The sequence below is a fragment of the Arachis hypogaea genome, chromosome 6 (assembly GCF_003086295.3).
Source record: "Arachis hypogaea cultivar Tifrunner chromosome 6, arahy.Tifrunner.gnm2.J5K5, whole genome shotgun sequence".
Taxonomy (NCBI): domain Eukaryota; kingdom Viridiplantae; phylum Streptophyta; class Magnoliopsida; order Fabales; family Fabaceae; genus Arachis; species Arachis hypogaea.
In genome coordinates, this window is record NC_092041.1 from 86,032,753 (window position 1) to 86,172,407 (window position 139,655).

General features: G+C 36.4%; 3 protein-coding genes and 2 long non-coding RNA genes across 5 annotated transcripts; 1 reads left to right on the forward strand and 4 right to left on the reverse strand.

Annotated features, from left to right (window-relative positions):
- The first annotated feature begins 50,344 nt into the window (after positions 1-50,344).
- LOC112696827 (adenylylsulfatase HINT1) lies at positions 50,345-53,892 on the forward strand. Its single transcript, XM_025749719.3, has 5 exons — positions 50,345-50,495; positions 51,057-51,114; positions 52,165-52,254; positions 53,062-53,179; positions 53,524-53,892. Exons 1-5 carry the CDS (start codon positions 50,440-50,442, stop codon positions 53,589-53,591), a joined length of 390 nt encoding a protein of 129 aa, XP_025605504.1. The 5' UTR covers positions 50,345-50,439; the 3' UTR covers positions 53,592-53,892.
- Positions 53,893-59,788: 5,896 nt separating this feature from the next.
- On the reverse strand, positions 59,789-99,403 carry LOC140173474 (uncharacterized). The gene is made up of 3 exons (XR_011862414.1): positions 97,497-99,403; positions 90,933-91,128; positions 59,789-60,149 (listed from the first exon to the last, which is right to left on the reverse strand). It is a non-coding gene; the product is annotated as an uncharacterized lncRNA (long non-coding RNA).
- A 12,715-nt stretch (positions 99,404-112,118) lies between these two features.
- Positions 112,119-114,361, reverse strand: LOC140173473 (uncharacterized). The gene is made up of 2 exons (XR_011862413.1): positions 113,060-114,361; positions 112,119-112,942 (listed from the first exon to the last, which is right to left on the reverse strand). It is a non-coding gene; the product is annotated as an uncharacterized lncRNA (long non-coding RNA).
- A 1,343-nt stretch (positions 114,362-115,704) lies between these two features.
- LOC112696828 (uncharacterized) lies at positions 115,705-119,321 on the reverse strand. Its single transcript, XM_072197219.1, has one exon. It carries the CDS (start codon positions 119,319-119,321, stop codon positions 118,800-118,802), a length of 522 nt encoding a protein of 173 aa, XP_072053320.1. The 3' UTR covers positions 115,705-118,799.
- Positions 115,950-116,804, reverse strand: LOC140173704 (uncharacterized). The gene has a single exon (XM_072198224.1). The coding sequence runs from the start codon at positions 116,802-116,804 to the stop codon at positions 115,950-115,952; it is 855 nt and encodes a 284-aa protein (XP_072054325.1).
- Positions 119,322-139,655: the final 20,334 nt, after the last annotated feature.

A 139,655-nucleotide genomic window follows, 5' to 3' on the forward strand; every position in this document is an offset into this window, starting at 1 on the left:
TTGTGTCCCTTCGTGACAACGAAAAATATGAACTGATTCATGCTCGGCTCCATCGAGCCCGGAGAAGGGTGGCTGAGTTAGTAATTCTGGGGTTATGGCGGTGGAAGGATTTGGGGATTGAAATTTTGAGTGGTTTTGCTTCCTCCCCTTTCAGCATAAATAATGTTTTTGTAGGGTTAACAAGGCTTCCTGGGGAAGCTTTGAAAGTGATATTTTCGATAACAACACCCAAAAAGCATGAAAACAGCGTCTAGTCTCTTCAATCACGTCACATCAAATTTTTTATTTGAATGATTTGTCTGCCGTTATTCGACAAACTTGCCCTTTCCGGATCATGTAAGATTAGGCAAGTGGATACAGCAGTATCTGTTGACGTGTAATGAATTTCAACTACCACGGCTCCTGCTCCTGTATAGTTTCGGGTTCGTTTAAGGCCTGGGCCACTACATTGGTGAACGCTATGAGAGTTATTTTCCATGAATGGGAGCTAGGGTATGTGAGTACAGACGTAGTTTGCTTGCAAAGCCGTGGTCATTGATGGCCCACGGACTCCTGCTAGGAGGAGGGATTTGGGATCAAATCCCGTTAATGGATTGACGTTAGGAGCCACTTGAGCATTGGAAATATAAGGATGTGACATGAGGAGATTGTTTTCGTGTGTCCACTTGAACACGTATATTGTAAAACCTTTGACCAATGATTTTTCTTTTACATTAACAATACCAACGCGAAAGAATATTGGTGGCAAGCGAAATGTGTTGTAGGAATTGTATGTTATAGAATTTTTCATAGGATTTACTCCGTTAATTATTTTTTGGTGAATGCTATCGTGCCTAAAAGGTGGTGCCTATTTACTAAAAGAAGTTAAAAGTTATTATTTAATTTAAAAGATAAAAGAAGTTAAAAGTTATTATTATTGAAATTGTAAACTAATCTAAGGAACATAGATTTTCTCAAAACTACTTAGTTAAAGGACATAACATTGTATCATGTACAGAAAGACTTAAGTGTAGCTGTTGCAACACATCAGCATTCGCTACACAACACATAAAGTTTTTGACAAATCCGAATAGGCAATCCAAAATAACATAGTCAGCATGTTGTTCAACCCAGTTGGATTCATTCAAAATCAACAAATTGGACCAACAGCTCGACGTCTGGGTGGGTACTGGAGATCTCAAACACGGCCAGCTTGGGCTCAGCTATGTTGCACTTGCGCAAGAAATCCGCCCACCTTTGGCTAATGGTGCCACAATTGCGCCTTCTTTTGCCCCCGTATCTGTCGTAGACGGCCCGGACAGAAATCTCCCCCGATCTCAGAGTGACCATGACATCATCGTTGACGTCGTCTCCAAAGTGCGGGACATTTGGCTGGGAAAACCAATTTGGAGAAGGAGATGTAGTTAAGGGCGTGTGTAACAAGACTGCAATGTCCATGAAGTCAAACAGATTGAAACGACTACTATTGAACATGGCATTGTGAACAATTAGCATGCAATTGGGTGCTTGTTTCTCTAAGCTACGGAATCTAATAATTTAGGAACAACATACATTACCAACATATATCTGTAATGAAATTCAAACCAAAAAGGAGAAGGAGATGTAGTTAAAGGCAGCTGTAACATGAATGCAATGTGCCATAAGTCAAACTGAAACAAACCGCAACTACTGATGATGGCGTAATGAACAACTAGCATGCAATTGGGTGCTTGTTTCCATAGACAATGGAATTTAGGTATTTAACAACAACAGACATTGCCAGCAACTTTCTGTAATGAATTTGAAGTCAACAACTGCTCCACCAGATAGCCAACCATTAACAAGTAAGAAAAAGCAGAAGACACAACATGTGGACCACGTAGAATGGCACATTGGCCAACAAAGTAAGGACCAACAAAAGAACACCACTTAATGTGGACCAGGTAGGCCACCACATTACTTTCAATAGAGGGAACAGCAGGGGAACAAAATAGATAATCTGGTCCCCAAAATTTAACAAAGAAACACGTGTATATATTGTGGAGAGGGAAAGCCATTACCAGGAAGTGGATGCCTAAGAGCCTTTTTGTGATGTGCATGATGAAGAAGGGGTGCTCAGACTGAAATGTCTGCTCCACCTCAGCTGCAGCTGCGCTCCTGGGGACATTGATGCACCCTGTTCGAGTCCAGGGTGCTTCAGTAACGGGTGTACGGTTCTTTGCCACCTTCGAGGGTGTGACGTCGGCGGAGTCATCACCGGACGTATCATACGTCCTTTCCACAGCCGGTGACTGAAAGATGCGAACGCTGAAGTCGTCTCTGCCCTTGTGCTTGAACAGCAGAATGTTAGATGGTTGTAGCTTGTATTCATGATAGAACCTTTGCCATCCCCTGCCGAGAGTGATCTCTTTCCACCCCTTAGGGCTGCATGCAATCTTGTAAGTATGGTTTGACCCATCGGCGACCGTGACGTAGAGATGGTTGCTACCTTCGGGGAGGAGCCCATTCGGTAATGGCAGACGCTGCATATTAGGGCACATGAGGAGTCGGCGTAAGAAAGAGAACAAAAAGCGAAGAGTAGAGTGACAAATAATCGCAAGAAAAAAATGGAATCTTTAACCTACCATGGGGCGCGACGGCTCTCCTACCGCTTTGATAACCCTAAGGGCGTCACCTTTGGCGTTTTCTTCGGCCATTTGTTCGTGAGGGCACCAACACAGACGAAGAAGGGGATATTCTGAGTTAGAAGAACCCGTACGGAGTGGATAGCGTGTGAATCGAGCGGATATGAAGGGTGAATCATATCTAATTCATTAAGTGAAGTAATGTATTCAGAGTTCCAGTACTTAGAAAAATGTGCCACCAGGCTTCGACGATGTCTTCTTGTAGAAGCCAATAGGTTTCGTGCCTGATGGGCCAGCTAGGAATGGTATTTGTTTTTTTTTTGGGTTTTGTTAAGCCCGACTTTGGATTTCAAAACTATTTTGGTCAGTTTTATAGTGCCTTTTACTATGGTGCCTTTTACTATGGTGTGGGTGAAAAAAGGCCAGGCGGTCTGCCAGGGGCCTGCAGTCTGGCCTGTGTTTAGCCTGACCTGGCCTGGCCTGTTATAAAATAGGTACAAGTCCGGACTCTTTTAAAAGCCTTAATACATTAATAGGCCAGGTCCAGTCTCACTAATTAGCATTATATGCCTATCAGGCCTGCCTGGACCTGTTAAAATATAATTAAATATATAATTAATTTTTTATTATTAATAAAATTATGAAATATTTTAAATTTATTATCTTTTATTATAAATATTTGTGTATATTTTAAATATGTTAAAAGTTTAAAATTTTTTATAAATATTAAATATATGACATATTACATATAACTATTTTCAATAAAAAATAATTTTTTTAAAGAAGATATTAATTTTTGAAAAAAAAATGATCAGGCCTTTTAACAAGCTTCAGACCAGGGCAGGCTGAATAATAGGCCAGACCTAATACTTTATAAAGAGCCTATAACAGGCTGCAGGCCAGGCTCAGGCCAATCAACTGTATGTCAGGCCAGGCTTGTTAAGAGCAAAGCTTAGCCTAACCTGGCATGTTTCCACCCCCTTGGTGCCTAAATTCCCTAACTTTCTTTTAAAAGTAAAAAATAAAATGTTTAAAACAAAAAATAAAATATTTAAACTTTATTAATTAAATATTATATATTTACCTTATTTAGTAAGTTTGGCATAATATCAAAGGTACCATAGCATTCACCAACTATTTTTTGCTGGATTCGTCACCATTAAAAGGCACTAACCAATGGGTACGCACATAATAAAGTCATGGAATCATTTACTTATATGTATAAACAAATATTTGAGATCAAATCATACTTTAAATTCATCTTAAAGATACGATATCATTTTCATAGAGAATCAATAAAATTATGTCATTCATATAATTATATAGATAAAATAATTAAAAAATCTAAAATTTTAAATGAACTAAGACTAAATATTGGATGAATAAATGTTCACTTTGAATTTCGAATTATTATTTATAATATATGATCCGACAAATATTTTTGTAGGATACATAATAAAATTGAAACTAAAACTAGCATTAGAGATGCTCTAATATTAAATCAATTATAATTATAATAGGGCACTTTAAATGAAATAATACTTTATTTTAAATAAAAGTTATACTTAACAATTAATTACAATCGAAACACCATTTTTAATCTTAAATTAAACTTCTAATTTTTATTAACACAAAAATATTTTAATCACTAGTAAAATTATAATTGTTAACACTTAGTAAATATATAATTTAATTATAAATATAAATAATTGTCTGACCTTTTACATTTAAATTAACTGTTTAATTTATTAATAGTTTTTAATAATGATTTATTTTATTTATATTTACATATACAAATTATAACTTATTTTTTAGTTTTTTTTGTTATTGAAAGAGATAAAAATTTAATAAATTTATTAGTGAAAATAGTAACCTAAAAAATTTTAGTATTTTCAAATTTGAGTCATATATAGCTTGAACCTATGGTTTAGCCGTTTGATTTAATATGGTTTAGTAAAACCAGACCAAATCAAAAAGTAAATCATAAGGCCACTTGTTTCAATCAGAAAGGTGACTTCAGGAGACCCAATTCTATGGTGCCTGTAACTTTGGTGCCGAAATTATCGAAGTTACCTTTAATGGTAAGTTTTAAATATTAAAAAATTATTTACTTTTATATTTTTTAATTTTAATATTAAACTTTATCTCATTTTAGTAAGTTAGGCAAAGATATATAGGCACCATATAGTCTTTAGACTACATAAACACCAAACACCAAACCGCATGAACCATGAGCCCTCGACCATGTCCTCACCCGCTCGATTCCAATTGGAACTGCATAATGACACCAGTTCCCAAGGGACTTTATTAAATTCCATAAACAATACATTAATGTTGGTTTATCCGTTTTCACAACCTTTCCGCAAACACTTCAATCTCCAAATAACTTTCAACCAGACGTGGAATGACTTTAAATTTAACTTCAATTGCATGCAATGCACTATCAAATAGAACAAATTAATGCCTAGCTTTAAGACTACTTATGCAATGAAAAAACTATATCATATTCGAAGCTACATGTAAAGATAATTTTCATTTTTCCTGTGTGCCAACCCTTGTAAACCATGCATAAAGAAATAGATTGTAACTATTACATAATAACGTAATAAGAAGATAAATGTCACAGTCACGACCAAAAAAGTTGCATAATAAACCCTTCACCACAAACCCAAAAACCGTCAACCATGAACCCTAACCAAGAAACCCCAAACCCGAGAAACAGTAAACCGTCAGCCCAAAACGAAACCAACATTATCCATGCCCGTGCAAGGTGTCCCAAGCATCCAGCCGCTCCCTCAGCCAAGCATTCTCAGCCTCCAGTTCAGTGACACGGAAGTCGACGGACAGACTAGAGATCTGCTCCAACTCCATAAGACGTTCCCTGCAACTCTGAGCCACGTCGTAATTGAAGTCGAGGATCGCCTTCCCAGACTCTCCAACAACCGCGTGCAGAGATGATAAAGCGGCATCTTGCCTAGCCATGCGTTTGTCGGCTGAGAACCTCCCGAAGGCCACAAAGTTTACTCCGTCCGGCGGCCCCTCCACATGCACCAGAAACCCATAGTAGCGCTCGCCCTAGACGTATACGCAATCGCGGGGCTCAAACACTGGAGGCTCTGTCTTAAGGGCGTCACATGCCCTGCGCAGCATCTGCTCAAGGTCCTTCATGATGACAATCTGGTCAGGATTCACCGTGGGGACAATCTCTGAATGTTCAAACCGGGAAAAACAATAACAATAAGTAAACCTCAACGATAACCGGGAAAAAACATAATGTGAAACCGCTTACCGTCATTGCGGAGAGGGCCGCCAGGACCAGTTCCTCCAGAAGAACTACTTCCATCACCAACGGTGGGGGGTCGACATTGTTCCAACCCAATAAACAGCGATTCAATCACAATAGGATGTAACAACCTTCAATCTTATTCACAAATTCCTCACGGAAGTTATCTCAAACATCAAACTTATTGATATTTATATATGACATGCCTCATCACGTTCTCCAATCCAATTATGTATACACAGTTTTCTCATTGGACAGTCACACCGCTTCGCCAAGGCTTTAAATTCAATAATAAATGCATTAACCTCATGTAACCGTTTTTTCCCACCTACCAGCATATGTTCAAGGCTTTTTTATCTCACATTAAACGCGTCACTTTCTCTCTTCTCTATGTGATACACGAAAAAATTTTCAAAAACACAAAAATCACATCCATGATATTAAAAGCCCTAACTATGTAGATAACATACAAAATTAACTATCAACTATTCATATATTAAACGTCAAAATATCTGCCCGAACCTTTAACACTCTTCTGACTGCACGTGGAATAATCTATACTACTACAGGTTTAAAAAAGTTTAGCTAACTAACAACTTCTGTTTAACAACGTCTGAACAATGTAAAATAATAACATTAATAGAGTAAATTTAATTAGGAGAGTGCTAGGGGAACATTGTTCAAAAATCTTCTTGGTAATCTATACTTTTTCAATGATTAATACCATTCCCTATACAGTTTTCAATTTTCACCTAAATATAGTTATGCTTACTCTAACGTTTAATATTACAGATGCATTGCTTAGAACCAATCTGCTACACTCCAGTTCAGGTTTCCAACAGGATCGGTGGACTTATAAATATGGAGACTACAATCCTTTGCCACACTCCAAACCCTAAACTCTAAACACGTATCCCCATCCCCATCGAAATACGAACCAATAGGAACAAAGTGAAAATGACAATCGACCGTTTTTCAAATATCACTTTCCTTCCAAACGACATTTGGGTAGCAATAACCATTAAAGTTGCGTCAAACTCCATTCGCGACTTGTGTAGTCTCAGAATGACCTGTAAGGCTGCACGCGATGCGGGAGACGCCGATATTATTCACCGCAGTATTTCCATCCCACCATCGCATGCGACGCCGTGGTGGTGGTGCCTCAACTCAGAGCCAAGTAGATTCTTTGATCGCTGCATGGCAGCTGGCCATCCAGAGCTTCTGTTTCGGGAGGCACTTCAGAAACTCTTCATCAGACATAACGAAAACGTTGGCCTCCAGATGCTAAATAGTCCAACAAGTACAGGCCATGCAGCAGCCAAATACACGCTGTCCATGATGTTGCTGCTTCGCACTGACGACAACGAGGAAAAACAAAAAGGGCTGGAACTGTATCGCGAGCTTGATGCGGTTGGTTCACTCGCTGATTGTAACGCAATGTGCTTTTCAATTCTGACAATCTCGTGGCCAGGTGAGGTCCAAATGCCCCGTATAGAAGAACAACACACCGTCTATGCCTCACCTAGATGCTCCACCAGGGGCCACATGCCTCTTCTATATGACTATCGTAGACGTGCAGCAGAGCAAAACTCCGTCCATGCTTTCGGAGGGGCCGCTCATATTCCCTGCATCTAGTGTTGCGCGGACTACGACCTGCAAGGCTTTGTCAACCTCCCATGAGTTGCTTCTCTTCGTCAACCTCCCATGACTTCGGTTCCCATCTCTACTTAACGTTCTGGGGTTTACAATTTTCCTGGACAAGTTCCGTACCAAATAATTTGATATTAAGAACAAATTCCGTTAACTAATGAACATGATTTGGTGGATGTTATCATGTTTGGAGTTATAAAATTCGACATAATTTTATCAATAAAAAAAAACCAGGTACCATTTAAAACCCAATTGATTTTGCAACAATTAAACTAAACATTCGATGTCTATTCACAAGATCAATAACAAATATTTTTTTTCACAAACTTCAAACGTATTACTTACAACCTGTAAATTATACGTTGAATAAATGCGTGAATACAACTTAATTACATAGTAACTTTATATTTCATTTATTATAATTAAGTATTGAATTTTATATTTTATTTCATAATATTTAGTTACTATACTATCTTCTTTTTCTCGCTATATTCTTTAGGTAACATTTATTAATGTTTTCAGATATTATGTACTCATATATACACTCTAATATTATTAACATAAAAGATTACGTATATTTATTTCTTTTGTTGAGTTATTTAAAGTCTATATGTAACCGCTTTAGAAAAACAATACCAGAATCGTAACTTTCCCGTTCTTCCCAATATAGCAAGCGCCTAGGGGTGCACAGACCTGGCCCGGTCCGAAGGCCCGACCCGGTCCCGAACACTTTAGAGGCTAATTTGGTGTGATTTCATCGGGTTTAAGGTCGGGTAAGAGTTTCAAAAATGGACCCGGTCATTATTTCGGGTCAGGTACGGGCCAGAGCAGGGGTCACCCAGAGTCGGCCCGGTGGCCCGGTCATCATACACAGTGTTATTAGTCATTATAAGACTGTAACTTAATGTTTTATTTTTGGAATACATAAGACTTTAGACTAATGCATAATATTGTGTTATTTGTATTGATTTAAATATTTGGTATTATTAGACAATATTAGTATTGATTGTGGTTTTGCTTTAGTATTGATTGTGGTTATGCTTTAATTTTAAAGAAGGGTTGGTTTTTGTTATATTTTTCTAAGTTAATTTTACCATGTTAAATAATGGTTGGAGTCTTGGAAATTTGGATATTTTTACATGCTAGCTTACAAGAAGGTATCAACGTAATGTAATGTTAACGACTCGGTTTTCACCCGATTTTCACCCGGTATAATTGTGGCCCGAAAGTATATTGGTTTCATCTGGTCTAGGGTTGGGTTCGGGTCTAATAATTAAGCCCAGTGTACATTTCGGGTAGGGTCCCAACACCTATCAAACCCGGCTTCACCCGCCCCATGTGCACCCCTACCAGCGCCGACTTAATTTATGTATGATAAAAGAGATGTTTCCTTGTTTAGAGTACAAATTTTATTATTATATTTGTATATTCCTAATTTTAATTATACTTTTAAGTACTGTGAATAGATTTATTTTATTATATTATATTTTACATATGAATATATATTCCATATATTATTTTTAATGAAAAAAATTTAATAACCGAACTAACCGTTAATTATGTTGGTAAGGAGTGATTCATGGCAAAAAAAAAAGATTGAGTGAGAGGACAAGAGATAGCAATGAAGTCGGCGCTGGCTATACTGAGAAGAACGGGAAAGTTACAAACCATGGGAATTCAACGACTCGTTAAGGAATGATGCACTGTAGAAAGAGATAGCGTGAGAGATAGTAGATCGCAGTTAAGGGGTAGAATTTTAATATTTTAAGAAATTATACAATTACCCATCTCAAATAATAAATTAAAAAAAACAAAACTATATCTAAGATAATGACCAATTACAGTGTAACACGTCATGAAGAGTAACTTACATCAAGTTATAATCACTTGTTCTTTTACAACCAATCGGTTTTTTTATAATTTAGTTCAACCGGAACACTGTCCTTCATCAAACCAACATTAGGCTAGTTTCTGCTTCTTGCAAAACGACACATGTGAACCCCACATTCCATCACTTTCCAACCGTTGGAAATTTTACAGTTGCACAAATTCAATTTCCTGTTCAAATCACACGAGTCATCCTCGTTGGGTTTAAAAACCACCAAATCCAACCTCCCATCTTAAACAAACTCAACACAACTCTCCCTTGGAATCTCAACATGGTCCGTGCCAAAAAGAAATACTATGTTGTTTTCCATGGGAGGGTCCCTGGTATCTATAGTTCCTGGCCGGCCTGTCATAGCCAAGTTAACGAATTTAGCGACAACCTCCATAAGTCTTAGAAACATTTGACGAAGCTCGTATGGCGCTCGAACAATTCCTATCTGCCAGACGATTACAGAGTCAGCTCACCAACAATGGTCCTCTACTGCATCAAATTCATTCAACATCCATTCGGCAGAACCCATCACCGATTCTTGACCAACTACTCCCTTTCGAAGAAGGCATACAGGAGCAACGTCAAATTGAACAAGGGGACAACCACCCAACTGTGGGTTAAACCAACCGATCCAACCAGAGGCACTGGCAACAAATTCCCTACCCGTGTATCATATTTATCTTCGTTACCATCTTCGTCCTATACTTAGCTCTGGTTAGGAAGTAGGCTCCTCTTAACCTTAGTTAAAACACCACCTACCACCATGTGTTACCTGCATTGTAGCAGGCTTACTTTTCACTGTCTTCCATTGTTTACTTTTGTAACCTATCTTCTATTGTATTAATTAGTCTAATGTTTACTTCACGCATAACATCAGCTTATTATTCCAGCATTACTGTTATTAACTCAGCGAAGTATAATTATTCAAACGTGATTTTAGTACTTTAATCCGTTAATCCATTTACCCTCCTCCTCTGTTTACGACATCTGAACACATATGGTACATGCATTCCACAAGCCACCCCATGACAAATTTTCTTCTGGATACTCTCTCACCGCAGGCACAGCCGTACAGTCCAACGGGGTTCTAGAAAAAAGATAAAACATAAGTAAGTTTATATTCTTCTCATGCAGGGATATCTCTGCCAACATTTAAAACAACCACTGCTCAATAACGACAAAACAAATTTGAGGGTCAAACAAACGGGATTCCACCCGAATCGTACTTTCTTGTATTATAAGGTAACATCGTTAGTCATAACATGATTATCAGTACGTAAGACAGTTTTTCCCACATTATCTACTTAGCCTTCAGATTCAACAACAAACTAAAACACATTACATACTACTTTGCAGTTTAATCACCAAAAATAAATGAAACACAACAATGACTGAACAAATACAACATAACCAAACACCAACGACACATTCAGAACACAGACATCAAACTCTTTCTCCTTCCACATGGCGTCTTACAAGAGAATCGTAACTGGCCTTCAACTTCTCGTAAGATTCTTCCAGTTGACCTACCCTGGCCCGAAGAGCGTTATTTGAGTCGCCAAGAAGCTTCCCCTTTCTGTAGTTATAATCACGAATCTCTTTTCCAGTTACATCGAGCAAGAGGTATAGCATCTCATAAGCAGCATCCTCTCTTGCAGCATTTTCAACCATCGAGAAACGACCAGTGACAAATAGCTCTATCTCAAATGGATGCCCAAGAATAACAACCGTAAAGCCAAAGAACGGGCCTTGCTCTCCGACAAATTGTTCCACCTTGAAGAAACAGGGTCAAGGGATCTCTGCTCCACGCAAACTTTCAGCAACCACTCCTCCATGCTGCTCACAATTGCGAAATCCGCGTTGAGCTCCTCCGCCGGAATTACATGAAGCCCTTTTGCACAGTCATCGAATAACATAAATCGCATAAATTATTAATTTTAATAACGGGACATAAATTGACCAGAAAAATCAGCACTAACAAAATTCCAGCAAGAATAAAATCACATTCCATCACTGCAAATCAGACTTACATAAATACACTAACTTTAAAAAAGCAAATGTCGTTTCACAAGTCTTACATGAAACAATTGGCCGGCAAGGATAGCCTCCGCCAGAGATAGCCAAATTCTTGCCGCCACCTCCATCCGGCGTCACTCGACCAGTTTCACCACTACGACCTTTCTCAGCACTTGCCTTTTGCTCTCCGGAAAAGCTAACGCTTGAACTTGATTGAAGAAGTCATTAACATCTCTAGGGAGTCCAATGCCCAACAGAAACTTTGCTAAACCCAATGTTTTATCCCCTGGAAGCTGCTAAATGCAAAGGTAAAACAAAAAACTAATATTTTCCAAAACTTTCCCCTTTAAAAAAATGGAACACTAATCACATATACTCCACATACATTTATTTCTCTAGAAACTGCAGTAGCAAATGCAGTAACCCCTCGAACAACTGAAGAGGTCGTCGAAAGGAAATCCTGATGCTGATGCCCACCAACAGTATGCCCATCAAAATAGAAGCTTCCATCATCTGTAAATTTATAATACCTTTGTATAACTTCAACATGCAAAATATTAGACATAAACAATGGCAGGACCAATTAAATTATGCATGTGTGTTGAAAAGGCAACCCATTTTTATCAATATGATGCATGCAGCCAGAACTGCTACATCTGCCAGGTATTAAGTTTCAATTGCAAATACTGTTCATGACAAATAATCAACAATCTCAAACAAAATAATTTCAAAATTTCAAACAAATCCAAAAATTCAAAAACAATGAAACGAATAACAATTACCAAGAAATTCAAACAAAAATACACTGAATACGACAACAAAGAAAAGAAATTGTTCAAATTAATACCTGAGTTCGAGTCTCCACATCTGGTGTCGGAGGGGTTGGGTTCGCCGGTTTGCCACTGTTGGGAGGGGATGGTTCGCGCTGCTTCGTGGCTTTCCGGCAGAGCTTCGAGGCGGTCGTTCGACGACATTGGGACGGGGTTATGACGCATTGGTTCCTCGGACTGGGAGTCACTGGGAGGTGCTGCTCCAGCGAATGCGAGGGGCTGGGAGGCCTTGGGAGGGCTGGGTGGGGTTGGGTTTCGCGTTGGGATGGTGGGGTTTCTCCTTTCTTTGACGGTGGCTGCCCTAGGTTAGGAGTTATGATATTTAGGTTATCTAATGGGGGTGGGGAAATGGTTTTTTAAGCTAATCGGATCTAATAAACACAACCTGGCCCATACTACTACTATTTAATATCCTGGCCCATTTACTTTCTAGCTAGCCATTTCACACTTTAGCTGGCTATCTCTTTCTGGCTCAGCACCATATATGGGCATGAATGACCCCTACTCCCCTATAAACCCCCTGACGGCAGACAACTGCAGCATCAGGTCACCTCATACGGTACGCTCAGTATTCCATGAATCACAATACATAAATCTACATCAATCATGACCGTATGTTTATTTAATTCTTAAATCCAACGGCCACTAGAACTGGATCATGAGAGATCCAAAAAAAAATGGTCTAGATCATTTGAAAAGTTTCCATACAAATATATTTCTTTTACATTGTAGAACTCACTTTTATTTAAACTGACGGAATCAAATCGAATTTAAAAAAAATGGTTAACCAATTATTTAGATATTGCCTATCAAAATGTGACATATAAATAACTTAAAAAAAAATTAGACATCTTAACGTGAATTTTTTTTTACTAATGCGTTAAAAAAAAGTGTAGGATGAATATGTATTTTTTAACGATAATGAACCACTTTGTCTTTAAAAAAATATCAAAGATGTATTTATCCTTTGTTAAAAAAAAAACCGAGTAAAACAATATGTCTTTTCACTTGTTATACAATTATCAATCGATGAATCTATTCTATTATATAAAAATCGGATTTCTACACTTAATGATGGAGATGACGTGACATGCTCTGGAGAGTGTTTCCCGATTTAATTATTTTAACTTATTCAATACAATTTATTACTATGACTTAATTATATTAGCTAATTGACCTGATTAGATATTTAAATATCAATATAATTTATTATAATATATATTGCTTAATTAATTTTATTACATTAATTGTAATTTGTTATATTAGTTAATTAATTTATTGATTTATAAAGTCTAAAATAAAATAAATAATTTGTTATTTATTCTAATTGAATTCATTAAATTTAATTATACATTATATACGAATTAATAATAATTTATAAATCACTCTAATTTATAATATTCAATAAAATAATTTCTAAATCACTTTATATTATATATCTATTAACGAAATATTATATATATATATATATATCTTAATGTGTTAATTAAATATTATATACGCACAAAAAATAAATACAAAGATGATTTATATAATATTGATAATATTATATTAGTATGGTGAAATTTTTTTTTGTTTTGATATCATATAATATTGATAATAAAAATATTATTATATAGTATTATATAACTTTCCAATATTAGTATAAAAAATCGGAAAATTATTCTTTATAGCAATCACTCTTTGTGGAATAGTATGTCCCTTATATAGTATTGGTAATTGTTACTTAATTTAAAGTAATTGTATGTTGTATGTCGTATCTTAAATTTATTTTTCAATAATGATCTAAATAGATAAATCTAATTGAATTGAGTGATTATATAAAATATTTTATACTATTGATATACTAAAATTAAATTCATTTTTTGGTACAAAATTTTATAAATAAATTTTATACAAGATTAAGTTATTTTTTATTTTTTTATTTATTTTATCTGTGTTATTTTATTTAATTTTAAGTATCATCATATTTACAATTACCGCCAGCAAGATATTTTATAAAATATGAAAATCAAATTTTTTTCTAATTTAAATATCAATATTTGAGTTAATTTTAATTTAACATTTTTAAATTAACGTTGTCTTTTATTTAGATCTTAATTAATTTAAACTAAAAAATACTAATCTATTCTTTTCTCTTTAAATAATAATAACTTTAATTTATTTACTGTCTTTTTTTCCTTTTATATTTTGTTTAGCAAAGATAATATATGGATTTGGACGGAGTTAAAAAATACTCTATGTAATGCATGTTTGGCATTGATAAATTCATATGAAATAAAAGAGAAAAAATAAAAAGCTAAAGAATATTGAGTTGAATGGTGTAAACAAATTCATTGAAGCCAAGTGTCTGTGTGTTCTCATGTCTAATCTCATTTTTCAAAGTTCAAACACATTCTTTAATTATATTTATTTTTTTTCTCTTCAATAAATACTACCATTTCTTCCTATTTTTGCTATATGCTTGTCTTTTATTTAAAAAACACAAAAAATGTAAAAAGGTGTTGGTGGGTCCCCAACCAAATAGGGCCCATAAGTTTTTTAAAAAAAATAAGAAATAAAGAGAGAAAGTGGTATATAGCCACGGAAAGAGAGAGAAGATCGCTTCATTCATTTTTTTGAATGAAAAGAGAAAAGAAGCAGCGTAGCATTTCGGCGTTGGAGAAGAAGAATTGGGGGAAAAGAGCATGGCTATCTTGATCATATTGATTTGGTAGACTTGCTTCATTTCTTATGAAAATTTAGTATGTTATTCCTGGTGTAGAGATGAACATTAGGATATAACTTATTTGTTGTATTGCCTTCTCTTTTGCCTGATTTGAGATACCCACTTTGTTGAAGATTTACGTTGATTCCACCAGTTTTGGTGATGTATTTTGTTGATTGTTGAGATGCCCTAGTGTCACTAGGAAGACTGTTTGTGTACCCATTATTCTGGTAGTGAAAGATTTTTCTGGACTAGGTCCCGTGGGTTTTTTATCCCTCTTTTGGGGGTTTTCCCACGTTAAAATTCTGGTGTCTGATTATTTAATTTCTGGCATTATATTTGCTGCTTGGAGTATCTTTGGTGTTGCCCATTTAATTGCACAGGTTGTGGAAAAATTATTTTTGGTACTTCTGCTGCTAGACAGGTTTTTGATTTAAACATGTGTTGAGTTTTCCCAACAAAGTGGTATCTAGAGCTTTGGTTGTTTATTTCTATGCTGATTAAATGGAGGAAAATACTCATGGACCAAATATGGTCAAATTGAATTCTCAAAATTACTCGATTTGGAAAATCCTCATGGAAGATATGTTGTATAGTAAGGACTTGTATGATCCTGTGGAGGGAGATAAACCCAAAGGTATTAAATCCGATGCTGAATGGAAGAAGCTGAATCGGAAGGTAGTTACTTTGATTAGGCAATGGCTTGATCTTAGTGTGCATCCACATGTTGACACCGAAACGAATGCTGAGAAGATGTGGAAGAAATTGAAGGAGTTATATGAGAGAAAGAATGTGCAAAACAAAGCATTCTTGATTAGGAAGCTTGTCAATATGAAGTATGTTGAAGGTAAATCAATGCCGGAGCACCTGAGCATTTTTCAGGAGACAGTGAACCAACTGACAAATAATGAAATCACTTTGAATGATGAGTTGCAAGCCTTGTTGTTGTTGAGCTCTTTGCCTGATAGTTGGGAAGTTCTGATTGTGACACTGACTAACTCAGCTCCAAAAGGAATGTTGACGTTAGCAATGGTTAAAGAGAGCATGTTGAATGAAGAAGCCAGAAGAAGAGAGCGAGATTTGACTAATGCCTCCTCCCAGTCAGAAGCACTTGTTTCAGAGTCACGGGGGAGAAGTCAAAGTAGAAAACCTCACAGTTCTGACAGGTTAGAGAGTCGAAGCAAGTCAAGAGGAAAGTACAAGCCAAAAAAGGAGTTTATTTGTCACCATTGTGGCAAGCCGGGGCATATCAAGAGGTATTGTAGGTTCTTGAAAAGAGAACAATCAAGGGGAAGAAATGAAGATAAAGGTAAAGATAGTGATAAAGAAACTGCTGCTATTGTTTATGAAGATGTTCTTATCACATATGATGAAAATTATGTGAATCTTGTCTGTGATGATTCCACTTGGATTATGGACTCTGGTGCCTCATGTCATGTCACTCCGAGGCGTGAATTTTTCACTTCCTATACTACGAAAATTTTGGCAAGATCAAATTGGGAGATAAAGGAGTGTGTGATATCATTGGTATGGGTGATATGTGGCTTGAAACCACCATGGGATGCAAGTTGCAGTTGAAGAATGTTAGGCATGTGCCAGATATGCGGTTCAATCTCATTTCAGTGAAGGCATTGGATCAAGAGGGGTATTGCACTTCCTTTGGTAGTGGAAAATGCAAGGTTACCAAAAGGGGCTCTCATTGTTGCTAAGGAAGACAATAGTCTCACTACTCTCTACCGGTTGCAAGCAAAGTTGTGCAAAGAAGATGTGAATGTAGCTGATGATTCCTCTTCTGATTTGTGACATATACGTCTTGGTCACTTGAGCGAGAAAGGACTAAGCGTCTTGGCCAAAAAGCACTCACTTCCAGTGAAAGGTACAACTTTAAATACTTGCACTCATTGTTTTGTTAGAAAGCATGCTAGAGTATCATTTCATAATTCTGGACCTCATAGGAGATCACATGTTCTAGATTTAGTTCACACTGATGTTTGCACTATGGATGCTAAGACACTAGGTGGTGCATCATATTTTGTTACTTTTATTGATGATTATTCTCGAAAAGTGTGGCCTTTTGTTTTGAAATCTAAAGACCAGGTGCTCGGAATCTTCAAACACTTTCATGCAAGTGTTGAAAGAGAAACAGGAAGGAAATTGAAATGTATTCGAGCAGATAATAGTGGCGAATACAGGGGTCTGTTTGAAGAGTACTGTAAAAGACATAGGATCAAGCTTGAGAAGACAGTTCCTAAGACTCCTCAACATAATGGAGTTGCTGAGAGAATGAATCGCACTATCAATGATAGAGTTAGGTGTATGCTCTCTCATGCAAAGTTGCCCAAATCCTTTTGGGGTGAAGCAATGAGGACTGCAGTAGATTTGATCAACCTTTCTCCTTCTGTTCCACTAAATGATGATGTTCCAGAGAAAGTTTGGAGAGGGAAAGATGTCTCCTATAATCACTTGAGAGTGTTTGGCTGTAGAGCTTTTGTTCACATTCCAAGAGATGAAAGGTCTAACCTTGATGGGAAGCCAAAGCAGTGTATCTTCATGGGTTATGGTCACGAAGACTTTGATTACAGATTATGGGATCCGGTGAGCAAGAAGATAATTAGAAGCCGAGATGTGATTTTTCTTGAAGACCAAACTATTGAAGATCTTGAGAAGACAGATAAGCCAATAGTAACTGTTAGACGTTCTGTTGATGATGAACCTGGTCCTTCCACTAGACCTCCTGTTGATGGGGGAGATGTACAAGTTGATAATGATGGTGATGATTTGCATGATGAACCTACACCTCAACCTGAGGTGCCAGATGTTGAAGTTCCACCTGAACCACCAGTTGAGCCTGAATTGAGAAGATCTACTAGAGAGCGTCATCCTTCTCAGAAATACTCTCCTCATGAGTATGTGATGAACACTGAGACTGGGGAGCCAGGGAGCTACCAGGAAGCTATATCTAATGAGCATAAGGAAGATTGGTTGAAGGCCATGCAAGAAGAAATGAAATCCTTGCATGAGAATCATACTTTTGAATTGGTGAAATTACCACAGGGTAAGAGAGCATTCAAGAATAAATGGGTGTTCAAATTGAAAGCTGATGAAAATATCTCACGGCCAAGGTATAAAGCTCGATTGGTTGTGAAAGGCTTTGAGCAAAAGAAAGGTATTGATTTTGAGGAGATTTTCTCTCCGGTTGTGAAGATGTCCTCTATTCGAGTTGTGCTTGGATTGGCGGCTAGCTTGAATTTAGAGGTTGAGCAGGCTTGATGTGAAAACTGCATTCCTTCACGGTGACATAGATAAAGAAATCTATATGGAGCAACCAAAGGGTTTCGAGGTTAAAGGAAAGGAGCACCTTGTATGCAAGTTGAAGAAGAGCTTATATGGGTTGAAGCAAGCGCCAAGGCAGTGGTACACGAAGTTTGATTCCTTCATGGAAAGTTATGGGTATAGTAAGACTTCTTCTGATCATTGTGTCTATGTTAAGAAATTCTCTGATGGTGATTTTATAATTCCCTTTCTTTATGTTGATGACATGTTGATTGTTGGTCATGATACTAAGAAGATTGAAAGTCTTAAGAAAGACTTGAACAGATCTTTTGCTATGAAGGATTTGGGTCCTGCAAAGAAAATCCTTGGCATGAGTATCACTCGTGACAGGAAGAATGCGAAACTGTGGTTGCCGCAGCAGAAGTACATTGAAAAGGTTTTAGAGAGGTTTAGCATGAGTAATTCCAAACCTATTAGTACTCCACTTGCTAGTCATTTCAAGCTGAGTTCACAGCAATGTCCTACAAGTGAGAAAGAGAAAGCGGAAATGAAGAAGATTCCATATGCATCTGCAGTTGGCAGTTTGATGTATGCTATGGTTTGCACCAGGCCAGATATTGCTCATGCCGTTGGAGTTGTTAGTCGGTTTCTCTCTAATCCTGGCAAGGAACACTGGCAAGCAGTGAAGTGGATTCTCAGATACCTTAATGGTACTTCCAGAGTTTGTTTATGCTTTGGGAGTGGCCAACCTGTGTTAGATGGTTACACATATGCAGATATGGCTGGGGATCTTGATTCAAGGAAGTCTACTTCTGGATATATGATGACTTTTGTAGGGGGAGCTGTGTCGTGACAATCTCGACTTCAGAAATGTGTTGCTTTGTCTACTATAAAGGCAGAATACATTGCTGTTGTTGAAGCTTCTAAGGAACTCTTGTGGATGAAGAAATTCCTACAAGAGTTAGGCATCAATCAAGAGAAGTTTGTGTTATTTTGTGACAGTCAGAGTGCTATCCATCTTAGCAAGAATTCGACATTTCATTCTCGATCGAAGCACATAGAGGTGAGGTATCATTGGATACCTCAAGCGCTTGAGATGAAGTCATATGCACTTGAAAAGATCCATACTGATGATAATGGTTCAGATATGATGACTAAGAGTTTACCTGCAGTGAAGTTTGATTCCTGCAAAGAGAAAGCGGGCTTAGTAGAGCAGCCTATCCCCACTTGAATTGGTGAGGGGGAGATTTGTTGGTAGGTCCCCAACCAAGTGGGACCCACAAGTTTTTAAAACAAAAAAATAAGAAATAAAGAGAGAAAGTGGCATATAGCCACGGGAAGAGAGAGAGAAGATCGCTTCATTCATTTTTTTGAATGAAAAGAAAAAAGAAGTAGCGTAGCATTTCGGCGTTGGAGAAGAAGAATTGGGGGAAAAGAGCATGGCTATCTTGATCACATTGATTTGGTAAACTTGCTCCATTTCTTATGAAAATTTAGTATGTTATTTCTGGTGTAGAGGTGAACATTAGGATATAACTTATTTGTTGTATTGCATTCTCTTTTGCCTGATTTGAGATACCCACTTTGTGGAAGGTTTATGTTGATTCCACCAGTTTTGGTGATGTATTTTGTTGATTGTTGAGATGCCCTAGTGTCATTAGGAAGACTGTTTGTGTACCCATTATTCTGATAGTGGAAGATTTTTCTGGACTAAGTCCCGTGGGTTTTTATCCCTCTTTTGGGGGGTTTTCCCACGTTAAAATTCTGGTGTCTGATTGTTTAATTTCTGCCATTATATTTGCTGCTTGGAGTATCTTTGGTGTTGCCCATTTAATTGCACATGTTGTGGAAAAATTATTTTTAGTACTTCCGCTGCTAGATAGGTTCTTGATTTAAACCTATGTTGAGTTTTCCCAACAAAAGGAAAATCAAAGAAGTTAAAACTATTATTATATGTTAAAAAATTAAATGCTCTTTTAATTAAATATATATATATATATATAATTCCTATCTAGATATAAATTATATTTTAATATATTGAGTGGTAAATATAAAAAAAATATATAATAGATACGTTAAAATAACGAATAATGAGATATCTATCTATTCTATTATATAAAAATTGATTTTTTTGCACTTACTCATAAAGTTGACGTAGTATGCTTCTTAGAATATTTTCTGATTTATTTCTTTTAACTCATTAAATACAATTCATTACGGTAGATTAATTATATCAACTAATTGATTTGTTTAGATATTTAAGTATCACATAATTTAATATTATGTATATCAATTAATTGAATATAATTGTTAGAGTATAATTAGGATCAATTAGATCAATTAGCATTATTTAACATATCTGAATATTTATTATAGGATATTACGTCTTTATTATTTTGATTCTCTCTGCACCTATAAATACCCTTCTATATTGTATCATTCTACACAACTTGAATACACACAAACCTTTTCTCTACTACTCTCTCTTACTCCTTCTAATAATAATAAATACAATTTAATTTAGTTAGAAGTTCATTATTTTATAGTCTTCTATAAATTAATCTTTTTATCACATTGGATATTTTAACTCTTTTTTCTTTTTTTCTCTTTACATGTAATTTTGTTGTGCATTAACTTTGTTTATTTAATGATGAAATATACTCAGGTTAATTCTATCATATAATTGTTTTCTTTTCTCCTATGTATTTTGATTTATATAGTTACTATTGATCTTACTGTTTTCGATCTTGCTGTTTTCGTTTTCTTAAATTGTTCTTTATTCTTTTATAACTTGATAATTTAAAAAAAAGCAAAGAAAAGAAAAAAAAGATGGCCACAGACGAAGGTTAGAAGCCTAAAGTAGCAACATCATTTCTCAGCATTATTATTATTAACATAAACTTTATTATTTCTTTTCTAACATTTTTTAATACAAGCTTCGTTTTTTTTTTCTTAATTATTACTAATACTTTTATTCTTTTCTTCTCTAATTATAAATCTCCTTATAATAATTTATTGATAGGATATTTTTTTGGTCTAATAAATATTTTTTCTCTATTTTTTGTCAAAAATAATTTATATTAAGGAAAAAAGATACAAATTAAATTTTAAAATTCAAATTTAAATAAGATGTGTAAAGGATAACTATTAAATTCATTTGGTCGATTTAAACACTTTGTATTATTGTCATTGAAAATTTTAAATACTATTATAAAATTCTAGATATTTCAATTTTATTGTTCTTAAATTATATATTATATCGTGTATTTGAAGAGTTTCATCTTTTTTAAAATAAGTGCGACATTATATACTTATTTAGATACAATAAATGAATAATAAAGTTAAAGTGAGTAACAAAATTGATTATATAATAAGATACAAATTTTTAGAATTTTTAGCACAATTAACAAATTTTTAGTTTCAAAATAAATGTTTATTCTATTTTTTATCTTTTATTTGATTTTTATAATTTTTTCTTGATTTTTTAATTAATTATGATTGTAATAATTCATCATAAATTTATATTTTGTACAAAAATTTTATCAATCATAAAATATAGAAGACTTAACTAAAAAATTTTAAAAATATTGATTAATTACAAAATAAAAAATTATGACTTGTTCTTTAATTGTGTTGTAAAATACAAATTGGGACTATTTAAAATTAGTTTTTTACCATTAATGTTTACTTCAATCATAATAAGGTAAAAAGTAAAATTTATATATAATAATTTAATTTTATTATTTATACTACCAAAATTATTCTTTAGTGTATTATATCCTATTTATTTTTATCCATTGATGATCTTTAATTATCTATTTTCAATAAAAATTTGAATTGATTAAATTGATTTTTTTATTAGTAATATAATTATTGTGATATTTACTTTGTTCAGTAATATTTTTTAATTTATTTAACCTGATTAATCATCTCTTTCTTATTTTATGCTAATTTAACTAATTAAAGTTAATAAATTTCAATTATTTTAATTCTTGCAACTTTTTATTATAATAATGTATTTCTATTAATGTATTAATATAATTTTAATATTTATATGTCATTAATAATAATAATAATCTCATTTTAAAGTGATATTTTATTCCCAATATATATATATATATATAATATTTTTAATTGTAGAAAATCTACTATTTTTTATACGATTAGATTAGATATATTTATATTTAATTTATTTAATTATTTAATTAAAATTAATTATATTAAAAGATTATATTAATATTATGGTAGACTAATTATATTATTATTAATTAATTATATTAAAAGATTAAAATTATGATAGATTATTATTATTTTATTATTTTTTCTTTTTTATATTAGTTCAGATGTTTAGCTTCTTTTTATTATTATTTTTTATTCTCTTATTCTATGTATTTATTCTCATAAATCTTGCTAAATTAAATAAGGTACTGTATATCTTCATTTTATTCTTCTTTTATATACACATAAAATTTATTAAATTATTTCTCTTCCGTCTAATAATTTTGTTTATCTTCTATTTATATTTCTTTCTTTTAATATTTTATTAGTTCTTATTTTTCTAAATTTTATTTTAATTTATGTATTTGTTCTTACTATACCTAATTTTTTTTATTTATGTGTAATATACATTCTTATATATGTTATAGAAATATAATTTGATTCCATTAACTTGCCAACTTTTTTTTAAAAAATCTAAAGCTAAAGCACAAAAATATATTTATAGATATTTTACTTTAATTTTTTAACTAAAAAATATAATATTTTTTTGTCATATTTGTTAGAATTCTAAGTTAAATATAAATATTAATTTTTGAAATAGAATAAAATATTTTAAATTTTTTGCATCTAAAAATAATATTCTATCAATGTTAGAATTATTTAGATGGATAAGTAATAGTGAATATAGAATTATTTAGGATGGATAGAACTAAGTACATCTCTTTATTAAAAATATAAATTTAAAAATATTATATTCAATTCTCAACAGTCAACCTCTTATTGAACCATTGTATTTTTAAAAGATTTTTGAAAAAATGAAATAGTTTTAGGTGTATAATTTTTGTACAAATTTAATTAATTTAAGATATTTATTATCGTTGATTAAAAAAGTAAATTAAAATAACAATTTAATATTTCTATACTTTTAAAATATTATTTATTTATTTTTCTACCATTTTTATCATCCAATGATCACACTAATATAATTTAATTTAATAAAATTATTTATTATCATTTGATTGGATAAAATTTCTATTTTAGCTGAAAATTTTAGGATTTCTCAACCTCAAGATCATCCATGTTAAATCATTAAAAAATATAACTAAGAGCGCGGAAGTGTCTCTTCATTTGAGAGTATGATTGAGATCAGAAAGTTTGGCTCTTGTGGTTCTTTGATCTTCGTCAACCAAAATCTTCTGTATTTTTGATAGGGCTGAATCACAATTTTACTGTGGGAAAAGAGCTACAAAGGTGAGTTTGATGTGTTGGAGACCAAAATCCTGAAGTCATTATTTATATTTTTGAGTGTGACACTCATTAAACCCTAAAACTCAAATAAAATAGTATCTATGATTTTAATCTCATTTATCCAAATCAAAAGTAATAATGACTTATTTAATTCAACATTTATGACAATAAATGAGATCACCGTTATATAAGTCATTTAATGTGGAATTACTTAATTTGCGATTATAATTAATATATGTATTGTCTATAAATATATTAAGAAATAATAATTTCCTAACAATCTTCTACTTGGGTTATAAATATATATTTTCTTTGAGATAATCACTTCTTATAAATTTTACGCGCAAATTTGAATGTTATTTCTCTTATTACTTTAATAGTCTGGTCTATCTCATATATTAGTTATGAAATTACCGAAAATTTTATCACATTAGTGTCGCAACAAAGTCACGATGATCCCATACAAAAATACTCAGCCACATAGATCAAATTTGGATGAGAAAATTTAGAAATTACATGCAAAAATGATCTCATACATGTCTATTTTTAACTTGAATAAAAGTTCTATTTTATTCGGTGACTGAGTCAGATGAAACTGCAACGGCAATGTCCAGGCTCATAGCGATGGCGACTAAGTGATGAGTCTGTGGAAGAAGAAGAGAAGAACTTAACAGACTCACAATGAGAGAGAGAGAGGGGGGATTTACCGAGAGAAAAGGGACTCGGCAGGAGAAAGGTGAAGATGGGCTCAACAACAACGGTAACAGGATGAGCAACGATGATGACATGAGCTGTGAACAGTGACGAACCCAGAAAAATTTAGTAATGGGGGCAAAAATATAATAAAATTTAGGTATAGATATTTTTTTTGCTTCCACGATACTCAACAAGTTAAGGACTAATCCGTTATGAATTTGAATTCCATTTAAGAATCTACAAGCCGGCAATGAGTTGCTATACATACGAGACAGAATTCGAACCCTCAATACTTATTTAAGCGGATGACTAAGTTGATCACTTAACCAATCCAAATTGATTTAGATATATTCAAAATTTAAAATTAGAACTATCTAATACATATTGATAAGAACTAGAAATATACACACAATCATTATTATATTATTTAAAATAATAAAAATATAATTTCATACACATAGTATAATATTTAAAATAACAAAAAAAATATTTATAAGGATATTTTTTATTTTTAACATGACTAAATATTATTTTTATATATATTTTTAAACAATTATTTTACTTTTTATTATCTCCTATTTAATTGTCAAATTTACTTATTATAATTTTTATAGTATAAATAAATTTTTAACCAAAATAATTACAGTATATTAATATATAGATAATATATTTTTTTATCTTAAACAATTTTTAAAAAATCATTAATAATTTAAGTTGTATTTAATTAAAAAATTAAGTTTTAATTTAATTATTAATTAATTTACTAATATAATAAAATTAATTATTACTATTTTTTGAGTTTATTTATTTATTTTTCATACTAAATCAAATTTAACAATATAATTATTATTATGTGTTAAGTTTAACAAAATATTTTTTAACATAAAATACCAAAGAACTATTTATATTTTATTTTGAGACAAATATAATATAATAAGTGGTATATATGTATATAAGTATTAATTTTTTTAAAAAAATTTATGGAGACAAATGCCCACTCTATATTAAATGTGGGCCCGTCTCTGGCTGTGAAGGAAGATGAGAGTTGTGAAGGGGGTAGACGGCGATGGACTCAGCAACAACGATGACGGGAGCTATGCAGTTTTTTGTGAAGAAGTCGAGAAGAAAAAGATTCTGGGTGAGGATGACTGAGTTTATCTTGCATGGTTATAGAGTATAGATTGAAGTTATGAATCACTGAATTTGTGATGTGAGGCAAATCCTAAATCCTAAAAAGTGTTTATATGTATATATCCGGGGAGGGTACACCCTAAACCTGATCATGCCCTGTGCTGAGCAAAATTTGCCCCGACTCGGGTCAAGTTATTACCCTCTCCATCCGAATATGGACGGGTGTGTATCCACGTATTCGGAAAGTCCTGTCAAATCTAACCACATATTGATACTCTATTTATTAAGGGTTTATCATTAGCTAATGAATTGATATATATACAAGACAAGATTCTAACTCCTAATAATTGTTTAAGCGGACGAGTAAGATCATCATCTAACAAACTCAAATTGATTAAGACAAATACTAATTATTTCTAATATTTTAATATTAAAAATTCTGAGAATTTGATTTTAATTATAATTTTGTAAAATATTTATAATAATAATTACTATATATATTATTTAATTATTTAATAATTTTTTTATATAATTTTATGTATTATCCCGTACAAGGTACGAGAGCATACACTAGTTGCGTCTAAAAAGTAAAAACACGCATAAATTTTCACATCTAGAATATTGGTTTAATAGCAATAAAAATAAATAATAAGTAAATCATTAGAACCACTTCAAGTCAAATGTACGTAGTAACTACAAAAGACTTTTTTTTTTCCATAATTGTATTTCTATAAAACCACATTTAAAATATTTTAAAGACGCCCGTTACGGAATCAAATGAGAAACTTTTTTTTTTTTTTTTTTGTAAAAGTACCCTAAAAAATGTCTAACGCATTACGAATTAAATTCTTTTCTTATATTATTTTAACCATTATGATTGAAAAAATTCATTCTAAATATCAAGCATTCACCTACTACTTAAAAAATAAATAAATGAAGGGAGTAACTCTAACTATTGTGCAAAGACCAAAGGTGACTCTTTAATTGGTGGATAAGTTACTAAATAATTCCTAATAATAAATAATAATAATACTCCAATTTTTTTTTTCTTTACTCTTAGTATCATGTGTTATTGATAAAAACTTTATTTAAAAATTTGTAACAGATCAATAAATAACTGTATATATGAGATAGAATTCAAATTGTTAATACTTAAATAATATTGGAATTAACTACTTGACTAATCCAAACTAATTATCATATTCTAAAAAAGTAAACTATTAGAATAGTATTTTAAAGTTTATATTATTGACAAAAAAATTCAAAAAAATACTAATAATAAATAATTCTTAAAAAATTTAAAAATATGACAAAAAAATTAGATATTAATTATATATTTTTTTAAAAAAAAATTAGAGATTAGATTCTGTATAAATTTTTGCAATCTTTTCATCCTTAAAATTTAATAATTTTATGTCAAGTGAATTTTTTTATTGTGAATTATCATATTTTTTAAAAAATAAAAAATCTAAAAATTATATTTTGTTTTGAATTTTTTTGTACATTTTTTAAATATTCATTCAAATATTGTCATAAAAATTCAGATAAAATAGATAAGTCATTTGCAACAAATTTTTTTATCACTTACAAAATTATAATAATTATTTTTTTAATAATTCACGGGCTTTTTATCGATAATATCTTTTAATTTTTTTCTTATGACTAAATCTTTCGAATATTAAATTAATAGTTAATGCAAATTTTTTTATCACTTACAAAATTATAATAATTATTTTTTTAATAATTCACGGGCTTTTTATCGATAATATCTTTTAATTTTTTTCTTATGACTAAATCTTTCGAATATTAAATTAATAGTTAATTCCAGGTTTAATTACTCTGTTGGTCCTTATAGTTTCGCAAAATTTTTATTAGGTTCCTATACTTTTTTTTCTTTTAATTGGATCCCCGCATTAAATTTTTTTTTCAATTAGGTCCCTCTTGGTAGTAATTGGCTTAATTGTATAGGAACCCAACTAAAAAAAATTAGTGCAGGGACTCAAATAAAAGAAAAAAAAGTGTAGAGACTCAATTGAAAAAAAATTTGGTGTAGGGACCCAATTAAAAGAAAAAAAAGTATAGAGACCTAATTAAAAATTTTACAAAACTATAAGGACCAACAGAGTAATTAGACCTTAATCCTATTCTAAAAATTGAAACATTAGAATTAGGATTTAGACCCAACCAAACCATGAAGGATTAACCAGAGTCCAGAAGCCATGTCACAAAAAAATTAATACTAAATAAAACCAGTTTCTTACCTCATTCTTACTCTCACACTACATTATAAAAGTGAGCACATTGCTTAATGTGAGTTTGAATTAACATTTGTTAAATTGAAATTTAAATGAAAGTAATTTTATATAATTGATTTTGGATAAAAATGAGTTTGTATCAATATGATTTATGTTTAGTAACTCTATATTAAAATTAATTTTGATAAAATAAATATTGTTTGAATAATATTAATTAAATTTACTTTTAGATAGATAATTACTAAAAAAGACGGATTTTTTAAATAAATAAAATAAATATTCTATTTACCAAAATAAACAATTTGTAGCGATTTGACCAAAATGTGTCGGATCACTTATCTCATTTATAGTACAAATGAGATAAGGCACGAAACGACGTGGTCGTATCATGTTTGTATACGTGTTGTGTAAAACCCTTATCTCGTTTATACTGTAAACGAGATAAGAGTGGAGGAGGTCTATATATATGCATTTCGTCTATAGCCACCTTCAAGAGTTTTTTTTACTTCCATTTCTTGGTCTTTTCTCCCACTTTTACCCTTTTCTAATCACATTTTAGAATTACTTAAAGAATATGGTGTTGCAGATATTAATAGACTGAATGCGACTTGGCATATTATTGGGGTAACCGACTTTGAAGTTGGTGTTGTTTTTTATTTTATGTTTATGTTAAAGCATAAATGTGTTGCCATACTTAAAAGTACTTTTATATAAGGAACCCCTTTTTGGTTTTGATCTTGAATCTGATAGGACCTTAAGGCGGCGTTTGCAACAAACTAAAGCTTACAAAGCCGGAGAGAATCTCACAAAAACTTTTAGAAGGAAGCTGACGAAACCACTATGGCAGCTAATCTAAATGCTAAAGAGCAAGCAAGGAAGGTGCTTGACTCATACACTATACCCACCACTGACTTTTATGGGCGCAGTATATCTGTACTTGCCATTGGTGAGAATAATTTCGAGCTTAAGTCTCAACTAGTCACTCTGGTACAACAGAACTGTCAGTTTCATGGACTCTTGCAGGAGGACCCCAACAAATTTCATCTCTGACTTCCTGTAAATCTATGACACGGTCAAGACGAATGGAGTGAACCTAGAGGTTTACAAGCTCATGCTCTTCCCTTTTGCTGTAAGGGATAGAGTAAAGCTGTGGCTTGATTCTCAACCCAAGGAGATCTTGGACACATGGGACAAGGTGATCACTAGATTTCTAACCAAGTTCTTCTAACTCTAGAAGCTGAGCAAGTTTAGAGTGGATGTCCAGACCTTCAAACAGAAAAAGGGAGAGTCCTTCTATGAGGCATAAGAGAGACACAAGCAGATGATCAGGAGATGCCCCTCAGACATGGTTTCAGACTATACCCGACTGCAGATCTTTTATGATGGCCTCTCTGAGATGGATAAGATGTCATTGGATCATTCTGTAGGTGGTTCTTTACATATGAAGAAGATGCCTGAGGAGGTAGATGAGCTTATTGAAATGATTGCCAACAACCAGTACATGTAAACATTGGAGCTACTGATAGGTAAAATTGTGATTTACTCTTTTTCATAACTTGAACAATTCTTAGCAATGCCTCCAAAAACTTGGTGCACACTACTATAGTTCACTCACATTCTTCATAACTTCGCACAACTAACCAACAAGTGCACTGGGTCGTCCAAGTAATAAACCTTACGTGAGTAAGGGTCGATCCCTGGTGCACGAAATTGTGATCAATACTTTTCACAACTCAATTAATCCCCGGTGATGAACCCAAAAACTTGGTGTTCAATACCATGGCATAAACACAACTTCGCACAACTAACCAGCAAGCGTACTGGGTCGTCCAAGTAATAAACCTTACGCGAGTAAGGGTCGATCCCACAGAGATTATTAGTATGAAGCAAGCTATGGTCACCTTGTAAATCTTAGTCAGGCAAACTCAAATGGGTATGGGTGATATATGAATAAAACATAAAGATAAAGATAGAGATACTTATGTAATTCATTGGTGGGAATTTCAGATAAGCGTATGGAGATGCTTGGTCCCTTCTGTCTCTCTGCTTTCCTACTGTCTTCATCCAATCCTTCTTACTCCTTTCCATGGCAAGCTGTATGCAAGGGTTTCACCGTTGTCAGTGGCTACCTCCCATCCTCTCAGTGAAAATGTTCAACGCACCCTATCACGGCACGGCTATTCATCTGTCAGTTCTCAATCAGGTTGGAATAGAATCCAGTGATTCTTTTGTGTCTGTCACTAACGCCCAGCCCTCAGGAGTTTGAAGCTCGTCACAGTCATTCAATCATTGAATCCTACTCAGAATACCACAGACAAGGTTTAGACCTTCCGGATTCTCTTGAATGCCACCATCAATTCTAGCTTATACCACGAAGATTCCGGTTAAAGAATCCAAGAGATATCCACCCAATCTAAGGTAGAACGGAGGTGGTTGTCAGGCACGCGTTCATAGGTGAGAATGATGATGAGTGTCACGGATCATCACATTCATCAAGTTGAAGAACAAGTGATATCTTAGAACAAGAACAAGCGGAATTGAATAGAAGAACAATAGTAATTGCATTAATACTCGAGGTACAGCAGAGCTCCACACCTTAATCTATGGTGTGTAGAAACTCCACCGTTGAAAATACATAAGAACAAGGTCTAGGCATGGCCGTGAGGCCAGCCTCCAAACGTGATCAAAAGATTCAAAGATCTAAAGATGAAAATACAATAGTAAAAGGTCCTATATATATAGAACTAGTAGCCTAGGATTTACAGAGATGAGTAAATGACATAAAAATCCACTTCCGGGCCCACTTGGTGTGTGCTTGGGCTGAGCATTGAAGCATTTTCGTGTAGAGACTCTTCTTGGAGTTAAACGCCAGCTTTTATGCCAGTTTGGGCGTTTAACTCCCATCCTTGTGCCAGTTCCGGCGTTTAACGCTGGGAATTCTGATGGTGACTTTGAACGCCGGTTTGGGCCATCAAATCTTGGGTAAAGTACAGACTATCATATATTGCTGGAAAGCCCAGGATGTCTACTTTCCAACGCCGTTGAGAGCGCGCCAATTGGGCTTCTGTAGCTCCAGAAAATCCACTTCGAGTACAGGGAGGTCAGAATCCAACAGCATCTGCAGTCCTTTTTAGTCTCTGAATCAGATTTTTGCTCAGGTCCCTTAATTTCAGCCAGAAAATACCTGAAATCACAGAAAAACACAAAAACTCATAGTAAAGTCCAGAAAAGTGAATTTTAACTAAAAACTAATAAAAATATACTAAAAACTAACTAAATCATACTAAAAACATACTAAAAATAATGCCAAAAAGCGTACAAATTATCCGCTCATCACAACACCAAACTTAAATTGTTGCTTGTCCTCAAGCAACTGAAAATAAGATAAAAAGAAGAGAATATACAATGAATTCCAAAAACATCTATGAAGATCAGTATTAATTAGATGAGCGGGGCTTTTAGCTTTTTGCCTCTGAATAGTTTTGGCATCTCACTCTATCCTTTGAAATTCAGAATGATTGGCTTCTTTAGGAATTCAGAATCCAGATAGTGTCATTGATTCTCCTAGTTAAGTATGATGATTCTTGAACACAGCTTCTTATTGAGTCTTGGCCGTGGCCCAAAGCACTCTGTCTTCCAGTATTACCACCGGATACATACATGCCACAGACACATAATTGGGTGAACCTTTTCATATTGTGACTCAGCTTTGCTAGAGTCCCCAATTAGAGGTGTCCAGGGTTCTTAAGCACACTCTTTTTGCCTTGGATCACAACTTTATTTCTTTCTTTTCTCTTCCCTTTTTTTTCTTTTTTTTTTTCGTTTTCTTTTCTCCCTCTTTTTTTTTGTTTTTCTCCCCTTTTTTTTGTATTCACTGCTTTTTCTTGCTTCAAGAATCATTTTTATGATTTTTCAGATCCTCAGTAACATGTCTCCTTTTTCATCATTCTTTCAAGAGCCAACATTCATGAACCACAAATTCAAAAGACATATGCACTGTTTAAGCATACATTCAGAAACAAAAGTATTGCCACCACATCAAAATAATTAAACTGTTATAAAATTCAAAATTCATGCAATTCTTCTCTTTTTCAATTAAGAACATTTTTCAATTAAGAGAGGTGAGGGATTCATAGGACATTCATAACTTTAAGGCATAGACACTAAGACACTAATGATCACAAGACACAAACATAGCTAAACATAAGCATAATTTTTGAAAAATAGAAAAATAAAGAACAAGGAGATTAAAGAACGGGTCCACCTTAGTGATGGCGGCTTGTTCTTCCTCTTGAAGATCCTATGGAGTGCTTGAGCTCCTCAATGTCTCTTCCTTGTCTTTGTTGCTCCTCTCTCATGATTCTTTGATCTTCTCTAATTTCATGGAGGAGGATGGAGTGTTCTTGGTGCTCCACCCTTAGTTGTCCCATGTTGGAACTCAATTCTCCTAGGGAGGTGTTTAGTTGCTCCCAATAGTTTTGTGGAGGAAAGTGTATCCCTTGAGGCATCTCAGGGATTTGATGATGAGAGGGGTCTCTTGTTTGCTCCATCCTCTTCTTAGTGATGGGCTTGTCCTCATCAATGGGGATGTCTCCCTCTATGTCAACTCCAACTGAATAACAGAGTTGACAAATGAGATGAGGAAAGGCTAACCTTGCCAAGGTAGAGGACTTGTCCGCCACCTTATAAAGTTCTTGGGATATCACCTCATGAACTTCTATTTCTTCTCCAATCATGATGCTATGAATCATGATAGCCCGGTCTATAGTAACTTCGGACCGGTTGCTAGTGGGAATGATTGAGCGTTGGATAAACTCCAACCATCCCTTAGCCACGGGCTTGAGGTCATGCCTTCTCAATTGAACCGGCTTTCCTCTTGAATCTCTTTTCCATTGGGCGCCCTCTTCACAAATGACTGTGAGGACTTGGTCCAATCTTTGATCAAAGTTGACCCTTCTAGTGTAAGGATGTTCATCTCCTTGCATCATGGGCAAGTTGAATGCCAACCTTACATTTTCCGGACTAAAATCCAAGTATTTCCCCTGAACCATAGTAAGCCAATTCTTTGGGTCCGGGTTCACACTTTGATCATGGTTCTTGGTGATCCATGCATTGGCATAGAACTCTTGAACCATTAAGATTCTGACTTGTTGAATGGGGTTGGTAAGAACTTCCCAACCTCTTCTTCGGATCTCGTGTCGGATCTCCGGATATTCACTCTTTTTGAGTTTGAAAGGGACCTCGGGGATCACCTTCTTCAAGGCCACAACTTCATAGAAGTGGTCTTGATGCACCCTTGAGATGAATCTCTCCATCTCCCATGACTCGGAGGTGGAGGCTTTTGCCTTTCCTTTCCTCTTTCTAGAGGTTTCTCTGGCCTTGGATGCCATCAATGGTTATGGAAAAACAAAAAGCAATGCTTTTACCACACCAAACTTAAAAGGTTTGCTCGTCCTCAAGCAAAAGAAGAAAGAAGAGAGTAGAAGAAGAAGAAATGAAGGAGATGGAGGAGGCTTTGTGGTTCGGCCAAAGGGGGAGAAGTAGTGTTTAGGTTGTGTGAAAATGAAAGAGTGAAGATGGGTTTATATAAGGGTGGGGGGAGGGTTATGGTTCGGATATGGGAGGGTGGGTTTGGGAGGGAAAGTGGTTTAAATTTGAATGGTGGGGTAGGTGGGGTTTTATGAAGGATGGATGTGAGTGGTGAAGAGAAAGATGGGATTTGATAGGTAAAGGGTTTTTGGGGAAGAGGTGTTGAAGTGATTGGTGAATAGGTGAAGAAGAAGAGAGAGAGTGGTGGGGTAGGTAGGGATCCTGTGGGGTCCACAGATCCTGAGGTGTCAAGGAAAAGTCATCTCTGCACCAAGTGGCGAGCAAAATTGCTCCCTGTGCCAATTCTGGCGTTAAACGCCGGGCTGGTGCCCATTTCTGGCGTTTAATGCCAAGTTCTTGCCCTTTACTGGCGTTTAACGCCAGTCTGGTGCCTCTTTCTGGCGTTAAACGCCCAGAATGGTGCCAGACTGGGTGTTAAACGCCCATCTGCTAGCCTTACTGGCGTTTAAACGCCAGCAAGTTCTCCTCCAGGGTGTGCTGTTTTTCTTTCTGTTTTTCTTTCTGTTTTAGCTTTTTCCATTGATTTTGTGACTTCTCATGATCATCAACCTACAAAAAACATAAAATAACAAAGGAAAATAGATAAAATATAAAACATTGGGTTGCCTCCCAACAAGCACTTCTTTAATGTTAGTAGCTTGACAGAGGGCTCTCATGGAGCCTCACAGATGCTCAGAGCAATGTTGGAACCTCCCAACACCAAACTTAGAGTTTGAATGTGGGGGTTCAACACCAAACTTAGAAGTTGGTTGTGGCCTCCCAACACCAAACTTAGAGTTTGACTGTGGGGGCTCTGTTTGACTCTATTTTGAGAGAAGCTCTTCATGCTTCCTCTCCATGGTGACAGAGGGATATCCTTGAGCCTCAAACACAAAGGATTCTCCATTCACTTGAATGATCAATTCTCCTCTATCAACATCAATCACAGCCTTTGCTGTGGTTAGGAAGGGTCTGCCAAGGATGATGGATTCATCCATGCACTTTCCAGTCTCTAGGACTATGAAATCAGCAGGAATGTAATGGTCTTCAACCTTTACCAGAACATCCTCTACAAGTCCATGAGCTTGTTTTCTTGAATTGTCTGCCATCTCTAGTGAGACTTTTGCAGCTTGCACCTCAAAGATCCCTAGCTTCTCCATTACAGAGAGAGGCATGAGGTTTATACTTGACCCTAGGTCACACAAGGCCTTCTTGAAGGTCATGGTGCCTATGGTACAAGGTATTGAAAACTTCCCAGGATCCTATCTCTTTTGAGGTGATTTCTGCCTAGACAAGTCACCCAGTTCTTTGGTGAGCAAAGGGGGTTCATCGTCCCAAGTCTCATTTCCAAATAACTTGTCATTTAGCTTCATGATTGCTCCAAGGTATTTAGCAACTTGCTCTTCAGTGACATACTCATCCTCTTCAGAGGAAGAATACTCATCAGAGCTCATGAATGGCAGAAGTAAGTCCAATGGAATCTCTATAGTCTCATTTTGAGCCTCAGATTCCCATGGTTCTTCATTGGGGAATTCATTAGAGGCCAGTGGACGTCCATTGAGGTCTTCCTCAGTGGCGTTCACTGCCTCTTCCTCCTCTCCAAATTCGGCCATGTTGATGGCTTTGCACTCTCCTTTTGGATTTTCTTCTGTATTGCTTGGAAGAGTACTAGAAGGGAGTTCAGTAATTTTCTTACTCAGCTGACCGACTTGTGCCTCCAAATTTCTAATGGAGGACCTTGTTTCAGTCATGAAACTTTGAGTGATTTTGATTAGATCAGAGACCATGGTTGCTAAGTCAGAGGTGTTCTGCTTAGAATCCTCTGTCTGTTGCTGAGAAGATGATGGAAAAGGCTTGCCATTGCTAAACCTGTTTCTTCCACTATTATTGTTGTTGAAACCTTGTTGAGGTCTCTGTTGATCCTTCCATGAGAGATTTGGATGATTTCTCCATGAAGGATTATAGGTGTTTCCATAGGGTTCTCCCATGTAATTCACCTCTTCCATTGAAGGGTTCTCAGGATCATAAGCCTCTTCTTCAGATGAAGCTTCCTTAGTACTACCTGGTGCATTTTGCATTCCAGACAGACTTTGAGAAATCATATTGACTTGCTGAGTCAATATTTTGTTCTGAGCCAATATGGCATTCAGAGTGTCAATCTCAAGAACTCCTTTCTTCTAATTTGTCCCATTGTTCACAGGATTCCTTTCAGAAGTGTACATGAATTGGTTATTTGCGACCATTTCAATTAGTTCTTGAACTTCTGTAGGCGTCTTCTTCAGATGAAGAGATCCTCCAGCAGAGCTATCCAAAGACATCTTGGACAGTTCAGAGAGACCATCATAGAAAATACCTATGATGCTCCATTCAGAAAGCATGTCAGAGGGACACTTTCTGATTAATTGTTTGTATCTTTCCCAAGCTTCATAGAGGGATTCTGCTTCCTTCTGTCTGAAGGTTTGGACTTCCACTCTAAGCTTACTCAATTTTTGAGGTGGAAAGAACTTTGCCAATAAGGCATTGACTAGCTTTTCCCAAGAGTTCAGGCTCTCTTTAGGTTGTGAGTCCAACCATATCCTAGCTCTGTCTCTTACAGCAAAAGGAAATAGCATAAGTCTGTAGACCTCAGGGTCAACCCCATTAGTCTTGACAGTGTCACAGATTTGCAAGAACTCAGCTAAGAACTGATGAGGATCTTCCAATGGAAGTCCATGAAACTTGCAATTCTGTTGCATTAGAGAAACTAATTGAGGCTTAAGCTCAAAGTTGTTTGCTCCAATGGCAGGGATAGAGATGCTTCTCCCATAGAAGTCGGGAGTAGGTGTAGTAAAGTCACCCAGCACCTTCCTTGCATTGTTGGCATTGTTGTTGTTTTCGGCTGCCATGTGTTCTTCTTCTTTGAAGATTTCTGTTAGGTCCTTTACAGAGAATTGTGCCTTAGCTTCTCTTAGCTTTCGCTTCAAGGTTCTTTCAGGTTCAGGGTCAGCCTCAACAAGAATGATTTTGTCTTTGCTCCTGCTCATATGAAAGAGAAGAGAACAAGAAAATATGGAATCCTCTATGTCACAGTATAGAGATTCCTTGAGGTGTCAGAGGAAAAGAAAAATAGAAGGCAGAAGTAGAAAATTCGAACTTATCAAAGAAGATGGAGTTTGAATTGTGCATTAAGGAATAGTGTTAGTCTATAAATAGAAGGATGTGAGAAGAGGGGAAGAAATTTTCGAAAATATTAAAAAAGATTTTAAAAACATTTTGAAAAACTTTAATTGATTTTCGAAAACCAAGAGTGGAAAAGAAATCAAGTGATTTTTTTGAAAAAGATTTTGAAATTAGCAATAAAAAAGATTTGATTGAAAACTATTTTAAAAGAGATGTGATTAAGAAGATGTGATTGAGAAGATATGATTTGAAAAAGATTTGATTTTGAAAAATTTTGAAAACTTGAAAAAAAATTTGCATTGAAAACAGAATCTTCCCTCTTGTGCCATCCTAGCGTTAAACGCCCAGAATGGTGCACATTCTGGTGTTTAACGCCCAAAACTCTACCCTTTTGGGCGTTAAACGCCCAGCCAGGCACCCTGGCTGGCGTTTAAACGCCAGTCTGTCTTCTTCATTGGGCATTTTGAACGCCCAGCTTTTTCTGTGTAGTTCCTCTGCTGTATGTTCTGAATCTTCAATCCTCTGTATTATTGACTTGAAAAGACACAAATTAAAAATATTTTTGGATTTTTAATAATGAGGAATAATCAAAATGAAACTAAAATCAAATAACAATGCATGCAAGACACCAAACTTAGCAGTTTGTATACTACTGACACTAACAAAATGAGAATGCGTATGAGAAACACAAAACACTCAAGTCAAGAGAATTTAAAGATCAGAGTAATGAAATCATCAAGAACAACTTGAAGATTAGTGAAGACACATGCATGAAGGCAAAAAGAACAAAAACATGCAATTGACACCAAACTTAAAATGAGACTCTAGACTCAACAAGAAACATAAAATATTTTTGTTTTTATGATTTTGTAAAAAAAATTTTTGGATTTTTCGAAAATTAAGTGGAGAAGAAAATAAAGGTATCAAAATTCTTAATGAGAATTCCAGGAATCATTGCAATGCTAGTCTAAGACTCCGGTCCAGGAATTAGACATGGCTTCATAGCCAGCCAAGCTTTCAAAGAAAGCTCCGGTCCAAAACACTAGACATGGCCAATGGCCAGTCAAGCCTTAGCAGATCACTACTCCAACAGCAAGATTGATAGAAATCAATAAACTCTTGTGATGATGAGTTGAAACCTCGGTCCAATACAATTAGACATGGCTTCACAGCCAGCCAGACTTCAACAGATCATCATGAAACTCTAGAATTCATTCTTAAGAATTCTGAAAAAAAATACCAAATCTAAGCAACAAGATGAACCGTCAGTTGTCCAAACTCAACAATTCCCGGCAACGGCACCAAAAACTTGGTGCACGAAATTGTGATCAATACTTTTCACAACTCAATTAATCCCCGGTGATGAACCCAAAAACTTGATGTTCAATACCATGGCATAAACACAACTTCGCACAACTAACCAGCAAGTGTACTGGGTCGTCCAAGTAATAAACCTTACGCGAGTAAGGGTCGATCCCACAGAGATTGTTAGTATGAAGCAAGCTATGGTCACCTTGTAAATCTTAGTCAGGCAAACTCAAATGGGTATGGGTGATATACGAATAAAACATAAAGATAAAGATAGAGATACTTATGTAATTCATTGGTGGGAATTTCAGATAAGCGTATGGAAATGCTTGGTCCCTTCCGTCTCTCTGCTTTCCTACTGTCTTCATCCAATCCTTCTTACTCCTTTCCATGGCAAGTTGTATGCAAGGGTTTCACCGTTGTCAGTGGCTACCTCCCATTCTCTCAGTGAAAATGTTCAACGCACCCTGTCACGGCACGGCTATTCATCTGTCAGTTCTCAATCAGGTTGGAATAGAATCCAGTGATTCTTTTGCGTCTGTCACTAATGCCCAGCCCTCAGGAGTTTGAAGCTCGTCACATTCATTCAATCATTGAATCCTACTCAGAATACCACAGACAAGGTTTAGACCTTCCGGATTCTCTTGAATGCCGCCATCAATTCTAGCTTATACCACGAAGATTCCGGTTAAAGAATCCAAGAGATATCCACCCAATCTAAGGTAGAATGGAGGTGGTTGTCAGGCACGCGTTCATAGGTGAGAATGATGATGAGTGTCATGGATCATCACATTCATCAAGTTGAAGAACAAGTGATATCTTAGAACAAGAACAAGCGGAATTGAATAGAAGAACAATAGTAATTGCATTAATACTCGAGGTACAGCAGAGCTCCACACCTTAATCTATGGTGTGTAGAAACTCCACCGTTGAAAATACATAAGAACAAGGTCTAGGCATGGCCGTGAGGCCAGCCTCCAAACGTGATCAAAAGATTCAAAGATCTAAAGATGAAAATACAATAGTAAAAGGTCCTATATATATAGAACTAGTAGCCTAGGGTTTACAGAGATGAGTAAATGACATAAAAATCCACTTCCGGGCCCACTTGGTGTGTGCTTGGGCTGAGCATTGAAGCATTTTCGTGTAGCGACTCTTCTTGGAGTTAAACGCCAGCTTTTATGCCAGTTTGGGCCTTTAACTCCCATCCTTGTGCCAGTTCCGGCGTTTAACGCTGGAAATTCTGATGGTGACTTTGAACGCCGGTTTGGGCCATCAAATCTTGGGCAAAGTATAAACTATCATATATTGCTGGAAAGCCCAGGATGTCTACTTTCCAACGCCGTTGAGAGCGCGCCAATTGGGCTTCTGTAGCTCCAGAAAATCCACTTCGAGTACAGGGAGGTCAGAATCCAACAGCATCTGCAGTCCTTTTTAGTCTCTGAATCAGATTTTTGCTCAGGTCCCTTAATTTCAGCCAGAAAATACCTGAAATCACAGAAAAACACAAAAACTCATAGTAAAGTCCAGAAAAGTGAATTTTAACTAAAAACTAATAAAAATATACTAAAAACTAACTAAATCATACTAAAAACATACTAAAAACAATGCCAAAAAGCGTACAAATTATCCGCTAATCAATCCCACGAAGATTGTTGGTATGAAGCAAGCTATGGTCATCTTGTAAATCTTAGTCAGGCTGATTCAAATAATTATAATGGTTTTCAAAAATTATGATAAATAAAGCATAAAATAAAGATAGAGATACTTATGTAAATCATTGGTAGGAATTCAGATAAGTGTATGGAGGTGCTATGTTCCTTCTGACTCTCTGCTTTCCTACTGCTTTCATCCAATCCTTCTTACTCCTTTCCATGGCAAGCTGTATGTAGGACATCACCGTTGTCAATGGCTACTTTCCATCCTCTCAGTGAAAATGGTCCAAATGCTGTTGTCACAGCACGGCTAATCATCTGTTGGTTCTCGATCATGTCGGAATAGAATCCATTGATTCTTTTATGTCTGTCACTACGCCCAACAATCGCGAGTTTGAAGCTCGTCACAGTCATTCAATCCCTGAATCCTACTCGGAATACCACATACAAGGTTTAGACTTTCTGGATTCTCAAGAATGGCCGCCAATAATTCTAGCTTATACCACGAAGACTCTGATTATGGAATCCAAGAGAAACACGCTCGTTCTAAGGTAGAACGGAAGTGGTTGTCAGTCACGCGTTCATAGGTGAGAATGATGATGAGTGTCACGGATCATCACATTCATCATGTTGAAGTGCAACGAATATCTTAGAATAAGAATAAGCTGAATTGAATAGAAGAATAATAGTAATTACATTAAAACTCGAGGTACAGAAGAGTTCTACACCCTTAATTTATGGTGTGTAGAAACTCCACCATTGAAAATACATAAGTGATGGTCCAGGCATGGCCGAATGGCTAGCCACCCTTGAAGGTCTAAAATCGCATACACTGACTAAAGATTAATCAAAAGACGTCTAATACAATAGTAAAATGTCCTATTTATACTAGACTAGTTACTAGGGTTTACAGAAATAAGTCTAAATGCAGAAATCCACTTTCGGGGCCCACTTTGGTGTGTGCTTGGGCTGAGCTTGAGCTTTACACGTGCAGAGGCTTCTCTTGGAGTTAAACGCCAAGTTGTAACGTGTTTTTGGCGTTTAACTCTGGTTTGTGACGTGTTTCTCACGTTTTACTCCAAAATGCAGCATGGAACTGGCATTGAACGCCAGTTTACGTCATCTAAACTCGAATAAAGTATGAACTATTATATATTTCTGGAAAGCTCTGGATGTCTACTTTTCAACGCCATTGAGAGCGCACCACTTGGAGTTCTGTAGCTCTAGAAAATCCATTTCGAATGCAGGGAGGTCAGAATCCAACAGCATCAGCAGTCCTTTGTCAGTCTCCTATCAGATTTTTGCTCAGGTCCCTCAATTTCAACCAGAAAATACCTAAAATCACAGAAAAACACACAAACTCATAGTAAAGTCCAAAAATGTGAATTTTTCATAAAAACTAATAAAAACATCGCTAAAAGTAGCTAGATCCTACTAAAAACTACCTAAAAACAATGCCAAAAAGCGTATAAATTATTCGCTCATTACAACACCAAACTTAAATCGTTGCTTGTCCCCAAGCAACTGAAAATCAAATAGGATAAAAAGAAGAAAATATACTATAAATCTCAAAATATCAATGAATATTAGTCTTAATTAGATGAGCAGGACTTGTAGCTTTTTGCTTCTGAACAGGTTTGGCATCTCACTTTATCCTTTGAAGTTTAGAATGATTGGCATCCATGGGAACTCAGAGTTCAGATAGTGTTATTGATTCTCCTAGTTAAGTATGTTGATTCTTGAACACAGCTACTTTTAAGAGTCTTGGTCGTGGCCCTAAGCGCTTTGTTTTCCAATATTACCACCGGATATATAAATGCCACAGACACATGACTGGGTGAACCTTTTCAGATTGTGACTAAGCTTTGCTAAAGTCCCCAGTTAGAGGTGTCCAGAGTTCTTAAGCACACTCTTTTTGCTTTGGATCACGACTTTAACCACTCAGTCTCAAGCTTTTCACTTGGACCTGCATGCCACAAGCACATGATTAGGGATAGCTTGATTTAGCCGCTTAGGCCTGGATTTTATTTCCTTGGGCCCTCCTATCCATTGATGCTCAAAGTCTTGGATCCTTTTTACCCTTGCCTTTTGGTTTTAAGGGCTATTGGCTTTTTCTGCTTGCTTTTTCTTTTTCTTTTATATATATATATATATATATATATATATATATATATATATATATATATATATATATATTCGCAAGCTTTTGATATTCACTGCTTTTTCTTGCTTCAAGAATCAATTTTATGATTTTTCAGATTATCAATAACATTTCTCTTATTCATCATTCTTTCAAGAGCCAACAATTTTAACATTCATAGACAACAAGATGAAAAAATATGCACTGTTCAAGTATTCATTCAGAAAACAAAAAGTATTGTCACCACATCAATATAATTAAACTAATTTCATGGATAAATTTGAAACTCATGTACTTCTTGTTCTTTTGTATTAAAAATATTTTTCATTTAAGAAAGGTGAAGGATTCATGGAATTATTCATAGCCTTAAGACATAGTTACTAAATACTAATGATCATGTAATAAAGACACAAAACATAGACAAACATAAAGCATAAAATCGAAAAACAGAGAGATAAGAACAAGGAAGTTAAGGAATGAGTCCACCTTAGTGATGGTGGCGTCTTCTTCTTGAAGGACCAATGGTGCCCTTGAGCTCCTCTATGTCTCTTCCTTGCCTTTGTTGCTTGATCCCTAGTGATTTTGGTGCTCCTATCCTTAGTTGCTCCCAATAATTGTGTGGAGGAAAATGTATCTCCTGAGGTATCTCAGAGATTTCTTGATGAGGGAATTCCTCATGCTCTTGTTGAGGTCCATGAGTGGGCTCTCTTGATGTGCAGTCAAATGCTCTACTACTGAGCTATGGACCCTTGAGATGAATCTCTCCATCTCCCATGACTCAGAGTTGGAAGCAATTGCCTTCCCTTTCCTCTTTCTTAAGGTTTCTCTAGCCTTAGGTGCCATCAATGGTTATGGAAAAATAAAAAAGCTATGCTTTTACCACACCAAACTTAGAATGTTGGTCGCCCTCGAGCAAAAGAAGAAAGAATAGAAGAAGAAGAAGAAGATATGGAGGAAATGGAGAAAGTTGTAGGTTTTGGCTAAAGGGGAGAAGAGAGGGTAGTGTTGTATGAAAATGAAGAAGGATGGAGGGGTTTATATAGTGAAGGGAGAGGGGTTGGGTTCGGTCATGTAGGGTGGGTTTGGGTGGGAAAGAGATTTTGAATTTGAAGGTATGTGGGGTTTATAGGGGAAGAGTTGATGGATGTGAGTGGTGAAGAGGTGATGGGGAAGAGAGATTGAGGTGATTGGTGAATGGTGTTTGGGGAAGAGTGTCATTGGATTGTGTGAAGAGGAGAGAAGGTGAGTTGAGGTAGGTGGGGATCCTGTGGGATCCACAGATCCTGAGGTGTCAAGGATGAATCATCCCTGCACCAATTAGGCGTGTAAAATGCCATCTGCCTGCAATCCCGGCATTTAACGCCAGACTGAAGCTTGTTTCTGGCGTTAAATGCCCAAATGTAGCATGTTTCTGGCATTTAACGCCAGCCTGATGCTTGTTGCTGGTGTTAAACGCCAGCTTTCCTCAAGGTGCAATCCTGGCATTTAGATGCCAGATTGCTGCTTATTTCTGGCATTCAACGCCAGATTCATGCTCTGTTCTGTCGTTAAATGCCAGCCAGATGCTCCTTACTGGCGTTTAAATGCCAGTAAGCTCTTCCTCTAGGGTGTGCTATTTCTTCTGCTGTTTTTGATTCTATTTTTAATTTTAGCAATTGTTTTGTGACTCCACATGATCATAAACCTAATAAAACATAAAAGAACAATAGAAATATAGATAAATAAAAATTGGGTTGCCTCCGAATAAGCGCTTCTTTAATGTCAATAGCTTGACAGTGAGCTCTCATGGAGCTCACAGATCATCAGAGAATTGTTGGGACCTCCCAACACCAAACTTAGAGTTTGAATGTGAGGGTTCAACACCAAACTTAGAGTTTGGTTGTGGCCTCCCAACATCAAACTTAGAGTTTGAGTGTGGGGGCTTTGTTTGACTCTGTATTGAGAGAAGCTTTTCATGCTTCCTCTCTGACACGACTCCCAAGGTTGTATTGGTAAATAGTCTCTTTAGTAAAACTGCGTTATAAGTATAGCTCTACCAACAACAATCCTCGGGAGGTCAAATTTAGAAGAGGGATTTGGTTGTCACAAGTTCAACCCCAATAGAAATAACCGAAGTATTCAAACCTCGGGTCGTCTCACAAGGAATGGGCAAACATGTGCTTCAACATTGGTTAGAAATCTGGGGTTGTGAGTTATGAGCATGAAAATAAATGGAAATCTTAACAAGAAAATAATCTTAAATTGCGATAAACTAATTCAACTATCTAAGCAAACTTGAGCAACTTCAATGAACAAGCAATATTCTACTAAATTCTACTTTAAACCAAGCAAGTAACTATAACTAAGGCAATTGAATTGGAAAATTGGTTTTCAAATATGAATAATAAAAGCAACTTTTGGCTAGGCATGGGAATTGGGATCACAATCCTTGTCCAACAACTATATCTTGACAATTATGGGGAACCAAGCTCATTAATTCTACCCTCAAAGTCTTAAGTACGTGATATCTACCCCTAGACTTGAAGTACGTCAAATGGCTTTGGTCACATCAACCCATAAGTCCCAACCTACCTACTAATTAGATTAGTAGTGGGTTGGCGTCAATGAGTATCAAATTGACCACCAAGGGCTTCCAAATCATCAAATCCGTGAGACCCAATGACTCAAGTTCACCCAATTCCCTTGACCTAGGCCAAGAGTGGAAAAGACTACTCCATACTCAAAGTAAACAATTCATCGAACACTTGGTAAGCATTAACAAAAGACATGTTCAAATTAGCAATTAAATTGAAATCTACAAGTACCCACTAACAATTATCAACATACAATCAAGCAATTAACAAGGCTAAACATGAAATTCATCAATGTAACATCAACAAGTCAAGATTCACAACATTCATGAAATGGGTATGAAATGACAAGTGACAAGAATCATAAAACTATCATTAGATGCAAGGAAGATTATAACAAGAAATTCAAATTGAACAATAAAACTGGTAATTAACAAAATCCAATTCACAAATCAATAAGGGAAGATCAAATGGAAACTAGATCTAGAGAGGAACAATGGTTTCTCTCCCTAGAATAACCAAAGAACCAAAAACTAGCTAAAATTGTGTCCTGGTGTCAAATGAGTGATCCCTCCTCTTCCCCCTAGCATCCTTGGGTCTTTTCCATGCAGACAACAGCTTGAAATTGGGCCTTCTTGGCCTCAGAAATCGCCAAGCACGATTTCCCTTAATGAGGTCACGTGCAGCTTCCCACGCGTGCGCGCGCGCCGATTGCAATTGTGATCCACGCGTGCGTGCCAGTTGTGCGTGCGCGTCGACAAGAATCTTCTAATCTGCGCGGATGCGTCCATCTTTGTGCGCCGCTTCCAGCCAATCCCATCCATGCGTGCGCGTGGAGTGCGCCGATGCGCCGATGCTGCTGCTCCCAAGACTCCAATTCTTCATGTTCCTCCCCTTTTTTACATGCTTTCTCCCTCTCTTCTAAGTCATTCCTACCCTATAATTCCTGAAATTACTCAACAAATACATCACAGCATCGAATGACAATAGAAGAGGATTAAAATATGGCAATTTTAAGGCAAAATAAGCATGTTTTTCATCATGGAGCAATATTGGAAAGTGAACACAAAACCATGCATTTCTTGCGATTAAGTGTGAGAAATATTGATAAAATCCCCCAAAATAAGCACAAGATAAACCACGAAATCGGAGTTTATCAAATCTCCCCACACTTAAACCAAGCATGTCCTCATGCTTAAAATCAAAAGACCAAAGACTATGATGGGAAAGAGTTTATGAAATGCTGAATACCTAAATGGATGCATGCGATTAATGTAAAATCATCTACCTACTTGGTCAAGAGTAAATCTATCCTCCAAGAATATATGTGAGCACATAGGGTAAAAACATTATGTGATTTATGAATTCTACCAAATCGAACATCCCATGGAATGCATAGAACTTGCTAAACGAACGCTTGTGAAAGCCGGGAACAAGCATTGAGCATCGAACCCTCACCGGAAGTGTATCCACTCTATTCGCTCACGTGTCTAGGGTCCATCACTCAATCTCCTCCTAATCATGCTTTCCAAGATTTGTCTTTCATCTAACAATCAACAAGTACTTAATGCATGCTTACAAGTATTCATGGGTTGTAATGGGGCTAGGGTGAAGGTAAGGATGTATATGGCTAAGTGGGCTTAAAATTTGAGTCCTTGATCAACCTCGGATCCCACTAAACACCTAGAACAAACTATACAACTATAATGCATTACCTAGCTACCCTTGAGTTTCACTTTTTGCATACTCATGCATTCCTTTCAATCCACATCCTATATGCATTGTTTTTATTACTTTATCTTAGGGCATTTTTGTCCCCTTTCCTTGCCTCTTTTTTTTTTAATTATTATCATCCCCTTTTCTTTGGGATTTTTCTTGTGGGCAAAGGTTTCAATGCATATAGTTTCATCTTACAACACATGAGTATGTTCCCAATTCCTAAAATTTTCAATTACAACTACAACATACCTGTTTACATCTACCCTAATTCCTAAGTATACCCGCCCAATTGAATGATATGCATCCTAACTCACCTAAGCTAATCAAGGATCCAAATTCTTAGGACATTCATTGTTTTCCGCTTAGGGTTGTTGATGTGCTCTTTTTAAGAACAAAGGGGGTTTATCATAGGCTCAAAATTGGTTAGCAACGGTAGATGAAAGGGTTAAGGCTATTTGGGAAGAGTGACTATCGAAACGATGGCCTCAATCATGTAAATGCATTCATTCATCAAGCAATGGACATATAGAATCAGACAAAGCAAGGATCACAATCATAGAGCGAGATATGCACACAAGAATGGAGATAATGGTTAAAAGATGTAACCATGCAATTGGCTCAAAACTTTCATGCTTGTGTTCTTAGCTCAATCACTATGTTCCAAAATACATTCTTAAAGCAAGTTTTCTAAAAAAAATTTCAAGATTTTGGTAAGTCACCCAAAACACAGTTTCTTGGAAAGGAAGTTATTGTTTTGACCAAGCAATTCTATAAAAACTAACTATAATGCAAGGGTATTTACAAGAAAAACTAACTACACATGCACTATACTAACATCTATGCGAAAGACAAATCCATGGTTATTGAAGAGAAGAGGGTGTTACCCATGGAGATCGGTCGAATGACCTCCCCACACTTTAGAAATTAGCATGGTCCTCCGTGCTACGAATGATACTCAAGGGACAGCCAGGACTGGAACCTTCACTATCCCCTCCATCGGAACTCCCATTGCTTGGGTTTGAGGTGGATGTGAATATCTCAGGTTCCTCCATGCTCGGGGCAACACGACTTAGAAGCTTCTTTAGGTAGGTGTATCGGCGGTGGTTGCGCCGCTCATACCTATCCAGCTTCCGGTGAAGATCTTCTATCCTTTGATCTGTGGATCGCAGTGGTGGTGATGATGAGCTCGAGGGAAAAAGAAGTGGCCTGGCCATGTCGAGGCTTGGTTTGTTCATGGGAAGGTGTAGATACTTTCCGCTTGGGACCCCATCGCCTTTAGCCGGAACTATGATCTTTTTGTCCTTGTCTTCCCAAGAAACACCCGCAGCAGAGACTAAGTCAGATACCAAAGCTGGAAATGGCAAATTACCCGGTCATGAACTTGACTCATCGCTTGCTTGATAAGGGACGGAATGTTCACCGGCTTCTCCATGAGAACGCACCAAACAAGTAAGGCGAGGTCTGCCATGATGGACGACCGGTGGGTGCTAGGTAGTACATAATGAGATAGGATTTGGGCCCAAGCTCAAGCTTCCAGTGAATGACGTGCATCTTTGAGATTCCCTCTCCAATCTTCTCAATAGCAGCTATTAGCCATTGCAAAAACTGATTACCTGCCACTAGCTGTGTGTGTGCCTCCCGAGCCTTCTTGACAAACAACTGCTGCAACCTCTTGTAGGTGCATCGCACGATGGCTAATATCGGTAGATAGCGTATACCCTTAAGAACGGCATTCATGCACTCAGAGAGATTCGTTGTCATATGTCCAAACCGTTGACTGTTATTGCAGTGTTGTAGCCAGATCTCTTTATTGAACCTACCACCTATTCTGCCATCTCTTCCGACAACAACATCAAAGCATTCATATACCACTCAGATCCAGCCTTGCTTGGACTATAAGCAGCATTTATGAGACACCGCTTTCCCTTAGTAGACTTGAAACGAGACATGAAGTTCGCTGCCATGTGCCGAACACAATAAGCATGAAACGCTCTAAGAGGGTGCCAGCCACTATCCTCAACTCTTAATGCAGCCTTGATCGCTTAAGATTTATCAGAAATAATCAACATGCCTTCCTGTGTGGTGATGTGTACCTCAGATTAGTAAGGAAGAAAGACCATGATTCCATCGTCTCAGATTCAACAATTGCAAAGGCTACAAGAAAGATGTTACTGCTACCATCTTGTGCCACTACAATAATAAAAACACCACCATATTTGCCATACAAATGCGTGCCATCTACGAAGACAAATGGCTTACAATGCTTGAAAGCCTCCACGCAGGCAATGAAGGACACAAGCTGATATCACGCACCATGAGGCGCCCATCATAGTATGCTACAACACTGATTTTACACATCGTTCTGGGACAACCACTCTACAGGGCTTGCAGCAACCTCGACACCTTATTGTATGACTTCTCTCAATCACCGTATATCTGTGCAATCACATTTTGCTTCACCATCTAGACCTTTTTGTATGAGGGTTTGAAGTGATAGTTTTGCCTAATTACACCTTGTAGGACTTTTTGTATGAGGGTTTGAAGTGATAGTTTTGCCTAATTGCACCTTGTAGGACAGAGATGCTGATGGATGGATTGGATTGTATCAACGGAAAGATGACACGGCAGATGAGACTGATGTCCAACTGTCGGCAGTCTTGTGACATGGTGGGTGCTAAACACATGTGCACTCCTCCCACCCTATGCCCTTCCCCAACGAAATGGAACAACCGTGGTTGACAGGTACAACAAGCATAACAATGACAATTAAGAATATAGAACACAATGAAACTTCAACTTACTAATATTCGAGATTCTATCGAAGAGCAACACGGAGACTCCAAGGGCAGTCTGCTTCATGTTGTCGGCAACGCACATGGTACTTTAATCGATCTGACTCCACTACTCGATATTCAGCACTTCTACGAATGCTATAATTCTTTATACCCTATATTAATGCATCTCTGCTTTTGAATATGTGGCAAACCCAAAACTCCACACCATCGTCTAAGTTGTAATCATCTTTACCCATGTTGAAAAATGGATTCTTCTCTTGCATCGCGTCCATATCCAACGTAGCGTAGTGACTAGGTACAGATGACAAGGCTGGAATTGGGTGCAGGGCAGGTAGAAGATACCGACGTAATGCCTCGACGGTCTCTACTACAAACTCCTCCTCCCCATCATCGTCAGAGGAACCACTCTCATTGCTATCCGCAACATACTCCTCGTTGGAGTCCTCACTGTCAACATTCATATATTCCACTAGACTAGCAATGTGTAGCAGTTTGGGTGTGAGAGGTGGGTTATCCTGGATGAAGTCTCACGAGTCAAATCCACCGCCACCGACGTCACCAACCTCAACAGAAAGCTCCATCACTTGTTCTACCATGATTTTCCCATGAATGTCAAACATCAAGCGGACATGCTCGTTGCCATAGAGCCAAAATATACGAAACCAAAAAACTCCTTTTTTCCATCGGTGCTAGCAACCTATACCCCACTCCGATCTCTTTTATCCCGTTACCACCGGCGCTACTTAATATCAGACTCTTCAGCTCGGACAAAGAACTTGCTTACCAGGTACACAACAGAATAGGATTCTCACACTCAAATATCACTATTTGTCATACGGCAATTCGAATACACACATACAACCAAATATCCACTACTACTAGATATTTTAGCTTATTTTCGGAAGAAATAGGTAGAGAAGAAGTAGTGAAATATTTGTGAATATAAAGGGTTATACATCCTTTTATACCTGTTAGAAATTTGTCTTTACGTATCTTGTTCACAGTGTAAACGTCATAATTATTCACGTATCTCATTTACACTATAAACGATATATACACTTCATTTTTATGTGGCTTTATCTCGTTTACAGTTAGAGTGTAAACGAGATACGTGTAATTTTATCTCGTTTATACTATAAACGAGATAAAAGATCTAATGCATTTCAGTCAAAATGCTACAAATTATTTATTTTTAGTAAATAAAATATTTATTTTATTTATTTAAAAAATTCTAAAAAGAACATGATATTAAATTATAATGTTATTTGTTTTATGCATGTTTAATTTTTTTGATAATTTTTTCTAGTATGTTTTTTATTTAGTATTTCTTTTAATATTCTTAATACTCTTTTTAATACGTTATAATTTATTATTATCATTATTATTTATGGTTAATTTTGTGTTTAATTTATTTTACCTAACAGAATTAATAAATTATGTTATAAAAATATACAATATTAAATAAAAAATTAACAAAAAATAAAATAATAAATAATAAAAAAGGAATTTATATAAAAAGAAATAATAAAAATTTTATAAATAAAATATAATATATATAAAAGATAAAATAGATAGAAAAATAAATAAATATTTAATATTAATGACTAAATGGCCGTTAATAAAACAGAGAAGTTAAAAATGCTTGTTTTATGTAAATATAATTTTAAAGGTGTTTTTCTCCTCTCAAAAGCAAAAACAACACTCCCTTGCATTCCATGGCTTCAGAGAAAGAAGCCGCTCTTGCAGCCATTCCCTCTGATGCTCCCACCATGTGATCTCTTCCCCTTCCATCTCATTTGTTTTCTTAACATGCTTCTCAAACTAATCTCTCCACTTTTTTGTTCATTTTTTCCCTGTTTATGTTCATGTTTTCATTTCCTTTGTCAAAGTGTGAAATTCCTATAAAGTTTGCATTTTATGTAGTTTGGATAAATGGGTAATTTTTCATTTTTGGACCCCATGATTTCAATAAGAGTTTAATTATGATGCAGTTACAATCTAACATTTTATATAGTTGTGCAATTATATTGGTTCTTTTAGACAACTAGTCACGGTGTCAATGCGTAAAAAACAATTATTTTTGCTGTAATTTTAAAATATTATATCGTGGTATCCGTTTGCATTTTGAACTTGGCAGGTTTTTTTAAATAATTTTTTTCTTGAGTTTTTGGCATATTATGAGATTATTACCAGTGTATTTTTACATGTATTTATGGAAATTGTGGACCAAAATTCTCTCAATTGTTTGAATACCAGAGGCTCTGCATTTTTGTGCTGGAGGTTCAATTTCTAAGTGTTTATATCCTTTCTTTTTTATTCTGTGATGGAACAGATTTGACAAGATCATCAATAAGGAAATTCCTTCTACTGTGGTTTATGAGGATGATAAGGTACTCTCTGAGCCTTTAATCAACTCCTCAACCTAACTATGTTACAGCTTAAGTGAAGTCTGATAGTGCCGTGAATGAATGCAGATAGAGGTGAAAACAGTGAAACAAAGATTTAAAGATGTATTGGAGTTTTGTCTTTTGATCTCTGTTGTTTTTTCTGTCTGGCTCTTCTATATTGATTTTAAAATCTTATTAACATCTATATAGGCTTTTTAGTTTATACATTTTTGACCAGGTAGACATCTAAATTAGTTCAGTGGGCATTCAATGTTAAAATATATAGGTTGTTGTGATAGGATCTTTGAATTAGTTAAAAGAAACTAGTTTTACTTGCGAGATTGCCTGTTATAAGTATGAGTCAAGTTCAGAAGCGAAAAATCAGGTTATGGATCTATTATAGGAATACTCGATTTTTTGTACTTAATGTACCGATCAGTTCTTGGTGCTTTGGCTACTACTTTACTATGTTTTCATAAATAACACTTAACCTTTGAAATTCTTATATAGCTAAGATATTTGGAGTTAAATATGCTTTACATTACATATACGTTTTGTTGAAAATAACTGGTTTCTGCTTTTATTGTCAGTCACATGTTTATTTTTTCAATATTTTTTATGTCTTCGTCTCTCTAAGATTGATTCTTTCTTGAAGAATTTAATTACATGATCAGATTGCGATAATGTCCTATCCTCTAGGGACTTAACTCTGTGTAGTTCATTGAACATATTATTTCGTAAATCGTTATTTTTATTAACAGTTTGGTTGCTTTCTATACGAAGAATGACTTTTGCACGGGAACCTCTGTGTATCAGATTTATGACATAATCTGAAAAAGTAGAATTGCAGAAATTCTTCTGAATTCCATTTACATCTTGTGTGAAAATTTATTAAACTCCTTTTATTTAGTATTTGTATTTTTGAAGTCAGAAGCAAGCATCGATTGCGTGGTTTCAACATTGATTGTAATTCTGATCAAGCTTTGTTATTTGATTTAATGGAATAGGAAATTAACAATTGACACCTTTTAATTTTTATTTCCTTTTCCGCAGGTCCTTGCCTTTAGGGACATAGCTCCTCAAGCTCCTATTCACATTCTACTTATTCCGAAAGTCAGGGATGGGCTAACTGGTCTATCCAAGGTATTTGTTAATTGTCACATTCTGTCCCTTCAATGATCATCTGGACACAGGCATCCTGCATAGGCACACACTTGCTCTCACACTCATGCACTCATGGGAAGAATTTCTGTTAGTTTGTGCTCAATAACACTGCTATTTTCAATTATAATTGTAGTTATACTCAACATGCTTCATTGTTGTTGTTTACTTCTTGTTAGCGAGATAAATTTTACCATGAAAGCACTATCGGAAACTTTATTGATCAATTGTGCTCCTTTGTCCATGATATGCATTTCATGACAATTTTCATTTATAAGGTTATATAACCTATGACCATATCATAGTTTCTTGTTATTTTCCTATGCAATTTGACCATAACCTAATTAGTCCTGGTAGCAAATTGAGTTCAAAGTTGGACTCCATGCTGAGTTCTGTGTTGAAGTGGAATCTGATTAGCATCACTTGAAAGGAAAAGAACAGAATACAAGGCACTTTTTTATTTTATTGATTTAAGCATCCATCACTCTAATATATGTCGTCAGTTTGTCACATTAAAATATTGGTCTTCTATTTTATGCTGATTGTTATTCCCTTTAAGGTATTTACAGACATATTTTAATTTGTAAATCCACTTCACATTGCAGATGCATCATTCTGGCTGTTTCAATCATTAGCTTGACTTATTTACAAGCAACTTTTAGTATTATTATTATTAATGAATGGAAACCTTTCGATGGCTTGAAGTGTCGCTTACAACTGTTCTAGTGTGCCTAGGTTAGGTCTTGTGTTTATATATTAATCTATCGATTCTCATGGTATTGTTTCCAGGCTGAGGAGAGGCACACTGAGATTCTTGGCCGCCTTCTCTACACCGCAAAACTGGTTGCAAAGCAAGAAGGCCTTGACGATGGCTTCAGAATTGTAATCAACGATGGACCAAAAGGCTGTAAGTGTTCCCATCAATCTCAATATGAGAACTCTTATCAAATCATCTTGTATGAGTTATGGTTATTATTATCAAGTTTGGGAACTTTATGATCGTCTTCTTTGAAGTTTGGTCAAATTCAATGGCCTCCCATTTCTAAAAGCATACATTGACCTCCTTTAATATTTGGGTAACAAAACACTTGTTTCCACTCTTGTATTTTGTAAAATATTATACCAAAGACCTTCGAAAATATAACACTAAGCTGCTTACATTAAACTCTTTGGGTGAAGCACTTCCTGAACCCTGCTTACGCAGGATGCTTGTATGTCGGACTGTCTTTATTGATGGTTTGTTTTTGGCAGGCCAATCAGTGTACCACATTCATGTGCACCTTCTCGGAGGGCGACAAATGAACTGGCCCCCTGGCTAAAACCTCCTGTGATTGAAGGGCTATCTATCAATAACGAATTCAAATTACCAAGAGACTATGGTGATGAGTTGGATTGTCTATTCTAATCTATGTTTAAATTGGTGTGTTTAATATTTGATGAAGTGAAATTCTCTAGTTGTTACTATTATCTATGCCATTATATTGGTCAATCCAACATTAATATCATGATTGTAGGTTGTTTGTGGATTACCAGATTCTGCAAACTTGTCTTGTATTACCCCCTGTTTAGGTAAAATAAGAAAAATGCTAGACGGCAATCAAAATTTATTGTTTTTGGTCATCAATATCTAAAAGTGTGGGATAAAATATCTTGTTGGATTACTAAACTAAAAGAATTGGGTTGATAGCTAAAAGTAATAAATTCTGATAGTCCTCTAGTATTTCTCAATAAAATTTTAGATTGATCTAGTGACTAGGGGTTTTGAAAGTATGCATGAGGCCTTAGATTTACTTCGCTATTCTCATGTTGTTGCACACTTGCAATCAATCAAGATAGATTGAATTAGCTCATCAAGTTAACGGGATGGAATTAAAATGCTTGAATTGTTAATAATAATAAACGATTCATGGAATATTAGAAAAGGAGTTTAACTCATTTCAAAAATTAGTTTAAGAGGTTAGGATTGTCTTTTGGACTTCATATAGAAATTGAAAAACAATGAAATTAAGTAACACATTAGTTTGGATTGATTGCACGGAACATTTAGCCATGAACTAGTATTTTTATCGGTAATAATATTATAGAAACATAAATTTTTTAAAATTTTGTCAGTCCTGACATTATAAATTATGGCACAAAAAATTTATTTATACTATTAAATTATTTTTACAGAAAGGTCATAAAGAATAAAAGTTTTTATCGGTTAAAAAGGCTAAAGTTTTTGTAGATAAAAAATAAATAAATAATAATTTTTTTAGTTATTATTTTCATACGAAAGAGTTTAATTTTTTACGAATAATTAATTTTAACATTCATTTTTTAAAATTAGAAAGAATTTAACGTGTATATTTTTATATTTGATTATGTGTTAAGTCTATTGTACAAATATAAATAATTAATTTTTATGCTTGCTATTTTCACTCGTCTGCTTAAACAAGTGTCGGGGGTTCGAATCCCGCCTTGTGCATGTAGTAACTCATTGGCCAGCGGCAGACCCTTAAATAAAGTTCAGATCCGTGACGGATTAGTCCTTGACCTGTCGGGTTGGGGGATATCGTGGGCAACCAAAAATAAATATTTGAAGAAAAAGAAGTGAAAATATAAATTAGAAAGATAAGCAGTAAAAATTTAAAACTAAATAAGAAATATGCATATAATAATATTTTTTATTTAAATTATATTATGTTGTTAATTTTATTTTCTGTAAAATAGAAAGGTAGAGAAAAATAGAGAATGAGAGAAAAGAGAGAGAAAGACAAAGAAGAGAGAAAAGGACAAATAGGTTATTGGCCTTTTTTTGGACATTTTCGTCCTCAAGGAATGGAAAATACATTCATATCCCTGACCCCTGTAAAACGTGGACAAATTAATCCTTCCGTTGAATTCACTCCGTTGAACCCGACAGAAAACTCTGACATAGCAAACATGGAGCTGACCTGTCCGTGACGACGTAGCTTTGAGCTTTTAGAAACAGGACATATTAGTCTCCAGGCACAAAAACAACGTCGTTTCACTGCCTACTTCTCCATTTTCCAATTCCCAATTTTCACCCCACACACTCAATTTTACAACAAAATCACCTACCCTTCACTCTCTCTGTAACAAAAATCTCATTTTCTCTCTTTTTTTTTCTCTACAATTTTTTTCTTTCTTTATTCTCTCTCCCGTAAATCCACCTTATCCATCTCCAATTTTTGAATCTACCCTTCCCTTTCTCTCTCCATGGACCCATTCTCGATTCCTCCACCAGCAGGTCCGACCAGCAACACCCTCCCCTTGCCAACCATCCCTACCATTGTTCCCTTCCTCCAGGAGCCGAACAACCATGCAGGCTCATCTGCAAGCCCTAGTGCGGCTCACACAGGCTTAGCATTCTGCTGCTGTTGCTGCTGCTGCTAAAGGGCATTAACATCAACATTCCCAGCCAACTATGGCTGAGGCTGTGCCTCAAGTTGGGGGAGCTACGATTGGGGCTGGGGCTGAACCTGGGCCTTACGAGGGTGGCCCCTGGGCTGGAGGACCCAGAAGGAGAGGGGTTAGGGTTGGTAGCTCAGCAGATCTAGGAAGCTTATATGATTTCTTGACATTTGAAGCATGCTGCTGTTCTTGCGTCGGTTGAGGTGGTGAGTGAGTAAAGTCGAGTGAGTTGGTGGTAACTGCTCCTTGTACACTTACTTTACGTACTTCACTATCGCTCTCCTGCTCGAACCCTCTTTCTCCTTCAGCGCTTCGATTGCCGTGTATATCATTTGCAAGAACAACAATAACAATATCACACCCGTTAGAGGATCGGACCCAGGGTTTTGCTTTGAGGAAATAGCGAAATTGAGCTGACCTTGGCGTAGGGAGGGTGGCTGGGAGCAGCGTTCGTTCCGGTCGTAGCCGGTGGCGGAGGAGAGGCCAGGTCATCCGAAAAAGAATGAGGTTGCACAGGGGCTGCGGGGACGCCAAATCTGAGCCTGGATATTGCACAAGGAGATTAAAGTGTGTTTAGAGGTGAGGTAGTGAAACGGCGTCGTTTTTGTGCCTAGGGACTAATATGTCCTGTTTTCAAAAGTTCAAAGTCACGTGTCATCTCGTCACGACCACGTTTGCCACGTCAGAGTTTTTTGTCAGGTCCAACAAAATGAATTTAACGGAAGGATTAATTTGTCCACGTTTTACAGGCATCAGGGATATGAATGTATTTTCCATTCTTCGAGGACGAAAATGTATGCGAAAAAAAAGGTAAGCAACCTATTTGTCATTTTCTCTAAAGAAGAATGAGAGAGAGTTTGTTAATTTTAGAAGCAAAAGAAAACTTTTATTTTAATTATAATAAAAAAATATCTGGTGACATATTTGATTTGTCAAATTATTAATATAAAATATAAATTATAAATTATATATATAGTGTGAAGGATAGAGAGGTAGATAAAAGAATGTAAGAAGGAGGTTTACTAATTTTAGAAAAAGGAGTGCTACACATACAAGTCATTTTTGTTTACAAGTCTTACAAGTTGGGCCTAACACGCGCGTTACAGAAGAAGAAGCAGAAGAAGAAGAAGAAGAAGAAGAAGAAGAAGAAGAAGAAGAAGAAGAAGAAGAAGAAGAAGAAGAAGCAGAAGAAGAAGAAGTTGGGCCTAACACGTGCGTTACAGAAGAAGAAGAAGAAGAATATAAATGACTTGTATGATTTGTATGGAAAAGCGTTCTCTCTTTGCCTTCGATCTCCTTCTGTTTTTTTCGATTTTCATGGTTTCTGAAATCAAGCTTTGAAATTGTTTTGAAGATGATGGAACTTCAGAAATACACCCGAACGATTACAAAAATACACCCAAACGATTATTGAAATACATCCAAAGGATTACAGAAATACACCCAAACAGTTACAGAAATAAACCAAACGATTATAGAAATACACCCAAAGGATTTAAGAAATACACTCAATATAGGGAGAGATAGTATATTTCTTCTTGAAATCAATACACCCAAAGAATTATAGAAATACACCCAAAGGATTACAAAAATACACCCAAAGAATTTAAAAAATACACCCAAAATTCGTTGAAGTACACCTTATGCATAATTCAGAACTTTTTCTCTTTTTCCTCCTCATCTTCTGCTGCTGCTTCTTCTTCTTCAAAAAACAATGGAAACCGAGAATAACGAAGAAAGAAAACAAAGAAAAAAGCACGTAAATGGAGAAGAAGAACAGGAAGAGGAAGAAGAACGTGTAGCAAGAAGAAGAAGAAGGAGAAAGAGAAGGCAAGAAACGTACCTTGAATAATGTTTCTTCGTTTTTTTCTGGTGATTTTGATGGAGAAAGAAAAAACGAAAAGAGGAGAAGAAATTTCAATAAAAAATGAGGGAAGAAGAGAAGAAAAAGAGACACAGAGAAAGAAGAAGAAGAAGAAGAGGAAGAGGAAGAGGAAAAGGAAGCACGGAGAAAGAAGAAGAAGAAAAAGAGGCACAAAAAAAACGTGAAACGGCGTGTTTATAAATGACTTGTATGACTTGTATGGAAAATCACTTGTATGTGGAGAATTACTCAAAATATTTTATCTAAATTTTAATAAAAGAGTGTCATGTGACACATTTTAGTTATTAAATTAGTTAGTAATATATAAATATAATATAGCTATATTTTAATTTAAATATTTTAATTTTAATTTAAATTTAATTTGAATAAAATTAGAGAATGTCATGCTATATATTTTAATTGTCAAATTTGTAATTAGTCATTGATAATGATATATAAAAGAGATAGAACAAGTAAAGGAACGAGAGAGATAAAGAAAGAAAGAGACAAGAGGAAAATTCTTTAATTTTGGAGAAAAAAATTTAATTTCAATTGTAATAAAAAAATGACATAGGACATATTTTGGTTATAAAATTAATAATTTTTAATAGATGACAGTACAAAAAATTTTGTACAGTAATGTTAAAAAATAAATTATAATTTTATATAAATAAAATTTATCGTTATATATTTGTTATATTTAAATTATATAATTATTATAAAAATAATTGATAAATACTAAATAAAATTTTAATTTGTTTAGATTAATTTTTTATTATCTTTTAAATATTATTAATTTTTTATTTCCTGGTGACAGAATAAAATGTTATTAGCTAACGCATAGAATTTTATTCCCTTCTTCGTGATTAACATTAAATGATCATAACTTTATGGATGGCTTCGGCGGAGTAAATATTGGGTAGCAACTCTAAATAAGTGTTTGGTTGTCTATGATATTTTTTAATTCGATACCTTAAGAATTAATTTATTATATTTTTTTATTTTTTACATTATTTTTTAGCTTAATAGGTTAAGGATTAATATTAAAGTTTTATTTAAAAGTTTGTTGTTAGCCAATGAATTGCTGCATACACAGGAATCTCCGACACTTATTTAAATAGATTAATGAACTAACCACGAGCCCATTTGGAAAGTAGCAGAATCTACTTTTTTTAACTTTTAGATTATAAAAAGTCACGATCTATGTGTTTGGCACTATTTTAAAAAAAAATTTAACTTCGCGAAAAGTTAATTTGAAGCTTTTTGAAGAAGTAGAAATATATGACTTCTTGCTTTTCGAGAAGTCATTCTATCACTTACTTAAAAAAAATTAATTTTAAAACAAAAAAATCTACTTTCCTTCTTGACTCTATGAAAAATACTGACCCTTCATCACCATTTTCACACAAGGTCTGCTAGAAGCACTGGCATTCCAACATCATTCTCACGCAATGTTCCAAGTCTCACCATTTTTACGTAATGAAACATTTGATGGAAGTATTGATCCTCCACCACATTTTCAGACAATATTACATCTGAACAACTTACTGCATATATTCCTTCTAAGTATTTTTTTTATCATTTTATCACTATTTTTTATTATTAAATTTGTATTCAAGTGTGGTATGAAATTTCAGTTTTAATTTTATTTTTTTTCTATGTAATTTTATAACTTATTATTATTTTCATAGTTAATTATAACAAGTTCTTGACCTCAATAAAGGAGAAGAGAGTTTTAATAGGAGTAAAAATAAAAAATAAAAAACAGCAATAAAATATACATTGACACACATTTTATATTTATTTTTTATTTTCACCTACCATATCATACACAATATTAGTGATTAGGTTATGTAAAATCAACATTCAATATTGGAAAATATTTGTTATCATGGTTATTTTAATATTCATTCTCTTTTATAGAAAAAATTTATCTTTTGCGTTATTTATCCAAACGCTACAACTTTAAAATAAGTACTTTTATAACTAAAAAATCAAACACAAAATAACTTATTTATAAACTGCTTTTAATAAAAGTTCTTATGTTTTAAACTCCTTTTCCAAAAAAGCTTATTTAAGTTATTTATTCAAACTGGCCTAAATCAACTCAACTTGGTTTAAGCAAGTACTATTTTTTTTGGTAATTAACAAGCACTACTGTACTAGTTATTACGGAACTATATCAACCTCTTAAAAAGCCCATAAAACAGATGTTGACAAAAAAAAAGGGTGGATTTAAGTCAACTACCCAACAACCACAACTAACTTTTGCAAACCCATATCCAAAATAATCCAAATGTATAGTTCTTTAGCAACACTAATAATGGAACATTATTAACTTTCTAAGCCTATCAGCGCCAGCATAATTCTCTGTATTATTTAAGCGAAGCATGCTTTAGTGAATTTGTTATATTAATTGAAGAGCTCGAGTTTTTCATTTTCATTTTATTCTCCATGTCATGGCTTCTCTTGTACTTCTTCTGTCTTCATTTGTAAGTCCAAAGATTAAAATCCATGCCTTAAATGTTGCTAGTGATACCATAGAAGATGATGCTTCAAGCTTGAATGGATGGGCAAAGCAAATACAGAGAGATGGCTGTCACAATGAGTTGGAGGAAGAGTTAATGGCGGAGAAGATTCTACAAGAGCCTAGAGTTTGTATAGATTGGATTTAGCCATAATACCCTCTCTTCCTTTTTTAAATAATTGTCTACTTGGATGAAGTAATATATTAAATAAAGATGAAAACTTACATACAGTAATCTTTATGTGAAGTTAATAGTTGAGAGTCATTAGATAATAATTTAATCAAACATATTAAATCATCTCATGATTCTTAACTAACAATTTTACCTGAAAAAAAACTACACGTGAGTTTTCATTTTAAATAAATCGATGCATCACCACTTGTTCAAATTGACAGTAATACGGGAGTGTATACAAAGGTTAAATGATCCTTCTTTACTTTGTAGAATCTGTCATTTTAAAATATTAAGTTTGTAAACAATTTCACTGTTCAGTTCATGTAATTTTTCTTTAATTACGTATGGATGTTGTTTGTCTTGAATGTGAGTCTTAATGGTACTTTATGAGCCATATGAACATATCCTAACCTCTATTTTGATCCAAATTAAGCCTGAAAATTGTGGCCATAGTTAAAACTTAAAACCGATAATGATGTGACACGGGTTGTGATAGTTATTAGTCGCTTCATACAAGTTCATTAGCTAAAAATTATGGTGGCTCAGAGAATTTTTCATAATGTGGTGATAATTCAGAATTTCAGACCACCTGTAATTTATCTTTGTGCTTTGTGGCAGTTTTACCGTCATAACATGATTCTTATGGTAGCCAAGAAAATGCCATATTTGTGACGAAATTGTGGTGGTTTGCACTGCCATTTTCATCAAGACCATAACTTGAAAGTTGTGATGTTTAAAACTGTCGTGCTCTTAAGCAAAATGTGGTGTTTAGAAACAATGAAAATGCTAGGGATCAATACTTTGGGAAAAAGAAAAATAAAGAGTTGGTAGTGTTGACTCAACTAAAGTAAACTACAAAAAGTCCATAAATTATCAATTGCTGACAAAAATACCTACCAATTTTGAGAACGATCAAAATACCTTCAAATTTTTTAGAGAAAATGATAAATAGGTCCCTGACCTTTTTTCTCGCAAACATTTTCGTCCCAACGATTGAAAAATACATTCATGTCCTTGACCCTTTAAAAATGTGGACAAATCTACCCTTCCGTTAAACTCAGTCCGTTAGCCCCGTCGGAAAATGTTGACGTGGCTCTCGTGGCACTAACCTGGCCGTTACAGGATGACACGTAGGCTAGACCTTCTGAAAATAGGACGTATTAGTCCCCAGGCTCCAAAACGACACCATTTATCCCCCACCCCCAATCTTTCAAATTCTTGATCCCTAATCCCTCGATTGCACAGAAAGGGTGAAACTGGTGAACGAAGAAAAGGAGCATGGCATCCGATGGGGTATCATCTAGCTAGAGAAGAAGTGGAGGTGTAGGAAGAGAGGAGCAATTCGCTGAAGGCTCGGGTCCTAAGGGGAAGGATGGCAAAGATGGCGTCTCACCTAAGTGCTTCTATGGAGAACATGCCATCCTCTTCATGTCGAAGACGAGCAACAACCTTAATAGATTATTCTTCGGATGTCTGTTTTATAAGGTATTTATAACTGTGTGGAACTCCGTTAGTGTTAGGGTCTCTAAACCAGTTTTTTATGGTGAGTTCTGGGGATTGATTTTGTGCAGGTGAGACAACCCCATTGCAAGTTCTTTTTGTGGTTAGATGAGCACATTGCAAAGTTTGGGTTGAGTGATTCAAGGGACCGGGGAGAGAAGGAATTTGGTGACGGTGAAGAGCATCAATGGAAGCAAGACATGGAAAACACGATCAATTTTTTAGAGAAGAGGATAGTAGCTTTAGAGTTGAAAAAAACCCAACAGGGTGGTGTATATGTGTGATTTTAATTGTTCTGATTGCTGCTCTTTTAAATTGTAAGAACTGATTGATGGTTGAAAATGATAAATATGGTTACTTGTAGCCAGAAAAAATTTGAACATGTCTTTTCTAGAAATGTATCAGTTTTTAGCCTGTATATTACAATGTATGATTGAAATGAAAGCTGGCAAAATAACAGATAATCAAACATTGAAGAACTGACATTAAAGCTATGAACGTAAACATTGATCATTATAACTGACAACCCAAAAAAAAAAGGATGACTAGTTGGCTAGTAATGTGTGCACATGTATGGCATGCTAGCATTAAGAAGTTTTTACTTAACCACCAATAGCTAACCAAAAAACTAGCTAATACAAAAAAAAGGGTAGTTGTATCTGGAATTCACAATAAAGATTTATAACAGCACACATTTGTCACAAAATAACATAATGGCATGACACTTCATTCCTTGGAGTCCTTAGATGCTGACACACTTGGTCTAGTTGGTAGTGGAGCCTTCTGATCCTGTACAGCAGGTTGTGTGCTAGATGGAGTTGGTGCTTGGGAGGCTTCGTGAATTGGTGCTTGCTGCTGTGTGCTAGATGGTGTTGGCCCTTGACTAAGTGGAGCAGGTGGCCTGAAAATCTTCTACTTTTGTCCGAACTTTGATGGTTTAGGGCGAGCTGTGCCGGTGACCATGGATGGAGCATTTCCAGGGGGCTTAAAGGGACGGCTTGAAGTTGGGGCGGGTGGCGTGCTATGAGTGACCGTTGGCCCTGGCAGTGCTATTACAAGTGTTGATCTTGTAACTCTTGTTGGAACTGGTGCAACATTCGGAGCACTTGTGCCAGCTCTGCTCAGAGCCTGTAGGAAGGAGGGTAATAAAACATGACAAAATAATCAGGCCATAATTACTCAATACATATACTAAACAACTTATAATGACAAACAATTGAATCGTTATAGTAGGGTGTTGTTGTTGGGGTGTTGAGCTGCCTGGTTGGCTATTTTAAGCATCCTGGACATAGTGGTCAAATTAGTAGACAATTTAGTAGGAAGACATATTAGGCCCTCATGAATTATATACTAAGACAGATCAGTCCTTGAAGATTGTGGTACTAAGACAAAAATCCATGAGGTTTCTAGTACTAAGACATTTTAAAACCTGAACTACTTACTAATAGGACAATTGTGGCTGGATCATATAAGCAAAGACACTATTTTGGCGAAAGTAATCTTACATCTGGTGGTGGAGCAGACTGTGACAAAGAAAACACAACAGATGCTTGTGATGTGCTATCTCCCTTCTTCTTAGGCCGCGTTGTCTTCGGCTTCCAATTGGGGTTCGAAGGAGCTCCCTTGCAAGTTTTGTAATTGTGGCCCTTTTCACCACACTTACTGCAAGACACAGAGAATGACTTCTTCAATTTATCCCCTTGCATAAGTGGCTCATCAGGGTCTTTCTGCCGATTATGAACCTTTGGCCGGCCAATCCCTCTTTTGATGATGGGTGGGTTTGGCTGTGTGAATTCAGTTCTGGCCCAGAATTCTAAACTTGGCACTGGTTGAATGCAGTGTGCATATATCCTCCGGATTGACTCCATACACAGCCAGGGTGCACATAGTCTTGTGGCATGTTGCGTCTCTTCCTAATGACAGCAAGTGCATGTATGCAAGGCATGCCTGAGGTAATGGGAGAAATAGTTTTAAAATTGGCAAACAACTAGTGCTAATAACAACATAACACCGCAATGAATGAATCATAGTGACTACAGAGGTTACCAGTAAGTTTCCATTTGTTGCACAAGCAAGTGTACTTAATTAGGTCCATATCCACCTTGCTTGCTTTGCGGTTCACCTCAAACATTTTCCTTTCGTTGTCACCAACCCATTCAGCCATCCACTTAGTGCTAAGATTGACTAACCCCTCCATCCTCTTTTACTGGACTGGTGCTAGCTTTCCAATGTGGTTGTCCAAGACTCGTTTGTGATTCACCATCCTCCTCATCAGGTAACAACTGATTTCTTTACAGATGGTGAGGATGGGCTTGGTACGGTAATTAACTATCTTGGCATTAAAAATTTCACACATGTTATTTGTGAGGTTATCAACCTTTGGCCCATGGGAGAAATATGCCTTAACCCAAGTTTTTGGCTGAAACTTGCTGAGGTATTCCCAAGCCCCTTGGTTCACTGCCTTCAGCTTTTCCATACATTCCTTGAATTCCAAAACAGTAGTGCATCTAGCACACTCCCACACAACTTGTCTAATGTACAAGTCCTTGAGGCGATTTATGAATTTCTTTCACATGTGCATCACGCAATTGTGGAGCTTTGCATGTGACATGACCTCCTTTAGCGCAGGGAGTAAACCCTGCATTGAACGACGGCATAAAGGAACGATATATCAAGTTAAAGTGGTAATATGTGAATCAAACACATTGATTAACCAAAATTACATCTTACCTTCTATTGGTCCAATATGAAGGTTCAGCAATGGCTGGCATCGTCTCCTATATCTTCCTGAAGATTTGTCAGGAACCACTTTCAAGCATCCTTGGTCTCAACCCTGACAACCCCATATGCAACAACTTAGAACTTATTGTTTGAATTTTGCGCTACTACTGCTAGAAGCCAACCCATGTACTAGGCTTTCAGAAAACAACCATCTAGATGCAACAAAGGCCTGCACCCATCTTTGAACCATTTCTTACAAGCATCCACGTATATGTATAATTTATCGAATATAGGAGGTGATTATGGAATTGGCATGAGCTCCAACCTAGCCGTTGAACCTGGATTGCTTATCAGAATTTGCTCACAGTAGTCTCTACTCCTTTTGGATTGGTCCCTCTCGTTGCCCATGATCTTCTTCCTAGCCTCCACTACTGCTCTGTACACCATCTTAAGGTGGGGACATAATGAAAATTCCTCCCTTAGGAATTCAGTTGCCTCCCTGGTGTTCATGTGGGGTTGGGTTGCCATCCTCTTTTCAATTTTCTTGCTAAGCCAATGCTAATCAGCTGCATTACTCCCTAAATCCCTTAATAACACTCCAAGGTTTTGTTGTAGGACAAATGAACCAAGAATAGACACTCTTCATCCTTGTTGTTCTTTATCCACTTCAGCTCCCTCCTCTCAGCAATGAAGGAATCCTTTACCACCTCTTTAAATCTTTCAACAGTAGCAAATCTCATTCCTAACTCAAAACTCCCCTCATCATGAGCATATTCATCATCAAACTCAGGAAATCTTCTGCTGTTACCTTCATCATCGGATGAAATAGGTGTATACAACTCCTCGGACTCATACTCAAATACGATTTCCTTCATTTCTGTTGGTACTTCACTTACATAGAATCCCCTACCCTGCATTATCCAGCTGTACACCAGGATTATCACCACCACCTCCTTGATCATTTGGCCCATCAGCCCCCTAACCACCAGCATTAGCACCTGCACTATTTTCTCCTCTTACATTCACCATTGTCCAATATTAAACCCTCTTCTTTCCAACCTTAGACTTTTCCTTTGACCCTTGCCTCCTTGCAACTGGCTTCTTCGGGGTCACTACATTTTTTTCACCCTTGGGACTTCTTTTTCTCTTGCAACCAGCAACCCCGCCATTACTGTCACGTTCAGTACTATCGGTCTCCACTCCAGCTGGTGGAGGTTTGTACAGCACATCTTTCGTGCTTTCGTACTCATCATCAAATGAAGAGGACATCTTCAGTTCCTCTAAAATCTCATCCTCATCCACATCCACTACCCCATTGATGAGCAGATAATTTATACGCTTTTTGGCATTGTTTTTAGTATGTTTTTAGTATGTTTTAGTTAGTTTTTATTATATTTTTATTAGCTTTTAGTTAAAATTCACTTTTCTGGACTTTACTATGAGTTTGTGTGTTTTTCTGTGATTTCAGGTATTTTCTTGCTGAAAGTGAGGGACCTGAGCAAAAATCTGATTCAGAGGCTGAAAAGGACTGCAGATGCTGTTGGATTCTGACCTCCCTGCACTCAAAGTAGATTTTCTGAAGCTACAGAAGCCCAATTGGCGCGCTTTCAACTGCGTTGGAAAGTAGACATCCTGGGCTTTCCAGCAATGTATAATAGTTCATACTTTTCCCGAGATTTGATGGCCCAAAAAGGCGTTCCAAGTCAGCTCAAGAATTCTGGCGTAAAACGCCGGAACTGGCACAAGAATGGGAGTTAAACGCCCAAACTGGCACAAAAGCTGGCGTTTAACTCCAAGAAGAGTCTCTACACGAAAATGCTTCAATGCTCAGCCCAAGCACACACCAAGTGGGTCCGAAAGTGGATTTTTATGTCATTTACTCATCTTTGTAAACCTTAAGCTACTAGTTCTCTACAAATAGGACCTTTTGCTATTGTATTAGACATCTTGGTAGCTATCTTTGAGTAGTCTTATGCTATCTTAGATCATGGGGGCTAGCCTCTCGGCCATGCCTAGACCTTGTTCTTATGTATTTTCAACGGTGGAGTTTCTACACACCATAGATTAAGGTGTGGAGCTCTGCTGTACCTCGAGTATTAATGCAATTACTATTGTTCTTCTATTCGGGTGAGGGTGCACAATGTGATGATTATGTGACGCTCATCATCATTCTCACTTATAAACGCGTGCCTGACAACCACTTCCGTTCTACAAGCAAACAAGGCTTGAATGTTTATCTCTTGAATTTCTTAATTGGAATCTTCGTGGTATAAGCTAGAATTGATGGCGGCATTCAAGAGAATCCGGAAGGTCTAAACTTTGTCTGTGGTATTCTGAGTATGATTCAAGGATTGAATGACTGTGACGAGCTTCAAACTCCTGAAGGTTGGGCGTTAGTGACAGACGCAAAAGAATTACTGGATTCTATTCCAACCTGATTGAGAACCGACAGATGATTAGCCGTGCTGTGACAGAGCGCGTTGAACATTTTCACTGAGAGGACGGGACTGTAGGTCTGTAGCCATTGACAATGGTGATGCTCAACATACAGCTTGCCATGGAAAGGAGTAAGAAGGATTGGATGAAGACAGTAGGAAAGCAGAGAGACAGAAGGGACAAAGCATCTCCATACGCTTATATGAAATTCTCACCAATGAATTGTATAAGTATCTCTATCTTTATTTTATGCTTTATTCATAAATCATCTATAACCATTTGAATCTGCCTGACTGAGATTTACAAGATGACCATAGCTTGCTTCATACCAACAATCTCCGTGGGATCGACCCTTACTCGCGTAAGGTTTATTACTTGGATGACCCAGTGCACTTGCTGGTTACTTGTGCAAAGTTGTGATAAAGAGTTGAGATTGCAATTGTGCGTACCATGTTGATGGCGCCATTGATATCACAATTTCGTGCACCACCCATCACTATTCTTGCCAGCTTCTTCAACGACCTCAGGGACATCGACTCTGTGATCAAAGTATATATGGAACTCAGAAGTCTTTTGGTTCTTCAATATGTTCTCTCGCATTGCATTTATCCCTGCATCCCCAGTTAACATATTCAATCCAGACTCAATGTCGCTACTTGTGGGATCATACCAATATACTTTCTTGTATGACTGGTATTCCATACCCTTAAATAACGTTACAAGGTCTCCAAAGTTCACAAAGTCCAGGTCCATCTCAGGGAACCTCTCTTCCTTTCCATTTTGATAAACCAAAGATCCATCACTTTCTCTAACAAAGTTACCTCCATGGTTAAAAACCGGCACCACAAAAACATCAACCATCTAAAATTAACCAATAATCAATAATGTGTCAGTCTAAAAATAGTTAGCAAAATTATGATCGAAACCCCTTTTCCCGAACACAATCCCTCCTTCTAATCCTACGCATAACGTGTTCATACCCTGGGTCGAACTGTCCGACCCGGGATGTTCTACTGACAAAGTGACCGACCTCCTTAGGTCAGGACAACCGACCTCTTCTCAAAGAGCTCGGCCAAACTACCAAGAAAGCCCAATAAAGGGCCTAAACAGAGGAACACGACCCGAATCCAAGGGCAGCCCAAGCCTATAGAGATAAAGGCGGTTTCCTTAAAGATAAGATGACATCACTCGAAGATAAAGATAAGATAAGATAACTAACTTATCTTATCCAAGGAAGCTCTCTACACCATTATAAATACACTGAAGCACCCAGGTATAATTCATACTCTGATTCTACTCAATACCTACTTAATACCCTTGCTAACTTAAGCATCGGAGTCCCTTGCAGGTACCCCCACCCTCCGGGGACGAAGGAATCAGCGCCGCCACCAAGTCCAACAAGTCGGACACAGCAACTCTGACCATTACAGAAGATCTCATCCGAGATCGACCTATAGTTTCAGGTAACCCTCGGAACACAACGTTTTCAAAAGAGTTTTTTTCCATTCATTAAACCACTGTTACCCACACTCTCAACATGCACACACACTACCTTCACCCTTTTTTCACACCACAATAACCAAAACTTAAACGCTAAGCATCATGATCTTACCTTCTGACGAAGACAGCAACTACGACCTCAACAGAAACTTCCTTTTGGGCCTTCCGCAGCAACTTCACTGCGCACCAATTGAGCTTCCACGTAGTGTAATTTTTGGAGGGAAAAACAGGGGGAGGGACTTTGATCATTTGTCTTCTTAGGTTTTCAGTAATTCAGAAGAGCAAACATGGGTGTTATGGGTATTGCATATGGGAATTAAACTGTGTTTGGAGGGGTGGGGGATAAACGGCATTATTTTGGAGCCTGGGGACTAATACATCCTATTTTCAGAAGGTCTAGCCCACGTGTCATCCCGTAACGGCCAAGTCAGTGCCACGGGAGCCACGTCAGCATTTTTCGACGGGGCAAACAGACTAAGTTTAAGGGGGGATAGATTTGTCCACATTTTTAAAGGTCAGGAATATGAATGTATTTTCCAATCGTCAGAGACGAAAATGTCCGCAAAAAAAGGTCAGAGACCTATTTGTCCTTTTCTCAATTTTTTAAAACGTGACAAAAGTACCTAATTATAGAGAAATATCGAGACCAAAATTTTTGTTGTCAACAACGTCAACAATTACATCATTCATCATTGGAGTTTTGAGGAATCATTATTTCTTGTTCAGATTGGTCATGTAACAACCAAGTATCTTCCTCCCCTATTTTGGTGTTAAAGGTCAAATTCTCCATTCTCTCAATTGATGGTTGATACTATTTATGGTTTAAATAGTGAGCTGATATAACTAGTTCCTACATCAATGACGGTGTTTAACAAAAGGAAGCCATAGACTACGCTATATAACATGATAAAAAGGTGGAAGCATTATCAAAATTGGTTGAGAAATTAGTGGTGTTGAGATAAGAAATTTGTTTAGTGTCATGACTGGTTTTTGGAAAAGAGGAAGATTTATTGTGCTCTGTAAGTGTGGTGGTGTGGAAAAAGAAAACGTTGGGTAAAGTAAGTGCAAAAGAAAAGTAAAACTGGAAAAGAACAAAACAAACAAATTTTGTCTTTGGAAAATGAAAAATAAAAAAAAATAAAAATAAAAATAGAAAGCAAAATTTTCTTAAACCTACATTTTAAATCCTAAATTCTTATTGAATTTAAAAAATAATAATTTAATTTTTAGTGATGACAAACATCTATATTTAGTTGGGTTAAAAGTCCAAAAATAATTTAATATGTATTTTATTATGTAAGTCTATATGAGAGTTGAAATTAGCAAAAAAAAAAAGAAGTTTCATTAGGCTAATCTTTGGATATTATATTGGACTAAGAAGCTACCTTTGTTGATCCAACACAGACATTCATGAAGGCTTATAGCTGCTGCATGTTGTCCATATGATTTTGGATAGGAAATGAAGTTGTAGAAATGGGTTCACTTTAAAGTGAATTAAAAATAATTTTTATCAAATAGTTTAAGGGAAAAAGATCACAACTTAAAGTCAAAGCAATAATTAAATAGTTTTGATTCAAGCAGCACAACAAGATCAAATGGCCTCCATTAAAAGAAAGACAAAGCAGCAAATAGGGATAGCAAACCAGCTTTCTTTCGAAGTATGATCCTCTGCTGCAGTTGCAATATTTCTATGAAAATTCGCACTTCCACTACCTTTGCATTTCTGCTCTGATTCTAGAAGAAGAAGAGAAGCTATACATCGTCCTTGTGGTACAGAAGTTGTCGCCAAGGATAGCTTCAAGCTTTAGAAGCATTATTCCTTAATAAAAGGAATAATCGACCAACGATTGAAGACTAAGGAGTAGATAATTAAATATATAAGTTTTTTATAACTTCTAAACTATTCACGTTTTCTCCTCCATGTTGCTTTATTGAATATTTTCTTTTTTCAGTTTATCTTTCTTTGATTTTTCATGATAAAAGGCATTATGTGAGGTATTTGAAAAAATCATATGAGAGAAAAGATAAAGAGAGTTAAAATTGGAAAAAAAGCCATTAAATATGTCAATCTCTTTTATTTTATTTTCTATTTTGTTTCATGATCCTGAGAGGTTTTACTCGCTAAGATGAGTGAGCACTTAGTGTTGAGAATCTAGGTTGAGAGCCTAGCCAAAAAAAGCTTGGTGAGAAGCTTGTGAGTTCCTAAATACAACTAGGAATAATACTAGAAAATTGGTGTTTGTAATCTTGAAAAAAATAGTGAAAATTCTACCAAAATTATGGTAGAGACTAGATGCAGGCCACATTGTATAAAGTGATTGAATCAGGATACATGGTGATGCAAGCTTCTCTTTTTTGCTCTGATTCATTCTGTTCGTTATGAGATAAAATAATTTTGTCTCCTGCATAATCGCTAACTCAGACACAACAGTATCAACATTTCAATATGTCTTGGTGATCAAATTTCTAAAGAAATAAAAAGTGATCCTAGATTTAACCCCTCTTTTCTAGGCTATCAAGAACCTTCAATCCTAAACCTAAAGACACCCTAAATTTTTCTTCTCAAAATTTGTAGTATTTCTCAAATATTTGCCACATATACTCTTTATCATGGTACACTACTCGCAAATTAAACATTCTCTATGTCTTTATTTGTGACTGAAGTGAATGAAGCTTTTTTTCTCTTGACTCAACAAGAGAGGCAATTGAGATTGATTGATGCTCCAACTCAAGAAACACAGATTATGTTCACTTCTTCTAATTTCAATAACAGGTTTCTATCTTAGGTGGGAAAAAGTATATTGGGACCTTGATGGTCCAAATAAAAATAAATAAAAAATAAGATAATAAATTAAATACATACCCTCATCTTCTTCCTCTTGTTTTTCTCTATAACCATAACAACTATCACACCATTTACTATACCTTTATCTTTCTCTAAAACGATAGCAACCATCACACTACTTATTGCTATGTGACAAACCCTATTTGTAGGGTTTATCTTGTATTGATTTTAGGGGATTTTGTCACCTTTCACCCACATTTATTCAATGAAATAGCATGGTTTTGTATATTCTCCTTTAATTGTGCTTAAGAGTGAAAACATGCTTTTTAGGCCTTAAAATAGCTAAATCTAATTCACCTTGATCCCATTAGATGCCTTGATATGTTTGTTAAGTGATTTAAGGTTTAGGAGGCAAAGATTGGATCAAGGGAATGAAGAAAGAAGCATGAAAAGTTGGAGAACTCATGAAGAAATGAAAGAACCGGAAAGCTGTCAAGCCGACCTCTTCGCACTTAAACGACCATAACTTGAGCTACAGAGGTCCAAATGATGCGGTTCCAGTTGGGTTAGAAAGCTAACATCCGGGGCTTCGAAACGATATAAGATTTGCCATAGTTACTACAAGTATGGTGGCGCGCACGCGCATAGTACGCGCACGCGCCGTTGCTGCCACCTAGTCCACTTGAAGCAAAACGTGGCCAGCGATTTTAGAAGCCTTGTGGGGCCAATCCAACTTATTTCTGATGCTATTTAACCCAAGGAGTGAAGAGGGAAACACATGTTAGTTACCATTAGTTTAGGATTAGTTTAGAAGTAGTTTCTAGAGAGAGAAGCTCTCACTTCTCTCTAGAATTAGGATTAGGATTAGGTTTAGTTCTTAGATCTAGAGTTTAATTCATCTTCTTCTACTTCTATCTTCTCAATTCCTTGTTGTTACATTCATTCTTCTTCCATTCCTTTATTGTAATTTCCTTTATGTTGTTCTTATATTTTGTTGTAGATCTACTATTGTTCCTTCCATTTTCTTTCAATTCAATAAGAGGTAATTCACAATAATTGTTCTTCTTTACTTTTCTATTGTTGATCTCTTGTTTTTGTAGTTGTGGATTCCTTTAATTCTTGCATTTAATAATGTTCACTTCTATTGCACTTTATGTGTTTGTTGAAATGTCTCTTTTAGATATAGTGTAGAATTTGTTCCTCTTGGCCTAGGTAGAGTAATTACTAATTAGTGACACTTGAGTTATCTAATTCCTTTGTTGATTGATAATTGGAGAGATTGCTAATTGGTTTGGAGTGCACTAAAGCTAGTCTTTCCTTGGGAGTTGGCTAGGACTTGTGGCTCAAGTCAATTCATCCACTTGACTTTCCTTTCTTTAGTAAGGGTTAACTAAGTGGTAGCAATGAACAATACTCATCACAATTGAGAAGGATAACTAGGATAGAACTTCTAGTTCTCATATCTTGCCAAGAGCTTTGTTAGTTGTTAGTTTATTTTCATTGCCATTTACTTTTCATGCTCTTATCCAAAACCCCAAAACACATCACAACCAATAACAAGACACTTTATTGTAATTCCTAGGGAGAACGACCCGAGGTTTGAATACTTCGGTTTATAAATTTAGGGGTTTGTTTTAGTGACAAACAACTTTTTGTATGAAAGGATTATTGCTTGGTTTAGAAACTATACTTTACAACGAGATTTCATTAGTGAAATTCTAAACCATCAAAAATCCGTTCGTCAAAATGGCGCCGTTGCCGGGGAATTGCAATGGTGTTGTGTTATTGGTTATTGTATATATGTGAATATTGTGCATATGCTTGCCTTTTTGTCTCTTTGTTAGTTTTTGTTAGTTTTCTTTGTTTCTCATTTGATTTTATTTTCCTTTTCTCTTGCTATCATGGATTCTCATTTTGGCTATGAGTGTAATTACAATTATGTTGTAGGTGATGAGAGTTACAATGGAGAGATGTATCAAGGATGGAACAATCAAAGGTGGGAGGAGCCATATGCATATGATCAATCTTCATGGCAACAACCTCCTCCACCAATGCACTATGAAGAAGAGCCATTCTATGATGCATACCAATCCAATGGCTATGGTGAATCTACTTGTGATTTTCAAGAACCACCACCATATGCCTATGATCCATACCCTCAACATAACTCTCAACCATACTCACAAGCCCCTTCTTACCAACCACCCTCATATGACCCTAATCCATATCCACCATTCCAACAACCATATGAGCCATATGAACCACACATAGAGCCACCACCATCCCAACATCACCATTTTCAAGAGCCACCCCTTCCATATTATTACCAAGATGAACCACCTCCAATATATGAAAATTTTCAACCACAAGATGAATACTACTTTCCACCACAACCTCCCATGGAAGAATACTCATATCCATTGATCCAAGAGCCACATGATCCTAATCATATTATCCAAGAGGAACAAGAGTCAAGGGATCGTCTCAAGGAAGCATTGGATCAATTTCAAGCAACCATGGAGTGTGTTGTGCAACAAGTGGAAAGAGTGGAAAACATAGAACCACCACAACTCTACCAAGAAGAACCACCTTCCTACTATGAACCCTTCCCCCAAAATGAGGAACCCTTCCACCCATCCCAACCTCTAATGGATGAAACCCTTGGTGTTCTTGTTCAAGGGCAAGAAGAGATGAAAAGGGATGTGCAAAATTTCATGGCCGCCTTGGATGCGGTAACAAATCAATTAGCATCCCAATGCTTGAACACTCAAGGAACCCCCATGGCTACATGTGGAGAATCGAATGAAGAATATAGCATGAAGGAGAGATTGGAAGCTCCGGTGGGAAATGAAGGAAGTTGCTTTGTATTGGAACAATTGAAGGAAGCTTTAATTGTTGAAGACAAGGAAGAAGTGGTAGAAGACTTAGGAGATGCGGAGCTCCCATGGGAACATAGAGTTGAAGAAAACCCCTCCAAGATGATTGAAATTGATGCTAGGGAGGAAAGTGCACACCTTCCAAGGCATATTTCATATGAAGAATTGGGTGGGATAGAGAAAGAATTGAGTTCCCTTGGTGATGAAGATCAAGCATCAAGTCTTAGTGGTGAAGAATCCTTTGAGCATGAAGAACCTTCTCCGGTTGGATTTGAAAGCGTTAAGGAGGTAAATTTTTCTCATCCTCCCTATTATGATTTGAGTAAAGGAAAAGGTTTAGATAAAATTGTTAAACAAAGGATTGAGATTAAGAGACCTTGTGAAGAGGTGGATGTCCCTAGAAATGGAAGAACGAGGGTTGGTTATGCTTTGTCAAGATCTTTGGAAGCATCTTTGCCTAGGTTGCCATCTACACCTTCATTTGAGTGGGTGAAATTCATTTCTATTAGTTTTATTATCCCACTTGAATATGGTTTGCTTGAAACGGATGGCCAACTTAGGGAAGTTTGCGGGATGAAGCGTAAGCGGAAAAAGTTTTGTGGTGGGCGTTGCAAATCAAGGCTCATTATGGTTGGTGCATCAAACATGAGATATAAAGGATGGAGTAGTGCTCAAATAGATGGGTCTAGAAGGATTGTTGGGCACTTTATAGAGAATTCGCCTTACTCACCACCCGGTTGGACTAATAATGATGATCAACATCAAGACGGGTGTGAAAACAAAGTGTGGGACCCCGGATCACAAGAAGAGGATCAACTTTGGGAGCCCCAAGCTTGTGAAGAACTCCATCAACACTTGGCTCAATCCATGAGAAATCTTGGGGCACAATGGAGAACCAAGCATTGGTGGGAGTTCCAAGATGAATACAAGCACAAGCCACCTTGATAAGAAGCTCCCCATAAGTCCAACTTAAGGACAATAAATAAAAGTGCTTGGTGGGAGACACCCCACCATGGTAAACTCTTTCCATACTCTTTTAGTTTGTTAATAAGTGAATTGAGTTGCCATTATAGGTAGATTCTCATTTTCATTTTTATCTTTTGTAAATATTAGTAGAATTAGTTTAATTTATTGTTTTTATTGTTTCATTGAGTTTAGTTAGTAATATAGTATGTTGAATAAGGTTCTAGGGTGTTTTGGTAGCTGTTTGGAGGTTTGGAATGCTTGGATTGGTGTAAAAACATACCAAAAATTTTTGAAAAACAAAGCACCATCCACGCGTACGCGCACTGCACGCGTACGCGCACCTGAGCATGTTTTGACCATCCACGCACACGCGCACAGTACGCGCATGCGTGGATGCCAAATTTCACCTCCAGCCAAAAAACCCGAGAGTTAGGCCTGCACTGTGCAAACATTGGGCCTGAGGCACAAGTCTATGCACGCGTGCGCGCACCTGGCACGTACGCGCACATGATCTTAAATTCACAATACACGCGCACGCACACAGTGCGCGCGCGCGTCGATTGCACAATCTGCACCCCCGGTACTTTTACCCGAGAGTTGTGCCAGACTTGGGCCGACACTATGCCTCCGGCCTAACTCGATGCACGCGTGCGCGCACCTGGCGCGTACGCGTCCTTCAACCAATATACCCATCGACGCGTAAGCATGCATGACGCGCACGCGTCGGTAAAAAAAAAAGAGTTTTTTTTCTCCCCTTCCATTTTCTTTTGCTTATCACATTCGCATACTTCTACTCTTCCCATTTTCATTTAGTTTTTGTAGCATGTTTTCGTTTTTTTTCTAAGTCATTTCAATAATGGTGTTGACTTCTTATACTCAATTATTGAGACTCTCTTGCTTTATCTTGGTGATTTGTGACCTGTTTAACATTAATTGAAATATTTTATTCCACATACAAGGTAGTGCTTTAGTCCTTCCTAACTCATTGTCCTTTGTTTTTGTGCTTCATCATCATTGAGTTAGGATGGGACCAAATGCCCTCATGCTTATCACTAATCTTGTTTGTGTCAATTCTTATTTGATCTTGATGCTCAATATGTTTTTCATGCTTTAACTTTACTCTTGCATCAAGTATCATTGATATTCCATTAGCTTATATTGTTTTCTCACTCACATGTTGTAGCTACCATGTAGTAGGGAATCATACTCTTATTTGGCATTAGCCCCGCCTATGTTCTAATTGCCTTGATATCTTTGTTATAGGCTTAACTTTCTCTCCTTTTCTTTCCTTTTAGGTTGGCCACCAAGGAAGGAGGAAGGAAAAGCTGTTAAATGGGGCAACAAACAAGTCACCCGCACAACCTTTTGAAGGAGCTCATCAATTGTAGCAACCCGTCCACCCTGCTCTTCTTTGTATGCACCGAGGACGGTGCAAACTTTTAAGTGTGGGGAGGTCGTCCGACCAGTCGGCGATTTTGGGTGACAAATTTCTAATCCCAACACCTTTGCATTTCATTTTAGGATTTTAGGATTTTTACTTGCATTTTTCTTAGTTTTTGCATATATATACAGAATAAGCCTAGTCAAAATAATGAATTTTCAAGATTTCTATCTATAGGGCACACCAATTGATTTGAGTGAAAACTTTTCATAGAACTTGCTTGAATTATATATCTTGTGGATCATGTTCTTGAGCTAAGAACACAAGCAAGTGAGACTTGAGCCTAATGGTGTGGTTACATCTTATAACCACTTATTTTTCCTTCTTGTGTGCATTATTCTCTTTCTATGAATGTAATCTTTGATTTGTTTGATTCTTTATGTCCATTATTTTGTGTATTCATGCATTTATATGATTGAGGCCATCATTTCATTAGCTCACTTACCCAAATAGCCTTACCTTTTATCTTCCATTGTTAGCCATATTTGAGCCTACGATTAACCCACTTTGTTCTTAATTTAGCACATTACAAGCCTTAAAGTGGAAAACAATAAAAGTCCTTATTTGGATCTTTGATTAGCTTAGGCTAGTGTGTGTGAGTATCATTCAAGTGTGGGAATCTTGGGACATTGGGTGAATAAAAAGGTAGTTTTGTATTTCTATTGAAATTATTGGGAATTGGGTACATACTCATGTATTGATCAAATGTAAAACCTTATGCATTGATGCTCTTGTATATAGAAAGAAAAAAATGAGAAAAACAAAAGAAAAAGAAAAGAAAAATAATATGAAAAAGAAAAAAAGAAAAAAATAGAAAAAGAAAGAAAAAGAAGAAAAAGAAAGAAATAAAAAGGGGACAAAATTCCCCAAATCAAAGTATAGTCCAATAAAATCAATGCATAGGTGTTGTGAAATTAAAAAGGAATACATGAGTATGTGAAAGAGTGAAAAAATGGGTAGTTAGGTTGGAATTTAATTGTATAGGATGTCATAGGTTAGGTGGGAAGTTTAAGCTTATCAAAGATTCAAATTTCAAGCTCACTTGACCAAATATGCATCCTACCTTGACCCTAGCCCCATTACAACCAAAGAAAAGACCTCATGATATATGTATGCATGCATAAAATATTTGTTGATTTTTAGAAGAAAAACAAATCTTAGAAAGCATGATTAGGAGAGAATTGAGTGAATCAACCCTAAACACTTGAGTGAATAGAGTGCAAATACATCCGGTGAGGGTTTGATGCTCAATTACATGTTTCCACCAATGATCATCTCCTTTCATGCAAGTTTGTAAAAATATTTAATAGCTCAATTCAATTGTGGTTTGGCATGGTTGTTAATACCTTTTGCCCTTGTGCTTATATATGCTTCTTGGGAATTAATTTATTTTGACCAAGCAATTGCATCCATGTAGATAGTTGCATATAGGTAGATTACATTTAGTTAGTTTTCATTGAATAAATGTTGATCCCTTTACTTTCTCTTGGCTTAAGCATGAGGACATGCTTGGTTTAAGTGTGGGGAGGTTGACAAACCCCATTTGTAGGGTTTATCTTGTATTGATTTTAGGGGATTTTGTCACCTTTCACCCACATTTATTCAATGAAATAGCATGGTTTTGTATATTCTCCTTTAATTGTGCTTAAGAGTGAAAACATGCTTTTTAGGCCTTAAAATAGCTAAATCTAATTCACCTTGATCCCATTAGATACCTTGATATGTTTGTTAAGTGATTTAAGGTTTAGGAGGCAAAGATTGGATCAAGGGAATGAAGAAAGAAGCATGAAAAGTTGGAGAACTCATGAAGAAATGAAAGAACCGGAAAGCTGTCAAGCCGACCTCTTCGCACTTAAACGACCATAAATTGAGCTACAGAGATCCAAATGATGCGGTTCTAGTTGGGTTAGAAAGCTAATATCCGGGGCTTCGAAACGATATAAGATTTGCCATAGTTGCTACAAGTATAGTGGCGCGCACGCGCATAGTACGCGCACGCGCCGTTGCTGCCACCTAGTCCACTTGAAGCAAAACGTGGCCAGCGATTTTAGAAGCCTTGTGGGGCCAATCCAACTTATTTCTGATGCTATTTAACCCAAGGAGTGAAGAGGGAAACACATGTTAGTTACCATTAGTTTAGGATTAGTTTAGAAGTAGTTTCTAGAGAGAGAAGCTCTCACTTCTCTCTAGAATTAGGATTAGGATTAGGTTTAGTTCTTAGATCTAGAGTTTAATTCATCTTCTTCTACTTCTATCTTCTCAATTCCTTGTTGTTACATTCATTCTTCTTCCATTCCTTTATTGTAATTTCCTTTATGTTGTTCTTATATTTTGTTGTAGATCTACTATTGTTCCTTCCATTTTCTTTCAATTCAATAAGAGGTAATTCACAATAATTGTTCTTCTTTACTTTTCTATTGTTGATCTCTTGTTTTTGTAGTTGTGGATTCCTTTAATTCTTGCATTTAATAATGTTCACTTCTATTGCACTTTATGTGTTTGTTGAAATGTCTCTTTTAGATATAGTGTAGAATTTGTTCCTCTTGGCCTAGGTAGAGTAATTACTAATTAGTGACACTTGAGTTACCTAATTCCTTTGTTGATTGATAATTGGAGAGATTGCTAATTGGTTTGGAGTGCACTAAAGCTAGTCTTTCCTTGGGAGTTGGCTAGGACTTGTGGCTCAAGTCAATTCATCCACTTGACTTTCCTTTCTTTAGTAAGGGTTAACTAAGTGGTAGCAATGAACAATACTCATCACAATTGAGAAGGATAACTAGGATAGAACTTCTAGTTCTCATATCTTGCCAAGAGCTTTGTTAGTTGTTAGTTTATTTTCATTGCCATTTACTTTTCATGCTCTTATCCAAAACCCCAAAACACATCACAACCAATAACAAGACACTTTATTGTAATTCCTAGGGAGAACGACCCGAGGTTTGAATACTTCGGTTTATAAATTTAGGGGTTTGTTTTAGTGACAAACAACTTTTTGTATGAAAGGATTATTGCTTGGTTTAGAAACTATACTTTACAACGAGATTTCATTAGTGAAATTCTAAACCATCAAAAATCCGTTCGTCACTATGCAACCAACATTATAATATTTTTACTAATTTGTTCTTTTTCATATTATTATTACTAATTATGAAAGAATGGGAGGTGAAAGTTCTGATACTATAAATTTTTCAGCGAACTATTTTAAAATATGACCATTTTCATGGCACTCTATCACTTGTATTTGTAATTAAGCATTTGGAATTGTAAATTTTGGGTCTTATATTCTGTTTCATCCATAGAGTCTCTTTCTTAATTCAATGCAACTCAATAAAGCAAATATAAAGGAAAAAGACAAAGTTTGGGGTTGGAAGCATTGTACTTTAAAAGGTTGAGGACTTTGGACACGAGCAATAGATGGATGGAAAAAAGATAGAGAGAACAGAAAGTGGTGGTTAGCAGTTGAGGAAGGGTGAAAGGTGGTAGAAGAGATGATGAAAGAAAAAATTTTAAAATGATAGAAGACATCAGAACAAAAATAAAAATGGGCAAAAACGAGATTATATTTTATAATATTTAATAAAAAGTTAAAATTTTAGTCATTAGTTTAAATTTTCAATGGCCATGATTTATAAGGAGTCTTGGTCCGTAAAAGACCTTTCGTGAAAGAGATGGCAATGAAAAAGGTACTCAAGGTAGAGGTAGTGATGTCTTTTGAAGAGAATATTTGAAAATGTACTCCTATTATAATAATAGATTTCCCCCTAATATGAGGCAACAATCGAAAGCCACCACAATCAATAATGCTATGACTGAGGAGAAAAGTGATGAATTCAGCAATCCAATCTCAACTCACCAACTTATAGAGCACAATGGCTCCAAGTCAATGTTCTCTCTAGAACAAAGGTAATTTCTAATGAACCTTCTATAATAGGAGAATTCAGGTATCAAGGTGCCACATCTAAGATCCAACTCAAACATAAGCTCCCAAAACAATTTAGGTATAAATGTATATGTTTTGACTATGAGTTCGTAGTTCTCTGATTTGGAGATCGCGACTCTCAAACTCTATTACTCGGTTATATTCTTGTTGAGAAGGACAAGAGTCGAGGTTTCTTTTGACTTCTGCCCAATATTCCCCCTTCTCCTTATCAAGGAGAAAAATGCAATCCGTATTTTCAAGTACCCTAATTCTATTCCTCATGGAGGATTCAAGGGTCTCATTGGGAATAACGGGCCAAGGCTCCGACAGGACCTGGATTCCGAATGAATCTTCCAACGAGGAGGTAGCTGGGCTGGAATGGGGAATAATTTGCCCACCCGAACCATCCCCTGAAACCATAGAAAGGACTACACCTCCTTCGTTCGAAACTACTGGATAAATAATTGAAAGCAATAGTAAGCCCGTATAAATCCTAAAAGAACCAAGATACAAGGCAACCAGAAAATAAAGGCACGTATCGATAACCAAGACGAGTCCCCTTCCATAAAGTCTAGTTAATGAGACCCCAAAAAAACCCCGGAGCGCACAACAAAAAAACAAGACTATCCCATAAAGGGGGATAGTCATTATACTGCTGCTTTGTTCTGATCCAAAATAGAGCAACCGTCCTACAAAAGCACCAACTACGGAACCCAAAATTGGAATTAGTGGAGACATGACAGAAACCGTTCAAAAAGAGCTCTGCTCCCAACCAAAAAGGGGAGACTTGTTTGTTGTCAATTGTCGGTTGTGTTTACCAACCAAGAAAGAATTAGGAAAGATAAGATGCACAAAGGAAACTTAACTGGGAAGAGTCGCGAGAGCTTCCACGCGCGTGTCGCGCCGCTATATGCTGTCCCCTACCCAGGAGCTAGGCTCGGCCCATACAGTACTAGGGAGGAAGCCGATAGCATTAGGAAGAAGAATTATCAATACTTTACACAGAGAAAGCATGATGAACAATTAGCTGCTGGTAAACAGTCCCATGCCAGCTATCACACATCTCACTTTACGCAGAGTCAGCGCGAAGAAAGGCAGATCAACTTCCTTTCTCTTACTTACGACATTTTCATTTCTAGTTAGAAGAGCAGACCACTCTAACTTACTTTATCTTAGATAGAGCTATGATAAATGTAAAACTCACCCACTGAAGAACTAATGTGAGCTCGGGAGGAAATGTGCCTCGTACTTTGCTACAACGATCTTTGTATGTACGGGTATTGATAATGGAAGAGACTAGATCAAATAGGGCAATTCATAATGCTCTCTTCCTTCCTGTCCTAAATAAGGCTTGTCATCCCTTACCTATGCTCATTGGCTGGCATTCTTCTTAGTTCTGAGGTATCTAATGCTGTCTTTCCAGATGGATTATTACTTATATAATAAATTAGTAATTCTAATTGTTGCTACTACGGTAAATAATACTATTCTTATGTATAGACAGTCCAGGAACGAGACCTTCACCTAACCCTCAGAAGGTTGGCTCGTTGTTAACAAGCAAATGCGAAGGAAAAGGCTTCAATCTCACATTTCGATGTCACTGCTGAATGAATGTGGTTGCTTGAAAGGAAAATTTCACATATGGAAGAGATAGGATTCACTCACAGGAAGAAAGCGGCGAACTCCAGAGAGAGGGGAAGCGCCCTCAACCTCTTAATCAAGCCGGAAGTGAGGGGCCAGAAAGCATTGATTTCCAGGTCTATTATACGTTATTTCACCGATGCAAGTGCCGAGTTGTTTCGAGTCTCAGAATCCGATCTTCGCTCAGCTCCAGCTGAAAATGTCTGATATGTAGTCCCATTTTCCGGTAGAAATGATGGGTTGAGTCGGTAAACTGTCATGTAAAGAAAGGAGAGACTCTCCAGTTGACAGAAGAGCGATTGCAAGAGATAGGGAAAAAAAGATAGATAGCGCGCATATTGACTTATAGCTGTCTATTTACTTCTGCTGCTGCCCGTTACTAAGGAAGGGAAGATAATGGATTAAGTTAGGACACGATCGATTGAGACAGAAGAGAGGGTTGCGAAGCAAGAGGATTGCATTAATCAAGCAATGTATACAGATAGAGATGAGCATTTGTGCATTGATACCAATACAAAAAGGGGATTTGCTAAGCTAGCAGCTTTAAAGTAATGACATCCTTTCCTAGCTGACTAATAGAAGTTCTAAAACTAGTCCCTTCATACTCTATTTTCTATTCCCCATTCCTACGAATGCTGAATCGCTTAGATGTGTTCGCCCTGCCCATGTGTAGAAGAAATATATTATGTCCGATTTGCTGACTACCTTGCTATAGACATCGCGAGAAGTAACGACAAAGCAGGAGATCATAAACAAACAAGATACAAACCAACAAACATACCTGATAGGGCTGCAGCTAAGAGCAAAAGTCATAGGGACAGCGGCGCTTCACTGGGTCCATATGACTATCATCAAAATACAGATGAAGATGCGTAGTCAACGGATCCCTAGTCTTAGAACTAGGAGTTTCACAGTGAGATAGACATCTAAGATAAAGTGCAAGCCAGCAAGCATTCCTACTATAACATAGCCTCAGAGTCCACCAAAAGAAGATTTATAGAATCTAGGGGCACTAAGACTAGTGATAACGGGAACCCCAGACCTGTAACATAAATCCTACACTCGCTAAAAAGGAGGAGTCCAGAAAGTCTATTAGAATCGCTCGGGAACAAATCAGACTTCACAATCACTTAGGCGCTTATAGGCTTAGCAAGGACAAAGCAACTAAAGCCTTAGGGAAAGAAAAAAGATCTGTTATTGTCAGCTCTCTATCCTCTATATTAGGCTAAGGCGGCTATCAAGTAATCTTAATAGAATCTGCCCTTGAATTTTCGCGTTTGGTTTGCAACTGGCCAACCGTTGGAATTCCTGTCTTATTGGCCGCTCTTCGCGCTTTGCCATCAACTTCATTGTGTGGTACTGCGCGGAAAAGGTCTATCCTAATCGTGTTTTCAAGCATTCTCCTAGGTGAATAAAATTTATGATTCACCTGTTCTGAGGAAGAGATAGAATATCTCATTTTATTAGCAGATCAGATGTAGCATTAGTTCTATCAAACTTTATGAAAGGTGCGCCTTATTTGACCGGGGGGAAGGTGCCTAGCCTTTCATATGAATCTTTCTATAGAAATTATTAATAAGGGGTCTAGCGATCTACAACCAAGTCTTATTCACGTCGAAAACAGTCTATGACTCCCGAGATGCTTCTGATTCAATAATTCCTGAAAACAGGGCTGGCACGCCTAACAGGAGATTCGATAACCCGGCATTCGTAGATCAATCCTCCTTTGCTTTTGCTAAAGATGGCATTCTATTAGAAATGGAATTGTGCAAACCCTATTTTTTCTCTGGCCGCGGGTGTGGTTCTTATACTAGTGATCTTCTTGTAAGGGACAAAGTGGCTTAGTTGAACATAGTGAGACTAAGCTGGCTTCTATCCCAACAGCGAGTAAGGACCCAAGGCAAGGTGACGAAGGTAAGAGGGAAAGTGCTAACACCAATAAATCCCTTAGGGCAATCAGTCTTTGACTCCCTTCCCATTCTTGCATCTCGGAGGGCTTTGCCGGCTAGTGGTTACCTATGTGCGAAAACATTCCTCGCAAAAAGTCTTTATTTGTCCTACTAACAGGGCATTTTCCCTTCCAGTTAAGTGTCCTTCTGGTATCTAGCTTAGAGCTAGTTGCAGTAGATTCTTGGTCCCGCTTTGCTTTTTAGGATAGGGGTCAAGACAAGTTTGCTAGTCCCTATAGGAATCAAAACCATGTTCTTTTATTCCTATAAACATCTTTCAAATTCCCATAGACAAAACTCGCATAACACGCGGAGGTTTGCTTCCTTGGTCTAGCTTCCTGACTTTCTTTTTCGATCGGGAATGGCAATTGAAAAAGTCTTTCCCACAACCAGGGTCAGGCCTATATAATATAATGTTTGGACGAATAAGCTTAAATTACTTTCAGGATTTCCTCTAACTTTAGGTTATTTGTTTTTAATTAAAAGTTTTTTCTCTCTAAATCATAGATTATTGATACTGGTGTCATTGACCGTGTCACTTGCACTAACAAAATTTTCAACTTATAGAAACATCAATTATGTTTTAGTAAACCTCCCAGATGGTTCATAAACAACTACAAATGATCCATAAATTAACTAAAACACTCCATTGAAAAGTTTCTATAGGTGATTCTATGTGTGAGATTTAAAGCTTGAATACCTCGAAGATGATTGAGACAACTAAGTAAGATCAAAGTCTTTACATGCTGTGATATTCAACAAAGCAAAACCTGATTCTTACTTCTCTCAAAGGTTCAACACACTCTACACATATAAACATGTCTCATGCATTTAGAAATAATGAAGGGTTATGGCACTTTAGAATAAGGCATATACCTATAGATATGATGTATAGTGCTAAAAAACAACACTACTTCTATGTGCAATGTAAGAATCTTGTAACCCCTTATGATTCTTGTAACTCCATAAATGAAAATTTTGTACTCATTCATATGGATATTTGAAATTCCATGTGTACGCTGTCTATCAATTGATATAAATACTTTTTTTTTACTATAGTAGAACATAAAAGCAAGTTTATTTGGATATTTTTCATGAAATTGAAATCTGAAAAGGTCCATTGTTAAGAATTTCATTACACATTAATCAAAGCTCAGATTGGTAAAACAATTAAATCAATTAGAAGTGATAGTGGACTTGAATTCAATCTCAAAAACTTTTATGCCAAACATGGAATAAAGCATCCAAATACTTGTGTGGAGATTCTGCAACAGAGTTGTATCATGGAATGAAAATACCAAACCATTCTTAACACTACACGGACACTGTTATTTCAATTAGATTTACCTAAAGCTTTTGAAATTTTGCTATAAGTCATGCCATATACCTTATTAATCATTTGTCTAATGATAAATTAATTGAAAATTCTACTTTTTAATGAATTGCCTAATTTGAGTAATCTGAAGGTGTTTGGGTATTTGACATATACTCCAACCATCACTACTCATAGAAAGAAGCTAGATAGTAGAGCTAGAAAAGAGATTTTATTAGGATACAAGCAAGGAACAAAAGGTTCCATCCTATTTGATTTAAATTTTAGAAAGTTGTTTGTAACAAGAAATGCACAATTCTATGAGTTTTATTTTATTTATAAATCATCTTGCACTAACAAAAACAATGATATCATTGCAAATTCATGTAGTCTACAACATGCATCCTTAGACTATGTCTGTTTTGCATTAGAAATATCACATCCTTAAACACAACAACCACCTATATAATAAAAGATTCCTTACTTACCCACACAACATACAATCACTCAGGACAAAACACAAAATATTTCACAGACTTTAACACAACCCAACACTTTACAGCACGAAATTTAAACCACTACACACCCTCTAAACATAAGAAGAACCAATCGAGAAAGAAAACTTCTTTCTTACTTACAAGACTATCATTGCATGTTGATGTCTTCGTCTTGTACAGCCAAAGAACTAACCAAACAAAGGTATCCAATCTTTGGGGCAATAAGTTTTGAGGTTTTTTAGATAAACATAAACACTTTCTATTACTCTCATTATCAATTCTGAGACAAAAACATACATGATGCTGTGAAGCACAATGTGCTGCATAAATACAATTATGGATGAGAATTTGGATTTTGAGAGCAACAAGACTTGGTGTTTGACTGTTTTACCAGAAGAAAAAAGAAGCATTGGATGTAAGTGGGTCTTTAAGACCAAGTACAATCCTAATGGCATGATGAAGCATTACAAAATGTGTTTAGTGGCCAAGGGCTACAAGCAGTGGCCAGGATTTTATTTCTTAGACACCTTTAGCCAGGTGGTAAGGATGATGACCTTGCAAATGCTATTGCCAGTAGCTATTAGCAGGGGCTAGTACTTACATCAATCAGATATAAATACAACCTTCTTCCACGGTTACTTGCCGGAAGAAGTATATATGAAAATTGCACTAGGATTAGATGCACCAGACGAGATGGTTTACAAGCTTGAATACTGTTTGTATAGTTTGAAATAGGCGAGCAGGCAGTAGAACTTGAAGTTGTGTGAAGTTCTGTGCGAGAAAGGTTTGTGCAATCCAAATATGACTATTCTTTGTTCAATAAGTATTGGATGATAAATTCAAGATTAAATATATAAGTCTCCCCAAGTAGTTTTTAGGTATGGAATTTGCTCATGGTGAAGCTGGACTCGCTATCAGTCAATGCAAATGCACACTTGATCTTTTGGAAGATTTTGGTATGCTCATTTTCAAGCCAACAATAACTCTTATGAAGTATTCAGGGGATCTCTCCAAGAATTTAGAGAATAAACTAGATTATTCACTCAAATACATGCAATGTGTTGAAAGACTACTGTATCTAACTAATACGCGCCCTAACATCTCATTTGCAGTGGGTTGTCTGAGCCAATTCTTTCAATTGTCCAATGGATCAGAACTTTCAAGTACGGCTGTATATACTCAAATACTTAAAAGGGCCACTGGTTATAGATTTATCTTTTTGTAAGAACAACGAGCTCAAGCTCGTAGGGTTCATGTAGTCGGATTGGGTAACATGCCCGACACAAGACGTTTAGTTACAGTGTATTACTTTTTTTGGTGGCAACCTTTGGTGTATTGGAAAAGTAAGAAATAGAATACAGTTCAGTGCTCCTCCTTTGAAGGGGAGTGCAGAACCATGAGCCATGCAACCCATGAGGATCAATGGTTGGTGTACCTTCTTAAGGAGTTGCATGTTGAACTCTCAAGACCTTTCACACTTTTCTGTGACAATCAATTAGCACTCCATATAGCTACCTATGCCATTTTTTATGAGAGGATGAAATATCTTGAAGTGGATTGCCATTTGATTCATGATAAGACACTAACTGCTGCTAGTATATACTACTCATCAAACAATGAACATACTCACAAAAGCTCTGTCCGTCCCTACTCCCTTTAGTAAATGTCAAAGCAAATTTGTGAGACTCTTGAATCTCAATTCTCCCAAGTTGAGGGGGTTATCATGTAGATCTTGATTACGTGTATGTTAAGCTATTATTGGTAGTTAGTTATTCTATTAGAATAATAGGTAGTTACCTCAGTTGTAGTTAGTGACTGTTTAGTTAGTTAGTTAGCTAAACTTGCAATCTAATACACACAATTAGTTAGCCAACTTTGTAATATCACATACATACATATGTCTATGTGTGAGATTACAAGTTTAGCTAATATATAAAGTAAGTACATAATTCACTTCTATCACAGTTCATGAGTACTAAGTTCCCTAACTCCAAATGGAGACACAGAATTAGCATTAAAAAAAATTCAAATATCATGATTGGTGTAAACTCCGTGAAATTAATAAATAATTATCCAATCAATTAATTATTATTAAAAAAATTAAAAAATTAAAATTTATATTTTTGAGAAGTAAAAATATTTAAAATACGGATTAAAACTTTAATTTTAAAAGTTTTCTCTCAAAATTGAGCCAACAGGTTAAACCGATTGGACCATGCTCCTATTGGGCCCAAAGTCCAACATATATAAGCATGTAACCAGCCTCTTTTCCCTTCCATTCATTCATTTCACGCTGCAAAGTGAGGGAGAGAGTAGAAGAACGGTGGTGAAGTGAGAAATAAGAGCTCTAATCACCTCCAAACTTCAATCTTCCGTAACTTTCAATCCGAAGCTCCAACTAACGAGTTGTTTACGGCCACACATTCATCTCAGAGTCTTATTCATTTTTATCTAAACAAAGTGGTAAGAAACTTTGTTATTTGTGCCCAGTTTCATTTTCCTTTCTGAATACGCATTTTAGTATGAGTTTTTAGTGATTTTGATGATTTTGGTGGTTTAGGTGCAATCTAATATCGGATAATTATTGGATTTTAGTCCAATCATCAATGGATAAGGTAAAAAAAAAATTCTAAATCCTTGTGGTTTGTCTAATTTTTGTACCCTAGTACTAATCTTGAGAAATTATATGAATTAGATTGATATTGTATTGAATTAGAGTTGAATTGGCAAAATTGTAGCAATTAGAATCAAATTGGTTGATGTTGGATGCTTGAAGTGAGTATTGGAAGCTTGAATTATGGAATTTTGAGCTTAGGAAGGAATATGCCAAGGTATAATTTTAGTTTCTCGTAGATAATATATAATGCGTGAAAACTTAGGCTAGATGCTATAGGATAAACTTGAAAGTTTGAATTATTGGAATTGATGGGTTATATGTATTTGTGATTATGATGAATAATATGAATGAATATATATATATATATATATATATATATATATATATATATATATATATATGTGATGGAATCAATGTGTATATATGTGATGTGTATTGGAGTTGTTGATGATTAGTTGAATATGAAAGTTTGCAATTTAGGGGGTTGAAAGATCAATGAGTAGGATATTAGTATTTGGTGGTATATGTGAATGTTGAGGTTGATTTTGGTTATAAATGATTTGGTTTGTTTTGAAGATTTTGAAAGTTTGAGATTTTGTAAATTTTGGTAAAAGCTGACTTTTAACCAACTTCGGTGGGTCATAACTTGGCTTCTAAAATTCCTATTTTTTTTAAATGTTGTTTTGAAGTTTCAAATAATTCCATTAGCTTTCCAAACTTTTGTAACTACTGTTTAAGATCCGAGAGGTAGTGCTTAAAATTTAGGACATGGGAGAGTATACTGGGTTAAAATAAAAGAGATAGTTTCTGTTTTGTTATTAGAGCCGGAGACTTAGAGATACAGAGTACTATGGGGATATTAACTATAGTAGTTTCGGAAAGTATTTTGATGTTGATTAGAGAAAAGATGACGAAGTATAATTGAGATGAGTTGGAAGAAATATAAGTTGATTATAAATATAATATTGGGCGTAATTTGATTATAAATATGATTGTTTTAATCTCGAGCACTCTTTCTCTAAAGTGCGACCCCAGTGAAATAGTGGAAGGTGAGGATCTCCTTTTTTGTTCCTCCTGGTATTTTAAAATTGCCTCCAACGAGATGGTGGGAGGTTAGGTTCCCCTCCTTCGTTCCTCCTGGACCTATGATAACGTACCTCCTGGGTAGACACAAGGATTATAGTACGCCCCACTTGCTCTAGGTTAGTTAGTTGAGGCTCCTCGGATAGATGCAAGAGTGTGATTCGCTCTACTTGCTCTGGGATGAGATGGTTTGAACTCCCTAGGTAAATGCAAGAGTGTGGTGCGCCCCACTTGCTCTAGGTTGAAATGAATGTAAGCTTCCTCGATAGATGTAGTGGTCACTCCACTTGCTCCAGGATGGAATTTGTAATTGATCTTAGTCTTCCTAGAAAAAATTAATGACTCGCTCCACTGGTTTCAGGTTGAGATTTGAGATCCCTTTGACCCAACCGCACGATGGATTATTGATTATTGATTATATATATATATATATATATATATATATATATATATATATATATATATATATATATATATATATATATGCTACATGACTTAACTAATGTACCTGTTTCTTTAATTGTGTATTACTTGTACGCTTTGTATATCTTTGCAACTGAGAGATTTCACATGCTGACAGATGTGACGCTGAAGGTAGTTTCACCAGTGATGAGAAGGTTTAGGTTGGCAGGAGGTGAAAAGTTAGATTAGAGCTAGAATCCCTTAGATAAATTACCGATAATTCTAGTTTAAAATTTTATAAGTTTAAAACTGAGTTTCAGAGTTCTAACATTGCTTCTAACTTTTTCGAGACCTTATATATTATCTATGTGGGCACATTTACCATACTAAGAACCTTCGGTTCTCACTCCATATATATGTTGTTGTATTTCAGATGTAGGTCAAGTGGTATCTCATTGAGCGTCTGGAGACTTCCTATACAAGCGAAGAACTATACTATTGGGGGCTTGTGTTTTGTACTGGTTGTATATATGTGTAGTTTATTTTTCACTCTATATACTTATGTGTTTTTGCCCTCTTAGAGGTTACTTTTGGAGAAACAGGTGTTTTCTTTATGTTTTAGGATAACTTTGAGTTGTATATATACGTATGTATGTACATTCTGGCCGGCTTTAGTTTTGCAAGTTGAGTCTGAAATTTGACATTTATATTTTGAAACTTTGATCTGTATTTTTATATTTCTTTTACCTCCTTTTAATCTTACCTTTTTGTTTTACGTTTGTCCGTACAAATGTGACACGCTTTTTTATTTCCTCTTTTACTTAATTTTATCTTTCAGGACTCCTAATTATATCATCTTGTTATATATATATATATATATATATATATATATATATATATATATATATATATATATATATTATTTTTAGAGGTCCTGGCGCTTTATCACCGTTAATTTACGATTTAGACATAAAATTTTATGTGGTAGGATGTTACAATTAGAAAGTTCTAAATAAGTTCAATGCTACATACCTTCAACCAAAGATATAAAAAATATCTATCTTCTAGGTTTTGTTGTCGTCTTGGGTTTCAATGCCGTCACCACTACAAGAGAGAAAAAACACATCTCGTCATAGAGCTTAGTCGATTCTCTTTGAACTTGTCATAACTAGGATTGCCCACTGATGCGTCCTCCAGGACATGCCCATATTTGCACCACCACTCATCACTATGCATTTAGTTTCAAATTTGGAAATTGGAGAAATTAGGGTCATAAATCAATAATAGGAGGTTGCATGGGGTTCTCACAAATGCTACATGTTCATTCTCATTTTCCAACTAAATCGATTCCGTTAATAAAAAAGATGTTTTTTCATGCTTGAATATTTTTGTCGTATTTTAAAATATTTTGAGGGTAATTTATTGTTGGTGGATATTTTTGTTAGTAATAACGGGATAATTTAGGACATTTTATGTGATTTTCTCTCTTGGATATAACAAAAAATGTATGAAAAAATGGGTTAATAGTCAAATTAATCCTTAAAAGATGGTTTATCTTTTAAATTTGTCCTTGAAAGATTTTATCAATCAAATTAGTCCTTCAAAAATTGTAAATTAATCACTTTTATCATTCAGTCACTCAATTAGTAGTTTTGATCAACGTTAACTGACATCATACATGACACATAAGATATCCAATTAGGCTTAACAAATATATTTATAAAAAATTTATCAATTTAGTATCGTTAGGTTATATTAGGATTAGAGTTTATATAATTGAAAAAATTGATTAAATTGATAGATTTCCATAAATATATTTTTTCAGTGTCCAATTGGATATGTCATATATGCTGTATGTCAGCTAACTTTTTATATCATCAATCGCTAATAAAAAACTATTAATTGAGTTATAGAAGGACAAAAATGATTAATTTATAATATTGTAAAGACTAATTCAATTGATAAAATTTTTTAAAAATAAATTTAGATAATAATTCATTTTTTAAAAACTAATTTAACCATTAACATGAAAAAAATGCAAGCAAATTGATCATTTTATTCCTTAATATAAGAGAATTTTATAAATATATGTGATTTTCATATGATTATTACCTTAAAAAAAGTTCATAAACTTCTAGGTCACAGACATATAATTTCATTATATATATGTTCCGCTTACAAGTCATAATTTTAGGAAGCCATTGAAATGATTAATTATTTTCTTCTCGTGGGTATGAAGAGAGATCCTACATGGACCCGACACAAGTCATAAGTTCATCACCACTATTTTAAGTTTCGACAACAGGTATCTTCACGTCCTTTTCACTTTCGAAGCCAAATTATTAGTCTCATTAGTCATTCTGAATGAAGGTTTAGATATATTTTGCACAATTCAAGGTGCTGAAGAGGCTAATTTAATTCATTTGTCCACTTTGGATGATATCTTCTTGTTGCATCCTAAGCGTAGCTACATCAAGCAAATGTGGCCACTAATTATAAGCAATCTTCATCATATTATGTCATTTAGTTTCAATAAAGTGGGACCCGTGATTGGATTCAAAGCTAAAGGCGATAAAGGATCCATGCACTTATTATGTTATCACTTCAACACAGTGCAGTTAATTCACCGACGCTCCGTTTGGTTGATGTATTTGATGAGACATAGACACAGAGACACAGACATTAAAGACATGGATATAAAATATTTGTGTCTATGTATTGTGTTTGGCAAAAATAAGAAATAAGACACATATATTTAAAAAAGACTGAATTACCCTTCATTCAACCACAAGTTTTACCACCATTACAATACACCTATTATCCCAAACAATGCATGCCATCACCATTAAATTTTTATTTCTTCTAATAATTTTTTATTTCTTCTAATACCATCTTAAATTATCATTTAAATATTAAATATATAATTATTCTTGAAAAAAATAGAAAATTAAAGTTCAGAATTTATCAAAGATTAATCAAAATTTAAATAAATAAAAAAATTAAATGTACAAATTTTTTTTTGAAAAAAATAGAAAAGTAAATTTAGTTGTAGAATCTAAAAGAGAAAGAGAAAAAAAAAGATTTGGAAAAATAAGAAGACAAATTTTAAAAACTCAATAAGGGTAAAAGAGTAAAAAATTAGTGTCTCACAAGTTGTGTCTCAGTGTCTCACCAAATTGGAGGTACACAAATTTAGTGTCTCCGTGTCCATCCGTGTCCTCCCGTGTCCTTCGAAAATCTGTGTCTCACCAAACCAAACAGCAGACATGTGTCACCGTGTACCACTGTGTCTATGTCTCAGTGTCTATGTCTCAGTAACCAAACGCTACCCGAGGGCCATACTAATAGCCAGTCAAAGACGGTGAGTTAACGACAGTTAAGAAACCAGGTTGTCGATAATTTAGGTAAAACTTTTTCTTGGATCATGTTTTTATCGATGGTTCAGCTATAATTTTATTTATGGATTCTCGGAAACAATAAATTGATTTAATTTATGATTTAATTTTAGAAATTATTTACCGATACTTAACAGCAAAGTTGTCGATAAAAAAAATAATTTTAATACATGTCAGTGTAAAATAATTTTATATGTGTTTTATCGATTTTTAGTAAATTGATGATGGTTCGATATCTAGTGGTTTGAGAGCGAAACCTATTCCTCTGTGCGAGTACCAGTTTTCTAGAAGTGTATCAAAGCGTCCTCGATTAGACAAATGTTGAAAATAAAGATAAAAAAAATTCATAAATTAATAAATAAAACTTAGAAATTAAAGCTTTCGAAAACTAAATACATGGTAAATGAAAAGGAATGCATCAGAATTGAAAGAAAACAATAAAATTGCCTTTAATTAAATCAAAAGACTCTTAACATAAACGATAAAATGCAGAAGGATAAATTGAATAGAGAAAGTAGAGGACACTTAGTAAATAAGATTAATTGAAATGTTAAATTTACAGAAAAATAAATTAAAAGAAAGAAAAAGGTGGAAGGAACCCTACAGAAAATGTAACTCGAATGCAAACTCAGGAATTTCCTGGGATGTGAGAGTGTTAGAGTATTTTTTTTCTAAATAAAAGTTCTGTTTATACCCAGGATCGAGCCACCCGACCTGGGATGTTTAGCGACAGAGCAACCGACCTCTTCAGGTCCGATTATCCGACCTCTTCTCAAAGAGCTCGGTCAAAATTGCCAAGGAAGCCCAGTAAAGGGCCCAAATAGAGGAACACGACCCAAATCCAAAGGCAGCCCAAGCCTATAGAGATACGATGACCCCAGTCAAAGATAAGATAAGATAAGATAAGATAAGATAACTAACTTATCTTATCTAAAAAGGTCACTCCACACCATTATAAATACGCTGGAGCACCCAGGTATAACTCATACTCTGATTCTACTAAAAACCTGCTTAATACCCTTGCTAACTTAAGCATCAGAGTCCCTTGCAGGTACCACCACCCTCCGGTGACGAAGGATCAGCACCACCACCAAGCCCAACAGGTCGGACACAGCAGCTCCGGCCAGTACAGAAGATCTCGTCCGAGATCGACCTCCAGTTTTAGGTAACCCTCGGAACATTGGCGCCGTTGCCGGGGAACCTGGAAGTCATCTCATCATCATGGCGGACGACCATGACAACGACCACGATTCAGGTCTAGAAGATAACGCCGCACAAAAACGCAGACACTACACCAAAAGATATCCCGCAACCTAACGGAGACAAGAATTCACCAAGCCCGGGAGCCCTTGAGACGCTCCAAGATCGTTTAAAACAACTTGAGGAAGAAGCCCAACATCAGCGAGAAGTTGGAAAGGACCTACAAAGGGAGATAAGGTGATGCCGGAAATTGGAGGACAAACTCCTAAAACTCGAAGCCGATCTCAAAGGCAAAGCGACTCGATCCACTCACGAGGACAGCTCCCGCAAGGACCAAGATCCATTTACCAAGGAGATCATGAAGACCAAAATCCCAAAAGACTCTAAGCTCCCAGATATGGCTTTATACGATGGCACGACGGATCCCAGCCATCACCTCAGTAATTTCAGGAGTTGAATGTACCTCACTGACGCCTCAGACGCAGTCCGCTGCAAAGCCTTCCGGACTACCTTAACAAAAACGGCGATTAAGTGGTTTGACAATCTACCCCTCAGGTCCATCTCAAGCTTCGACGACCTAGCCGAAAAGTTTCTAGCCAGATTCTCCATCCAGAAAGACAAAACCAAGCACGCCCCAAGTCTATTAGGAATCAAACAAGGAGATCGGAAAAATCTTCGCAGCTACATGGAAAGATTCAACAAAGCATGTCTAGACATACAAAGTCTGCCCACAGAAGCAGCCATCATGGGCCTCATCAATGGCCTACGAGAAGGGCCTTTTAGCCAATCCATATCAAAGAAGCATCCCACCTCTCTAAATGAGGTACAAGAACGAGCCGAGAACTATATCAACATGGAGGAAAACGCTCGACTAGGAGAAATCTCAAAATCCAGATTCTCCTACTCCTCCCAAGATAAGGACAAAGAATCCAAGAAAAAAGGAGATCGACAGGGGAAAAGATAAAAAAATACCACAATTATACCCCTCTCCGGGTATCCCTTGTGGATGTCTACAGAGAAGTATGCCATACTGAAAAGATACCCCCAGCTCGACCACTCAAAAGCAAAAAAGGAGGAGGAAACTGGGCAGAGTATTGTGAATATCACCGAATCTATGGACATTCCACCAATGAGTGTTTTGACTTAAAAAATATCATAGAAAAACTGGTAAGAGAAGGAAAATTAGATCGATATTTGGCAAACCGAGCAGACGATCCCAGAAAAAGAAGAAGGGACGAAGATATCGGACAGACAGAACGACCACCTTGTACCCCTGAGAGACACGTCCACATGATCCACAGAGGATTTGTGGGAGGCGGGATCTCCAAATCATCTCGCAAAAGGTATCTCAAAGAAGTATATCATGTTGAGGGAAGAGAGGAAACACCCGACATCCCCACAATTACCTTTACCAAAGAGGACGCATCTGGCATCATCCCAGGACATGACGATCCTATGGTCATCACTATCGTACTGGCAAACGCAAATCTCCACTGCACACTGATAGACCAAGGCAGCTCCGCCGACATAGTATTCAAAACCGCCTTCGACAAACTCGGCCTAGAAGAAAAAGAACTCAGAGCATATCCGAACAGCCTATTCGGACTGGGAGACACCCCAGTTTAACCACTTGGATACGTCTCACTACACACGACCTTTGGAAAAGGAAACCAGTCAAGAACACTCAAAATAGACTACATCATGGTCGACGTAAGCTCAGCCTACAATGCCTTAATAGGTCGGAAAATATTGAATCAGCTCGGCGCAGTAGTCTCGACTCCACATCTATGCATGAAGTTCCCAACTACAGAAGGAATAGCTACAACAAAAGCAGGCCAAAAGACGGCACGCCGCTGCTACAGCGAGAGCTTAAACCTTAGAGGCAGAAGGGACGAATTCCACATAATCGAACTCGCGGAGCTCAGAGGCGGGAAGAATTTCGCCCACAACCCGAAGGTGAAGTGGAGAAAGTCCAGATCGGAGATATCCCGGACCAAACAACCAATATTGGTACAATCCTAAAAGGATACATAAAAGAATCACTCATACAGTTCTTGTGAGATAACGTCGACCTCTTTGCATGGAAGGCCATAGAACTCACTTAACATACATACTTTATATAAATTCAAAGGTCTTTTACCTACTTACCCAAATTTTCCCACTTTTGTATTACATGCTCATGCACCAAATTTAATTTTGAATTTTATCCCATGTGCATTGATTCTTTTTACTTTGCATTGGGAAAATGTTTGTATCCCCTTATTTAATTACTTAAATTTTTTCTATGCACATGGTAACTTAATTTATTTTAATTTCACATGAGCATGCTTCCCAAATTTTTTGAGATAACTTATTCAATTTAGTTCCCCCTTTTTTTTCTATCATCCCATGTCCCCATAAAATTCCCCATACTTAATTTATACACAATATCTATCTTAAGCTAACCAAGGATTCAACTTGGGATTTTTATTTTGTTTTTCTGCTTAAGGCTAGTAATGTGGTTATAAAACAGAAGAAGGGGTAAAAAGGCTCGAGAGGGCTAACAAAGATGATTGAAAGGGTAGACTATTTGGGATAAGTGAGCAAAAACAAGTAATGGCTTCAATCATATGCAAGCATGTAAATACACTAAATAATGGACATATAGAATGGAACAAAGCAAAGATTGCAATTATAGAGAAGAAAACACACAAGAATAAAAATTTATGGTTAAATAATGTAACCATATAAATAAGCTCAAAATCTCACAGGTTGTGTGTTCTTTGGCTCAAACAACCATGTTCCAATTTACAATCTTCAAACAAATTTAACATAGAAAATTTTAATTTTTTAATTTAAATTAGTGAAATTTTTCAAAAATAGGGTCTTAAAAAGAAACTTATTATTTTTCAACTAAGTAGTACTTAAATACAAACAATCAAACAAACATGCAATGCAACATGCAAATGCAACAATGTACTAAATAAAATAAAATATTGGTGTTGAGAAGAAAATAACTAACCTATGAAAATCGGTATCGACCTCCCCACACTTAAAGATTGCACTGTCCTCGGTGCATGCTAAGATATGCAAGTGGACGGGCTACTCCAACTGATGCCTTTCTCTATAAATTGTACAGATTGACTTGCCTGTCTCCCCATATAGAAGTATCCCCTTTCCCTTCTTTGGTGGCCATCCTGAAAAAAGAGAAAAAGAAGAAAAGTAACCCAGAAATAAAGATAAGAAAATAAATAAAATATGGGTGTTATTGCCAAATAATGATGGTCTCAATTACATGGTAGCTACAACATGCAAGTGAGAAAACAGTAGAAGTACATGGCAAATCAAGAGTGCAAAAATTTGCAACAATGGGAAAGAGTGTGGGCAATGAAAGACAGTGTAAGTGCATATCAATGCAAAAGGAATATCAGTATTATAAAAATTAGCATTGATTTATGAATAATAATACCCAATCAGAATAAAACAAGTCATGAAGCACCAGAATAATGCAAAAAAAAGATGCAATAGTTGAAGAAGAGAATTTTAACACCAATGGAAAAGAAAAATAAAGTAAGAAATGAGGAAGAAAAAAATAAGAAGGAAAGAAAAGATTTAGATATGGAGAAGAAAAGAGAAGATATTTGGCTGATCTGGATAACTTGTGCGCCACTTGTGACGCGGACGCGTGAGTGACGCGTTCGCGCGGATATCGCTTCTATGAAATGACGCGGACGCGTCATCCATGCGGTCGCGTGGATCGATTTGTGCTATTAGTGCGAGGGCAGCCTCGCGGTCACCAACTCTCTGTTTGAAACTCATATTGCCAAATTTTAGGGTGACGCGGTCGCGTGGGGGACGCGATCGCAAGAATGGCCTTTCTTTTAAAATGACGCGGACGCATGGGGGACGCGTTCGGGTGGTAGGGCTGGTGCTTTTAGCATGGTTCCAGCTCCACTTCATCACAACTTGCTGCCATACACCCTTTTTACGTCGATTTTTAGGGCACGCGTTCGCGTGGGTGACGCGAATGCGTGGGAGGCATTTTTCCACATGACGCGGACGCATCAACGATGTGGACGTGTCAACAACGCGGTCGCGTGGGTCAAATTGTGCCAAAGGCACGCCTCCAGCCACGCTTCCGCGTGACTCTCTGCTTCTTTTCTTCCTTGTGTCTAATGCAATAATGACGCGGATGCGTCAGCGATGCTAGCGCATCGCGTGCATCTTTTTTATTTTTTTTTGCAGTATGCAGAATGAAATGCTTAATATGAATGCTATGCATGATTTCAGGTTCAATCAAAACTCAAGAACAAACAAAACAGACTAGAACAAAACTGAAAAATGAACGATCATACCATGGTGGGTTGTCTCCCACCTAGCACTTTTAGTTAAAGTCCTTAAGTTGGACATTTGGTGAGCTCCCTGTTATGGTGGCTTGTGCTTGTATTCATCCAAAAATCTCCACCAATGTTTGGAATTCCAGTAGCCTCCGGGATCCCAAACTAGGCGCAGAAAGCCTTCAAGCAAGTTAAAGCAAGTGACAAGGCCCCAAGAGTGTTGATTGCCAGAATGAATTCCGGGGTCCCAAACCTTGCTTTTGTACCCGTCTTCTTGTTGATCATTATGATTCCATCCGGGTAGCAAGCAATCTGAATTCTCACCAAAGATGCCAAACAACTTCCTAGACCCATTCAGTTGAGCTCTACACCAACCTTTGCGTTTAAACTTTGAGCACACAACCATGTTGAACCTTGCTTGACAACTCCAACCACTAACCATCTTCCTCTTACTCTTAATGCCACAAAGAGCTCTAAGTTGACCATCCGTCTCCAGTAGCCCATATTCAAGTAGAAAAGTAAAGGATAAGGATAGGAATTTTACCCACTTGAATGTTGTATTGGACGGTAATGGCCTTGGGAGAAGTGTTTCTAAAGATCTTGCAAGCTCCACTCCCTTGTGCTCTTCTTTGACATCCTCCACCTCTTTGCAAGCTTCTTCAATATCAATCTCTTCCTCTTGGTAGCTTTCTTCCAATTTGATTTCTTCGTCATTGTTCACCAAGAGTATGGGGGGTTGTGCTTCTTCTTCTTTAATCTCCATGTCAAGTCCAATGGGAGAGGATTCAAATGTAGATAAGAATTCATTAATGATTGAATCCATCTCTTGATCGTCCCCTTCAAAGTCTTCAACCATGATATGCCTTGGAGGTTGTACACCCTCCTTAACATTAAATTCAAACGTCTTTGAAGGAGGCTCTATAACTTGACTTTCCCATGGAGGTTCAGCATCTCCTAAGTCTTCAACCACTTCTTCCTCTTCAATGGCAGGCGTAGCTTCTTCCAATTGTTCTAATACAAAATCGTGCTACTCACTGTCCACCAGAGTTTCTAACTTCTCCTTCATGCCACGTTCTTCAGTAGATTCTCCACATGAAGCCATGGGGGTTCCTTGAATGTCCGAACGTTGGGAAGGTAATCGATTTATCGCTTGATCCAGTTGTTTAAGTATAAAATCGTACTCCTCCTTAATGGTTTCTTTTCTATGACAACTCCTTTCAACTATTCTTTCATCTTCATGGGTCTCTCCTATCTCCACATTTTGGGCCTCCTCTTGCTCTAAGACAAAATCAGACTCCTCCTTGATGTCTTCCTTCACTAATTTTTCAACCACTCCTTCGACTTCAAGTGTCTCTACTACCTTCACCTTTAGGGCCTCCTCTAACTCCTTATGAAGTATGAATTCGAGAGGATTATCCCTTCTCTCTTGTTCCATATCAATAGGATCATTGGGATCATGTTGCTCTTGAATTAATGGATGTGGGTGCTCTTCCATGGATGGTGGTGATGAGATGGGTGGATCATTATGTGGTTGAAAAGGAAGTGCACTGGGGCTTGAGGGTTGAGTATTCAAGGTAGAGTGTTGGTCTATGTGGGATATAAGATTTTGGAGTTCAAAGGTGAGACCAATGAGAGAGGTAAATGTGTTCTCCATGGAGGTTTGGGGTGGATAGGAGGGTGCATTATTTTGGAAAAATGGTTCATAGTAGGAAGGTGGTTCATCTTGGTAATGGCATGGAGATGGTGAATATTAAGGTGGTGGCTTATGAGAGTAATTTTGTTGGAATGGGGGTGGTTCTATGTATGGTTCGTATTGCTCATAAGGTGGTTGGTATGGTGGATAAGGGTTAAGATCATATGAGGGTGTTTGGTGGTAAGGGGCTTGTGAGTATGGTGGTCCAAAGTCATGTTGAGGAGGGGGTTCATAGGCATATGGTGGTGGTTGTTGATAATCAAAAGGTTGCTCACCTTAGCCATTGCCTTGATATGCATCACAAAATGGTTGTTGATAGCCCATTGGAGGTGGTTGTTGCCATGAGGGTTGATCAAATCCTTGTGACTCCTCCCATCTTTGATTGTTCCAACCTTAATGCATGTTCTCATTGTAATCTCCTTTTCCTGCAACATAGTTGTAACCAGACTCAAAGCCAAAGGGGTGAGAGTTCATAGTAGTAGGAGAAAAATAAAAACAAAAACTAATAAAAAGAAAATATTTTGAAAAAAAGATATGATTTTTGAAAAGAGGTAAGATAAGATTTCGAAAAAGATAATATAGGATTTTGAGAAAGATATGATTTTTGGAAAAAAAAAGATTTGAATTTTTTTGAAAAATAAGATAAGATAAGATAAAAATTTTAAAATCTGAATTTTTTTTTTGAAAAATATTTACAATAACCAATAATAAGGCACACGTTTGCAATTCCCCGGCAACGACGCCATTTTGACGATCGGATTTCCTATCGGTAAAGAAATCCACAAATATAATCGCGTTGTAAGTATAGCTTCTAAACTAACAGAAAATCCTTTCGTACAAACGTTTGGTTGTCACAAGTAACAAACCCAATAAAATTTATAAACCGAAGTATTCAAACATCGGGTCGTCTTCTCAAGAAATTACAGGGAAGTATGATTTATTATGGGTTATGAAAAACAGTACTTTTTGGGTTTTAAAAAGGTTTTGAACAAGAGAAATAAATTGTAGGAATTAGTAAATCAATAACTAAGAAAACTCTTGCAAGGTTTGAAAATTAGAAGTCCTATCCTAGTTATCCTTATCAGGTGTGATGAGTATTGTCCGTTGCTCCCACTTAGTTAACCCTTACTAAATAAAAGAAAGTCAAGTGGACCAATTAATTTGATTCCTCAAGTCCTAGTCAACTCCTAAGAAAAGACTAGCTTTAGAAGGATCCACATCAACCAGCAAACTTCAAATATTAATCAACTGCTGAGTTTGATAACCCAAGAGTTACCAATCAATCAACCAAAGCCAAGAATGTAGAAAACTAAATCGAAATCATATGTCTGAAATACCTCAATTTATATTAGATAAAAGATATCAAATCCAACATGAAAAAATTCATAAACAAATAAAAGAGAAAATAAATAGAAAGAATATTTGAACCTATGATGAAGAAATAATCCCAATAAGATAAATCCTAATCCTAATCCTAAGAGAGAGGAGAGAACCTCTCTCTCTAAAAACTACATCTAGATCCTAAAACTATGTAAGAATGTATATTGTATCCTGTATCTGATGAATGGATGCATTTTCTTACTTTATAACCTCTAATCTGTGTTTTCTGGGCCAAAAACTGGGTCAAAAATAGCCCAAAAATCGTTGCTGGTTCATACAGGTCACGGCAAAGTGACGCGGAGGCATCGTCCACGCGTTTGCGTGGATTGAAATTCGCAGATGCGACGCGTGCGCGTCATCCACACGTCCGCATCACCTAAATTCGGGGCAGCTATGGCAAATTATATATCATTACGAAATCCCAGATGTTAGCTTTCCAACACAACTAGAACCACGTCATTTGAACTTCTGTAGCTCAAGTTATGATCATTTGAGTGCGAAGAGGTCAGGCTGACAGCTTTGGCAATTCCTTCAGTTTCTTGTATTCCTTCCACTTTTGCATGCTTCCTTTCCATCCTCTAAGCCATTCTTGCCCTGTAATCTCTGAAATCACTTAACACACATATCAAGGCATCGAATGATGATAAGAAAAGATTTAAATAAAAGAAAATAAAAGCCAAAGAAGTATATTTTCAATCGTAGCACAAAATCAGGAAGGAGAATATAAAACCATGAAAATCATATGAATAAGTGGGCAAGGACTTGATAAAAACCACTCAATTGAGCACAAGATAAACCATGAAATAGGGGTTTATCAGAGACCTCACAAAGATCCACACAAAACGGATTACTAGAGATAACTTTGGGCCAAGGTAAGGAAGCCGACACACAAGTTGGATCCAAACATACCCAACCTCAAAGAATCAAGCCACAAGTATGAAATACAAAGACAATCCAAAGAGGTCGACAGGACTCCAACACCCCCGCAAAACCTGAAAAGGTACCAGGCAGGGGCAGACAAACATATTATGAAAAAGCACAAGATATAAACAAACTCAAGAGGCTACCAAAATCAAGTACTACTTTGTTTTTCTAAATAAAGTTGCTAAACAAGCAACTAAAGAAGTAGCAAAAGTCAGAAGCACCATTTACAAAATAAAAATTTCAAAAGCCACATATCGGGCTATCCACACAAATATCTAGAACAATCATTGAAGATCCGAAGACTTCTCGGCTGCATCAACACGGGGTGAAGTAGGACGAGTCTGAAGAGGCACAGCATCCACTGTCCCATCCTCTCGGTTCAAGATTTGATAATCAGGTTCTGACTCAACTCCGGCCAAAGGAGTTGAGGAAGTCGGCACAATAGAAGCTTTGGTGGCAGGTGCAGGATGAGGAACAACATCATTGTCATCAGGGTTGTCAGGGACAATCTTGCCATCCTTCACAACATTGTCGAGACTAATGATAGTAAGGTCGACCTCGGGTGCAAGAATCCGAACCTGCTCCTTCAAGCTCTCATAAGCAGCATTCACGCTACCCACAAGGTGACCCTGGAGCTCGGTATAGTCAGCTCGGACAGATTCCAAATCACCCCTGAGACGCATCACTTCCCTATAGGCCGAAACATAACTCTCCTTGTGCCTCAACGCCGTATCCTCAGCCAACCTCAGAGAAGCCGCCAAGGCAACAGAACTAGCTTTCTCACCCTCCAACTCCTTCTCTACCTTTGCTAACTTCACCTCCAGCTCCTCCTTCAAACCCTTAATCCGATCAAACTCCAACTTAGCCTCCTCCATAAAAGATTTTGTAGCATGAACTGGGATACCCTGAGCAGTTTGAAAAAGAGCCACACCCATATATGCCATCTTCACACTACTCCTAGTGATGAATTCTAGGTGGTGAAGAATGGACACATCATTCATCGAAAGTTCACCATAGGGGGCGATCTACTAGTCGACAAACTCGACAACATCAAAGTCAGGAGCATCCAGGTTAAAAGGCTCAGATGTCTTTTATTTTTTCGGAGGATGAGCGCCAGAAGTAGCAACCAAAGTTTGTGGAGGGTTAGCCAAACGAACCCGGGGAGTTGGGATCATCCTCCTTGGCCCAAGTGAACTCAGCACGGATGGCTTCGTGTGAACCTGAGAGGACCCCTCCCCAGCCTCCTTAGCCGAGATGTTTTGAGCCGTCGTAGCCTTCTTCGCCTTCTTGTAAGCTTTCATAGAGTCAGTATTTTTAATCATCTCTGCAAGCAAACATCACAACGAAGAAACCAAGTCATGAGTCAGAAAGGAAAAGAAACAAATTCGAGAAAGTAGGCAAAAGAATAGAAAAAAGGGAAGTTGACCCCTACCCAGCTCGGCTTGGAGAAGTGAGGGATCCTCCAAAAACTTTTTGGTGTCAAGATAAGGAGGCTCCCCCCAATTCTCCTCCAATACAGTCACAAAAGCCCGTTCGACCTCGTCCAACATTTCCCATGAATACCTTGACACAACAACATTCTTTTGCCACTCTAGAGGAAAAGTGGGCTCATCATTCTCATCCAGAAAAAATAGTCGAGCTCCTTCAACGGCTCGGATCTTGAAGAAATAGTTCTTAAAATCACGGAACGATTCGTCACACATAGAAAAAACTTTCTTCCCTTGCGAAGCTCGGAAAGAAATCCAGGCAGCCTTTTTCTTAACCACCCCAGGCTTTGTCAAGACAAACAAATAAAAGAAAAGGGATTGTGAGGCAGGGACGCCAAGTTCACGACACAGTAGTTGGAAGATCATTATAAAGCCCCAAGAATTGGGGTGAAGTTGGGACGGAGCTACATTACAAGACCACAACAGATTGGTTTCAAAAGGAGTGAAAGGAAGGGTGATATTCATTTGGTCAAAAAAGAAATCATACACATAGAAAAAATGACGATCTCTAGCAACGCGAGTTGAAAAACAAACTCTCTCTTCTGAATTAGGGGACACAAGCTCGTAATTCTTTTCATCACTACCATTGCTACAAACCCTATGAAACTTCCTAAGATGTTCACAAAACTCAGAGTCAGCCAGCGAGACACACATGAGAACCATAGAATCCACCCAGTCGGCCATGCCATCAGGGACCTGGGAGGACCTCTCGACAATATTTTTGTGAGAAGACATGAGGTCAACTAGTCCTACAGCAAAAAAAAAGAGAAAACGGGATCACTACCAAAACTACTTGGAAGCAAAATAAACAGCAAATAGCAGACTCAACAGTAAAAATAAAAAACCCCAGGACACAACCCAAGGTCCAGGGGCATCCTTTGGAGGCAGTAACAGAGTGAAGTCTCACATCATCTTTCAACAAAGAAAGCAACCCTCTTCAAACAAAGTCATCAAAAGAGCAACAAAAGCAGCAGTTCAAGCAAAACAACAAATAAAAAAATCCCTAACGGAGGACATCAAAGACGTAACCTTTTTTCTCCAGAAAGAATCAAATGAAGTCAAAGTCATTATCTCATAAAGCTATAAAGCAAATAAAAGACAGCAAAATGCGAAGCCCTAATAGCATCAAAACAGCAAGGAAATCCACCCAAGAGCATGCATAAGGTCAGCAAAGAAAACAGAAAGCATGCATCACAACAACAATTGAGCATAACGCTGCAAAAAGGTTCAGACTTTTCAGCATGCGTTCCGAACGAAAAACCAAAGCTTTATAAAAAATCGAAGGCAAAGCAACAAAAGAAAGGAAAGGAGAAGAAAGTCGAACCAACCTGGAGAAAAGAAAGAAGCTCTGAAGAAAAGCTAAAACACGGAGCAATGAAAGACATCCCTCGAAGCAAAGCACCAACAAAGTACCAAAGCGTCACAGGAAAAAACAAAAATGTAGAACGAAACAGAGAAAAAGAGGGGAAGTTACAGAAAAAAGAAAACAGTTTCTTGGATACAAAATTCAAAATAAAAGAACCAAGAGAAACAGATCATTAAAATCAATTAATGAGGGTATTAAAACCCTCGCATATTTCCAAAGCCAGAGCGCTAAAGCGCGCACTTCTAAAAGAAACAAAGCGTTTCGCATTCAAAAGAAAGAAGAACACTCTACAAAGAAGAAGTCGACAAAATGCTCGAGTTCGACTTCATCCATGAAGGTTCGAAGTCCTAAGACTAAGGCCCCACCTCAAAAGAAAGACCGAGTTCGAGCAGGGGCACTGTTCATACCGAGGATCGAGCCACCCGACCTGGGATGTTTAGTGACAGAGCAACTGACCTCTTCAGGTCCGATTATCCGACCTCTTCTCAAAGAGCTCGGTCAAAATTGCCAAGAAAGTCCAGTAAAGGGTCCAAATAGAGGAATACGACCCAAATCCAAAGGCAGCCCAAGCCTATAGAGATAAAGGTGGTTCCCTTGAAGATACGATGACCCCAGTCAAAGATAAGATAAGATAAGATAAGATAACTAACTTATCTTATCTAAAAAGGTCACTCCACACCATTATAAATACGCTGGAGCAGCCAGGTATAACTCATACTCTAATTCTACTAAAAACTTGCTTAATACCCTTGCTAACTTAAGTATCGGAGTCCCTTGCAGGTACCACCATCCTCCGGTGACGAAGGATCAACACCACCACCAAGCCCAATAGGTCAGACACAGCAGCTCCGGCCAGTACAGAAGATCTTGTTCGAGATCGATCTCCAGTTTCAGGTAACCTTCGAAACAATAACATATCAAAATTGTAAAATGGCAGAATTAAAAATATTTTAGGTAATAGACCAATACAAAAAACATTACAAGCAAATTGGGAAGGAACATATACGTCCTTTTTTAATAATTTAAAATATCTCTATTGTTTATTAATGAATCAAGTTAAAATAGAGTTCAAGTATAACTGTCTCTGAAATTTATAAAATGCATCAATTTTGTCCCTAATTTATCAATTATATTTTTTATGTTCAAAATTGAAAAAAAAGTACTTAGTTGATTCCTTATCTCATTTGTAACCAATTTTGTCGTCGCTGGCAATGACATGGCAGTGACATGTCACACTGGAGTACATAACGATTAGATGATTTGGCCATTGAAATTCTTTTAATCTAGTTTGATGCCTTATTCTTCTTTTTAATCCTCATTATAGTAGCACTTCATCTTCTTCTTCTTCTTCTTTTTTATTTGTTTACCATTATTCTGTTAATATTGCAAGTGTGAGGAGTATCTGGAGTTAGTCCTACATCAAAAAAAGCAAGAAAGAGTGAGGAGTTTATAAGATGAGAGACTGACGTTAGAATTTTTGCCAGTAAAGAATTTCATAAAAACAGTCGCGTTGTAGATATAGTCTCTAAACCGACAGAAATCCCTTCGTACAAACGTTTTGGTTGTCACAAGTAACAAACCCCTAAATAAATTGATAACCGAAGTATTTAAACCTCGGGTCGTCTTCTCAAGGAATTGCAGGGAAGTATGTTCTTATTATTGGTTATGAATTTGTAAATTGGGGTTTTGGAAGTAAGGGGGCAGTATGTTGCACAAAAAATAATAAGAAAAATAAATAAATAACTTTAAAATAAACTCTTGGCAAGGTATGGGAATTGGAAGTCCTATCTTGGTTATCCTTATCAATTGTAATGAAAATTGGATTTTTCTCCCACTTTTTAACCTCTAACTATGAAGGTAAGTTAAGTAGATGAATTCCAATTTTCAATTAACAATGAGTTTGATAACTCAAGAGTCACCAATTATTTAACCAAGGCCAAAAGGAAAACTATCTACTCGAATGAAAATAATTTGGATAAGTACCAACAACATAAATTAAAGAAAGCAATCATAGATCTGAAATATCTCAAATAACATTAATTTAAAAGAGTAATTTGTAACATGGAAGAGTTCATAAATTAAATTGGGATAAATAAAAATAAAGAACCTGGGATTGAGAGTCACTCCTAAAACTAAGAGAAGTCCTAAATCCTAATCCTAAGAGAGAGAGGAGAGAACCTTTCTCACCAAAAACTACATCTAAAAATATGAAAAGTGAATTATTGGAGCATGATTATGAATGGATGCATTCCCTCACTTTATAGCCTCTAATCTGTGTTCTCTGGGCCGAAAAATGGGTCAGAAACGGCAAAGAAGTCACTTCCAGTGCTTTCTGGTCCGTACAGGTCGCGGAAAAGTGACACGGCCGCATGGCTCACGCGGCCGTGCGGGTTGCATTCCTGCCAGGTCACACATTCACGTGACTCATGCGTTCGCGTCGCCTGGCGTTGATGCAGCTATGACAAATTATATATCAAATCGAAGCCCCAGACGTTAGCTTTCCAACGCAACTGGAACCGCATCGTTTGGACCTCTGTAGCTAAAGTTATAGCCGTTTGAGTGTGAAGAGGTCAGGCTGGACAGCTTAGCAATTTCTCCAACTTATTGTATTCCTTCCACTTTTGCATGCTTCCTTTCCATCCTCTGAGTCATTCCTGCCTTGTAATCTCTGGAATCACTTAACACACATATCAAGGCATCTAATGGCAATAAGAGAGGATTAAACATAGGGAACTTAAGGCCAAAGAAGCATGTTTTCAATCAAAGCACATAATTAGGAAGGCAAATGTAAAACCATGCAAATAGTATGAATAAGTGGTTAAAGAGTTGATAAAAACCACTCAATTGAGCACAAGATAAATCATGAAATATGGGTTTATCAGAGACCCATTAACTTACTACCTTAAGGTTTTGAGTTGGATGTGGTGTCTTCTCATCTTATGTTATCTCACTTGATTCCTCTCCGAAATCTCTCCGGTGGTTGAGAGCTCCCCACGGCGGTCCAACAAAGTAGTATCAGAGCTGATGGTTAATCGGTCTGGTGGTTTTTTTTTTAAGGAGAGTCAAGCTCAGCACATGCTGTGGAGCATACATAGATACATTACATGAAATTTATCAACTCCTATGTCATCTCCGGCAGAGCCATTAACAACACGAGTCAACTTTTTCATCACTCTCTAGAGCAACAAAATGACCTATTCACATAGTCTACCACATCTGTTGTCTTATTCTGTAAAATAAGTTCATTTCTACACAACCAGATATTCCATATAATTGAGAAGAATCTAACTCACCATGTTTTCCGCACGTCTTTTCTCAAAGACATAGTCCTCCAACTCTCAAAGTGTCTTTTATGGAACCTGGAATGCTCCAAACACGACCCATATGTCTAATCATGTGCACCACACCTGCCAAGCATACTCACATGTAACAAATAGATGTTGTACAGATTCAGTTTTCTTGCTAAACATAATACAGATATTATCACTTCGTTCAATGATGCCCAATCTACTTAGCCAATCCTTTGTATTGACTTGACCTACAAGCACAAACTAGGTAAACAACTCTATATGAGGGGGGACCATTCCTTTCCAGATTTCATTTGTGAACTTGTAGCTAAGGATATCGTCCGCCAGAGTCTGTTCCTGCAAAACCTGCACAAATGAGTTAGTATTATAAACACCTTCCTTATCAAATTTTTACACCACTCTATCTTGTGTGTCAGCCATCAGTCTCACATCTTGCAAGGTATCAAGCATTTGGTTCAAACTATCAGTTTCCCATTGGCGGAGTTCCCTCCTCCATAGGAAATTCTACACCCACTCAATCCCATCCCAAAACCCACATTCTGCAATCATGGATCCTTTGTTATCTGAAATCAAGTAGAGTCTCGAAAAGGAGTCTTGCAGTTTTCCCAACTGTAGCCAAGTATCTTCCCAAAATCTTGTTAATCTACCATCTCCAACTTCCATAGCCAGCCCGTCAATCATCCTTTGTCTGACCTATTGCTCTTTAATCTGCAGGTGACATATATCTCTCCACGGGCCCCCTTATTCTGGTATCTCTTGAGTAGACAATAACTGTATGGGGTTTAGATTATGACAGGAGCACACTACCTTTTTCTATAAAGGACACTCTTCCTTCAAGAATCTCCACCGCCACTTAAACAATAATGCAGTATTCCGAATCATCGCATCTCCCACACCGAGCCTTCCTAGTTTCTTCGGCGCTTGTACCATTTCCCATTTTACAAGCGCTAGCCCATGTCGTCCATCGTCCTTCCCCCAAAAGAACTTTCTTTGTAAAGAAATTTTTTTTTGCCACCGTGACTGGCATTTTATACAGACTCAAATAGTAGGTCGGAAGACTATTAATTACAGACTTGATGAGGACCAACTTTTCTGCTTTACTGAGCACCTTTACTTTCCATAGACTTAATTTCTCCTCTACCTTATCGACTATTGGCTTCCACGTTTTTACAAGCCTCGGGTTTGCTCCTAGAATAATTCCGAGATATTTCACCGGTATTCTAATAATTGGCACATCTAACAAACCCACTCCTGGCTGCAATTTATCGGTATGAAACTAGACTTGTCGAAGTTAATGCTCAGCCCAGACATGACTTCAAAACACCTCAGGAGTCACTTGTAATTTCTCACTGTCTCCTCCTCTGGTGGATAGAACAATATAGTGTCATAAACAAACTGAAAATGTGATAACTCTATATTATCCCTATCGACTAAGAGGGGTGATATTCTCTTGTTTCTTACCACCTTTCCAATCATCCTATTCAACACATCTACAACCAGGACGAATAGATACGGTGATAACGGGTCGCCTTGCCGAAGCTCCCTTTCCATCCTGAACGGTTTAGCCGGTGACCCATTAACCATTATGGATATAGACGCTATTCTAATGCATTTTGTAGTCCATGCCCTCCACCTTCTACCAAATCCCATCTTTTCCAACACAATATGAATGAAGTTCCATTTGACTCTATCATAAGCCTTGTGAAAGTCCAATTTGATGATTGTTGATGCCTTCTTCTTCAGTTTTAGCCACTGTACAGTTTCACATGCTATTAGTGCTCTATCATGTATCCTTCTGCCCTTAACAAATGCACTCTGTGATTCCCCAACTAGTCCTGGCATTACGCTCCTCATTCTTCTTGTCAACACTTTTGATATAACCTTATACACGCATCCCACCATACTGATCAGTCTAAGGTCCTTTATCTCCTTCACACCCACAAACTTTGGAGCCAATGCTACCAAGTAATGTTGAAATCTGCTGGTAGCTTTTCTGTCACAAAGAAACTTATTACAGCTTTTGTAAAATCCGCTCTAATCTCCTTCCAGCATCTTTTTATAAAATTCATATTATATCCATCATTACCTGGAGTCTTAGATGATTCGCAGTCCTATACTGCCTTCTTTACCTCCTCCATCGTCGGTAATACCTCTAGTGTTTGTGCTTCCTCTTCCTCTAAGCGATTAACTAAGCTATCTCGGAAGCTAATATTTGGCAACTTTTTCTGGTGGTACAAATTCCTGTAGAAATCTCTAGTGACAACCTTAATTCTTGCATGATTCCTTACCAGCCTTCCGTTAATTACTAAAGACTCAATCCTGTTATTCCTCCTCCTTGCTGATGTAATATTGTGGAAGTACCTGGTATTCCTGTCCATCTCCTTGGCATATCGAGATCTAGATATTTGCTTCCAATGTATATCCTGCCTCTCATACCATACCTCACAACACCTAAGTAGCGCCTTCCTTCTTGCTTCTACTATACCGTCATAAACTCCGCTGCTCACCAGATTATCTACTTTCCTGATCTCCTCCTCAAACTTTTGTATCTTCTCCTGTTTATTTCCAAAGTGCTGCTTGTGCCATCTACCCAGTGGTTTTGTCAGCGCCTTTAGTTTATCCAGGATCTGTGCGTCGCCCAAGCCCCTCCATTCTTCCTTCATCATCCTTAGGAAGCCTTCATGCGTGAACCACGTGTCTAAACTGTGGAACGGTCTTAGTCCTTGAACTATTCTTCTATCTTCCACAATCAAAGGATAATGATATGAGAGACCTCTCGGGCCCCCTCTTCAACAAGTATCTGGGTACGCATCCAGCCATTCTAAGCTCACCAGTCATCTATCAATATGACTGCATGACTGATCTCTAAACCATGTATACTTCCGATCATTAATTAACAAGTCCACCAACTCCATGCCATTTATCCATGCTCTAAAGTCCTCAGCAGAAACTGACAAGTTGGTTGCCCCTTTTCTTTCCTCTATATGCATAATTTCATTGAAGTTTTCCATGTAACAAAATGGGATTTGACACAATCCTATAATAAAGCTTAAATCCTCCCACGTTGAGAGTTTTTCATCTCTCACATGCGAGCCATACACCAAACAAATCGCACAGTAAAAATTATCTTTGGTCATCACTCCTTCTACACATAACCATCTATCTCCTTTATAGCAATTTAACAATTTGAATACAAAGTCATCCCAAATTAATAGTAACCTTCCCAAAGCTCCAATAGAATTAACACACTCCCAACTAGCTCTATCATTGCCCCAAATTCTAGCTACATCATATTTGTTCAGCAATTCCTTTTTTGTTTCTATCAACCCCAACATATCTACTCTAAACTTATTTTTGAAAATTTTATCATGTTCGATTTTGCAACACCTCCCGACTCCCTAATATTTCAACAGCTTAAAATTATTTACAAAGTTTATTACACACCTGCTTGTGGTATTTTGGGCGACTTCTTCTGAATTTCTCTTTTCGCTTCGACTGTCTTCGTTTCATAGCTATGGTTTTTTTTATCTTGAAGAATTGCCATGATGTTCTCCTCATCGCTGCATGGTACTGCTCTTGATTCGACTTCCAGTTTCTAGGCTTCTTTATTTTCTGCCATTTTCTCTTCCCAACTCCTGATTTGCTTGTCTCTGCATATCACTGAATCTTCGTATAAATTCTCTTCTGTGGCTGCCCCTTCCTCTACTTGGTCTTGTGGTTCAATGTCTTTTCTAAACCCAGACACTCGCCCCAAACCCACCTCCAGTGACCCGTCTTTGTTGGACTCCCAGCCCTTTGCATCACCAGCAGCCTGTACTCTTCCTTCTACCTCATCCGGCTTCATATTGCTCATTTTGCTATTAGAACCTTCAAATTGGTGTGTCCCAAGGTGTAGTGCGGCGGTGTGATGGACAAATATTCATATGTGGTGGAGAAGTTATAGGGGGTTGATGCTTGATTGTGGATGCTCATACTTGAGGGAGAGATTGTTAATATTACAAGTGTGTAGAGTGCATGAAGTTAGTCCCACATCAAAGAAAATAAGGAAGAGTGAGGAGTTTATAAAATGAGAGACATATTAACTTACTACCTTAAGATTTTGAGTTGGATGCGGTGTCTTCTCATTTTATGTTATCTCACTTTATTCCTCTTCGAAATCTTCCCGATGGTCGAGAGCTCCTCACGGCGGCCGACACATTCTTCTTATTCTTCTTTGCTGTGCAGAAGGAGCACATAAATGAACCAGAATGGATAAGAAAGCAGGTGCCAGAGCGAGTCTCAATAGCCATCATTGTTGTCGTCGCTTTGCATTTTGTTGCCCACATTCTGCTCTCGCTGGACTGCGTTTGTTCTCCTTTCCTAGTCTCATTGCTGTTGTTTTGCTTTCTTAAGCCTCTCTCAGACTCTAACACACCTACATGGTGGCCACTTCTTTCTCCGGTTCATTGTTCTTCTGTTCTCCTCGCAACGCTGCCTCTACTTGTCACTATTGCCTTACTCTTATAGGTAGGTGTCAATCCTCAATTTGTTCATTCTTGTGCTGAATTTGTTGATTTTTTTTTGTTTTAATTACTGAATTTGTTATTTTTTTATTGAGTGTATCCTACTTTCTCCAAGTCGAAGCAGAGTTTCGTAGGTGCTAGACTGGTATAAGTGTGATTGCTGCCTTGTGCTTATCATTCCAAACTACATCGGTGTTGTGCAAAGCAAAGAAGAAGAAGAAGAAAAATGATGGTGAACAAACAAAAAAGAAGAAAATTGTGAAGTATTATTGCAATTAGAGTTAAAATTAGAAATCATAGATCAAATTGGGGCAAAGAGTTGCAATTGCTAACTCATTGTCTAACTGATACACACTCTAATGTAGTATGTTACTGATGTCATTATCGGTGGTAACAAAATTGGCCGAAAATGAGGTAAAGGACTAGTTAAGTGTATTTTTTTTAATTTTAGAAATATAAAGAGTGTAATTGATAAATCGAAAATGAAACTAGTGTATTTTTTATATTTTAAAAATCAGTTTAAAATTTTACTCAGTTGAAATATTCATAATACAAGAAAATAAAGAAATAGGTAGACCCACAAAAATATAATAATTAAAACCTCATAAATTAAACAGACTACAAAATAAACGATCCACAAGCAATATTTGGAAAAAAGAAAACGGATGTGGAATCCCCCCCCCCCCCCCCCTTCTTTTTCCCTCCTCTCTTCATAATCCCTGTCTTAAATATATAACACTTGCAAATGGGGGGTAGGGGGAGAGAAATATATTAAAATAACTAGGCGACACTCTTTTATTAAAATATAAGTGAAAACATTCCAATAATATATCAAGTCTATCCAAGATATATATATTATCTAACCATATGCCATGTGATTTTGGTTGCCATGTGATTTTGGTCGCAGATCCAACATTTATAGGACCTACATATATTCTTAATGTTGTGAGGATGTAGATGTATATTCTAGAAACATATAACCAGTAATGTTAGGGAAAAAATAAGTTAAAATTATCTTATTTATTATACTATTTATATTTTCATACATAATATTTATGATAGTATTTGTTATATTTGATATTATTTTATTATTAAGAAATATACAATAAAATAAGAATTAACTAAAAATATAAAATAAAAAAACTTTTCGTTAATTTTTTATTATCTTTTAAATATTTTTATAAATTACATGGATTTACAACATGAGCAGCATCATTCATTAATTAATCTTGAAAATCAATCTTATCCTGAGACCTACGAAAGATAAACATTCTTGAAGGAACATATAATAATAACATTGCTCTACTGAACCAACATTAAATTGTTGCTAATTAGCATGATCGTCGTGAAACAGCATCCCTACATGTACTAAAGAAAACAAGAATACACAAATAAGTCAATAATTGAGGCCTGAAAACAAAATGTCATAGAAAACAAACAAACAAACAAAAGGAAGAAAGCTCTGATCTGCTTGTATTAGGGCATAATTACATTGGGTCGTCATCACCAGATAATGAGGAAATCGAGTTCGAGTGGACAAAGCAGAACATATCATAACAACCACTCAACAACATGCATGTATCCATATCGTGTGGGGAGCAAATTGCTGTTACTAGTATTGTCAATTTGTTATTGGTTGATGGATCAAGTAGTCAAACGCTAAAATAATGGGTACGGTTAACTCATTAACATGCCTAGATCCAACACTTTACATTGAATCTGTCTTCTACACATCTTATCAAAAGACACAGAAGAACATATAGGTCTACCTATTCATTTTCTTATTTTTATTTTTTTTTTTGTTATAAATTTTGTTAAAATGTATTTTAAGAGAACTAATTAAGTTAATGATACTAAAAATATAAATTTTTTATGTATTTAATAAAAAAAAAGAAATTTAATTTTTTCTTCTCTCTTAACTAATATTTAGTACATTCTTTGGCTTTATTTTTTATTTTTTATGTTTTTTTTAAATAGAAAATATTGCTCTTAAAAAGAAAGACGTGTATGTCTTTTTGATCAACCAATTCTGTGACCACTCTTGGCTTCCTACTTTCCGTCTCTCTTTCGTTTCTTTTTTTTAATATTATTCTCCTCTCACTCAGTTCAAAAGGTGCATATATTTATATCACTTTTATAATATTATCTTGTATTTATTTAATTTAGTTGTATTCAATATGCTCGATACTTCATCAACTGATTCTCAAAATTTGAACATGTGCAAGACTAATAATTCATTCTCTAATTCAAACAATAGCATTAAAATTGAAGCTTGAAAAGCGCTTTATCAAACAATAGCTTGAAAAAATTTCAGTGGTCAGCTCAAGAGTTTGCTCCACAATATGCTTCCAAGTAGAGTGTTCTCTTCCACAAAATTAATCTAAAGAACTAAAAAATAAAAAGAAAATGCTTATTCATGCAATATATACTTAACTTCCTCGAACTATCCAAAATGAAAAAAAAGAGAGGAAGAGATTATTAAGTAGCAAAAGCTAGAGAGATGCACGGTGTGGTGTTGGTGGTGTGATGATGAGGAAGGGGTGGCTTATTACAAGAACCTAACGGTACCCTACTTCCACCATTACCACCACCATTTACAATCACATTCATATTCTTAACATTCACGTGCCTCGAACCACACGTGGCCCCACTCTGTCCGCAGCCACCACCACCAAACTTCCTCACTGGCTGCGCCTGCCGCCCTACGCTTACCGCCTTCTCACTCCGACACCCTCCAATCAGCAGCGCCCCGTTTACCGCCAAAGACGAACCTGCTTTTTTCTTCCACTTCTCCCCCACCGTCTCCGCCGCCATATCAACTCCTCCTCCTCCTCCGCCGTCTACGATGCTCTCTTCGTAGCAACCCTCTGCCGTCGTCACGCTCCACTCCACGCTCGCCTCACTTGGCTCGTAGCACTCCGTCATCGTCGCCGTGGACCCCTCATCCATGCTCCTCCGCCGACCACCTCCTCCGCCGTAAAAGAAGCCGTTTCCGCCACTGTTGCAAGGCTCGCGACGGAACACAACGGGACACGTAGGTTGCATGGCGCCGCCGGTGGAGAAGCTCTCGATCTCGAACAGATCGGAGCTCGCATCGCTGGCGCCATCGTCAACTTCATCCTCATCGCCATCTCCGCCGCCTCCAACGGCTATCCCCTCAGGAGAATCCGAGGTCGGCTCTACGTCGTCAGGCGGTTGGAAAACCTCCAACGAATCACGTGGCAGTTGGTCGTCCTCCTTATCTCCTCCTTCTTGGCGTGAAACGACGCCGTTTCGAGGGTGCGGTTTCGCGTTCAGAACCGGGAAAGTGAATCCATCGCTAAATGGTACCATCGCCAGTGATGTTGACGCTACAACTCGGTGTGTATGAAATCTCTTAGAACTTGAATTGGAGTTTGTTGCGGTTACGACGTTTTCTGCAACCCAATTCTTGTTTGGTGCAATGAGCGAAACACTCTTAGGGTTCTTCGCTGCCGCCACTGACACAGTGTTTATAATTAACGGTTCTGGCTCCGGTTGTGGTGGTGGTTGTGGAACTTTTGTGGTGTATTCTTTAACTTGCACTGATTTTTTCCCTCTGCATGGGCATTTTCTTCTCAAGATCCAAATCGGTTTGGATAGTGAGTCCTTGAGCTTCTTGTTCAGACCGTTGGAGTCTCTCAAGGAAGGTTGGGTGGCAGCACCGCCGCCGCCGGAGTTGTTAGTGTTAGGATTTGGTTGAATTAGTCCCACATTGCTTAGGATAGCAAATGGAGTGGGTGGCCTAGGCTATAAATATGAGGCTAAGTTCTTCATTTGTTTTTGCACCAGTCAGAAACACTTTAAGCTTGTATCTGATTTTTCTTTTCCTCTGTACTCTTTGATTAGAGAGTGTTGTGAGGTGTAGTTAGATATTTGCTTTGAAAGAGTGTGGGTGTACTGGGGTGCCGGTGAGAGAAAGAAGTCTATGTGTTGTAACAATTTTCACATAGTGATATTCTCTGGTTGTCATTTGACAACGGCCGTGGTTTTTTCTCCGGTAATTGGAGTTTCCACGTTAAATTCTTGTGTTGTGATTGTGTCTATTTTATTTCTCTGTCAAAGGTGTTTTCTCAAGGGGGAATTGTGTCTTATTCCCAACAAGTGGTATCAGAGCTTCGGTTCGGTGGGATTTATTCTTAGTATGCTCTGTGGTTGCAGCCTAGTCTAATCTCTTTGGTTGCTGTTGTTGTTGCTGGAAGGCAGTGTGACTCTGTGAGAGTGCAGTTTGGAAAAGGTTCTGGCTAAGGAAAGACTTGGTATTTAAGTGTGTCCATTGTGACCCACCTCTCTTTCCTGGGGACCCTTCCTAGTGCACGGTCTACAGTTGAGTTATAATATTCCAGTATACGGTTGCAACAATGTCAGGATATTCAAGTGCTGTGAAGCTTGAAATAGAGAAATTTGATGGAAGAATCAATTTTGGCTTGTGGCAAGTACAAGTCAAGGATGTGTTGATACAATCAGGTTTGCACAAGGCGTTGAAGGAGAAGATCTCTGGTTGCTCTCTCTATGAGAGAAGATGATGTTCTCTAGAAGACAAGAAGTATTCTCATGGTATTACCGCACTGCCATGGATAAGGATGAGTTGTGGCAATCAGGTCCACAATTGCACACGGGCATTGGTTGGCGTTGAGATGCAAGGTGTGTGGCGGAGTTAGGTCGATGGCTGAAGAACTTCCAGGAAAAGCCAATTTGGAAGTTGCACCATGAATTTTCAGCAAGGTTTCGATCTGTACCAAGGCGAAATTCTTGGAGTGGTCTAATTCCAAGTGAGTATACTTTCATGGTGGAGTATGATAGTTCTCTGAACTATGATTGTCGGTATAGACAATGGCAGCAAAGAATTGTCGGTGTTGACAATGGAAGCTGAAGATGTGTGACTATTTCAATCAAGGTGGAGATTGTTAGGATTTGGTTGAATTAGTCCCACATTGCTTAGGATAGCAAATGGAGTGGGTGGCCTAGGCTATAAATATGAGGCTAAGTTCTTCATTTGTTTTTGCACCAGTCAGAAACACTTTAAGCTTGTATCTGATTTTTCTTTTCCTCTGTACTCTTTGATTAGAGAGTGTTGTGAGGTGTAGTTAGATATTTGCTTTGAAAGAGTGTGGGTGTACTGGGGTGCCGGTGAGAGAAAGAAGTCTATGTGTTGTAACAATTTTCACATAGTGATATTCTCTGGTTGTCATTTGACAACGGCCGTGGTTTTTTCTCCGGTAATTGGAGTTTCCACGTTAAATTCTTGTGTTGTGATTGTGTCTATTTTATTTCTCTGTCAAAGGTGTTTTCTCAAGGGGGAATTGTGTCTTATTCCCAACAGTTAGTGTGAGAGAGCAAACCTGCCTGGCTGTTCCAGCTGGCTTCTGATGGTGTTGCTGTGCCGTTCAACGATCTTGCTCTGTAGCCACCACCGTCCACGGAGGATGAAGCGGAGGAGTATCTGGTGGCGGTGGCGGTAGTTCCTACTGTGTTAGCGGCCTTCTCTGGAGCAATGGTGGTGTCATCATGAGTGGGGATGATGGAGAGAGGAGAGACTCTGTTGTTGCTGATGATGGTAACTTTATTTGGGATCTCATTATTATTGTTATTATTATCTTCGCTGTTGAAGTACTTGTGTGCATCGAAAATGCTGAGCTCAGTGGTGGATTCATCATCATCATCATCATCAAGATCATCAATTTGATGGTTATGATGCAGAAGATGATGTGGTTTGAGATAAGAAGAGAAAGAAGCATCTCTGTCTCGTCTCATCATGATGATGGTTGGTGGTGGTGATGATGAGTTTGGAATTGGAATAGCCTTCACCACTGTTGTTGTTGTTGGTTCCATTATTGTTTTCTTTTCTTTGGCAAGTACCCTTTGTTTTTTGAGGGATATGTTATGTTTTTTTTTACAAGTACAACATTTATTTGTAGCTGCAAGTGTTGAGAGGATATGTTAGCTAAGTGGTGCTGTCTGTATGAAATTCCCTTGTGCTCATATATATCAGTTCAGGTAGCTCTCTGTACATCTTATCCTGTCACCAATCACAAAAGCTGTAAAAATTAAAATAAAAGAGTCAACCACACTCAACTGCCGGTTGAAAATGATTGTCAAAATTATAAAATAAATTTATAAGAATGAAATTTGTTATGCAATTTTACAGTATCGTCATTCTAATTTTGATAACGTAATTTAATTTCTACAAATTTGTATAAAAATACAATTAAAAAATAATATATGAAGTAACATTATAAAAAAATAAGAATGATATAGTCTAATTTTAATTTTTATAAACTATTTTGTAATATCAAATTTTTTCGAATGTTATTTTAGTAGTTCGGTAATGGTATTAAAACTTAGGATAAACCACTACAAATATGCTTGAATAATATTGGCACTGATAAAATATACTCGAATTTTATTATCAATAAAAATATCTTCAAATAATCTTAAAATGTGACAAAAATATTAATATTAAATATTTATTTTTAAAAATATTTTAAAATTTAAATTTTGATGTAATTTTTTATAAGTATAATTAAAAAATAATATTTTTATTTTTAAAATTTGGTAATTTTTTTGCTGAATATATATTTTTTTGTGATTTTTTGTCAATAACCAATAATACTTTTAAAAATTTATAAAAAATATATCTTTAATAAAAAATCACCAAATTTTAAGAATATTAATATCTTATTTTTCTAATTATTCTTACAAAAAATTGCATCAAAATTCAATCTCTAAACTATTTTTTGAAAAATACATATTTAATGTTATTAGATATTTTTATCGCATTTTAAAATTATTTAAAAGTATTTTTGTCGATAATAAAATTCGAGTACGTTTTTGTCAGCACCAAAATTATTCAAATGCATTTTTATTAGTTTATCCGAAAATTTAAAAGAGACAATATATATATAGAGAAACACATAATAGTAGATCTACAACAATACCAAAAGTTCAAAAGTTTTGTTTAAAATTATTTTTTTCCTTCATATTTGTATCATATAATAAAGTATTTAATTTATCACCTATATTAGATATATATAAAAATCAGTCATTAATATAAAATATATATTAAAATATAAAATATACATTAAAAATAAATTAAATAACATATACTTTTATACATAAAATACATAATAACTAATGATGATAGTTAATTTTAATGTTCACATATCATTTTGGTTAATTTAAATCATTTTTAACATCTTTCATACTTTTTGAGTAATGATTTAATTAATTACTCTCTCTGTTTTAAAATAAATATAGTTTTTTCTTTTTGAGTTGATTGAAAAATTATATATTTAAATAAATTTATTTTTTAAATATATTAACTTCTCAATAAATCTAAAAAATAAAAGCCATTTATTTTAAAGTTAATCATATTACATATATATTAAATTAATCATCAAAATTAGTTATTATATATTTATGTATAAATATGTGTTATTTAATTTATTTTAGTATATATTTTATATTAATAATTAATTTTTGTATACAATTAACATTTTGTTTTTGAAATGGAGAGAGCATTAGAAATAAGTGTTTAATTACTAAGCATTTTTCACATTCATTCCTTAGCCTATATATATTGGAAAATGTTAGGGGGACAACAATTAAATAAAAACATATTACACCTCTAAATTAAATTTCTAAATTTTAATATTAAAATAATTACCCATACACTAATAAAATAAAAATCTGATATATCTATTATTTATATTATTTAATATTTTTATTATTTACCTATATTTTTCTATATATATTTTATTCTTTTTTCCTTCCTACACTTCAATGAAACAAATACCCAACAATTAACCATGATATGGCACACACGCTTTGGCTTTGCCAATGCATTATAAGTAAACAACAAACAGTCTTAATTTTAAAATGGAACATATCCCAACTAGATTAGGATATCTGTGTAGATAGGAGTGTGATGGAATAAATAACCAATTATAATACATGACATTTCATCATTTTGTTGCATCATGTCCATCTGTTAGTAGCTATCATTGTCTAGACACACAATAATTGAGACAAATCCAAATGCCTTTTCTCATTTATCTTAAGCTAAAGATATATAACAGTAGCTTTAACTACCAAACACCAAACATCACAGTAAAAGAAAAAAAATATAGCCAAAGTATTTTCTTTTTCCTGTTACTCCTTTCCTACCGATAATCTATGTTTTTCTTTTTCAGAACTTTCATGTTCGGTTGACAATCCTGTTTGAGATATAAAGTCATCCATTAAATGTAATCTTTTTAAAAAAAACAAATCAACTTAGATTTGCTTGGCCAAAATAAAAGTAATTTTAATAATAAAAATACTATTTATACAACAAAATTAGTTACTAAAACTAATGTATTTGTGTATAAATATATACACAATTTCGCTAGATAATGAATAAAGATCTAATTAACAACAAATTAATAAACATTTTTAAACTGTATTCTATATTAATTAATTATCATTAATTAGTAATTATTTAAATTTTATTTTTTAAAAAAATAAAATTAATGATTATTAATTATAATTATTTAAAATTAACTTGTTAAAAGTTGTTTATTTATACATTTTCATATACATATTATTCAATTTATTTTTAATATATATTTATATTCTAATATATATTTTGTATTAATATCTGATGGTTGATTTTAATATATATTTTGTATGATTGTTTTAATAGTAGCATGATGATTCTGCACGTTTGTAAAGTTGTAATCAAGTACTACTGTTTATTCAATTTAATTCAGATTGCTGCTTTTGAAATTTAAATAATGTCCTACTGTTTATTCAATTCAATTAAGGGATTCGCAGTTATTAAATATATTTATCAATGAAATATTTATTTATTTATTTATTTATTTAAACGTGCGACAGGCTGGATGTGCATGCCACACCATAAAGAGTTTCAATTGATAGGTGGTGTTATCATATTCACACATGCCATTATCAATGAACATAGATACTTAAGGATTTTCTGTTGATATTTGATACAAAACATGTTATGAATCTATGTTGGTTGCATAAAATGGGTAAAGCACATATAATTGACTATGGCTGAATAGGTGATGTTTAATTTTGAAAAACCTGGCGACTCAAATTGTGACAATTGTGTATTGCCACGCTTCTCCTTGTTTTTTGGCACGTTTTAAAAACGTTGCCCAAGGACAATTTTCTTGTAGTGGTAGTAGAACTAATATATGGGGTATAAAATATAAATTTTGCAATAAATTAGTAATATTTAATTATGTTATAGTATTTTGATTAGCAAGTATTTATGGGTGCCTAGTAAGTAAGGATGTTCTATAAAAAAAAAAAATAATAAAGCAACGATTTAAAAAGAAAAATAATTGAAAATCTTAGACCATTCTCCTAATTACCTTGTTTTAAAATCAGAATATAAAATGGCACTATATCAGACTGCTAAAAATTGCTGGAACGAATTTCTTTCTTCATCTGACAGATTTTAATTTCTACCACGTACTTAACTCATGATCCATGACAATTTGTCATGTTCTTTTCTCTTTTCCTTAACTCCGAGTGAGTTTTATCCGCATGTGGTGGCCACTTGTTATAACTAGTTTGGTGGCATGGCATTAATTAATTATTTCAATAGGGTACGCAAGGAAGAAACAAGTTCTATCAGACATCAAAACATTAGCCAGATAGAAATTAAATTTGAATGTGTCATGGGAGGGTCCATTGCAATTTGACATTTAGGAAATAGGGTCTGTCATTTAAGTTATGTTATATATACATCACTTGTATATTTTTATTTTAAATATTAAAAGTAATTGATAAAAAAATATTTTATATATTATAAAATAAAGATAATACAAATATTATTACTCCTATTTTTGATAATACTACTTTATATATATATATATATATATATATATATATATATATATATATATATAAACAGTGACATTAATGAAATAAGATTGACAATATTCATAAATTTGGGAACAAGGGTCATGGTGGGTCACCATTAACCTTCTAGGTAACATGCACTGCTTTTTCTGCCTCCTTTTAGACATTTTTTTATGTATAGCTCTTCCTTAGGACATGATTTTATTCATACTACTCTGTATGTGTATTACATAATTTGTGTACGTATGCATCTTACTTGATCATTATGTAAGTATTACGTAAATTAGTATCCAAGAAGAATTAGTTGCTACTAATTAATAATGTATTTTTTAAATCTATTACTTAAAGCCATTTAAATATGGGTCAAAAGTTCAAATTCGTGAATTTGTGGGTAAAAGTTAACTTACAGAAAGTTATGTAGTGTTTAGAAATCTGAGTTTTTATGACCCATCTTTACTTGCTGAAGAATCATAGGAGGCCCGTGGCTTTCTTCAACAAAAAAGAAACCCACTGGCCTGCGGTGATTAACCTTCGAAGAAGCACAAAGAATTAACTTTTAAAGATTTAACATTGGACAATTTTTTTAAGATAAAATACTATTTTAATTCAAGACATTTAGGCTAAATTTTAATATAATCTCTATTTTATTTTATTTTTTTATAAAACCTCAAATTCTAGCCATTAATCACCAACGCTTCTAAAATCTAAAAAAATTTATTTATATTAGTGATTGTTAGAAGGGTCGATTTTACTTACGTACTGAAATTAAACGTTATTGTCTTTTCAATATGTTAATTATTCGTGTCAAATTCATAATAAAATAATATTAAATCTGTTTAAAACTTTTTAACACTAAAATAAGACGTTTGAAATGTTAGAAATTAAATTATGATTTAATTCAAATATTAGAAAATAAAATAGAATTTTATCTATTTTTTAATAATTTTTTTTTCATAATTCCTTTTCAGGATAAGTATTGTTTTAGTCCCTCACGTTGAGGGTCAGAATCGAACCCGTCCCTGATCTAATTTTCGATTTAGAATAATTCTTAATGTTTTTTTCCGTATTAAAATCGTCCTTTTTATTTTTTTGGACAAAAATACCCTCCCCTGTCCCCTTTTCCCTCCCCCACCCCCACCCCCAGTCTCCCCTTCCCGCCTCCCCCTCCCCTCCCCCCACCATCAACCCCACCCCCGGTCTCCCCTTCCCCCTCCTCCTCCCCCCACCCCTACCCCACCCCCAGTCTCTCCTTCCCCCTCCCCCCACCCCTGCCCCGTCTCCCCTCCCCCCACGCGTGTTTTATTTTTTTTTTATTTTATAATTTTTATTAAAGTAAGAGTAATTTAGGAATAAAATTAAAATTTTATTAAAAAGAACGATTTTAATACGAAATAAAACGTTAAGGACGATTCTAAATAAAAAATTAGATTAGGGACGGGTTCGATTCCGACCCTCAATGTGAGGGACCAAAACAATACTTATCCCTTCCTTTTTTTAGAAGATTTAGAAACACAGCCAAAAAAACTCATCATTACCAACATTCCAACAATCAAGGCCTTAGAAATTTATTCAGCGACAGACAAAATGTCGATAAATGCCCATCGATCATCTCTCCTTTTAGTAATTTTTTACTCAATTTGTTCTTTTTTATACTTAGTTTATCATTATACAAAATATAAAAATACTAATTTTTTTTGTGTCTGTTCTTTGTGTCTTATTCTTAATGTCCTGTCTTATCCTATTCTCATAACTAAATACGGTCTTAGAATACAAGTTAGCTAAATCCTTACTTTAATTATTACCAATGGCTATGTTGTTAATAAAAGTGATTTTTTATTTTTTAAATTTAAATATCTTATATTAAAATAACAATAATATAACATGCAAAATTAATTAATTAACAATCTACCCAAATAAAAAATATTATAATAAATACAAATAAAAATTATTAAAAAAATTTAAAAATAAACTAAAATATTAGTCACAGTTCTCGTTAATGAACTCGTAGTTGCTCTCATCATCTTTAGGAGTGAGCTCACAGAAAGTGGGTGCATGGTCTTGCAGAAATATAAGTGGTTGATCACTAAAAGTAGAGCTAGGTATACGGGTCATGATCTATGGATCAACTCGTTTAATCCGCAATCTGCAGCAATATATAATATTAACAACCATGGATCAACTCGTTTAATCCATAGATCAACTTGTTTAATCTGCAATCCATGGATCAACCTATTAACTCGCTTTAAGTATATATAATATTAACAAAAATATATTTATATGGACTAAAAGCTAATAACCTATTTAAAATTTTTTTCACCTCAGTATTTACTCTTTAACTCTTTAGTTAGACCTAAAATTGGCATAAATATCAATTTATTGCCATATAAATTTGTGCCTTTTTCTTTGACCATTCTTTTTTCAATATTTTAGTCATAATTCGTGAATTTAATAATAGTAATACCAAAAAAAAAGGAAATAGAAAAAATTTATGGTTTGAGCTGGCCATAAAACCGCAAACCAATGCGGTGCGAACACTGGTCTCTCTCAAAGCAACCCATATATATTGCGAGTTAGCCCCACTCAGTTTGTTAATATTTAACTGTTGTGGTATCAGCTAAACAGATCGGGCTGACCCGTACACCCACCTCTAACTAGACGTCCATAAGGAAAGTGAATAAAGTAGCTTGATACAACTAAATGAGTCGTTCTGCATAAACTGCATGAAGGTCTACATCTGGCCAAACGAGCTCCTTATCTCGGTCATGGTATAGTTATGATTAGAGACAGCCTATTGTCTCTAGCGAGAATATGCCTCCATGTATCACTCTCGATATGGTAGTGTACCTCTAGTAGTTTGACATACGTCAACTGCTCTATATTCTAGGTAAAATTTTCTATTGAGTAAATTGATCTCCTTTCTCATGTTTAACTATTAATATAGTGATCTTGTGGTGTCCCTCACTCTGTGAAGCAAGGCATGGTGTTAGTGTTGATGCGACCTATGCGATACAACTTACCACATTTCTGCTCACCGACCTTCTATATCTAGACGTTATCTTGTGAAACAAGAGCTTCGTGTGTCGTGGAGCCTCTACTTTGCAACAACCTACTTGTGGCCAATGCCCCTGCTAGCCTTGACCTTGACCCTTGTTTGATTTTAATTCCCTGTGATCTAGTACTCCTTCAATTGAGCAAGAATGTCCCAAGAAATTTAATTCGTCAAGGCATCCTTGTGATAGATGTCAAAAAGCATGTCCCAAAGGTGCTTGGCTACTAGGGTTCAAAATCTGTGCAAATTGACTCATTAATCTTGCCAATAAAGGGTGAGTTATGCTTGAAAATCACTAAAGAAAATGCGGAGTACCATCAGATTTACCGTCAGATTTAGCGTCGCACATTAGCGACGGTTTTATCGACGAATTTGTGGACAGTTTTGATGTGAAATTCGTTCAATTTGTTACCGGCAGATTTTAGTTTCCGACAGTAAAATCGCGAGTAATACCTGGAGGAAAAACGGGAGAAATAGGCACGGCATTTAGCGTGAGATTTACCGTCGGAGCAATACGCTGGTAAACCCATTTTATTTAAACGATGTGTTTTGGTGACCTGCAACGAGTTATCGTCGGATTTATCCACTGGTAAATCTGATGGCAACGAGCCCTAAAATTCAAAGCGCAAATCCTCTCCCCCTTCATTTCGAAATTTTTTAGCTCTCTCCAAGCTCTCTTCTCCCTTTCTCTTTCTCTAACTGCCGCATCTCCCTACCGCCCATCCTCAGCCCCGCCGCCGCCTGCCCTTCCGTTAGCTCTATCAACCCGTTCTTCCTCCCCCCTCCGTCAACCGTGACTCCTTCTTTCTCTCTGTTCGTCTACCACCGTCACCATCCAGTACTGTTGTCGTCGCCGTCTAGCACCAACGCGACTCCTACTTTCTCTCTGTTCTTCTTTCTCTGTTCTCCCCTCAGGTTCCATGGTTCCTCTTTTTTCTTGTTTAAGTTAATTTAGGATTTAGTTATATGTTAATTTAGCATTAAGTTAATTTAGAATTTAGAACTTGGTTATTATATGCTAATTTAGGATTTAGGATGAAGTTAATTTAAGATCTAGAAATTAGTTATATGTTAATTTAGGATTTAGAATTTGATTAATATATGCTAATTTAGGGTTTGACTATTATATACTAATTTAAGGTTTAGCATTAAGTTAATTTAGAATTTAGGATTTGGTTATCATATGCTAATTTAGGATTTAGGATGAAGTTAATTTAGGATTTCGGAATTAGTTATATGTTAATTTAGGATTTTGGATTTGATTATTATATGCTAATTTCGAATTTAGGGTTAAAGTTAATTTAGAATTTAGGAATTGGTAATCATATGTTAATTTAGGATTTAGGATGAAGTGCAAGATGCTTGAATTTTGAAGAGGGAAATATACCAAAAAATGTTACAAGCCTTAAGTTCATATAATATACTTACCTATATTATGTAGTTTTTAATAGTAGCAATAGTTAACTCTAAAGCTTGTAAATTTACCGACCTATAAAAACAAGTTATTAAAATATCTTAAAAATATTGTGAATTTAATTGTGTTCTGACTGATGATGCTGTGGATTGAGGTTGGTTGGATTTGTGAGAACCGTAAAAGTGGATATATGTCAAATTTTAGGAGAAGTTATGTCAATTTTTTTTAAATAATCTAAATATTGAATGATTTAAACTCTTTAATTGAATTAAATAAATTATTGTGTTAGACATTGTATAATTATGTGTACAACATTACATATATAGTACAAATTCAAGTATGAAATAAAGTTAATATATTCTACTAGAAATGTTGTGAATTTAATTGTGTTTTGACATATATTGTGGATTGAGGTTGGTTGGATTTGTGGAAACCGTAAAGGTGGATATATGTCAAATTTTAGGGGAGGTTATGTCAATTTTTTTTGAAATAATCTAAATGTTGAATAATTTGCGTAGTATATATGTTGACTAGTGTTAATAATATATTCTCTTTGCAGACATGACGATAGGTAGTAGAGGTAGATCGAATAGGTCTTGTGGTCATGGTAGAATGAGGGCTTCCACCAAATCCCTATGGACTGTTCATTCATCGTCCTCTACCCCAACTACCCTGTCGACTCTTGTGATGTCACAAGCAGGTCCAGCGGATTAGTAGTTTATCATTGTCCTAAACTCAAACTACATGCCTCCTTTTGATACGCGCCCCGTTGCAAATCCAACGATATACTGCAATGGGTGATTCCTTCAGTGACCCCCAGCAGGATGTCCCTCCACCACCACCCTTCATCCGGTTAAAAATTTGACCCGATGGCATGCAGGCGTGAGTATATACAATTTTTTAATCTTACATTTGTTAATCTTAAGTTTATGTGTTTATATGTGTCTGTTAATGTTAGATTTTTTCTCTAATAGATTTGCACCAAACAATAATGTTTGCACACAAGAGATCTCCGAGGTCATTAACTCAATGTATGATCACCTGTGGTCGAGGTATATGATGATCTCGGCTGAGACCAGAGAGTGGTGGTTTCAGAAGTGGGACCAATAATATTGAATTAATTAACTGTATTTGAACTGTATTTTATCCCGACTAAATAATGTTGTTGAATCACTTTGTGCAGTTGAAATTCATATGGGATGTGGAACATAATCTTATAATCAGGAAGATTTACGAATACCGGGCAGCTAAACCAATTCATCAAATGATGAGCCACGTTTGGCAGAGGTGCGACCACCTAACGAGATGGATCCGTCCATCCATCAAGCAGGAACTGGAGGCCCATTTTAGAAATAATGAGTGATTCAAGCATCGCAGTCTGACGAACGTCACTAACAGGACTTTGTTTAGGTCGTCGAAGTATACGGGTGGATCGGCGATCTTAATAAAGACGAAGAGCAAACTGGTAATTAATTTGGTAATGTTTAATTTTTTTAATAGTTACTTGAATTAGTTGTTTAATTTGTTGATTTATTTTATTGGTTGATATAATTTGTAGTCTAACTTGTTGGATCGTGAGGCGACACTGGCGGATACCACCTTTGAACCCCGCAAGAATTGTTGCTTCGGATTGGGGTCGTTCTTCGCCAGTGGCCTCCACTTCTCCGTGTTGGCAGCTTCCTCTGCCTCTGTCACCAGCCCTGCTGATCCCCAGGAAGTTATCAATTTGAGGGAAGAGGTGCAAAAGCTGACATAGGACTTCACCAACAAGCATAACACTCTAAGCAGAGGTACAATGACCTTCTTGCACGCGTGGGAGGAGCCATTGCCATCAGCTCGGACCTAACGGAGAAGTTGGAGCAGTTAGATCATTTGCGAGAGTAGATGAAGGTGTACAACCAGCAGATGCACACTGGAGGAAGCAGCACTAGAGGCAGCGGCACTGATGGTTCCAGCGGCAACGCCGCTGGTGGGGCACTAACGTCAACACCTACTCCGCTGTCTCAGTAGGGGGATCCCGATGAGGATGATTATAGGGATCTATCGAGTTTAGGGTTTTTTGTTTATCTACTTCATTGTATTCTACTTCTATGACATTTTATTATATTTAGACCATTTATTTTTTATAAAATGATTTGTTCATTTATGATAATTTTAGATTTCTATAAACATTTTTGTTAACAAGAGTTTTAATTTGACTACCAATTGTGACTTAACTGTACTAAAAAAATCAAAATAACTACCGACAAATAAATCCAACGGTAGCTTGCGCCTAAACATGTGAAATGGTGTCAAAGTTACTGTCGGAATAATTCGACGATAATCATTAACTCAGTCTCGACAAATCCACTAAAAAAACTGATATAATATATGCCGGTAACTAGCGTCGGACGAAAATAACCCGCCGATAAACAGTTTCTGGTATTGTTTATACCGTCAACTCTAGGACAACGATAAATCTGACGGTATTCAACATTTTTCTTGTAATGAATTGAACCCACCAAAATCAAAATGCCTGTCCCGCTTAACTTGCAGGCTTTGGCAGGATAGACCATCCGGTGCCCACCATCATTTTTTTCAACCGAGTTCAGACAAACCTAATACTCATTAAAAAAGGCTGAAATTAAAAAGTGAAAACTACCAGCCCCTTGCTCTTGAGCTTAGCGCCACTAAATATAAATTGGCCCAAGGAACTGCAAGAACAATCTGCATATGTTCAAAAGAGTGAAAATGGAAAGACATCAAACATGCATTATTGAGGCAAAAGATAGTGCACATTACGTTCCCATAAATAAAAAAAGAGAAGGAATTAAAATTTGTAGCTAACAAATGAAAAACTAAACATTAGGGACATCAAAGGGCTAAGCTTACTGCTGAAGCACCTTGCTCAACTTTCCCACCCCATCAAATTTGAAATATTTTTTTTAAAAATCAATGGCGGGCCAATCTCGTCCGTCCACCATAAGGCGGAATAAGATAGTATTTCTATTCATTTAATATTCTCTTAATAATGTTAAATATTCTCTTAATTATTCAATTCATATGTTGTTGTAAAACACATCATTTACATGTATATACATATTAGAGGCAGTTCTGGGATTTAAAATAATAATGATGATAAATACTAAAAAATATTAGTGTCTCTCAAAAAAAGTAACGATAAAAAAATGAATAAGTTATAAGATCAATAGTGTAAAACTTTTCTCGTGTTAGATCTTAAATTGCAAGTCAAAGCAATTTTAATTCTCTTTAAATACACATAAAATAAGCTAGTTATTCATTTGGCTTTATAATCGTATTTTTTTAAAAAAAAAATTCAGATATAAGTGTGCAGTGTGTTAGATTATTGAGATAAGAATACATTTAGTTTAACGATGATGACAAATATTTATTTATTGGATTAAACATTTAATTAATTTTGATTTTATTTGATTAGTGTTGCCGGTAAAAAAAATAAAATAGTAATAGCCCAAATAAATGAAACAAAAAAAAAAGAAGCTCCTAATTTGTGAATAATTCACAAAAAGCCTGGTGCGCGAAATTGTGAACAATACTTTTTCACAACTCTCATAATCCCCGGTCATGAACCCCAAAAACTTGGTGGCTCAATACCATGGCATTACACAACTTCGCACAACTAACCAACAAGTGCACTGGGTCGTCCAAGTAATAAACCTTACGCGAGTAAGGGTCGATCCCACGGAGATTGTTAGTATTGAAGCAAGCTATGGTCATCTTGTAAATCTTAGTCAGGCAAACTCTAATAGTAATGGTGATGAACGAAAATAACACAAAGGTAAAGATAGAGATACTTATGTAATTCATTGGTAGGAACTTCAGATAAGCGCATGAAGATGCCTTCCCTTCCGTCTCTCTGCTTTCCTACTGTCTTCATCCAATCCTTCTCATTCCTTTCCATGGCAAGCTTAAGCAAGGGTTTCACCGTTGTCAGTGGCTACCTCCCATCCTCTCAGTGAAAGCGATTGCATATGCTCTGTCACAGCATAGCGGAATTCATCTGTCGGTTCTCAATCAGGCCGGAATAGAATCCAGTGATTCTTTTGCGTCTGTCACTAACGCCCCGCCCTCAGGAGTTTGAAGCACGTCACAGTCATTCAGTCATTGAATCCTACTCAGAACACCACAGACAAGGTTAGACCTTCCGGATTCTCTTGAGTGCCGCCATCAGTTCTCGCCTATACCACGAAGACTCTGATCTCACGGAATGGTTGGCTCGTTTGTCAGACGAGCACTCGGTTGTCAGGCGATCAACCATGCATCGTGCAATCAGGAATCCAAGAGATATTCACTAGAGCCTTGATCGCTTGTAGAACAAGAATGGTTGTCAGTCACCTTGTTCATGGGTGAGAATGATGATGAGTGTCACGGATCATCACATTCATCAAGTTGAAGAACAAGTGATATCTTAGAACAAGAACAAGCGGAATTGAATGGAAGAACAATAGTAATTGCATTAATACTCGAGGTACAGCAGAGCTCCACACCTTAATCTATGGTGTGTAGAAACTCCACCGTTGAAAATACATAAGCATGAGGTCTAGGCATGGCCGAATGGCCAGCCTCCCAATGATCTAAGAACTAAAATGTCCAAAGATGATCTAGAGATCTAAAGTGATCAAAAGATTTTTAATACAATAGTCAAAGGTCCTACTTATAGAAAACTAGTAGCCTAAGGTGTACAGAAATGAGTAAATGACATAAAAATCCTCTTCCGGGCCCACTTGGTGTGTGCTTGGGCTGAGCAATGAAGCATTTTTCGTGCAGAGACTCTTCTTGGAGTTAAACGCCAGCTTTAGTGCCAGTTTGGGCGTTTAACTCCCATTTGGGTGCCAGTTCCAGTGTTTAACGCTGGGATTTCTGAGGGTGACTTTGAACGCCGGTTTGGGCCATCAAATCTTGGGCAAAGTATGGACTATCATATATTGCTGGAAATCCCAGGATGTCTACTTTCCAACGCCGTTGAGAGCGCGCCAATTGGACTTCTGTAGCTCCAGGAAATCCACTTCGAGTGCAGGGAGGTCAGAATCCAACAGCATCTGCAGTCCTTTTTGGTCTCTGAATCAGATTTTTGCTCAGGTCCCTCAATTTCAGCCAGAAAATACCTGAAATCACAAAAAAACACACAAACTCATAGTAAAGTCCAGAAAAGTGAATTTTAACTAAAAACTAATAAAAATATACTAAAAACTAACTAGATCATACTAAAAAATACTAAAAACAATGCCAAAAAGTATACAAATTATCCGCTCATCACAACACCAAACTTAAATTGTTGCTTGTCCCCAAGCAACTGAAAATCAAATAAGATAACAAGAAGAGAATATGCATTGAATTCTAAAAACATCTACGAAGATCAGTATTAATTAGATGAGCGGGGCTTTTAGCTTTTTGCCTCTGAATAGTTTTGACATCTCACTCTATCCTTTGAAATCCAGAATGGTTGGCGTCTTTAGGAACTCAGAGTCCAGATAGTGTTAATGATTCTCCTAGTAAAGTATGATGATTCTTGAACAAAGCTACTTATTGAGTCTTGGCTGTGGCCCAAAGCACTCTGTCTTCCAGTATTACCACCGGATACATACATGCCACAGACACATAATTGGGTGAACCTTTTCAGATTGTGACTCAGCTTTGCTAAAGTCCCCAATTAGAGGTGTCCAGGGTTCTTAAGCACACTCTTATTTGCCTTGGATCACAACTCTTTATTTCTTTCTATATTTTTTTTCGATTTTTCTCTCTTTTTTTTCGATTTTTTTTTCTTTTTTTTTTTTGAATAGAAATGCTTTTTTTTTCTTGCTTCAAGAATCATTTTGATGATTTTTCAGATCCTCAGTAACATGTCTCCTTTTTCATCATTCTTTCAAGAGCCAACATTCATGAACCACAAATTCAAGATACATATGCACTGTTTAAGCATACATTCAGAGAACAAAAATATTGCCACCACATCAAAATAATTAACTGTTATAAAATTCAAAATTCATGCAATTCTTTCTTTTATCAATTAAGCACATTTTTATTTAAGAAAGGTGATGGATTCATAGGACATTCATAACTTTAAGGCATAGACACTAAGACACTAATGATCACAAGACACAAACATGGATAAACATAAGCATAAAATTCGAAAAACAGAAGAATAAAGAACAAGGAAATCAAGGAACGGGTCCACCTTAGTGATGGCGGCTCTTCCTTGCTCTTGAAGATCCTATGGAGTGCTTGAGCTCCTCAATGTCTCTTCCTTGTCTTTGTTGCTCCTCCCTCATGATTCTTTGATCTTCTCTAATCTCATGAAGGGTGATGGAGTGTTCTTGATGCTCCACCCTTAGTTGTCTCATGTTGGAACTCAATTCTCCTAGGGAGGTGTTCAATTGCTCCCAATAGTCTTGTGGAGGAAAGTGCATCCCTTGAGGAATATCAGGGATCTCATGATGAGTGGGGTCTCTTGTGTGCTCCATCCTCTTCTTAGTGATGGGCTTGTCCTCATCAATGGGGGTGTCTCCCTCTATGTCAACTCCAACTGAATAACAGAGGTGACAAATGAGGTGAGGAAAGGCTAACCTTGCCAAGGTAGAGGACTTGTCCGCCACCTTATAGAGTTCTTGGGCTATAACCTCATGAACCTCTATTTCTTCTCCAATCATGATGCTATGGATCATGATAGCCCGGTCTATGGTAACTTCGGACCGGTTGCTAGTGGGAATGATTGAGCGTTGTATGAACTCTAACCATCCTCTAGCCACGGGCTTGAGGTCATGCCTTCTTAATTGAACCGGCTTTCCTCTTGAATCTCTCTTCCATTGGGCGCCCTCTTCATATATGACTGTGAGGACTTGGTCCAACCTTTGATCAAAGTTGACCCTTCTAGTGTAAGGATGCTCATCTCCTTGCATCATAGGCAAGTTGAACGCCACCCTCACACTTTTCGGACTAAAATCCAAGTATTTTCCCCGAACCATAGTAAGATAATTCTTTGGATTCGGGTTCACACTTTGGTCATGGTTCTTGGTGATCCATGCATTGGCATAGAACTCTTGAACCATCAAGATTCCGACTTGTTGAATGGGGTTGGTAAGAACTTCCCAACCTCTTCTTCGGATCTCATGTCGGATCTCCGGATATTCACCCTTTTTGAGTGAAAAAGGGACCTCGGGGATCACCTTCTTCAAGGCCACAACTTCATAGAAATGGTCTTGATGCACCCTTGAGATGAATCTCTCCATCTCCCATGACTCGGAGGTGGAAGCTTTTGCCTTCCCTTTCCTCTTTCTAGAGGTTTCTCCGGCCTTGGATGCCATAAATGGTTATGGAAAAACTAAAAGCAATGCTTTTACCACACCAAACTTAAAATGTTTGCTCGTCCTCGAGCAAAAGAATAAAGAAGAGAGTAGAAGAAGAAGAAAAGGAGGAGAGGGAGATGGCTTTGTGGTTCGGCCAAAAGGGAGAAGAAGAAGTGTTGAAGGTGTGTGAAAATGAAGGAGTGAAGGAGGCTTTATATAGGAGAGGGGGAGAGAGAGGTTCGGCCATTTGAGGGTGGGTTTGGGTGGTAAAGTAGTTTGAATTTGAATGGTGAGGTAGGTGGGGTTTTATAAAGGATGGATGTGAGTGGTGAAGAAGAGAGAGAGTGGTAGGGTAGGTGGGGATCCTGTGGGGTCCACAGATCCTGAGGTGTCAAGGAAAAGTCATCCCTGCACCAAATGGCATTCAAAATCACGTTTTGTGCCATTTCTGGCGTTAAACGTCGGGCTGGTGCCCATTTCTGGCGTTTAACGCCAGCATCTTGCCCCTTTCTGGCGTTTAACGCCAGTCTGGTGCCCCTTTCTGGCGTTAAACGCCCAGAATGGTGCCAGACTGGGCGTTAAACGCCCACCAGCTAACCTCACTGGCGTTTAAACGCCAGTGGGTGCGTCCTCCAGGGTGTGCTGTTTTTCTTCCTGTTTTTCGTTCTGTTTTTGCTTTTTTCATGGATTTTGTGACTTTTTATGATCATCAACCTACAAAAAAGATAAAATAACAAAAGAAAATAGTTAATTATAAAACATTGGGTTGCCTCCCAACAAGCGCTTCTTTATTGTCACTAGCTTGACAGAGGACTCTCATGGAGCCTCAGAAATGCTCAGAACCGTGTTGGAACCTCCCAACACCAAACTTAGAGTTTAAATGTGGGGGTTCAACACCAAACTTAGAGTTTGGTTGTGGCCTCCCAACACCAAACTTAGAGTTTGACTGTGGGGGCTCTTTTTGGCTCTGTTTTGAGAGAAGCTCTTCATGCTTCCTCTCCATGATGACAGAGGGATATCCTTGGGCCTTAAACACCAAGGATTCTTCATTCACTTGAATGATCAACTCTCCTCTATCAACATCAATCACAGCCTTTGCTGTGGCCAGGAAGGGTCTGCCAAGGATGATGGATTCATCCATGCACTTCCCAATCTCTAGGACTATGAAATCAGTAGGGATGTAATGGTCTTCAACTTTGACCAGAACATCCTCTACAAGTCCATGGGCTTGTTTTCTTGAGTTGTCTGCCATCTCTAGTGAGATTTTTGCAGCTTGCACCTCAAAGATCCCTAATTTCTCCATTACAGAGAGAGGCATGAGGTTTACACTTGACCCTAAGTCACACAAGGCCTTCTTGAAGGTCATGGTGCCTATGGTACAAGGTATTGAAAACTTCCCAGGGTCCTGTCTCTTTTGAGGCAGTTTCTGCCTAGACAAGTCATTCAGTTCTTTGATGAGCAAAGGGGGTTCATCCTCCCAAGTCTCATTTCTAAATAACTTGTCATTTAGCTTCATGATTGCTCTAAGGTATTTAGCAACTTGCTCCTCAGTGACATACTCATCCTCTTCAGAGGAAGAATACTCATCAGAGCTCATGAATGGCAGAAGTAAGTCCAATGGAATCTCTATGGTCTCATTTTGAGCCTCAGATTCCCATGGTTCCTCATTGGGGAACTCATTGGAGGCTAGTGGACGTCCAGTGAGGCCTTCCTCAGTGGCGTTCACTGCCTCTTCTTCCTCCCAGAATTCGGCCATGTTGATGGCCTTGCACTCTCCTTTTGGATTTTCTTCAGTATTGCTTGGGAGAGTACTTGGAGGGAGTTCAGTAATTTTCTTGCTCAGCTGACCCACTTGTCCTTCCAAATTTCTGATGGAGGACCTTGTTTCAGTCATGAAACTTTGAGTGGTTTTGATTAGATCAGAGACCATAATTGCTAAGTCAGAGGTATTCTACTTAGAGCTCTCTGTCGGTTGCTGAGAAGATGATGGAAAGGGCTTGCTATTGCTAAACCTGTTTCTTCCACCATTATTGTTATTGAAACCTTGTTGAGGTCTCTGTTGATCCTTCCATGAAAGATTTGGATGATTTCTCCATGAAGGATTGTAGGTGTTTCCATAGGGTTCTCCCATGTAATTCACCTCTTCCATTGAAGGGTTCTCAGGATCATAAGCTTCTTCCTCAGATGAAGCTTCCTTAGTACTGCTTGGTGCATTTTGCATTCCAGACAGACTTTGAGAAATCATATTGACTTGTTGAGTCAATATTTTGTTCTGAGCCAATATGGCATTCAGAGTGTCAATCTCAAGAACTCCTTTCTTCTGACTAGTCCCATTGTTCACAGGATTTCTTTCAGAAGTGTACATGAATTGGTTATTTGCAACCATTTCAATCAGTTCTTGAGCTTCTGCAGGCGTCTTCTTCAAATGAAGAGAGCCTCCAGAAGAGCTATCCAAAGACATCTTGGACAGTTCAGAGAGACCATCATAGAAAATACCTATGATGCTCCATTCAGAAAGCATATCAGTGGGACACTTTCTGATCAATTGTTTGTATCTTTCCCAAGCTTCATAGAGGGATTCTCCTTCCTTCTGTCTTAAGGTTTGGACTTCCACTCTAAGCTTACTCAATTTTTGAGGTGGAAAGAACTTTGCCAAAAAGGCATTGACTAGCTTTTCCCAAGAGTCCAGGCTTTCTTTAGGTTGAGAGTCCAACCATGTTCTAGCCCTGTCTCTTACAGCAAAAGGGAATAGCATAAGTCTGTAGACCTCAGGGTCAACGCCATTAGTCTTAACAGTGTCACAGATTTGCAAGAATTCAGCTAAAAACTGATGAGGATCTTCCAATGGAAGTCCATGGAACTTGCAATTCTGTTGCATTAGAGAAGGCTTAAGCTCAAAGTTGTTTGCTCCAATGGCAGGGATAGAGATGCTTCTCCCATAGAAGTCGGGAGTAGGTGCAGTAAAGTCACCCAGCACCTTCCTTGCATTGTTGGCATTGTTGTTGTTTTCGGCTGCCATGAGTTCTTCTTCCTTGAAGAATTCGTTCAGGTTCTCTAAAGAGAGTTGTGCTTTGGCTTCTCTTAGCTTTCTCTTCAAGGTTCTTTCAGGTTCAGGATCAGCCTCAACAAGAATGCCTTTGTCTTTGCTCCTGCTCATAAGAAAGAGAAGGGAACAAGAAAATGTGGAATCCTCTATGTCACAGTATAGAGATTCCTTTAGGTGTCAGAGGAAAAGAAGAGTAGAAGACAGAAGTGGAAAATTCGAACTTAACAAAGGAGATGGAGTTCGAATTTTGCATTAAGGGATAGTGTTAGTCCATAAATAGAAGGATGTGAGAAGGAGGGAAGTAATTTTCGAAAATTAAGTGAAAATTTTTGAAAACATTTTTGAAAAACATTACTTAATTTTCGAAAATGAAAATGGAAAAGAAATCAAGTGATTTTTGAAAAAGATTTTGAAATTAGAAATCAAAAAGATTTGATTGAAAACTATTTTGAAAAAGATGTGGTTAAGAAGATATGATTGATTAAAAAAATGTGATTGAGAAGATATGATTTGAAAAACATTTTAAAAAAGATTTGATTTGAAAATTAAAAACTTGACTAACAAGAAAAGATATGATTCAAACATTAAACCTTTCTCAACAGAAAAGGTAACATACTTGAAATGTTGAATCAAATCATTAATTGATAGTAAGTATCTTTGAAAATGGAAAGAAATTGGTTTTGAAAAAGATTTGATTGGAAAATTGATTTGAAAAAGATTTGGTTTTGAAAAGATTTTGAAAACTTAAAAAAAATTTGATTTGAAAACAAAATCTTCCCTTCTAGCCATCCTGGCGTTAAACGCCCAGAATGGTGCACATTCTGGCGTTTAACGCCCAAAATGCTACCCTTTTGGGCGTTAAACGCCCAACCAGGTACCCTGGCTGGCGTTTAAACGCCAGTCTGTCCTTCTTCACTGGGCGTTTTGAACGCCCAGCTTTTTCTGTGCAATTCCTCTGCTGTATGTTCTGAATCTTCAATTCTCTGTATTATTGACTTGAAAAGACACAAATTAAAAATATTTTTAGATTTTTAATAATAAGGACAAACCAAAATGCAACAAGAATCAAATAACAATGCATGCAAGACACCAAACTTAGCAGTTTGTATACTACTGACACTAACAAAATGAAAATGCATATGAGACACACAAAACAATCAAGTCAATTGAATTCAAAGATCAGAGCAAGTAAATCATCAAGAACATCTTGAAGATCACCAAGATACATGAATGAATGCATGCAATTGACACCAAACTTAAGATGAAACACTAGACTCAAACAAGAAATATTTTTGGGTTTTATGATTTTTTTAATTTTTTTTGTGTTTTTCGAAAATCAAGTGGAAAAAGGTATCAAAATTCTTAATGAGAATTCCAGGAATCAGTGCAATGCTAGTCTAAGACTCCGGTCCAGGAATTAGACATGGCTTCACAGCCAGCCAAGCTTTCAGAGAAAGCTTCGGTCCAAAACACTAGACATGGC

What these genes read in the sequence shown, in the direction of transcription:
- LOC112696827 (XM_025749719.3), top strand. Translation starts at nt 50,440, where the DNA reads ATGGCTTCAGAGAAAGAAGCCGCTCTTGCAGCCATTCCCTCTGATGCT. An exon ending in CCCTCTGATGCTCCCACCAT is followed by an intron (nt 50,496 to 51,056) that starts GTGATCTCTTCC and finishes GTGATGGAACAG; the next exon opens with ATTTGACAAGATCATCAATA. An exon ending in GGCTAACTGGTCTATCCAAG is followed by an intron (nt 52,255 to 53,061) that starts GTATTTGTTAAT and finishes TATTGTTTCCAG; the next exon opens with GCTGAGGAGAGGCACACTGA.
- LOC140173704 (XM_072198224.1), bottom strand. Translation starts at nt 116,804, where the DNA reads ATGGTACCATTTAGCGATGGATTCACTTTCCCGGTTCTGAACGCGAAA.
- LOC112696828 (XM_072197219.1), bottom strand. Translation starts at nt 119,321, where the DNA reads ATGGAACCAACAACAACAACAGTGGTGAAGGCTATTCCAATTCCAAAC.